Source organism: Setaria viridis, chromosome 8 (genome assembly GCF_005286985.2).
Source record: "Setaria viridis chromosome 8, Setaria_viridis_v4.0, whole genome shotgun sequence".
NCBI lineage: Eukaryota > Viridiplantae > Streptophyta > Magnoliopsida > Poales > Poaceae > Setaria > Setaria viridis.
The window spans coordinates 35533816-35675391 of NC_048270.2; the positions used below are offsets into that span (position 1 = coordinate 35533816).

Sequence of the window (141576 nt, forward strand, 5' to 3'; positions counted from 1 at the left end):
CTCTACTTGGTGCTAATTGACCCCATGCTGCAATTGAAACCATCGGGATGGGGTGTCCTGGTACTCTCATCCGGTTGGCTTGAGTTTCTCGAACAGGTACTTCAAAATAGATTTTTACTCTTTTAAAGTTCTGTGGACCAACTATCTCGGGTTGCGCTAAAGGAGAAGTACCACCTAGAGCTTCGACAACATCTTTCAGCCATTTAATATTGTTGATAAGCTACATTGTATGTAAGTAAATTTAGGAATTATTCATGTTTAGTAAAAAAACCAATTACAAGAAGGAAAGAATATTACTATGTTGGGAATTGTTCCTCTGCTTCAATCGCCTTTTGGCAAGTCAATGACGTGATTAGGGAAGTGAATACCTGGAGGACGAGCCAACAGTGGCTCCTCGAAAATGTAATGTCCACGGCCACCGCCACAATGGCGAGAAGAACTTCCACTTGCCATAGTTAGATCAAACTATCCAAATAAAATTGTGATAACATAATTTGCCACGATTGTTCTTAGCAAGTCAACTTTGCCACCAGTAATACATTGTCATCTACGCATATCATATACATTGAAATAAATCTAGTACATCATTTTATAGCCATCCACAATTCTATCACAGGTCCTCTAAGTGATATAGCTTTATGCCATAATTGTTTAAAAAACATAATTACTTAGCATCCAATACAAACTGGTATCCAATTCAAGCAAAATCCTAGCCATTTTAATCCAATATGGGTAACAAAATCATTTTAATGCATCAAAATCAAAAATATAGAAAAAAAGAAAACCTAACAAAGGAGGGCGCGCGGGGGAGGTGGCGAAGGGAAAGGTGCAGCAGCGGCCCATAGGGGAGACAGGGAAGGGAGAGGCGTGGCGACAGGGATGACAGCTGGGGATGGCTTGCGGTGGTCAGGGATGGGGCGATGGCGACGGAGCTAGGGATGGGACGATGGGCAATGGCGACGGTGATGGAGACATGGTTGGGGACAGGACGGGGTGGTGGCGACGGCGATGGAGATGGGAATGGGGATGGGACCATCGTAGTGGCGGTGGGCGACGGCGACAGCGACATGGACAGGGCAGCTACGGTGGGCAAGGGCAACAGGGACGGGGCCGGCGCAGCGCAGAGGGAGGAACTGCTAATTTTTGGAAACTGCTAAGTGTTTAGAGAAAACGAAGTATTTATATGTGGGACACTTTAGAACCGGTGCTAGCGTTTGCCCGGTACTAAATTGGAATTTAGTATCGAGCAGGGCTCCCAACTAGTACGAAAGTTGCTAAATGGTGGGATCTGAATTTAGGGGCATTTAGTATAGGTTCAGCCTTTACCCCGTACTAAATTCCTCCTTTTAGTATTGGGCATGCTTCCAACTGGCCAAAAAGTTGCCAAATTGGCGGGAGCTAAAATTGTCCACCTCCAACAGTTTTCCTTCCCGCGCACACTGTCTTAATTCTAATAAAATGTTTCAATCATTACGATAAGGTTGTGACATGTATATATGTATATATGTATATATATGAAATAGTAGAGATAAAAATTCATCACAAATATTGACTACTGTACATTACATATGAAATTCATTGTACATATTAAATCTTACATAAATGAGATACTTTGAACCTAGGATCATCCACATCGTGACCATTAATCATCGCAACATACAAACTACGATTTATATCGATAATGTCGATTTCTAAGAACCTATCAACATAATCTAGCGCACACATTAAGTCTTACATAAATGAGATGTTTAGAATATAGAATCGTACATATCACAACCATTAATTTGGAAGACAGAAAGATAGACCAATCCTAAAACAATGGTACAAGATGAGATCAACGAGCCCACCTACTCTGGCTAAATATCATAAAGGAATCTTGAAATAATTGTCCAAACATCTTTTGGAGCAAGTGCCACATTTTCATAATAGAAGTATGGTGGCCCAATAGCCTGTCCAGACAAAAGACTTGTTCACCGAGCATGACCCATTTTGGCAATCCAAAACCAACCATAAGCCAATGGGTCAAGGTTAGTGAATAATTCTCTATCTAAACTGGTTATTGGCCACTATACCTCCATTATGAAAATCTGGCTCCAAAAGGTGTATGGAACACTATTTCAAGATTCTTTTATGATGTTCAGCTAGTGTTTAAAGACTCAAAGTTTTTCTATTCTTTGGTATTGGTGCAACGGGGGTGTTACATCCATTGCTAGTCCATCTGCATCATATTGCGTGAAAAATGGACATAGAGCTTCATATTAGATATAGAACTTGATCAATATTAGGTAGGGGAAAGATAGAGTAAAGGTATTTAGTCCTCACTTTAAAGAACGCTCCATTCTCCTCATTCTAAAAGATCAACAACTATTCCATTTGTAACATAAAACTCATTCTAAAAAACTCTCCATTCTCCTCGTCCTAAAAGATCAACAAGCTAGTACTCCATTTGTAATATAAAACTCATTCTAAAAAACTCTCAATTCTCCTCACTCTAATAAAGCAAAAGCAACAAGTACTTCATTTGTAACATAAAACTAGCTTATTCTAAAAAAAACCTAGAATACTATGACCAGAGGACGGAGAATGAAGTTGCTAATCGGTCTAGTGAAGAAGCTGGATGAGTGAAGAAAAATAAAGCCCGAGCAAATGGAGAGCTTGCTCAGGGAGGAAGCTAAGGAAGCAGTTCATTTATATATAGAGCAAATGATTGATATTAGTGCCGGCTGGTAACTTCAACGGTACTAAATGGCATTCTCACCATTTAGTACCGGCTGAAGCCACCAGCCGGTACTAAATGGTTTCTTGGGGAATCTAGTTGTCGCTCACGCTGTCCACGTGCTGCCATTTAGTACCGGCTAAGGCTCCAAACTGGTACTATAAGGGCTCCAATGGCACTGTGCGTAACAACCGGTACTAACACGTTCGACGAATGCTCAGTTTTCTAGTGGTCAGGCGCATCTTCGGTGTCGTTTGAAATCCCTGTTCATCCAAGATTAATACCGAGAATCAGTTCATCCATTCACATTTCCATTCTTTTATTCTAAACAGTGAACATGGGTCCCACTCTCAGCACACTTGGCCACTTAATTAGTCCTTCTCAGATGAATGCCGACAAATAGGACTAGACTAGATGATCAGTCATTTGGCAGTCAATGGACGAGGAATTCTGCATATTTATCTGCCCTCTATAGTCCCACAGCACTTCTTCTAGGAGTCAGTCAATGTATGGGCTAAGCATGCAAGGCATGTGTTGTGTGGCCTTATTCTTCATGTATGGAGCCCATGCACATATACTTCTCGGAGTCTGGGAGTCATTGTCTCTCGGAGTCTGGGAAGAGCACGAGCGTTCTCATTCGGATGACTCGTGTCATAACTTCCACGATACTTCCACGTCACTCGTTGCTCGAGTAGCTGACTGTGCTTGACTTGACATACCACCTGCCGTTTGGAAAATTGGGAGAAATATCCGCGTGCTGCCAAATACAAATAATCCTCGACAAGATAGGTTACTATTTGTGGATGCTGGTCGTTTGTGGCATAGGTTACTATCTGTTTCCCTCCTAGACAAGATAATATAAGTTGCATTATGGTCCATAGGTGGTAGGATAAAAGATCATCATCCAACCACTTTGGGATGATAAAGAATTTGGAAGGAATAAGTTACCACTCGGTTTCATGGTGGTTCATCCATTGGTATTGGTGCAGCGGGGGTGTTACATCCATTGCTAGTCCATCTGCATCATATTGCGTGAAAAATGGACATAGAGCTTCATATTAGATATAGAACTTGATCAATATTAGGTAGGGGAAAGATAGAGTAAAGGTATTTAGTCCTCACTTTAAAGAACGCTCCATTCTCCTCATTCTAAAAGATCAACAACTATTCCATTCGTAACATAAAACTCATTCTAAAAAACTCTCCATTCTCCTCGTTCTAAAAGATCAACAAGCTAGTACTCCATTTGTAATATAAAACTCATTCTAAAAAACTCTCAATTCTCCTCACTCTAATAAAGCAAAAGCAACAAGTACTTCATTTGTAACATAAAACTAGCTTATTCTAAAAAAAACCTAGAATACTATGACCAGAGGACGGAGAATGAAGTTGCTAATCGGTCTAGTGAAGCTGGATGAGTGAAGAAAAATAAAGCCCGAGCAAATGGAGAGCTTGCTCAGGGAGGAAGCTAAGGAAGCAGTTCATTTATATATAGAGCAAATGATTGACATTAGTGCCGGCTGGTAACTTCAACGGTACTAAATGGCATTCTCACCATTTAGTACCGGCTGAAGCCACCAGCCGGTACTAAATGGTTTCTTGGGGAATCTAGTTGTCGGTCACGCTGTCCACGTGCTGCCATTTAGTACCGGCTAAGGCTCCAAACTGGTACTATAAGGGCTCCAATGGCACTGTGCGTAACAACCGGTACTAACACGTTCGACGAATGCTCAGTTTTCTAGTGGCCAGGCGCATCTTCGGTGTCGTTTGAAATCGCTGTTCATCCAAGATTAATACCGAGAATCAGTTCATCCATTCACATTTCCATTCTTTTATTCTAAACAGTGAACATGGGTCCCACTCTCAGCACACTTGGCCACTTAATTAGTCCTTCTCAGATGAATGCCGACAAATAGGACTAGACTAGATGATCAGTCATTTGGCAGTCAATGGACGAGGAATTCTGCATATTTATCTGCCCTCTATAGTCCCACAGCACTTCTTCTAGGAGTCAGTCAATGTATGGGCTAAGCATGCAAGGCATGTGTTGTGTGGCCTTATTCTTCATGTATGGAGCCCATGCACATATACTTCTCGGAGTCTGGGAGTCATTGTCTCTCGGAGTCTGGGAAGAGCACGAGCGTTCTCATTCGGATGACTCGTGTCATAACTTCCACGATACTTCCACGTCACTCGTTCCTCGAGTAGCTGACTGTGCTTGACTTGACATACCACCTGCCGTTTGGAAAATTGGGAGAAATATCCGCGTGCTGCCAAATACAAATAATCCTCGACAAGATAGGTTACTATTTGTGGATGCTGGTCGTTTGTGGCATAGGTTACTATTTGTTTCCCTCCTAGACAAGATAATATAAGGCCTTGTTTGGGAGGAGGGGCTAAAATTTAGCCCTGGGCTAAAGTTTAGCCCACTCAAATAAAGAGGCTAAAATTTAGCACCTAGGGTGTTTGGGAGGGAGGCTAAAATTTAGCACTTTGGTTATCAAAAGACTCTTTTACCCCTCTCCTCTACCCTCAACTTCTGGAAACTGCGGCAGGCCGGCACACTGTGCCACTCATCGTTACAGTACCTACACAGCCGATCGAGCCGTAGCAGCGGCAGGACACCGCCAGCGGGACGACGAACCCGGCCCCGACCCGCACCGCCACCGCCGCCCGGGCATCCCCCCTGTCCAACAGCGGCTCCTTGTCGGGCCCCCCGCCGTCGTTGAGGGCGCCGACATGCCGTCCCCGCTGCCGGCGGAGGCCGCGGGGGCGGGCGGGGCCGGCGGAGGCAGCACGGGGCGCAGGGGCAGGCGGGCGTGGCGCGGCGGGCAGCGGGCAGGCGGCGCGGGGCGCAGGGACAGGCGGGCGCGGCGCGGGGCGCAGCGGGCGGCGCGGCGGGCAGCGGGCGGGCGGCGCGGGGCGCAGGGGCAGGCGGGCGCGACGCGGAGGCCGGGCGGCGGCGGCGCGGCGGGCGGGCGGCGCGGGGCGCGGAGGCCGGGCGGCGGCGCGGCGCGGCGCGGGGCGCGGAGGCTGGACGGCGGCGCGGCGCGCGGAGGCCGAGCGCGGAGGAGAGAGAAGAGCGCGGGGGAGGAGAGAGGGGAGGGTACCGGGTAGAATTTTGGAGGAGGGGGACCACTTTTAGCACTTTTAGTCCATTTTAGCACCTCTTGAGAGGCTAATGGATTATGGGGGGCTAAAATTTAGCCCCTCCATTTTAGCCTAGGTGTTTGGGAGGAGGAGGGGCTAAAAGTGACTAAAATGGGGGTGCTAAAATTTAGCACCCCCTCCCAAACACCCCCTAAGTTGCATTATGGTCCATAGGTGGTAGGATAAAAGATCATCATCCAACCACTTTGGGATGATAAAGAATTTGGAAGGAATAAGTTACCACTCGGTTTCATGGTGGTTCCATGGTGGTTCTAAAGTATTCTTTTACAATAGTACCCATGGCCCATAATGCAAATTATACATGGTGGTCAGTCAATTTTGGAAATCAGTATTTGCTAACATTAATTAATTTTCTTTGTCCACTTGCTAGTTCCTTGGTCCACATTTCCATCTAACAACCAACTTCTAGTCAAAGATGGATCCATTGCTGGCTCTGAAGGCATCAAGGCTACCATCTATATATATGGGCTGGGACTGGGTATTGCATTTCAAGCATCGAGCACCCACCAATTTCATCTTGTGCAGAACTCGCGTGAGCAACCGTAAAAAGCCCATACTACAAGTCGGTAACAATGGCAAAGAACTCCTCGACCACCGTTCAGCTGCTCCTCGTCCTCCTCGTTTTACTGGTTCTTGTCAGCGCCATCCTCGCACAAGGCGGACCAAGCACTTGTGCTGGCGATTGTAAGCAAGCATTGTTATTTTTTTTCTGAATAGATGCAATAAGGTTTTGTTTCATCCTCTTCCGAATTACTTTCTAGCTAAATTTCATCCTCTTCCGAATTACTTTCAATAGTAAGCGAGCACTGTCACCTTAATTTCTGGTCATAATGGAATAAGTATTTGTCTTCGTCTTCCGCACTAATTTTGAGCTAAAGTTCATCATTATTTCTGGCATCCAGCGACTAAGCAGTGGGATTGCCCTCCAATCCCTGGTCAAGGTGACTAATCACAACAATTGTATCAAAGGACGACAGGGACGAATTTATACTACTACTCCTACATGCTTTCAGATGCTTGGTTGTGTGTCGTGCTGATGTTGGTGTATATGGCCTACTTTTCCAATATAATATGAGGGACAGTATAATTAATTAACTGCCCGTAATATAGAAAGGTTCAGAGTTGTTTTTGAAGACTCATGTGCGTGTGTAAGTATATATTTCGACTAAAGAGTCCCCGCCCGTCACAGTGATGGTAAACAAATTATGTAATATCTTATAATTAAGATTGATTGATCACACACAACCAAACCTATCACCTTGCTTTTACAAACATCCACTATTGTCATTCTTCATCTCGACAGCGATCTATGACGCCCTAACTGGTCTCCTGAACCTAGGGCACTTTATTGGCCGCCAAGCCCTATCAGATACAAGTCCTTCAATGGTGTGCCTTACGCATCGCACTCATCATTGAGGACACACGATGGATATGCAGTGTTAGGGCACGTCTTTATGTCAACAGAAAGTTGCAGATGTAGCATCCTATCGGATGTGGAGAACGAAGTAGATAAGACTAAAATCGGCACTTGAAGAGCCGATAAGGGCTTATCTGTTTTTGGACAACTGGTGCCACATCAGACGCAGCCTGTCCATGAAGGATGTCGGGTGTATATGTATGATGCTCTTATGTCTTATACGAAATCCTTACAATGATGTAACGTTCTTAAAATCAAATATAGCTTCCCATTCCAAAAAATATATATTAGACAACTATATATACTCTCTATGTTCTCAGTTGCTTGTTTGTGTGTCAGTGCTGATGTTGGTGTATATCACCTACTTATTAAATAAAATATAAAGGTCAGTATGGCAAGTTGCAAGCCTAGTATTACAACATGCACTGCCACAAATTCTTATCCACGACAGATTTATGGTAACGTTTATTGGAAACGTCACGAATAGGGAAACATTTGTTTTTCGCATAGATTTATAAATAAGGTATCCATCTAGGACTTGGCCCGGTCCTGTAGTGCTATATATAGAATTTGGAGGGTGCCTCATGCATCTATTTTCCAACCCATGTGAGAACCAAAACTCCGGTCAATTAGGGCACTGAAGGGATTATATTGGAAGCTCGCACTACTACAAAAACAACTCTCAGCGGTGGTTCAAACGATATTTGCAGGGACGGGCGCAATACCCGCTCTTGTTTTTCGCAGCTACAAATAGCTGCTTGAAGGAGTGGGTAAGATGTCCACCCCTGCTAACCATTTTCAGGCGCGGGTGAGGGGGCCATCCACCCTAAAAACCCCATTTGCAAGGGCGGGTGATGGGGTAACCCGCCCCTAGTAACTGATTGAAAAAATAAAAAAAAAGAAACTAGAAAAAACAAATCACAACCAGTTCGCGCCGGCCGTATCGTCGCCCGCGCTGCTGGGGCTAAGCTAGCCGCCCGCACCATCCCTGCAACTAGTACCACACCAGTCATCCCTGGCAGCATCGCCACCGGGGCCATGCTGGTCGCTCGCACCATCCCAGCCGTTGGGGTCGCGTCAGCTATCCCCGCCATTCAAGCCGACCGGGACGGCCGGCCTTGACGCTAGGGTCAAGCCGGCCGCACCCGCTGCTTGGACCGGATCCAGGAGCCTGGGTGCACCGGTCAGCCTTGCTGTTGGGGGGCCCGCTCCACTGGGGGCCGGCATCTCCCCTGCTGCTAGGGGGCACGCCACTGGGGTCACGCCGGCCACCCCGCCACTGGGGCTGGATCCGGACACCAGGGGCGTGTTGTCCACCTGTGCCGCTGCGGGGCACTCCATCGGGGCCGAGCCGACCACCTGTGTGCCCCCGAGCATCCCTGCTCCTCCTCGGTGTAGGTGTCGACATCGAACCCGCTGCACGCATTGGGGAACACGTGCTCGACTGACCTCCGCGGCGGGTGAGGGGGCGGGGACGTGACCTGCTGGGGCCCCTTTGCGGAGAACACGGCCCGCTGGAGATGATGGAAGATGAGGAACATGGTGGAGCGGCCCGAGGAGCGGCTGGTGCCAACGACGTCCTCGTCGTCAGAGTCAGAGGAAGTGGACGGCTCTAGGCGGAGGTCGAGCGCGGAGAATGATCTTTTCAGCTATTAAACGATTTCAAATGAAAAGATTAGTAACTATAAAGTTTACGATCTAATCCAAATCTACAACTTTGATATAAGGTTTGTATTCATTTGAGATTGTATGAAAAAATTTATTCAAAAAATACATCCCTTCAAAATTAATCCTTCCAATCCGTAACATCAAATGAAAAATTTGTATATTTGTCACCACTAAACGATCTCAAATGAAAACGTTGTAAACTACAATGCTTTAGATATTGTTAAGCAATACCACATTGAAATAGAGCCTGTTTATATCCAAGGATGATTGAAAATTTTAAAATTCAAGATTTCAAAATTACAGAGCTTAGAATAACCTTTTGAGCTACTAAACGATTTCAAATGAAAATGTTGTCAACTACAAAGTTTGAGATCTAATCAAAATCTACAACTTTGATATAAAGTTTGTATTCATCCAAGATCGTATGAAAAATTTTGTACTAAAAAAATAAATCCTTTAAACTTAGTCCTTCCGATCCTTAACATCAATTAAAAAACTTATATGTTTGTGACCACTAAATGATATCCAATGAAAAACTTGTGAACTATAAAATTTTAGATATTGGTAAGCACTACACCTTTGGTATAGAGCTTTTTTATATCCAAGGTCATTTGAAAAATTTAAAATTCAAGAATTCAACATTGGAGAGCTTAGAATGACCTTCTTGATCTTTTTAATTATTTCAAATGAAAAAATTGTCAACTACAAAGTTTTAGATCTAATCAAAATATACAACTTTGGTATAAGGTTAGTATTCATCTGAAATTGTATGAAAAATTTTGTATTCAAAGAACACAAAATTAAACTTAATCATTCCAATTCTTAGCATCAAATGAAAAGCTTGTATATTTGTCACTACTAGACGATCTCAAATCAAAAAGTTGTAAACTACAAATTTTTAGACTACCACTTTGACATGATTTTGCTTTAGAGAGGGAGAAAAATGATTTTGCTTGTTAGAATGAGGGAGAATAGAGAGGATTTGTATTTATACATGTTTTTGAGCTAGAATTTGATGGATAGTTTGCTTGTTATATACGATTCGTATTAGTTAAAACAACTTGATGTGTAGAATGGAGATGGATAGTTTGCTAGAATGTGAAGGAGTAAACGGAGAGGATTTTGAGCTAGAAAGTGAGGGAGAATGGAGAGTAAATGTGAGGTAGAATGGAGAGAATTTCAGTATTATGTATGAGAAAAAAATTAGAGTAAATGTGTTTTTAATATTTAGAAATTGTAATAAAATTAAGGTAAATAAATTATAGGTGTAAGAAAATAGAATTTGGTCATTGCTACATTTTTTCATGTCACTGTAATTTAACACTTAATAATTGTATTTGTTTGACCAACAATTTATTTATCTCATGTTTAATGCAAGAACTAAGTTATAAATAATAATCCTAACAAAACCTATGTTCATTTATCTCATGATTCAATATTCCTTTATGATATTCAGCCTGAGTGTGTCGATGCGAAGCTCTTTAGTTCTTTGAATCTACAAACTCGGGTTGCATATCATAAAAAATATTTGGAATACTATTTCAAGATTCTTTTATGATATTTAGCTCGAGTGTGTGGATTCCAAGATCTTCTCTTATACCATTATTTTCTTCTACCGGATATGTGAAGATGACTCTCGATAGACTTCAGAGAAGATCGAGTTAAGTGTAGAGATGACTTGGAGGGCGAACATTCTGCTATGTTCTGCCATCTTTATTGTGTTGTTATGAGTGTAGCCTCTATATGTATCTTTATTGGCAAACATTCGGCTATGTTGTACCATCTTTATTGTGTTATTATGAGATTCAGCAACAAGCACTTCTTCTCGCTTCAGAAGGACAGCTTCTTTCAGTCAAACGTGGAAACTATCACAGCCACAAGCTATGAAGCAGAGAAATGGGATAGTAACATGATGCAAATACAAAAGTCCTGCTGCCTCGCAACCCCTGTACTCTTCTTTCACCATGGAGTACCCTGAAAGAACAACACATCATTTTTGGCTGAGTTTGTGCTACTGAAGTGGTCTGTTTATATGCACCATCTTATTATACATGTCTCTGCAATTATTATCATCTTGGATGGTGGAACTAAACTAAATTTTGTAGTAATATATAGTACTGATGATTTATGCGCTGAACAAATAAATTTTGCATGCATTCAGTTCTCAATTGCTACAATGAAAATAATTCAGGTTCTTTTACTTTCTCCATATGATGAAAATAAGGGTGGTCATAGGCACACACAAAATTGACCTCTGAACTTAGAGCTCGTTCGTAGGTTAGTTTCATAGGCCCATCGCTGTCTCAGTGGTCAACGTCAGGATTTTCAATGCGTTGTACTTGGCTGTTAAGACTATCGCCATCTTTTTCGCTCACCATGAGTAGATGCAGACTTAGGGTCTTTGAGTCACTAGCCTTAAAATATATTGCCTCGCGAAATCCTGTTGCATCCTAAGCCTATATCCTTGCTCTTGCTCTTGATGCCACATGTATTAAAACTGTATAAAACACTCATATATATGCGCCGTGTCTCTGTGCATGCAAGTACAATGCATAATGCTAGAACAGGACGATCTCATGAGTCAAGGTAAATGGGTCTCCAAACTGGTATGCTACATGTGGTGCTAGGCAGTGGGTCTAAAATATGGCAAGGATTCGGAACGATCCGGTCATAATCGCCGTAGTGCGTGGTGTTAGTGCTTGAATGCGCATGTGCACTCAACAAGTTGGTCATTTTAGTGCGCCCTATATACTACTGTTGAGTGAAAATCCGAGGGACAAAAGGCATCTCTGGACTGCTAATTAGGTTGTTCTCCCATGATGCCAGAGGACTCGTGTGGGAGTCGGATCCCACACAATCATATGTAACCGGCCACAAGGCTTCAACTTCATTCATTCAGAGAGTGTACAATCCCACTAGTACAAAGATTCTGCTCATTCCGCGTTCACAAATTCTAATTATATGCAGTTCAGCCAATTTAGGCCCCGTTTGGTAGGGCTTCTCAAAGTGCTTCTCCACCGGCTTTTGATGAAGCCCTACCAAAGGGTCAATTTCAAAACGGCTTCACCACCAAAGCCGAGGAGAAGCCGCAAAACGGCTTACACTAGAGAGGAGAAGCCAAAAAAAGTGGCTTCACCGGCTTCTCCTCTCTCTCCAAGCATTAAGTGATCATAAAATTACATATATTGCCATTGAGAAGCCGTTTTACCAAACGTTTTGCAAAACGGCTTTAGCTTCACTAAAAAAGCCACTCCACCGAAGAAGCCGAAGCCGAAGCCGTTTTATGAGAAGCCGAAGCTCTACCAAACGGGGCCTTAGTTTCACGTTTCTCTGGTAGAGTGATGTGATTGTACCTCTGTGTGAATCTGAATAAATGTATCTCTTGAGGGCTTCACCAACTTTATGAACAATATTAGCTACTGCGTTTCCTTGCAGAAAGGTTTACTTCTTGCTATTCAGCAGCTTGAGCGTCTTGCCCCTTTTGTCTCCTTAACCTTAACCAACCACTGAGCAAGGCGTGGATGGCTTTTTTTCGTTCAGTGCCCAACAATGTCAAAGCTTCTATCGGTAACCTTGCGATTGTGAATGCTTCTATACTTCTGGTCAGCCAGCAGCAAAATTCCCGATCAGGCAATCTTCCCACAATGAATGTCATTATATTATGCATCATCAACAATGTTATCTGTTTGTTTGGCAACTAATAGAGTAGCGTCTTCGAAATCTTCCGTTCAACATGGCGAAATCTTAACAATAAAGCAACATATCTTGACGCATGCATCCGATAGACTGCTTTGCATTGAACATGGATCATTCTGATGGTAGATTGGAAATTTGGAATGGACCTTATCAGGCAGATAGATGATGCTTTCGACAGGTTCCACATCGTCTCATTCACCATCAAGGTACATGGGAGTGTTCTCAACAGCAATATGGAGGTCTGATAGGATCTCTAATCCACAGGAAGCAACCTTCACTAATTGGCCGTCTTCAATGGTGCAGCCAGCGGATCCTTCATTATTACATGGCCTCGGATTAGGAGGGTTTCGATCTTCGGTCGGCGTTGGCTGCATCTAAGGACATCGTTCCCTCCCTGGTGGCTTCGTTGTGAAGAATCCCTTCCCCTTCTGTTGTGCTTGTTGCGGTACTATGTGGGGTGACGTTCGATGGCTAGTGCTTTGATGGTTTCTCTTTTTTCTCTAGAAAGTGCAATGCTGGAGAGACACATTTTCCTTCTAAATCTAAAAATGTCGGGGATTGAACCCTGTGTTCTTTTATGGATCCATGCTCCACCTTCTACTGTATATTACTGCATTTTGATCAAACTGGTGTCACCCTATCTAGCGGAATAATCAAACATTATTGGATACAACGTTCTTGACGCACCACAAGCACAAATGCATCTTTTTATACGGGCAGGATTTCAATTCGGCTGCCAACATACAGATAGTTAGCACGATGCTTTTTTTCTGGCTTAATTCAAACAATTTGGACAACAAGATTTTTCTCATGAGGAAAACAATATGGATAATAATTCTACAAGCTTCTTGTGATCACAATGTCACGAATGAATCTCCGGATGCACGCAGGAAAAAAGTTGCAGTGCTGACAATTGATTGTAGAGCAGATCCGATAATTATTTATTTTAAAACCAGACAAAAATGCTTTATTTTAAGCGGCTAGTAAAAAGATGTTGCGGCAGGCTGGAAAATTCAGTTTACCACACTAGTCAGATTTGTCACAATGACAAGTTTCTCTCTATTAATCAACAAATAACATCCATAATGGAAACATCAAAGTCCAAACTAAATCAACCCTACGATTAAATAACAAATAAGTTAATTAGTTTGTTAATGCATAAAAGTTTTTCTTTACAATGAAGTGATGAACGGTGAAATAAGTCCCCCAGTGCCTTCTGTTCCACAGATCTAGGAGTAGTTTTATTTAGTAGTAAATCTTCATTGGTATTGTAATCGTGTCTGTACCTTGGTTATCCTCTTGTTGCCATTTTCTATAGAGATAAGTGCAGCAGCGTAGCCCCAACGTACTACCTCTTATAATGAGTGCCTTGGTTATCCTCTTGGTACCCTTTTATATAAGTACTCTACACTCCAATGTTTTCTTATTAGTCTTGGAAGTGTGAGAACAATTGCAACATGAAAGTAACTACTCGAATCTGGAAACTAATTTGGGGTATGGAAATAGGAGGCATGAGGAACTGCGCCTCCACAAGCTATCCCCATGGCATAGGATCAGAAGGGATGTAATTACGGGGGAATCGACAACGTAGAATCGATCAGCATACCTTAGGTTCAAACCAGAACTGATCTATGCATGCATCTTTAGAACATGTCCGCTGCTTTGCTCTCACAGTGTTGCAGACCGCGATGCTAGACAGGTGCCGTTAGAGACATCCTTAGTGAAACCTCCAGTTATTCATTTACAATGGCCTCCGGGAACTGATACCAGTAAACAGCAAAATAATGCTCAGTCAGTGCTAGATATCCCTAATGTTCCGCATTGCTCTCTTGGAATTTATCGTCTGTTTCATCTTTGAAACAACTTTTTTTCCTGTTTTAGCTTTGCGCAACCGTGTGTTACATGTCTTTCGACCCCGTGGATCGCGAGGAGGTTATTAAAAAAACATCTGTAGCAGTCAGTTTATCTGAAAGTGTGATATAAAGTTGAATTAATGCCCATGATAAAATTAGGTGTCAGTTTATTGCTTCCAATTTATTCAGGAGCATCACGGCATTCCAGCAGTCAGTTTATTAAAAAAAAATTGTAACAGTCAGTTTATTCAGGAGCTAAGCCTAATGATTGGGACACTAAATCAATCTGCAACGGCATTTTCATTTGAGAAGGATGCGCTGCGAGCTTGATCATGTCGGAGTTCGCCACAGACCTTGATGCTGGCGATCACCTGAAAGCGCACTCAAAACTTGCGATGAACTTTGGATTTGGTGCTGCATAAACTGAGCAGCGTTTTCTGTTATATTGGCTGAGTATTAAAAGGAAATCCACAGCAAAACGGGCAGCTAATCTCCCGGAACGTGCTGTGCGCACGCCTCTACTTGGCCACGCCATCCCTTCGCACCGCTGCACGTCGTCCCTAAGACTCGGACCCCCCCCCCCCCCCCACACACACACACACACACAAACTCTGAGTGCATCGGGCTCACAACTTGTGCACATGAACATGCACTTACACGCTAAGAACAACAAATGAAACAAACTAGATACAGGGTGACCGATTGAGGGTTAAGTTCAACATTCCTCCCCCCCTCCCTCCCCCCCCCCCCCCCCCCCCCCCCTAAGCCTTGATCGGATCACCTGGAAGCTTGTTGACGCCAATCTTGACGCACAACTCCTGGAAGCGAACGCGCTCGAGCGCCTTGGTGAGGATCTCTGTGAGCTGCTTCTCTATCGAGGTGTGCCCGATGACGATCCTTCCCCAGTCGATGCACTCCCGAATGTAGTGGTAACGCGTGTCGATGTGCTTCGATCGGTCATGGAAGACGGAGTTCCTGGTGAGGGCGATGGCATACATGTTGTCCACCTTGAGCTCCTGCGCTCCAGATAACACTCCGACCAAGTCGTTGAGAAGCCGAGCTAGCCAGACACCCTGATATGCAGCGGTGGCCGCCGCAATGTACTCTGCCTGACAAGAGGACAGAGCCACAACCTTCTGCTTGGCGGATTGCCAAGTGATGGGACTATCACCAAGGAAGAAGATGACCCCGCTCGTGCTCTTCCGGGTGTCGATGTCCCTGGCTATGTCGGTGTCGCTGTAGCCGATCAACTTCAATGTGTCATCCTCCTTCCTGGTGTAGTGAAGTTCGTAGCTGCTCATCCCGATGACGTACTGCAGTACACGTTTCACCACGACAAGGTGCTCCTTGTGTGGCTTCTCCATGAACCAGCTGAGGAACCCCACCGCAAAGGCAAGGTCCGGCCGGGTGTGCACCATGGGCGCCAGTGAGGGGTTGCAGTCCCTCAGCCCGCTGTGCTCCAGGAGCTTATTGGCGTAGGCAGCTTGGCGAAGGGTGACGCCGTGGGCTCCCTAGTGGACCTCGATTCCGAGGTAGGATGACAGCAATCCAAGATCGCTCATGCAGAAGACCTCCTTCATCTCTAACTTGAACGTGGCGATGTCATCATTACCGTGGCCGGTGATGATGAGGTCGTCGACGTAGAAGCTGACGATGAGCCGCGACACGCCCCAGGTGCGTGTGTACACCGTGCTCCGAGCTGCTCCTTTGGAAACCAAGTGACAGCCTGGTGGTGTCGAACTTGGTATTCCAGGCCCTGCGCGTCTGCTTCAAGCCATACAACACCTTCCGCAGGCACAAGACCTTGTGCTCAGCACCCTTGATGATGAATCCGGATGGCTGCATGACGTAGACCTCCTCCTTGAGCTCGCCATTGAGGAACACACTCTTCACGTCCATGTGATGGACTTCCCAGCCCTGGTGCACCTCTAGAGCAAGCATGAGGTGGACAGACTCCATGCATGCCACCAGTGCGAAATCTTCGTCGTAGTTGATGCCGACGTGCTGTATGTATCCCTTCACCACTAGTCGCGCCTTGTGCCGGATGATGTTGCCATGCTCGTCGTGTTTAACTTTATAGACCCATTTGAGGCTGATGGTGTGGTGTCCAGGTGGGAGCTCGACGAGGTCCCATGTGGTGTTGTTGGTGATGGTGTTCATCTCCTCGATCATGGCCGCCCTCCAGCACGCCTCGCGCTCTGCGGCAGCGAATGAGGCTGGCTCCTCGACCGAGGTGAAGTGAAGCTCGTCGTCAAGGACCTGTGGCACCAGTTTAGGTGGCGTAAATGCTCCGACATGGAGTCAATGGCGTGGAACCGGAGGGGAGACTCATCATGGTTGTTGTCCAGGTCCAGGTCGTCGTCCGACGGAGGGGACACGAACTGGATTGGTGTGTCTTCGGGCGGTGCAGCTTGAAGTGGCGATGCGGCAGCGGGCACTAGAGAGGGAGTGCGCATCGTCACGCTCCCTTGCTCTATTATGGGTACGCCTGACACGTACTCCTCGGTGTACTCGATGGTGAATGGCTCCGTGCTCGCGATGTCGATGCCGTCTTGTTCGCTCCACTTCCACTCGCCTGCTTCGTCGAACACGGCATCCCTAAAGATGACAACGCACCCAGTGCTGGGGTCAAAGAAGCGGTATGCCTTAGATCCACTCTCGTAGCCGATGAAGATCCTCAGTGCGCTGTGGTCATCAGGCTTCTTCAGTCCTCGGTGCGTGTCCTTGACATGGCCGATTCACCCGAAGGTCCTAAGGTAGTGGACGGGAGGCCGCTCGCCGTAACAAGCCTGGAACAGCGTATGGCCATCGAGTGTGCGCGTCGGCGACCAATTCAGGATGTGGATAGCGGTGGTGATGGCCTCACCCTAGAAGTAGCTTGACAGGTTTTTGGCCTTATGGCCACGATGCTCTGGTTGCAATGCTCCACCACCGAGTAGGGGGTGATGAGCTACCTGTGCACGCCGCGCTCTGCACAGTACCTGCCAAACTCAACAGAGGTGAACCCCCCCCTGATCAGTGCGGAGGGCCTTCAGCTTGCGTCCGAAGTTCTTGATCGTTGACGTCACGTGGTCCTTGCTTGGCAGCAGCACCAGCCACATGTAGCGGCTGAGGTCGTTGATGAGCAGCAAGAAGTACTTGTCACCGCTCTGTGTCGTCGGTGAGATGGGCCGCAGAGATCCCCGTGGACGAGGCCAAGGATGTTCACCACACGCCATCGTGCTTGCTCGAGGAAGAGGGAGCGACGCTGCTTGCTGATGAGGAACGTGTCACAAACCTAGTCCACCTGCTCCAGTGACAGCATGCCACGCACCATGTCATGGTGGCCGAGACGGCGCAGCGAATTGGAAGGTGATGTGCCCGAATCGGGCATGCCAGCGCCAGGCCACCTTGGTGCTCTAGGCAGACAGGCACACGGCGCACCAAATCTTCAGCTCCAGGAGGTAGAGGCGCGTTAGTGAGCCCTTCATGCGGGCGAGCAGCTTGCGCCCTGGCTCGTAGATCTCGAGGATGTCGTCGTCATTGATGATCCGGCAGCCCGCCTCGTCAAATTGGCCGTCGAGTTGGCCGAGGCTGATGATGTTTGCTGTCAAGCTCGGGATGTAGTACACCCCGGTCAGGGTGCAATGTTCCCCATTCTTGCAGGAGAAGACGATGGAGCTGCAGCCTTCTATCTCCACCACCGAGCCCTTGTCGAATCGGACCGTGCCGCAGATGTTGGTATCGAGCACAAATCCACATCGATGAGGCCACCGATGGGGAGAAAACTAACCCTACTGAAACTTAAGCTAATAGGAGAGGGAATGTACGCCGGTGGGCTGAGGAGGGGTGGCACACTGGCACAGGTATTTTTTAAAATTTTCTAGTCAGGCCAGCCCATGGACTTCAACAATTTAGGCTGTGCCAAACAGATAATTGCTCCGGGCCAAGAACTAGAGCCCGAGACCACTCAACCTGCAGGCCCAACCCAGCTGAGTTGGGCTTTTTTTCGGACGGTTCGAATTGCGTCTAATCACCCCACCATGATGGGTTACCGCGGTGGAGCCAGAAATAGAGAGTCCTTCAGCTGGCTATGAATTTATTTTAATTTTGTAATGTCTCAGCATACATCATTAGGCTTAGTTCTACTCCATTATAGTGTCTCCAGTACCAGTTCTATCAAAATGCATCTAAAGTGACATCAATTTGCAACTCTGTTACATAGCGAGCATCACAAATAAACCTTCATGCCCGCTCAAGAGACCCGGCAAATTAGCGGATGAATTTTAATCGACCTGAGCAAGGAGTGGCCGGTAAACCTCCTCTCACTCTAGCTCTTCTGTTATTCCCTTTTCTTGTTGTTGGAACTTGTGATAGCCGACTTCGATGTTGGATTACTAAGTAGATTTAAATTTCACTGGCCACTGCCACAGTTTGAAGATTGCATGACTCATGCTAAGCAATTGTACATCTTGCAAGCTTCATTACGCACACCGACAACTACATTTTCCTGCAGATGCATAGTTCCCTATGCCTCACATACCTACTTTGTTCTTTTGGCTGTGCGCTTTGAGGTTTTCAGAATAGGAATTTGGGAACACAACTCATACTATACTGAACTCTATATATTCTTCTGAATGTGCTTTAGCACATATTCAGTACTCCAAATTTGATAACGACAACAACCATCATTCATGCGCATTCAGCCTCCGGTGCAACAGATCTCTGAACATTTCATGTGAATGATTGCAGATGTCTAGTGTTCGAGCAGTAAACAGAGTGCATCAATGCGGCACGGAGAAGTACTTTGATCACGATGATTCAGTACGAAAAGTCCAGTTGTTACTTGATGCACAAATCGACAGTTTTACTGTTTTAAACTAATTGACAGCTAGCTGAGAACAATATTGCTACCTAATGACAAACCTGACCGAAAAAGTTGTAGACCCTCAAATTCTTGCATGCAGTGGAAAGTAGTTGAGCGGAAGATCCAACCATTCATTCACACACAATACAGGAGGTAAGTTCAGTTAAGCACATCATTTTGAGATTGTTCTGTTAGCACAATGATACAGGTAGGTAAATTCAAATCAAGTTATTAGCACATTGCACAAAAATAATTCCTCAAGTCCAAATAAGAACTGCATAGGCAAGAAACAGAGCACCACTCTTCCGTGAAGGGATGCTTCATAACGTGTTTTGTCCCGCACTGTTCCCAGCATAGAGTTCTATTTGACACTCCGGCCCCCAGTTCATTTTTGCACAGATTACGTTCGCTAACATGGATCTTTTGGCCAGCTCCGACAGCTCATGCAAGAGCTTATTTGGCAACTGCTATGAACCAACCCAATACAAAAAACCACTCGCATGATTGTTCTGCATATTGAGAGTGCTGTGTGGTAATTCTCAGTCCAGCTGTAGCTGCATGCGAAATAAGCAAATGTGAAAGAAGTAAGACACTATCTCATTTATATTCATGGTGAACTGAAGCACACATGATGAAATTGAACAGATGCCCAGCATTTGACTTACCTCAAGGAGCAATTCCTGAGAGGAAGTCCTTTTAATTGTTCGCAAGTTAAAGGCAAATCGTGCATCATGAATTCCCTATGCTTCCAAATCCTAATGTCTTCTCAAGGACCCTGCTGAGGATGGATGTGAAAAGCTTGGTTGCATTGTAGTCGATCATGTCGCACCTAAAATATGCTTATATATAGTCCAGCTTGCCTCTTATATTAATGACGACACACAAGAACAAGGGCCCACATGGGCCGAATCCAAAATAATAATGGGCCAATGTCTAGAGCCCAAATTGGTGACATTACTTTCACATGAAAAAATGTAAAAAAAAACTATTATTCTGTTTGGGAAAAGGATAAAGTTATATTGATATGACAATAGACTGAACTATCCAAGGAAAAAAAATGTTACACTTCTCTTTTCAGAACGATGGTACGTGAATGCAAGTTTTATGTGTACGTTTCCTCTACAAATGATTTGTTAATTATCGTTCCACAAGCAAGGGTAGGTAGTTCATATGCTTCGATCCATACTAAAATAGTTCTTTTTCATTGTCTTTGTGCATGGCCCACGTGGCAAAGAATAGGATTCCATGAGCACACTTTCCTCCGAAACTGTCACTAGCTAACACCAAACTTTTTCCTTTCAAAAGATATAGGGCGAAGCGTGCGTCTAGTTGCACATCTCATTGACTTTCCAGGCTTTTCCAGGCTCTAGCTCTACTTCTACCTGCTACCTTCGTTTCAAACTGTAGGTCGTTTTAACCTTTTTAGATTTATAGATATTATTATACATCTAGACATACACTATATCTTTATACATAATAATATATATGAACTAAAAAATGACCTATAATTTGGAACGGAGGGATAGAATGGAGGAAGTGCAATGCAATTTGTTTAAGGTTCTAAAAAGAGAAATTGCACACTGTCAAGTTTCCCTCCATTAACAAATAACTGCAGTAATTAACATATCAAAGTGGAAACCAAATTAGTAACACAATGAATAAATAACAAATCAATAGCGCCGTAACATAAATACGTTATTTTTACCCAGTCCTATTATTACTTGATGCACGAATGGACAGTTTTACTATCACTTGATGCTGCAATTGACAACTTTCCTAAAACGTAACTTGAAATCTCAGTTAATTGTTCTTGATGGTATCTTTGCATTTACCACTTTGGCCACCTCGAATTATCCAGCTGGATGCACTATTAATTTGCCTGTCATTTCGATTATTACCAGCAATTTTTTTCAGGCCCATATATTTCATGGATCTGCGAACCCCTGACGGCGTATAAATTATTGATCTTCCTTTCACACTGTAGACTAGTTTTATAGTTCAAATTCGTTTTAAAAAGATGTTTTGTAGTTCAAATGTATAGCATCACCCACATGCCCGTAGTTTATACGCGTACACGTGTCCGGAATAAGGTGAGTATTTAACATTTCTGCAGCCATCAAGCATGTCAAAGTGGTGCAGTCAGGGAAAGATGGTTCTCCCTGAACGTGGGCCATGTGTGTGGCCCCTATTTATAAGGCGCCTCACTCTCAGCCCTCTATTCCCTCCTCTTCACACTGCACACAACTCCCTCCCTCTCTCTCTCTCTCTCTCTCTCTCTCTCTCTACATGTGAAAAAACGGAGGATCAGCTCACAGGCTCGCACCAAGCATGGCAGAGAAGGTGATCTTGTTCTCTCTCTACCTCTCGATTTCGATCTCTTGACGTGAGCTCCGCGTTCCACAATTGTGTGTTTGTGTTTCCATGGATCTTCTGATTGTTCATCACTAATAACCTATATTCTGTTCTTCCGTAATTGAATGGAATGGTGGTGAGAGAATATATTCTACAAGTTTCCACACATATGCTTGTCATGCCCATGCCATGCCATATTTCAGAAATCAAACTGTTCAGGAGCATAATTAACTTACCTGAGTGTGGTTGGTGCATTTCAAAATTGCTTTTCTTTCCGATCAAAAAAATGTTTTTCTTTGCAAGAGAATAAACATGTTTTGATGAAAATTGCTCTTATTTGTGTTTCGAAGTGTACAACAAAATTCAATGCTGAATTCATGGGGGGAGAAAAACCTCTGCTATCACTAACTCTGCTGTCCCTGATAATTCGATTCCATTCATGTCTACTGTTACTAATTAACCACAAAAGTGAAAAAACACATTTGCTGAATTTAAGAAAGTTTTGCAAAGCTTCAAGAAGGGTCTAGATGCTTTTACCCCCCTTGCTGTGTGCTAACTGCAATGCCTTTATTGATGCCCTTTATTTTACATTAGTGCTGTAAAAAATAATAGTATTTACCTTAATTACTAATAATAACGCCACTGTCAACACAGATCTCCATGATAATCGTCCTGGTTGACCTTGATTGCCACAAGTGCTACAATAAGATCCGCAAGATTCTATGCCAGCTCCAAGGTAAAAGAAATACTGAAGCCTCGTCAGCGAGATCATTCTTCGTCACTATGGTTTGGAACAGTGTCGAAATTCATGCGAAATTTCAGGGATTCAAAGTTTCAAACATCTCCAGGATGCATGATCGCACAAATTCACTCTTATCCTCTGAGTTGTTATTGCAGACTGCGAGAGGATCCGGACGATCTCCTTCGACGACAAGAGCAAGACGATCACCATCGTCGGGCCGTTTGACCCGCAGAGGCTCGCCTGCAAGCTCCGGTGCAAGGGCGGCAAGGTGATCAGGGACATCCACATCGTGGACAACGGCAGCGGCAGGCCGCCGCAGAAGATGGCGGAGCCGCCGCCGCCGTCCCCACCGCCGATGAAAAACGGCAAGCAGAAACACAAGGGGAAGCCGCCGCCGCCGCCCGCTGCCGACGAGCCACCGCCACCGCAACCTGCACCGGCGCCGGAGCCGGTGCACGAGATGCCACCGCCCCCGTCCCCGGCGCACCATGGTCCACCTGACCGGGAGATGTCGGCGATGGTGCCGGCCTTTGTCGAGGAGAAGCACCCCAAAGCGAAGCCGGCGGAGCTCGAGCCGCCGCCCATGTCGCCGCCGCGGAAAGAGAAGCCGCCGATGGACATGCACATGCCGATGCCCGCATCACCACTTCCGCCACCGCCAGTGAAGGAAAGATCGCCGCCGCTGCTAATGCCGGCGAGGCCGTGTGATCAGCCGCCGGTGGAGTACGTGATCCCGACGGTGGAGATCCCGTCGTGGCCGGCGCCGCCGGTGGGCCCGTGTGGGTGCCCCTGCTGCGCACCGTGCTACCAGGGCTACTACGAGGGGTGCCGGTGCTGCAGCTGCGGCCGGGCGTACGCGCCGGCGCCGGCGGCGTGCGGCGGGTACAGGGGCTGCCGGACCTTCAGCGACGAGGACCCCACGGCGGCGTGCACCGTCATGTGATCTTCAGTGGAGTCTGTCTTAGTAGTAACACAAGTTCTGCACAGTGGCTATACGTCTATTATTGGAGTTCTCACCTTGTGGCTTTGCGTGGATTAAATTGGATTTTCAATGAATTTTGCACAGAATGGGATGAATTCGGAATGGCCATGTTTAACTGATTATGATAGATTCGTGGAAGAAATATAGTTGATTTTTGAGGGAAAGCATGTATAAATCTCAATGTCTCAAATCTGACTGAAGTACTACTGAACACTGAAGATTGATGTGCTACAATGCTCTGCTAGGCTAGCTATGTTGAGTCTGCAAGACAAACAGGATCAGATTCTCTTGCAAAAGTCTGCAATCATGAAAGGAGAAAGATGCTTGTGATTTGTATTCTCTGGACCATTAGCACGATCTAGTCGTAAAAGTCTGCAATCATCAACGTTGTTAACGATTTACATGCATCGAAAACAGAGTCTCAACGTAGAACTCGCCTCTAGTCTCTAGTAGAAGGAAAGCAAGTCTGTAAAACATAGAAAAAAATGAGAGAAAAGTTCATATTCCCTTGTTTTTTTTCTTCATGTTGGGGTCACAGTTCATAAGATTGAGAGCTCCGTTGTGTCCCATGAAAGTAAACTTTCACAAATGTGGCCGGAGGAATCGTGTGCTGTCCTGTGAGGCTGAGAAGAACAGAGCACAGCATAGACAAAGTGCCTCAATCATAGCTGTTCGATTCTCAGAGGATCTGGCGGTACCAAAACATAGAAAGAAGCCACACACAACACATCATTGATATGCTTGAGCTTTAACAAGATCTTTAACAGCTTGAGCTTCTCCTCGAATCAATGTTTCGGCCGGTCCGGTAGGTAGAAAGTCTTTGACAACAAGTGTCAGCTTTAAACATTGTGGAAAAGCAGTTACTGTGTTTGCGTAATCAACCATATAACAATTGCATCAATACTGTTCAGTACAAAAGGAAAAAAAAACTTAAAATAAAATGAGAAGATACAGAACTACCAGTCCGTACTGAACTTCCAGTCACTTTAGCTTATTGAAATTCTGCTCGCTCAAGAAAAAAGCTCCGGAGAATTACATCATTAAGTAAAATATCTTAGCAGTGATGAAAGAGCGAGCTTGTACAGTAACACTGGAATCGGCATTGTTCTTCCAGTTTTTCTTTCTCCGCTGATTGCCACAAAGTGTCCACTCACTGATTCTCTCTTGGGGGTTTAAAAACACAAGCAATGGTTCAAGTTCAGCAAGAAATTTCCAGATCCCTGAATCTGCTCGAGATTCTTGCAGGCAGCTGTCGATACAAAGCAGGAGAACGCAAAAAATATGCCCCTCGTAATAACTAGGTGAACAAGTAACCATACTTCTCTATGCTTCCCAAGCCTATGACCGTTATCATGCTCTCGGACCAAATCGGGAATGGAAATAACATTTGTGGCGAAAAACAAACAGCTCGCATAGGTTTAGCTCCTTGCATGGCGTTTTGGTTGTATTGTGCCCTCAGACATGGCTTTATAGCATGGTGTAAACAAGAGCAATGTTGCCTACCTATCTATAGTATATCTAGACCGTATACAGAAAGAGATACTTTGCATTGGACCCTCTTATAAAATGAAAAGAGCTCTAAAAAAATGCTCTAACAAAAAAGAAAAAGAAAAAGAAAGAAGAGTTGCACAGTTTTCATTTGATCCTGACGTGCCTTGTCAACCTCTTCTTGCTGTACTAACTGGTATTACGCAGTGGGGATGCTATAAGTTTACTCGAGTTTTCTGTGAGTTTTCATGGATTACATTGGATTCAGATTTTGTACAGACTGAGAGATGAATGGATTGGGCATGGGAAGGAGTTTAAGAATCGATTACGATTATTGTTGACATTTAAATAATTAAACTACAGCGAGTCGTTAACATCTTCTCCTCAACATGATGTTTAATTTCGACTGGTTGGTAATCAACCAACATGATGTCTTTGACAACAAGGATCTTATTTAAATATTGTGGAAAACCAGTTACTGTGCTTGCGTAATCAACCCTATAACAATTGCATCAATATAATAGTTCATTACAAATTATTAAAAGGACAAAGTGAACTAAGACGAGAATATATCCAACTGCCAGTGTCGTTACTCAACTTTGATATGTTGAAGACTTTGTTAACTGAACGGCGTAATTCTCCGGAGCTTTTTTTAGCGAACATATTTCATTCACCCAAGCTAAAGAGCCCGTTCGGCAGCCAGCTGCCTGGCTGCACTGCTGGCTTCAGCTGCAAGCGGCGGTAGAAGCAGCTGGCCACCGCTGCTTGCTGCTACTAGGATTCTTGCGGCTGTTTTTCCTACTGCTGCGCTGCTACATTTCAAATTCAAATTTGTTACGGTGAAAGGAGCAAATAAATTTAATTTTTTAGCGCAAACTTAACCTATTGCATCGAAGCTACTGTACACAATAAGTCACACACTAGAATAACATATTGCGCACCAATTGATTACATACAACATACAACACAAACATACACACATACGCATACATCTACATCAAAGAGATTCCTGCCGCGATCCAATCTCGTACACTGGTCACATCAGGAGTAGCATTTACTGCGACCCATGCGGACACCCCGTAGTCCGGAGTTTGCGCCGTGTTCGAACCTGCAGTACTTGCATCGGCACGGTCCAGCAAATAATTGTAGAGTGCGAAGCAAGCAATAATGATCTTCGTTTGCCTCTCTCGATCATAGAATGGAACTTGCCACAAAATATGCCACCTGGATTTGAGCACGCCAAAAGCTCATTCGACAACATTGCGAAGACTGGAATGGTGGAAGTTGAATTTCTCCTCCAAACTTTCAGCCGCTCTTTTGCTGAATTCCTCCAAATGGTACCTGGTACTTCGATATGGCCCCAGATAGCCTTCACGAACTGCGTAACCAAAGTCCACCAAATAATATCTTTCTACAGAACATCAAACATATTCACCATTAGTGCACCACTTTTACAATTGTTGCGTCATGTGCGTAATTAGGCAAGTACCATACCTAGAGGTGGATGCGGGTAGTTTGGTGTCCCTGTACACTCCCACAACACCGACATGTCATGACTGGACCCTGCCGTCCCCGCTCCTACATACGTGAACCGCATGTCCATATCCACTATCGCTAACACATTAAAGTTTGTCCACCCTTTTCTATTAATGAAATCCAAACGGGACTCACGCCCGACCTGTACGGGAACATGGGTTCCATCTAGAGCACCTATACACCCATCAAAGAACGATGCATATTGGTTCAGCCTATGATTAACCTTGGAGTACGCAGAATCCGTTGGAGCGATTACCGTCTGGGCAAATGAAAACATTACATCTGCCACATGCGCCATCTTCCTACTAACTGTGTCCAAACTCCGCTCAAATCTATCTCTAATTTGACGAGAAGCCTGTTGTGTCGCACAAGCCCAGACCAACATACCTAAAGCCTCAATAGATTCTACCCCTTGTGACGATTGCAACCCATGATTATTAACCAAGATGTCATGCAACTGAAGGAACGCGTCGGGATACATAAGAAAATTGTCGTAGCACCTCCAGCTTTTCCGCATATTGAGCTCGACCCATTGCCGTCCGGTCATGCGTGGCACCTCCACTGGCGGGTTCACCACAGGAGGTGGACTTCTGTTCACGGCAACATATGCTGCTACAGCTGCTGCTACACTCACCAGCTGGTACACGATGGAGCTGGAATCACTATCGGTGTCACTGTTTGATTTCTCAGCACTACTCATACTTGAATGAACCTGTGCATGCACAAACGGAGGGGGATCAATCAGCAAAGCCTACACATTACTTGTTGCACCACAATTTACATATGAATTTGTTTCAAACCTGTCAAGCGTCCTCGCTTTCCTTCAGGATTGGCAAGCATCCTCCCTTTCCTTCAGGTTCACCGGACAAGTAACCAATCCTCCTCCTGGGACTCCTGCTGAGGGCCTCCAATGGCCTGCCCACCTTCCTGTTCACGGCACAATGACAACAAACATCAAAATTCCTTATCACGGTTAAGACAAGCGTTGTGACACAAGTAAAAAAAAGTAGTCATGTAGTACAGATCATGGGCGACATTGAACTTGAAAAAAATTTAACTTACAGTACAACACAATGTTCATGGCACAGGACACGTTACATAAGCAAACATTATTGTTTCAACCCATTAGTACACATCACTAGAATAAAACAAACTCATGCCACAATCACTCTACTTGTTCTCCCTGTCCCAGTTGAATTGGATCCAATTCCAATTCAGTCGGCCCTCTTTCATTTTCATCTTCGTGAAGGCCCTCCGATACACTGCATTCTTACATAAATAAAGTGCCTGACAATACAGCTCAGACCCCTCCTCGATATCTTCTTCTATAAGCTGCATTGCACGGTCCAGTTCCTCCTGCTCATGGTCGCCACATTTTTGGCTCCTCGTTGCCACTGTTTCAGAAAGTTCTCTGATATAGTCCTCCAAGCTGCCACTTTTCTTTTTTGGAGGACTGTCAACAGACATTTCCCGGGTTGGCCTTTTGGACAAGTTACGAGCACTACTAGCAGCCATGGGGTCCAGGTAGAAGTCATGTGCATCGTCCTCAGTCCCCATGCTAGGTGTCGCCTCATGAATACCTCCTGCCGGCAGCAAGGTGCCCCTGTCTTGGGTGGTGTTGCCAAATAACGTGTACAATTCATCGAGGAATGGGAGTGGCTTAGCAAAACTTGTCTGAGCAGCACCGGCACTGGTTTCTTGCAATGATGAACAATACATGTCAGTAACAAAACTATGTTGGTATACATAACATGAGCAACATGAGTAAAAGGATGTACCCCTTCATCGGCATCCCAAAAGCTGGAATCAGCAGGAACGCCACCAGTTTCTTTGTCACGGCCTAAACCAGATTGGACTTGCAAGTCCTTCCAGCTTGTGAATGGTCTCCGCATGGCGTTCAGCTTGTTCTGCAGCTGCTTGCTGCCCAAATATAGACCAGTCTGTTGTTTGAAGTTGCGGTACACGTGCTGCCATCCCAACTTAGTGAGGCACCTGTTGCCCCAATTGAATTGGTTCTTCTCAGCAATGCAAAGATCTAGCAATGTTTTCGTTGTGGCCTCATCCTAGTTGGCACGGCTGCAAGCCATCTAAGTAGACAACAACTGCAATTATATTGCAACAAGGAAAGGAACAGTAAGAGGCATACAAGTAAACAATAAGAACAGTAATGGATATGTTGCTTGCCTTAGCAGCTGTCTTGGCATGTTTGTGATGGAAACTGTACGGACAGACCAGTGGGCGAGAGCACGAAGAAGTGGACGATGATGCCAGTGTGGGCACCGTTGGTAGTTCATCGCGGGTGGGCTGCTACTAGGCTTGTAGCAGACGTTTGGAGAGGTGAAAAAAAAATAGACAAATTACTTATGTTGAGTGTGTTGTATAAATGTTTGCATATTTCAGAGGAAGAACATGCTGCAAGCATAATGCACACAAGTGCTAACTTCATGAACATGGACAGTAGCATGCTAAGTTTGAACCAACTCGAATTATAGCAGCAATTTGAATGAATCACAGGACAACAGAAGAAATAAGACATGCACATGTGGGCTAATAATCAAAGGAGACGACATGCCGAGCCCGAGGGCGACAGGATCAGAGCAAGATGGGTGTAGCTGTGAAGGGAGGGTTTAGCCAGGGGAGGTGAAACACAACACAAAGTAAACAGTTAAACGAAGCTACTCCAATAGTATGATAAGCTTGCTGCCTACATGTAATGCATCAATCTGTAAGCTAATAAATTAATAAGCGTCTTGGCAGGTAAGTATGTTGTCATCTTGTGCGCAAAGTGCAAGGGAACGGTACCGTAATTTTGTTCAAGCAATCAGTGCCCTCTGTGAGCCTGCGGCTAGTTGACTACCAATCAGGAAATTTTGTTCAAGCAATCAGTGCCCTCTGTGAGCCTGCGGCTAGTTGACTACTAATCATGAATCCGAAAAGATTGGACAAAGAAATTAGCATAAACACGGAATTAGCATCAATTTTGTTGTGTGTGTGTGGGTGGGGGGGGGGGGGGGACAGAAGCACCCCTATAGCTACCAAAAATGGTGCAGAAGGCGTACTTGGATGTAGATGGTGCGCTTCGTCAGGGGATGGCGGCGGCACAGCTTGGATGCGGCGGATGGTGGAGCTGGGTGACCTCCTCCAGCTCTAGTTGGCAGGCAGCCGGGGGGTGGGGGGGGGGGAGAGGAGGGCACGGTGAAGGCCGCGGCGGCGGAGCGCCCGGATCCCAGCTACCGTGCTGGGCGGTGACCATGATCCCTGGCAGCTGCGTTCGCCCCCGGTGCCGCGGTGTTGCGGTGGGGCCGAATAGTCCGCTGCCGGCGCGGAAGAGGCCTCCCGTGGTGGATCTACCCGATTTGTGCCGCTTGACCGATGGAGGGAGGCGGCCGCCGGGGATGGAGAAAGGAGGGACCGACGGCGGCGGCGAGCGGGCGAGCGCGACAGAGCAGGCGAGACGAGGGAGCGATGGCGGTGGAGAGCGGGCGAGCGCGAGAGAGTGGGCAAGATTTGGGAGCGACGGCGGCGTAGAGCGGCCAAGCGTGAGGGAGCGGGTGAGGCGACGGACCAACGGCGGCGCAGAGCGGGTGAGAGCGAGGGAGCGGGCGAGCGGAGGGAGCGACGGCAGCGGATCGGGGGCGAGAGTGAGCGACCGGACGAGAGCGAGGCGAATGGATAAGGACGGGCGGCGAGAGGAAGCAAAAATGGCGCGTCTCGCGTCGGTTCCAGCAGCCGATCGAACGGCTTATACTGGACCAGCTGAACGGCTGGGCTGAATTTCAGCCCATCCGAACGGGCTGAAAGTCATAGACGCCTTTCCATTATCATACTGTAGAAGCAATGACAGAGTGAGCTGTGCTAGAGCACTGGAATAAGCAAATGTTCTTTGAGCTTTTTCTTTCTCAGTTGATTGCCAAGCGTCCATTTACTGATTCTTTGATTCTCTCTTTTGGGTCTAAAAATACACAGAGTCCTAAGTTGCTTACAGCTTAGATTAACAACGCAACAGCATAAAGTGGAGGCTGTGGCTCAGCCCGAAGCTTCCAACGAGCTAAGGATCCATCAGATTCCTGCTAGCAATTTTAGCCACGCAAGAGCACCTACATAAAAAGCCCCTCCAAACCACATCCACAAGCACTCATACTTCCCTATGCTTCCTAAGCCTATAACCATTGTGTTTCCTGTACCAAGTCGGCAATGGAAACAACATGTGTGGCGAGAAGCAAACAACTCGCACAGGTTTAGCCTTCGTTTTATGGTGTTGTGGTTTTATTGTGCTGCACACGTCTGACTGAAGAATCAGAGAACGTTCGAAGACAGAGCAAATCTCAAATGATGGATATTAATCAAAAAATGAACCATCAATGGAAAATGTCCAATTTTAGAACTCCAACTGTCGTATGTAAGCAGACTGCGGTATAACTGTTGTTAGCGATTTACATGCAGCAAAGGCAGTCTCAACATGGAACACGCCCTCTAGTCTCTTGGAAGGAATCCAAAACTGTAAAATAAGCCAAAAAAAAAAGTTGAAATCCCTTGTAATTTTTTAGGTTACACCTACAGCTCATAAGATTCAAATCTGTGTCCCATCAAAATAAACTAGCTACCACAAAGCAGAGGACCTGATGATGCCAAAATGAGGAATGAGGCGATAAGCTTATTAACAAGATCTCTAACAATTTCTCCTGAACTTGACGTTAGTGCCGGTAGGCAGAAAGTTTATGACAGCCAGAATTTGGCTATTTAGAATAGGTGTCGTGCTGTAAATAATGTGGACGGCCGAATACTTCGTTTGCATAATCAACCACATTATCATTTCATTAACAGTCCTCAGTGACACGAAGATGCTTGGTGGCTTGCTGCTCGTCACGAGGCAAAAGACCAACCAATCTTGCTCCTCCAAACTTCATGTATAAGAAGCTATAATTCCCTATGCTTCCCATGCTTATGATCATTGTGCTCTCTCAGACCAAGCTGACAATGCATGGGAATACCATTGCATGGTGTCAAACAAACAAACAATTCACATAGATTAAGCTTTCTTGCATGGGCGTTATCTGGTTTTATTGTGATGCAGACATGGTTTTCTTCCTTGTGTAGACAAGAGGAATGTTGCCAGCCTACACCTCTAGCACCTAGACCGTTTGCAGAAAGAGAGTACATATGGAACCCTGCTACCATTGTTGGGGCTCTTATGTAGCTTCCGTGTGCTGGATAAGCAACATAATTTTAAAGCCCATTAGGCCCAACTTATAGATAAATAAATTCAACATTTCAGAGGATTACATTCAACTTTGCGGAAGATTACATTCAACATTTTTCTGAGAAAATAGATCAACATTTTGTAAAGAAAATACTACATTCAACATTTTTACCTGCCTACTTCAACATTTTGGCAAACTGGATTCAACATTTTTTTCAAAGAAGATTCAACATTTTCGGTGTTTCTTTTTTCTTCTTCAACCTCTGACCTTTTGGATTGTGCACGGACTTGCATTGCAGAGGCTAATCAGTGACTTTGTTGGTGCTCTATTCCATTCAGATCCAGAAACAGGGTAGCAAACCACACATATCCTTGATATGCTTCTCAACCATATCTTCACATCTTTTCCTAATCTTGATGCCATGACTAAGACACCTAGGTACAGTGTCTTTTAGAACAAGCAGTTGTCAAGTGAGCACAGATGCAGCTTCGTAGATAGTGGGAACAGCCAGTTCTGTATACTAGCTACACTGCTGTAACTGCCATCTCCCTTTGAAAAAGCTTTGTTCCCTGGCTCCCTGCTGCTTTCAAACTATCCATACAACTGATTTTCTCTTTCAGGTCAAAATAACGCAGTGGTAAGTTGCTGATAGATTGTAATCATAACTTAATCTCGCTACAAAGCGAATGTTGGAATTACATCATTAAGTGAAATACCTTAGCAGTGATGAAAGAGCGAGCTTGTACTGTAACACTGGAATCGGCATTGTTCTTCGAGTTTTTCTTTCTCGGCTGAATGCCAAAAGCGTATACTCTTTGATTCTCTCTTTTGGGTTTAAAAACACAAGGAGTTGTGTGTGCTCTGCAAGAAATTTCCACATCCCTGAATCTGCTCGAGAGTCGATACCAACAAGCAGGAGAACGCACAAAACATGCCCCTCGTAACTAGGTGAACAAGTAACCATGCTTCTCTGTGCTTCCCAAGCCTATGAGGCTATGACCGTTATCATGCTCTCGGACCAAGTCGGGAATGGAAATAACATGTGTGGCGATAAACAATCTGCCCGCATAGGTTTAGCTCCTTTCATGGCACATTTTGGTTTTATTGTGCTCTCAGACATGGCTTTATAGCATGGTGTAAACAAGAGCAATGTTGCCTACCTACCTGTATCTAGACCGTATACAGGAAGAGATGCTTTGCATATATTGGACCCTCTTATAAAATGAAAAGAAAAAATGAATGCTCTCAAACAAAAAACAAAAAGAAAGAAGACTTGTACAGTTTTCATTTGACCCTGACGTGCCGGCCTTTCCAACATCTTCTAGTTGTAGTAACTGGTATTACACAGTGGGGATGCTATATATTTACTCGAGTTTTGTGTGAGTTTTCATGGATTACATTGTATTCAGATTTTGCACAGACTCAGAGATGAATGTGGATTCGCCATGGGTTTAGGGTTATCCATGAAAATTCACAGAAAACTCGAGTAAACATAAAGAGACATGAATGGATTGGGCATGGATTATTTTGCATCGATTAGGATTATTTATTATTGTTTACGTTTAAATAATTAAACTAAAGCAAGTCTTTAACAGATTCTCCTCAATTGATGTTTCAGCCGGTAGGTAGAAAGTCTTTGACAACAAGGATCTGACTGTGTTATGGAAAACCAGTAACTGTGTTTGGGTAATCAACCATATAACAATTGCATCAGTAGTTTACTACAAAAGGACGAAGTCAAAATAAAACGAGAATATATTGAACAACCAGTGCGTACTCAACTTTCAGATGCTAAAGATTTTGTTAACTGAAATAGTGTAATTCTCCGGACCTTTTTTTTCTTTAGCGAACATATTTCATTCACCCAAGCTAAAGTGTAAAGTCACAGACGCCTTTGCATTATCATACTGCATTAGCAAGGACAGAGTGAGCTGTGCTAGAACACTGGAACGGGCATTGTTCTTTGAGCTTTTTCTTTCTCAACTGATTGCCAAGCGTCCATTTACTTTCTCCGATTCTCTCTTTTTTGTTTGAAAACACACACAGTGGTAAGTTGCTTACAGCGTAGACGAACAACGCAACAGCATAAAGTGGAGGCTATGGGTCATCAGCAGCCAGAAACTTCATCCACGAGCACTACTCATACTTCCTTATGCTTCCTAAGCCTATAACTATTGTGCTCTTGTACCAAGTTGGCAATGGAAAAACAACATGTGTGGCGAGAAACAAACAACCCGCGCAGATTTAGCTTCCATGTATGGTGCTGTGGTTTTATTGTGCCGCAGATGTCAAAAAAAGGAAAAGAAAAGGCGCTGCACACGTCTGACTGAAAAAAAATCAGAGAACGTTGGAAGGCAGAGAAAATCTCAAACGATGGATATTAATCCCAAAATGAACCATCAATGACAAATATCCAATTTTAGAACTCCAACTGTCATATGTAAGCAGACTGCGGTGTAACTTTTGTTAGCGATTTACATGCAGCATCAAAGTCAGTGTCTAGACATAGAACACGCCCTCTAGTCTCTTGGATGGAATCCAAGACTGTAAGATAAGCAAAAAAGAAAAGTTGAAATCCCTTGTAATTTTTCAGGCTAAACCAACAGTTCATAAGATTCAGGGCTCTGTGTCCCATGAAAATAAACTAGCAACCACAGAGGATCAGGCGATGCCAAAATGGAGAAAGAGGCGATAAGCCTTTCAACAAGATCTTCAACAGTTTCTCCTGAACTTGCCGGTAGGTAGAAAGTTTCGTTCATTGAATTTTTGGCGGCTCGCGGCGCAAAAATGAACTGCGTGCTTGTGGTAGTGCTGCGGCGCGCCCCATGTTCGGCCACGGATCAAAAATTTGCGCAACTTCGGCGCATGAGTTGTGGAATGGTGTGGCGTAGTGTGGTAGCAAACCAAACACTCCCTTATTTTGAGGCAAGGGCACCAACCAAATATGATCCTCCAAAGTTCATGTATAAGAAACTATGCTTCCCTGTGCTTCCCATGCTTATGATGATTGTCCTCTCTCAGACCAAGTCGACAATGGGAATATCGTGTTTGATGTATGGCGCCAAACAAACAATTCTTGCATGGGCGTTCTCTGGTTTTATTGTGATGCAGAGTTGCAGACATGGATTTCTTGCATGTGTATAGACCAGAGGAATGAATGTTGCCTACCTACACCGTACCTCAGGCACCACCCCATGGACCTAATCTTCACTTTGCAAGAAATTTTGGGCCCAATAAGGCCCATGTGGGTGATCTAAATCAGGCTCAATCTCAAACCTTGCAGGTAGCTTTACATAATTCATAGTCCTCTCCAAAAAAAAAAAAAGCTTTACATATCCAGATGCTGTAGTTTTGAGCCGCCAAAATAGTTCACCCATTTATATATTTTGTGAACTGAATTACAAAATGCCTTTGCAATTTTTGCATTATGCATATTGTACGAGCTATGGAATCTGGAACTGTACTGTAATGCTGGAAGTGGCATCTCTTTTTGAGATTCTCTCTCAGATGGTTGCCAATCATCCATTCAACTGAGTTATTCTTTTTAATAAAAGTACGATTTTAGCATTGTGAGTTGATAAAAGCTGACAAGAATTGTTTAATCACATAAAGTGGTGGCAGGAATTCACCCTGTAGCTTCCAAAAAGGACAAGAGATCCTAATCAAATGACAACTTGCGGAAGCTTCCTACAGGAGAACAAGACGACCTGACTGTCAATTTGTTCCTTTTAAATATAGTACGACAACTGACAAGGTCCAACCAAAGTGCTTTTGGTTTGTATTCACTCGGCCATTAGTAAAAGCTAGACTGGCCTCATGCACACGCCTGAAAGAAAAAAACAGAGAGCGTTGGAAAGGCAGAGCAAATCTCAAACGTCGAATAATCCAAAAAATGATCCATCCATGACAAATGTCCAATTTAAAACACCAGCCGTCCAATAGTAAGCACTCTGCAGTGTGAACATACAAAGACGCCATAGTTTTATTCTCTATGATCAGGACTAACAAAGCCAAGTAATAAACTGGCAAAAGGCTCAAGGAATCATATGCTCTTCTGTGAGGTGCAGGCAGAGGCTAGTGCCTCAATCATAGCTTTTCGACTGTGCCCGGACTTGCAGATGCAAATCAGTGACTTTGATGGTACTCTTCACTTACATGTGACATAATTTTGGGCCCAATAAGGCCCATGTGGGTGATCTAAATCAGGCTCAAGCTCAAACATTGCAGGTAGCTTTACATAATTCCTAGTCCTCTAAAAAAACAAAGCTTTACATATCCAGATGCTTGGTGGCTTGCTGCTCGTCACTATTTTGAGACAAAGGGACCAACCAATCTTGCTCCTCCAAACTTCATGTATAAGAAGCTATAATTCCCTATGCTTCCCATGCTTATGATCATTGTGCTCTCTCAGACCAAGTTGACAATGCATGGGATGCCATTGTATGGTGTCAAACAAACAATGCAGGAGAAATGGTTGGAGCTCAGCAAGAAATTTCCAAATCCCTGAACTTGCTCGAGATTCTTGCAGAGAACCAGTGGTACCAAGCAGGAGAACGCACAAAACATGCCCCTCGTAACTAGGTGAACAAGTAACCATGCTTCTCTATGCTTCCCAAGCCTATGACCGTTATCACGCTCTCGGACCAAGTCGGGAATGGAAATAACATGTGTGGCGATAAACAATCTGCTCGCATAGGTTTTTTAGCTCCTTTCATGGCACATTTTGGTTTTATTGTGCACTCAGACATGGCTTTTATAGCATGGTGTAAACAAGAGCAATGTTGCCTACTTACCTCTAGTATATCTAGACCGTATACAGAAGGAGCGATACTTTGCATTGGACCCTCTTACAAAATGAAAAGAACAAAAAAAATGCTCTCAAACAAAAAGGAAAAAGAAAGAAGAGTTGCACGGTTTTCATTGGATCCTGACGTGCCTTGTCAACCTCTTCTTGTTGTACTAACTGGTATTACACAGTGGGGATGCTATAAGTTTACTCGAGTTTTCTGTGAATTTTCATGGATTACATTGGATTTAGATTTTGCACAGACTGAGAGATGAATTGGTTGGGCATGGGAAGGAGATTAAGAATCGATTACGATTATTGTTGACATTTAAATAATTAAACTACAACGAGTCGTTAACATCTTCTCCTCAACATGATGTTTCGACTGGTTGTTAATCAACCAACATGATGTCTTTTTTTTTGAGGAAACAGGAGGGGTTGGGAACCCTACTGATTATAAATATATTAAATAACAAAGAGAATCCTAAGAGAATAGTTCAAAGAAAACCAGGGGGTGGGGGCGAAAGAGGAAAGCAGAAGAAAAAACAAATAACAAGTGGTGCAGCCACATTTCCATTTGCTGCAGTAACCTAGTCCTACCCCTATGTAGAAGATCGGTGAACTCAGAGATGAACTTTCCTCTGCATAGATGGGGTGATGGGTCAACATTGTTGAACATCCAATTATTCCTAGTTGTCCAGATGCTCCATGCCATTAAGATAATTATTTCCATAAAAAAGGGCACTCCCAATTTTGCCTTTATTTGTGCAATGATGTTCCAGATTGTTCTGGTTGGGACGTATGTGACACCAATTGTGTTCCAACATGCTTTGGTGAAGTTGCATAGGAAGAAGAGGTGATTTACAGTTTCCGGACGTTGCAAGATGCATAGTTCGCAAGAAAATGAGTCAAAGTCCATGTGTTTCCTTCTTAGTATATCCCTTATGCATAGTCGGTCTTTGAGTAGTAACTAGAAAAAACCTTGTGCTTCATCTGACATCAGGAAATCCAAAGCCACCGGAAAGATGGGTGGATAGCCCGTTGGCCTATATATAATGGCTTTGTAGGCTCTGTTCGTTGAGTAGGATGCGACCCCCAAATGTAAGACCATTTATCCATTTGGGGCTCCGTGGTTACATCGGTAATATGCTGTTGCAGGGCAATAAGCTGATCATGTGCTTGTGTTGAAAGAGGCAAACTGAAGTTTTGGATAAAATGTGATTTCCCCAGGGTTGCTCTGTAGGTGCTATTGCAATTTACGGCGAAGGAATAAAGCTCAGGGAAGGCTTGACTCGGTATTATTCCATTCCATAGGTCCTTCCAGAATAAGATGTGGATCCATCTGCGACTGAGACTGTTGCAATACCTTTGTACTTATCTAGCAGCTTGACAATGTCCCTCCACCAAAATGATCATTTATTCTGTTGTCCCAGTAGCTTGTAGTTATTGTAGTAATTTTCCCAAACTAACTTGACCCACGGGGTATCTGCTTTACTGAAGAATTTATGTAAAAATTTGAGCAGAAGGGCTTCATTATACCCAGGCCTCCATTTTCCTTTGGAAGGCAGACCATCGGCCAGGCTGCCTTGGATGGTTTTTTGGAGCTCAAGTCTGATCCTCTCCATAGATAATATTTCCTGTATTTGTCCAACTGCCTTATGACCCCTTTGTGTAGTTTTAGAGTAGAGGAATAAAAGACAGCAGACGATGATAGCACTGAGTTGACCATTTTTAATTTCCCTCCCTGGCTAAGGAACAAGGACATCAAGTTTAGTCTTGCCTCAACTTTCTATATCAGTGGGAGGAAGTGTTCCATTTTTGGTTTGGTACCCAATGGCAAACCTAGATATGTAAAGGGAAGGGAACCTTGTTGGCAGTCAAAAGTTGCAGCTAGATTTTGCAACCTCTCGTCCCAAATATTTAGGGGCATCATGACTGATTTTGAGTAGTTGACTTTTAGCCTTGTTGATGCAGCAAAAGTATGAAGCATTTCTTTTAGAAGCATTAGCTGTCTGGGGCAGGCTTCCATGATCAGTAGGGTGTTGTCCGTGTATTGCACAATGGGGAAGTCTGTCCCTACCCTCTCATGGGTAGTGGTAGATTAAGGTTCCCCTGATCCTTTTCATAGTTTATGATTGTTTGCAAGAGGTCTGCTGCTAAGATAAATAGTAGTGAGGATGAGGGGTCTCCCTATCTTACACCTCTTTTGCAGTGAAACACCTTCCCTGGTACTCCATTCAGTAGAACTGAGGAGGTTTCTAAATCAAGGATGTTTTTGATCCATTGTTGCCATCTTTGCCCAAAACCCTTGTGCTTCAAGATTTCTAGTATTGCGTTGTGCTCAATTTTGTCGAAAGCCTTTTCAAAGTCTAGTTTCAGGATCACCAATTCTCTTTTCGAGGCTTTGCAAACGTGCAAGTATTCATATGTCCATGCTAGACAGTCATTAATGGTCCTTGTCTTGATAAAACCATACTGATTTTTATGAATAAGTCTCATTATGACTTGTTGCAATCTTTCTACTAGAAGTTTTGTGAGTAGTTTTATCGTTGAGTTTAGGAGAGAGATTGGTCTGAAGTCCCCTACAGTGAGAGGGCAATCTATCTTGGGCACCAGGGTGATGTAGGAGGAGTTAATGCTTTGTAGGCACAGATTGCCTTCAAAGAATTGTTAGACGAGTTTATAGAATTCTGGTGCTATCAGGTGCCAGGTTTTCTTTAGGAATTCACCATTGAATCCTTCAGGCCTAGGAGATCTGTCATTTGGTAGATCTGCAATTACTCTATCAATTTCTTCCTTCATGTATGGTTCTTCCAACCACCAAAGGTTGTCATCTAGTTGCAACAGTGTCTGGAGATCAAAATATATATGGCTGAAATCTGAAGTGCCCATTCTAGCCTTAAAGGAGTTCCACAAAAGATCAGCCTTAGCCTCATGGTCGAGAATCTGGTCTCCACCCTCAGACTTGAGTTGGGTTATGGTGTTTCTTCTATTTCTTATTGATGTATTGGCATGAAAGAATTTAGTGCATTCGTCTCCAAGTTTGATCTAGTTTACTTTCCCTCTCTGTCTCAAGTATATTCTTTGTTGATTCATGAGCTTTTCTAGGTGGTCCGAGATGATGTTTCTAAAATTCCACTCTTCAATGGTTAGGTCACTTGCTTCTTCTATAAGGTCCATGAAGAGTAACAATGCTCTATTGTTCTGGATTGCAGTTGCTAGGCTGGGTAGTTGTGATTCCAGGCCTTGAACACTCTCCTGAGGTTCTTGAATTTCCCCATGATCCTTTTGGCTTAGTCTGAGTGAGGTGTAGGCAGGTTCCACCCGTGAGCTAATATTGGTAGGAAGTGTTCATGCTCCAGTCAATAATTCTCGAATCTGAAGGTATGTGGTTTTGGTACATTAGTTGTTGCTGTGATGATGCATGGAGTGTGATCTGAGGTATCTCTAGATAACCCGGTGGCATAGGAATTGGGGAAGCTGGTTGTCCATGAGCCTGAAGTAAAGAACTAGTCTAATCTTTCCAGAAGAGGGTTCCTTTGCTTGTTTGTCCAGATGAATTTACATCCTCTTAAGGGAAGCTCTACCAATCTTAGGCTGCTAATGGCATTATTGAAAGCTATCATCTCCTGATAGTTTCCTCCTAGCTTATTTCTATCTTCCAGTCTTCTAATCAGATTGAAGTATCTAACTATAATCCATTTATTTTCATCTGGCATTTCTATCCGTTTGAACCATTGAAGGAACTCTGCTTTCCCTTTAGATGTGCATGGGGCATAGACATTTGCCAAATACCAAGATTCCCTAGTCACCGTGCATGTGAGAAAGACCGACTGTGCATATTCATTTTGGAAGTCCATATCACCATTAAATTTCTAACTATTCCATACAATGATTGAGCCTCCCGAGTTCCCGGATGATGGAAGGAAGACAAATTTGTCCATTGTGGCTGGGCAAAAGTGTTTAACATAGGAAGAGTCAAAGAATTCCCTTTTGGTTTCTTGGAGACATAAAATGTCGCATTTTGATTCATAGATCTTTCCTTTGACTGCATCCCATTTACCTTCCAAATTTATCCTCCTGATATTCTAGGATAGGATCACCCACTTTCTTTTGTGCAGATCTTGATTCATGATTGTTGTTGGATAAGAATTAACCCCTTGCGAAGAGTGTATGTTGGCCCAGGCTGTTACGCATTTTTAATAGAACCAATTGATACTTCCCTCTGGCGAAGTGCTAAGCTTGACCCAAACTTAAGGGTATGAGAAGTAGTGTAACTGATAAACTTAGTTCCTGGTGTCATTCCCATCATTAAGACAACCGGCATGTCCACATAAGAGACTAGACAAGGGGGACCAGATTCCCGTTACAAGTTCCAAAATAAAGATACTTTCCCATTAGCAACAAAAACAAAAGATAGCATATAAAGGCCAATTTAGTTCTTGGTCTTCTTGCCCACCCCTGGGGTTTTGCTGTCATCCATCTTCCCCTTATCCTTCCGCCTCTTTGAGGAGAGGACCTTCCTGGAGGATTGCTTGCTTCCTATTGGCTGCTGAGGCTAGGGCTTCACTTTTAGTATTTCTTCGGAGATTGTAGCTTTGTTCATCTTGCAGAAGTCCTCTCCGATGGTTACCATCGCCTTGCTGGTCAGGGTCGGTGGGGTTGCAGCGCAGGTCAGGCAGTTGCGGCTTTGACAACTAGAGTGTTTGAACCCATTATTACGGTTTCTGATTCTTGAGCTTCTTCTTGCTTGTGTTTCCACATGGGGCATTGAATTCCTGCTCTTTTTCTGAGAATGAGAGAGGCCATCAGAAGAATCATGGGCCGAGTCATAAGAATGTGCTTCACTTGATATGCAGAGAGGCTTTGCATTTTCTGGGCAACTTGCTGGGATTGCAAAGGACAAAGATGCATTGCTTTTGGCACATGAGAGTAATAGTTCCTAGGCTTGTGATGCAAGGAAAGATTTGGCCCATTGAAAGTGATTAGGTGAGAGCAGCATGACAGTAAAAAAAGGGGCCCAGTCTTTAGGCATAGTAATAACCTGTTCCGGGGAGCCCACAGGTGAGAAGAAGCGCTCCCATAGCCTGTGCAGGTCTAGGCTTGATTTGTGGCCTTCAAGCGCATTGCTAATCATATTAGCCCATCCTAAATCTGTGTTAGTGCTGGAGCCTGTGTCAGTTAAGACCATGTTGATATTGAGATTGAGATTGAAAGATGCTCCTGGTCCACTGCCATGCTGTTGCTGAATGGGGGGGGGGGGGGGGGGGGGATTCTGGCAGGTAATTCTTATCAACTTGCATGTTTCCTTCTGCCTGAATTGCCCCCAAGCCTTGGTCCAACTCTGCTGGAACTGGCACTGCATCCAGATTCTGGTGCCCCACTTCTAAGGCCCCATTTTGATCATTTGGTAGGTTGATGTTCAAATCTGACTCATGTGGGAGCCCATTTAGCTGAGGAATGGTGAGAAGAGCCAGAACCACCTCCTGCCCGTTCTGGTTATGGTGAAGATCTTCTCCTTCATGAGCTTGTGCTTCCTGCATTGAGACCTCTTGTGCTACACTTTGATCAGAACCTTGCCCATGATTGACACTACTGGCCCCTTGGGGTTGAGACTGAGGGTAAAGGCATGGAGAGACTAAGTTGAAGATCCATTTCCTCCTGTTGTTCTTCCTGCTGCTGTTCACCATGCTCTGCAGCCTGATTCTGTAGGTCCTCCAGAACTGCATCTGGTTGATCGACTTCCATCAGGTTGTCATTGAGGTCTGGCAGGGGCTCAACATGGCTCGAACATGATGTCTTTGACAACAAGGATCTTATTTAAATATTGTGGAAAACCAGTTACTGTGCTTGCGTAATCAACCCTATAACAATTGCATCAATATAATAGTTCATTACAAAATTAAAAGGGACAAAGTGAGCATAAGATGAGAATATATCGAACTGCCAGTGCGTTACTCAACTTTGATATGTTGAAGACTTTTTTTTGCCAACATATTTCATTCACCCAAGCTATAAACTCATAGGCGCCGGCCTTTCCATTAGCATACTGTAGTAGCAATGGCAGAGTGAGCTGTGCTAGAACACTTGAACGAGCAATGTTCTTTGAGCTTTTTCTTTCTCAGTTGATTGCCAAGCGTCCATTTACTGGAGGTTGTGGCTCAGCCCGATGCTTCCAACGAGCTGAGAATCCATGAGATTCCTGCTAGCATTTAGCCACGCAAGAGCACCTACATAAAAAGCCCCTCCAAACCACATCCACAAGCACTCATACTTCCCTATGCTTCCTAATCATATAACCATTGTGTTCCTGTACCAAGTCGGCAATGGAAACAACATGTGTGGTGAGAAACAAACAACTCGCACAGGTTTAGCCTTCGTTTTATGGTGTTGTGGTTTTATTGTGCTGTACACGTCTGACTGAAGAATCAGAGAACGTTTGAAGACAGAGCAAATCTCAAATGATGGATATTAATCCAAAAATGAACCATCAATGGCAAATGTCGAATTTTAGAACTCCAACTATCATATGTAAGCAGACTGCGGTATAACTGTTGTTAGCGATTTACATGCAGCAAAGGCAGTGTCTCAACATAGAACACGCCCTCTAGTCTCTTGGAAGGAATCCAAGACTGTAAAATAAGCCAAAAAAAAGTTGAAATCCCTTGTAATTTTTTAGGTTACACCTACAGCTCATAAGATTCAAATCTGTGTCCCATGAAAATAAACTAGCTACCACAGAGCAGAGGATCTGATGATGCCAAAATGAGGAATGAGGCGATAAGCTTATCAACAAGATCTCTAACAATTTCTCCTGAACTTGATGTTTGACCGAATACTTCGTTTGCATAATCAACCACATTACCATTTCATTAACAGTCCTCAGTGACACGAAGATGCTTGGTGGCTTGCTCCTCGTCACTATTTTGAGGCAAAGGGACCAACCAATCTTGCTCCTCCAAACTTCATGTATAAGAAGCTATAATTCCCTATGCTTCCCATGCTTATGATCATTGTGCTCTCTCAGACCAAGCTGACAATGCATGGGAATACCATTGTATGGTGTCAAACAAACAAACAATTCACATAGATTAAGCTGTTAGATTGATCTCTTTTCCCGATTGGCCCAAAGGCCAATCAGGACCTTGATCTGCGCCCTGATCGAGGGCGCTTACCCTATCAATGGGTAGTGGGCCCCTGTCGCGCTGCGCTATATAAACAGGGTGGGGGACCCGGCTCGGCTTACGAGGTTCGCCGCAGCCAGCCGCCCCACCGACACACCTACCGATCTAGGTTGCGCAGTAGCGGCGGGAAGCGCCACTGCCACTTCACCGGCGACCGGACTACACTGCGCGTCGCTGCCTTGCGCAGAACTACACCAACCGAACCCGCGATGGCCAGCAGCTCCGCTGCTCCCACCCCTAGGGGTGAAGGTACCCCAATACCCTCTCTCTCACACTAGGCACTCACCAGGAACTCCTTGCCCCTCATGTCTCTCTCGAACCCGACTAGATGAGCTCTAGTGATCCTAGGCTAGGCCCTATCAATGGTATCAAACACCTCCTAGAAGCTATTCCAGATCGGGAAAAGCAGTAGATCGAGAAAACAATGACGATCGAAAAAGAAACAGAAAAAGAAACCCTAACCCTAACCCTAGATCTAAAGAAAAGAGCGACGCCGGGAGGCTTACCTGTCGTCGCCTTCACCGCCGCACGTCCACCGACGGCGAGCGGCAAAGGCCGGCCGAGCCTCGGGCTCGCCGGAGTACACGTCCACCCGAACCACCGGCGCAACCGCTCGGGGCTCGGGGGAGGGCGCAAAAGCACCACCACAGGACCGCTCGACGGTGGCGCGCCCAACCCTCGGGGTGGACGCGCTCGCCGGCGAGGGGACCCGCGGTGGCGCCGGCCCTTCTTCTCCATCTGGATCTCGACCCTTCGGGTTTTTGGAGGGAGGAAAGGGGAGGCTAGCAAAAGAGGGGAGGAGGGGGGCTGCCGCGGCCGTGCGCCGGCGGGGCCATCCCTCCACCGCCGCCGCCGGCCATCGCCGGGCGCGGGAGAGAAAGCCCCGGCGCCGCCGCCGCGGCGAGAGCGCGCGGGGGAGAAAGACGAAATGGCCTAGGGTTTGAGGGAGCCGGCCGACGGCCGGGTTTTGTTGCGCCGCAAATGGCGCCTGGCCGTCGGATCTGGGCGGACGGTCGTGATCGACCGGGCCACATTCGGCCCAGGCGGGACGCGGCGGCAGGCCGTTTTCGCGGCCCAGGCCCAGGTTGTGGCCTGCGCGCGCGCGCCGCGCGCGAGGCCGGCGTCAAGCCGCCTTAGCGGGCCGTTTTTCGTGGGCCGCACTAGCAGGCCGAAGGCGTAGCGCGAGCAGGCCGCCTGCGTCGCGTTAGCGGGCCGCCTGCGCCGCGTTCGCGGGCCGCCGGCGTCGCGCGAGCGGGCCGCGCGCGGGAACGGGCTGTGGGCCGTTTTCGCACGTGGGCCGGTTTTCGTGTTTTGAACAGTAACCTCTGTTTTTTTGTTTTTTCTATTTCCAGAAGCATTTAATTAATGGTTTTTGCACAGTTTTAGTCTCTAATTCAATTTGAACCAACGGGATAATTTGTATTAGAGATTAATAAAGTTTTGTACAGTGTTTTGCTTCTGAAAATAGATTTATTTCACAGTTTCCGCTGCAAAAGTGATATTTATTGCTCTATTTAAATTTAATTTGAACCAACGAGATAATTAAATTTTGTGAGAGCATGATAAAGTTAATTAGATCATGGTGCTGTTATTTTCTGACCAACGTTGTTAATAACTGTATCATGATTTAAAAAGTTATTTTGATGCTTTTATTTCTATTTCTGCCCAACGGTGATATAGTTTTAAATTGCATCAACAGTTGTATGTTTTATTTTTTGACCAACGTTGGAAATGACTCATGCAATTGTCGTTATGATCTCACTTATGGATTGTGAATTTCAGGATCATTCAACTTAATGGCGTGTCTCAAAGAGATACCCATTCTCAAAGGCAACAACTACACAGAATGGAGGAAGAAGATTGAGTTCTCTTTCGTTTGTGGAGAAGTTGACTGGGTGCTGACCACACCGCAGCCACAAGCTCCACAGAAGCCAGTGAGGGCTGATGGTGATGATGATGCTGCATGGCAGCAAAAGGAAAGGGACTATGCTCCACTGGAGTTGGCATACACCCTTGAAAACAAACAGTGGACCACTGCCAACAAGAAATGTATGGCTTTGGTAAAGAATACGATTGAGCCTGCAATCTTGGGCTCGATCGCAGAGTGTGACTCCGTTTCAGAGTATCTCGACAAGATAAGGAATCAGTTCACTGGTTCCTCAAATATATATGCTACCCAGCTGTTCAAGCAGCTGGCCACAGAGAGGTACAATGGCGGAGGGACTGGCATAAGAGATCACATCATGAGGATGTATAACTTGGCAGCGCAGCTGAAGCCTATGGATCTTGAGCTCAAGCCTAGGCACATTATGCATTTGGTTTTTGCTTCTCTGCCTAAAGAGTTTCACACTTTTGTTGTCAATTACAACATGCAGCTAGAACGGTGGGACATGGAGAAAATGATCGCCATGTGCGTGCAGGAAGAGGACAGACTTAGATCCTCACATGGTGGCTCATTGCACTATGTGAAGGATAACAGAAAAAAGATTGCTAACCCCTTTTTCAAGGCACGTGGAAAAGCTCCTATGCAGCAGAATCACCAAAAGCTTCTCCCAGTAGAAAAAGACCAATGTCTACATTGCAAGAAAAAGGGGCATTTCAAGAAAGACTGCCCCGACTGGTTAAAGTCAATAATGGCAAAAAGAGGTGAGAATACTATTTCTTTTGTAAATGAATCCTTGTATACACAGTATTCGAAATCTACTTGGTGGATTGACTCAGGTGCAACTGTTCATGTTGCAAATTCTTTACAGGGATTCCATTCGACGAGGACTACGCAAAGAAGCGAAAGATGCGTTGAAGTCGCAAATGGAGTCCAAGCAGAAATTGAAGCTGTTGGCGATGTCTCTTTAGAGCTAGTTGATGGTTTCATGCTTGTACTTAAAGATGTGCTCTATGTTCCCTCATTACACAGAAACTTAATAAGTATTTCACGTTTGGACCATGATGGTTATGAATGTCATTTTGGTAATGGAAAGTGTGCCATTTGGTTCGATAATGCATGTGTTGGTGTTGCCATCCTTCACAATGAGTTGTATTTATTATCATTGCGTGAAAAAGTTAATTCTGTGTGTGATGTGAATATGAATGTATCCTCGTCAGAGAAAGAAACAAAGAAAAGAAAGAGAACTCATGAAATATCGTCGAAATTATGGCACTGTCGTTTAGGCCATATTTCGAGGGGGAGAATAGAAAGACTAGTTAAGAATGAAATTCTTCCTCAATTAGAGTTCTCAGACTTAGAACAATGCGTTGATTGCATTAAAGGAAAATTTGTAAAGCAAATTAAAAAAGGCGCTAAGCGTAGCACAGGAGTTTTAGAGATAATCCACACTGATATTTGTGGACCTTTTCCTGTGAAAAGTGTGGATGGCTATGACTTGTTCATAACATTCACAGATGATTACTCCCGTTACGGTTATATTTATCCTATCAAAGAAAGATCAGAAGCGTTGGATAAATTTAAGATATTTAAAGCTGAAGTTGAAAATCAGCATAACAAAAGAATCAAAATAGTAAGATCCGACCGTGGGGGGGAGTACTATGGTCGGCATACCCCATTCGGCCAAGTTCCTGGACCTTTTGCAAGGTTCTTGCAGGAAAATGGCATAGTAGCCCAGTATTCAATGCCAGGCGAACCTCAACAAAATGGAGTAGCTGAAAGGCGTAACCGTACACTGATGGATATGGTGCGCAGCATGATGAGCTATTCCACCTTACCATTGGGACTGTGGATGGAGGCGCTGAAGACCGCCATTCACATTCTTAATAGAGTACCAAGTAAGTCGGTGCCCAAAACACCGTACGAACTGTGGACAGGAAGAGTACCCTCACTAAACCACCTACGTGTGTGGGGGAGCCCAGCTGAGGCCAAAGTGTTTAACCCAAACATCGGGAAACTAGATCCCAAAACAGTAAGTTGCCACTTCATTGGCTACCCGGAAAAATCAAAGGGTTTTCGTTTCTACTGTCCAGACAGATTCACAAAGTTTGTAGAAACGAGACAGGCGATTTTCTTAGAGGATGAAATGGTGAGGGGGAGCATGGTAGCTCAAGAAATTGATCTTGAGGAGAAGCGGGTGTGTGCACCTAATCCGATGATTCAGGAACCATACTTCTCACTACCTATTATTCCCGCACCGATAATTCCTGATATTGTGGTGCAGGCACCTACTGTGATTCCACCCGTGGAAACGATGAGTGAAGTTTTGGAACCTGTCCTTCAGGAGCCAACTGAACCCATCGTTGCACACGAGGAAGAGTTGCAGCAGCCACCTCAGAATAGTGTGCCACAAGCAGAGGCACAGAATATGCCTGAAAGTGAGGGGCCTAGAAGGTCTCAAAGGGTCAGAAAATCAGCCATCCCTGATTGTTATAAAGTTTATAACACAGAAGAAGTTCATATAGAAGGTGATCCCACTTCATATGAAGAAGCCATGAAAAGTGTTCACTCATCGAAGTGGCTAGAGGCCATGGAAGATGAGATGAAATCGATGAGTTCCAACAATGTTTGGGAACTTGAGGAGATTCCTAAAGGAGCCAAAACAGTAGGCTGTAAATGGGTCTACAAGACTAAACGTGACTCCAAAGGGAACATAGAAAGATATAAGGCGAGACTTGTGGCAAAAGGCTTTACACAAAGAGAAGGAATAGATTATAATGAGACTTTCTCTCCTGTCTCATGTAAAGACTCCTTCAGAATCATAATGGCACTAGTTGCGCATTTTGATTTAGAGTTACATCAGATGGATGTAAAGACGGCATTTCTAAATGGGGATTTAGAAGAAAACGTCTACATGAAACAACCAAAGGGTTTTGTCATGGAAGACAAAGAGCATATGGGATGTCGTCTAAAGAAATCCATTTACGGATTAAAGCAAGCCTCTAGACAGTGGTATCTAAAGTTTAATGATATAATAAAGAAATTTGGGTTTCAAGAGAATATAGAGGACAATTGTGTCTATGCAAAGTTCAAAAATGGGAAATACATTTTCCTAATCCTGTATGTGGATGATATTTTGCTTGCAAGCAGTGATATCAGTCTACTGCAAGAGACAAAGAAGTTCTTGTCCTCAAACTTCGATATGAAGGATCTTGGTGAAGCAACATATGTTTTGGGCATAGAAATTCACCGAGATAGATTGAATGGGGTTCTAGGGTTATCGCAAAAGGCATATTTAGAAAAGGTTCTAAAGAAGTACAATATGCATGCGAGTAAAGCCACACCTGCTCCTATAGTCAAGGGCGACAGTTTTGGGAATTATCAATGTCCCAGGAACTAGTACGAGATCGATCAAATGAAAGCGGTTCCATATGCTTCAGCTGTTGGAAGCTTACAGTATGCCCAAGTGTGCACTCGCCCTGACTTGGCTTTTGTCACCGGGGTTCTCGGTAGATATCAAAGTAATCCAGGTATAGAACACTGGAAAATGGTAAAGAAGGCGTTGCGCTACGCGCAAGGCACAAAAGAACTCATGCTTACATATAAAAGATCTGATTCCCTAGAGATAAAAGGGTATTCAGATGCAGACTTTGCGGGAGACAAAGATGATAGAAAATCCACGTCTGGATACGTATTCACTCTCGCAGGAGGAGCTATCTCATGGAGAAGCTCAAAACAGAAAGTAACTGCGTCATCGACGATGCACGCAGAATTCATAGCATGTCATGAGGCCACGGGGCAGGCAATGTGGCTAAAGAAATTCATACCCGGATTGAGAGTGGTTGACTGTATTCACAGACCACTAAAGATGTACTGCGATAATGAACCAGCAGTATTCTACGCTCACAACAACAAATCAAGCAATGCTTCCAAAACTATTGAGATAAAGTTTTACGTTGTGAAAGACAGAATCCAGGATCACACTATAAGTCTCAAGCATATAAGAACAAAAGATATGCTTGCGGATCCGCTCACGAAAGGCTTACCTCCCAATGTGTTCAGGGAACACTTAGCCGGCATGGGTTTAAGGGAAAGCCTATAATTCCTGGATTGGATAAGGCCCAAAAGAAACAGAATTGTTTCAAAATAGAGAGGTGTGTTGTAGCTGTTGATTCTATCGGCAATCAAGTTGTGACGATGAAACATGCTCTACATATTAATCTACGATGAAACGAATAAAAATGAAAAGTACAAAGCTAAAAGTAAATGATGAGATCAAGGGGGAGAATGTTAGATTGATCTCTTTTCCCGATTGGCCCAAAGGCCAATCAGGACCTTGATCTGCGCCCTGATCGGGGGCGCTTACCCTATCAATGGGTAGTGGGCCCCTGTCGCGCTGCGCTATATAAACAGGGTGGGGGACCCGGCTCGGCTTACGAGGTTCGCCGCAGCCAGCCGCCCCACCGACACACCTACCGATCTAGGTTGCGCAGTAGCGGCGGGAAGCGCCACTGCCACTTCACCGGCGACCGGACTACACTGCGCGTCGCTGCCTTGCGCAGAACTACACCAACCGAACCCGCGATGGCCAGCAGCTCCGCTGCTCCCACCCCTAGGGGTGAAGGTACCCCAATACCCTCTCTCTCACACTAGGCACTCACCAGGAACTCCTTGCCCCTCATGTCTCTCTCGAACCCGACTAGATGAGCTCTAGTGATCCTAGGCTAGGCCCTATCATAAGCTTGCTTGCATGGGCGTTCCCTGGTTTTAATGTGACGCAGACATGGTTTTCTTGCTTGTGTAGACAAGAGGAATGTTGCCAGCCTACACCTCTAGGACGTAGACCGTTTGCAGAAAGAGAGTATATATTGAACCCTCCTACCATTGTTGAGGCTCCTATGTAGTTTTTCATGCTGGATAAGCAACATAGCTTTAAAGTTCATTAGGCCCAACTAATAGGTCCAACTTATAGATAAATAAATTCAACATTTCGGAGGATTACCTTCAACATTTCGGAAGATTACATTCAACATTTTCTGAGAAAATAGACCAACATTTTGTAAAGAAAATATTACATTCAACATTTTTAACAGCATACTTCAACATTTTGGCAAACTGGATTCAACATTTTTTCAGAGAAGAATCAATATTTTCGGTATTTCTTTTTTCTTCTTCAACCTCTGACCGCGGCAGCGAGGCTGGCAAGCCCACAAGAGGCGACGGCAGGGCCGGCAGTGCAGCCCGCGCTACAAAAATCGTTTGCGAATGTGGTATGAGAAGTTAGTTTCACAAACGAATACAAGTGGAGGTTGATGACACATTCTTTTGAAAAAAAAAAGAACACACTATTGTGAGTTGATGACAGCTGATAAGCATTGTTTAAACACAAAAAGTTGAGGTTGGAATTCACCCTGTAGCTTTCAAAAAGGACAAGAGATCCTAATGAAATGATAATTTGCCAAGAGGACAATAGGACCTGACTATCAATTTGTTCCTGTTAAATATAGTATCATAACTGACAATGTCAAACCAAAATGCTTTTCGTTAGTATTCACTCAGCCATTAGTAAAGCCTGACTAGCCTCATGCACACGCCTGACAGAAAAATCAGAGAACGTTGGAAAGGCAGAGCAAATATCAAACAAACGGAGTAATCTAAAATGATCCATCCCTGTCAGTTGTCCAATTTTAAAACACCAACCGTCGTATGGTAAGCAGACTGCGGTGTGAACATTGCCCAACTTTACATGCAGGGCAAGCAGAGTCTGAACATGGAAAGATGCCATAGTTTTATTCTCTACGATGAGTGTTGGGGATCGCCAAAAAAAATAGTCAACCTTTTCGAATCGGTGTTTTGGCGCAGCTCTGTACAATATTTAACCTTGGGTGGAACTCCTTAACCTCGGATGGAAAACATGATACGGAGAAGCAATCTTGACCTCGAGGTCCTGAGTTTTGGCCCGAAGCCAGGAGACATCTACCGATCTTTTAACTGAATGACTCTGACCTCGTGCACTCGAAGTTAACCATGAGTACCGAGTTGTCCGCTATCTTGTACAGGATCGCAGTTTCAGAACAGGGAGCGAAGCGCGAGGTTGCGCGTTTTCCGGACGCGAGGCTAAGGCGATCCAGACTCCCGAAGCTGTGCTGGCTTCGAACGCGAAGTCAAGGAGCGTGGAAGTGTTGGAAACGTGGAGACGTGATTTGTGAAGCTGTGTGAGACCACGAATCACAGAGCTGATTGGAGGCGTGAGAAGCGTGACCATGGAAGGAGATCGAGTCATACAAGTTACCACCTGGAATGACCTCTATGTAAAGCATATGCTGGAAATGTAGTAGGTAGATAAGGGTAATTGCGGAATGTAAAATGCTTCTCGGATCATTATAAAAGGGGAGCCCTACCCCGATGTAAAGGATTATCCATTTTCTTGACATAAAATCGCAAGAACCGTGTTAACTTCACTACACTCCAGCTTCGCTTGAATCCATTTCCCAACAATGAGGACTTAAACTGGCAAAAGGCTCAAGGAATCAAATGCTCTTCTGTGAGGTGTAGCAGGCGGAGGCAAGTGTCTCAATCATACCTTTTGGATTGTGCACGGACTTGAAGATGCTAATCAGTTACTTTGCCGAGTGCTCTATTCCATTCAGACAGAAACAGGGTAGGAAACCACACATATCCTTGATACGCTTCTCAACCATATCTTCACATCTTATCCTAACACCTAGGTACAGTGTCTTTTAGAACAAGCAGTTGTCAAGTGAGCACAGATGCAGCTTCGTAGATAGTGGGAAAAGCCAGTTCTGTATACTAGCTACACTGCTGTAACTGCCATCTCCCTTTGAAAAAGCTTTGTTCTCTGGCTCCCTGCTGCTTTCAAACTATCCATACAACTGATTTTCTCTTTCAGGTTAAAATAACGCAGTTGTAAGTTGCTGATAGATTGTAATCATAACTTAATCTCGCTACAAAGCGAATGTTGGAATTCACCATGCAGCTTCCAAAAAGCTGAAGTACTGCTAGATTAAAATATAGTACAAAAGGCTTCCTTGTGCAGCTTCAATGCCCAGACAGTCTTACGACGGTCATTAGCGCCAAAGTTGTGTTCATTTGTAGTTAAAACACTAGTTGAATGAACTGTGAACAGATTCTAGTGCTCATCAATGCTATTTTAGCTCTTTGCCTCGTATTTGTCATTTGCCGCTCGAAACTTAGAGACGTCTAAAAATCTTTAACTTTGTGGCCCTCACGTTCCTCGTTTTTTCCTCCGCCCCCAGCTCCGAAGCTGAGGGAAAGACGTAGCCATCATCTGCAAGCGCCAAGAAGTCGTCGCACCCTTGCCTCTCGAGAAGTTGAAGCGTGCTGTTGATGCATAAGGACGCAGCATAGTCGTTAAGACCAGCTAAAACCTCGGGCAGACTCTCGAACTCCTCCTTCATCCACTTAAAGATTTTCACGACATCATCATCGCCAGGAAAAGGAAGGGGCTCTGCACCGAAAAGCTCGAGCGAAGCCTTGTATTCCTCGTAAAGCTCAGCAAACTTCTTCTTCAAAAGACTCTCAGCTTTGTTGATAAACTCGGTCTTTTCTTCAAGTTCAGTACCCATGAGCCGGATACCCTACACCTGCTCCGCGATGGTCTTCTCGTCTCTTTCGACAACACTTCGGAGTTTGTCTATAACTTTAGCATTGTCCTCCAAAATCTCCTTTACCTTCGTGTTCTCCTGCACAAGCTCGTCATTCTCCTTCACTAGCTCCTCATTCTTTTCACCAAGCTCCGAACAAGTCTTCATCAACACGCCGCTATTTTCTTTCAACCCGGAGTTGATCTCCCTCAGCTCATTTTTTAGACGCTCCAGAACATCATTTTCCTTCTCGAGGTAAGAAACTCTAGCTTCGAGCTCAGATAACTTCTTCGACTGTGAAGACCTGGATTCTGCCCTCTCCTTGGCGACAGCACCGGCTATAGCAACCTGCAAGAATAAGAGAAATTCATGAAGATGTTCTACCAAAAACATACGATGCAACCTAAAGAAACAGTAAAAGGAAATAACCTTTTGGCCGAGGGCAGCACCTAGCTTCGCTAGATCCTCATCTCCTAGACTTCTGACCAATTTCAAAAACTCTGACAACAAAAACAAACACGTAAGTTTCAAGCTCTGAAAGGCAAAGAAAAATAAGTAGGGGAGAAAAATTTCTAAGAAACAAACCTCCAGAGTCGAAAACCTTTCCAACATCTTCGTCAGCAACCAACGCCTTGCCCTTCCCAGAAGCCTCGTCAGGGTCAACTCTACTCTTCCTCGCTAGAACCACACTGCCAACTTCTCCCGTGGCCTTGGGCAACTTCTGAGCAGCTCTGTCCCCAGGCTTGTCTGCGAGGCGCTTCCCCTCTACCGTGTTAGCCCCCTACACTAGTGGCAAGTTGAAAGGATTGTAGACTTCACCTGATCCGAACGCATGAGCCGCAACGACCTCCTTCCTTAGGTTTGTCCCGAAGGCCTGATTAAAGCTTTTCAGTGATGGTGGCAGCTCAACATCTGCAGGATAACGTTTAATCTTAAGCGTTACATGAGATTCACTGTATACTTCCCCAGGAGCACCAATAGTCTCCTCCAAATCCTTCAAGAATTCAAACGAAGCACCTTCCCACCTAAAAAACCTTAACTTTGGCAAACGCACGACCACATGATTACCTGACTTCGTTGCCGCGGATGAAGGGTCCTTCAGGTCCTTAGCAAGAGTTTCCACTTTCTTCCTACCCGGCGCGAGCTCCTCCATTATCTTCTCCTTCTCGGTTCGGCGCGCGGGAGCTAGCGGGGCAACCACCTTCTCAGGTAAGCCAACCTATGGAGGAAGCTGACCGGCAGCAGTATCACTCAGACTTCGCGGCGGGAGATGGCGCAGGATCCAAATCCACAACTTCATCATCTGGAACAGCACAAGTAAATCGGGACTTCCTCCCAGATGTCTCAACCCTCTCCAAAGAAGCAAGCTTCGGGAGCTCCGGCCACAGGCACTACGCCACAGCGAGGCGCCCTCATAGATATAGGGACAACAAGCTTTGCTTCAGCACTGGAGGAGCTCAGCGCGGCCGTCTCGGCAGCAGTCGGAGCGGGCAGCTTCGCAACATCACCTGAAGCACCCCGCGCAGACTTCTGCTTTTTCTTGTGCAGCTCCAGACTAGTCGTTTTCAGTTTCACTTTCGCCGTTTCCCGCGCGACGGCCGTCTGAGCAGGCGCTTCAGCGTAACCATTGTCAAGTTTCCTCTTCTTTCCCATACCGCTTCACCCACGCCACGCGACCTCTTTCCCAAAGACTGCTTCCGAGGCGGCACCCCAATCTTAAGAGCTTCGAAAATACGGTTCACCCGAAGCTCGTGCCTCACAACCTTCTTTAACGATATCATCTCCGCCTTTGAAACTGGGCCAATAATCTCATTGGCATGTCTCTCAATCTCCTCAACGTAAACTGCGCCAGCTTGACCCGGTGGGAGGTCTGAGTCGATTTGAGGGTAGGCCATAGGACTGCTTTTCCATGAGACCGGCCTCATCTCAAGTTCAAACGCCTCCCATTCACTAGAGACGGGCCAAACGTTGCAATCCAGAAACTCCTCCACCAAATCTCGCCCAGAGATCGAGCCCGAAGCAGCAAGGAAGGCAGCCTCGCACTCCCTGACCGCCTTGGACCTTGTAAATGGCGGAGTGGCCGGTAGCGACATCCATGGGGCCCAAAGGAGCATGGAAAGGAAACACTGGATTACAATCCCCAACAATGCCAGGCATTTCAATCCTCACATAAAACCAATGACGAAGCCAGTCGTCATCCCATCTGTTTTTCTGCGAAAACAAAGGCTCGATCCTCTGGATTTTCTTCTTCTCATTCTCTCTACGGATGTTGAAAGTGCAGCTCTTTTCTTCTGAACGTGAAGCTCAAACAACCTCACGAAGCCGTCCACGTCAACCTTGCCGGCAAAAGTCTTTTGCACCCAGTAAAACTTGGAGAGAGCAACCACGAAGGAATTAGGTGTCAAGTCGTGCAACTTCGCGCGGTACCGGTCCAAAATCTTAGGCAGCTGACCGTCACATGGAAACCGGAGACCAGCCGTAAAAAAGTCTCTAAATACAATGGCCTCGCCATATCTAGACTCCTGAACCTCTTCCTCGCGAGGTTCCCGGCCAGCACCTTCGGGAAAGTATTTCTTCTCCTCAAACACCTTAATGTTTTTATCCGTAACAAGCGATCGATCAAAACGCATGGTCGGGATACACTCCTCCTTGCCAGGTATCAACTCTGACACATCCGCCTCAATCCCCCCAATGTCCTCGCCGCTCTCTCCTTCGTCACCAGCAACCCCACCTTCGTCAGACCCAGAGCTGAAACCCGATAGATCGCTGCTCAAAGACCCTTGGTCACCAGTAGCCGAAGCAGGCGCTTTAGAACTACCCCGACTAACCTCCCCCTCCTCGAAAAACTCTTGAATGTCGATATCTTCAGACGGATCGGTCCGTTCGGCCTCTCCGCGAAGCCCAACCTGTACGGCAAGCTCTTCGGCAGACATGAGTCGGGCAGTGTGTCTGATGCGGGCCACCTAGCAGCACAAAAAGCGTGCCCATTAAGCAATAAAAACAGATAAAGCACATTCACCTACGGGAAAACGAAAAACAACTTGGTCACCTTCTAACGCTCGAAGCACACATTATCAGAACACAGCGCTCGACCTTCGCAGAGCAGAGCAAAAAAGCTAACTCGCACAAGTTTTAACCTCAAGGGTAAGGAGGAAAGCAACCTACACCCCCACCCTTTATATAGTCGCGGTAAAACGGGGCAAAAAGGCGCCTGTAACCGCGGATACAAAAGGTCGCCCAATAAAAACCTGCCACGACACCCCCGGAAAAAAAAGTAAGTAACTATTGGCTCGACTCGAACTGACTCGAACTGACGCTCGAGGGTGACGTTTTTGGGAAAGATTCTTTCTTCGCAGGCTCGGTCGTCGATATCTAGCCTCGCTCACGAGGGGCTACTGTTGGGGATCGCCCAAAAGCTAGTCAACCTCGAGCGCGGTTCCAGTCAAGACCACTAATTATTTAGCCTCGAGCGAAGCACCGAGTGTGGCACAGGCCACGAAGATCCTGTCCCAGGCCTAAGTTGTCGAGCATCAAGTATCTTATGGACTAACCAATTCTAACCGAAGAATATCAAATGATCTGGCTTTGTGCAGGTTTGTAGCTCCCAGGTTCCCGCCAGGTGCACGGAGCCAGTCTAGCTTCGGGCGTGATCCTGAAGCAGTCAGTGTCAGCGAAGCCAGAACCATTTCGGGGACTCAGGCGAGGACTCGAGGTGCGAGGTCAAGCAAGGGGCGTCGGAGCGGTCGAAGTGTTTAAGCAGTCAAGGTGCAACCGGCGGAACCTAGTGAGAGCGTGATTTGCGGAAGCTGCTGGGAGACAACCAAAAGCATGATCTCCAAATGACTGTCTAGTGAAGCATATTCTGCGAATATAGCAGTTGAACAGGGGTAAATGTGTAATGAAAAAGTGTAAGACGTGACAAATGAAATAGTCAAATGACCTTTGTATAAGATATATCCCCAGAATGTAGTGGTTGAGTAGGGGTGTTTAGGGAATGTAAAAGTGCCGCTCAGGACACGATAAAGGGGATAATCCACCCCGTTGTAGGGGGCATGTACACTGTTTACTGAAAAGACTGTTCGTGAGAAGTTATTTCCCATTCCCATGCGAGGTTAAGAAGGTTTGGTTCCTTTCTCCTGTTGCGCTCTCAACTATAGCGAGGTCAGGGTACAACACTATGACACTTAAATGATCTCATATTTTAGAGTTGTCCATAGCCACGTCCGTCACCCGTAGCATCTCATGGGCATATTTGCTAGTAGTATCCTTAAGTGCCTTGGGAATATACATCACTTGAGGTACTTGGGACTTCGTTGAACAGGTATTTGTCAGCTCCTGGAAGAAATAGAAAATCAGCTGCTTTTACAAACATTGGATGTAAGTGGCAACAAAATTTCCAGATTGCCTTCAAGTGTTGTCCAGCTAAGAAAGTTGATGTGCCTGTACATTGACGGACGGAATTCGAAACCTGACATGCCTTAAACAGCTGTCATGGTACGCATTGATGACTCTGCCATAAACATTTTATGTGGGGGAGACAAGAGGAATTGCCTGCAATGACGGTAGTCTCGACTTGGGCCTGGGGAACCTGCCATTGCTGCAGGATGCCTTCAGATTTTAGCACAAGGGAAAATTGGTGAGATCTCACCTGCCACACCTGCTGTTGTATTTTTGTGTAATTTGCAGCTTTTGACGTTTACCATCATGTGAGCCGGTGAGACGTCAGAGCATAGATGTCAATATCTATGCATAGTCGCTTGATCATCGCAACTAGGATGCAGATGCTCTGTTTCGGCGTGCAATGAAAGTAGTGATCCAATGCTCTATTTCGGTGTGATTTTTCTGTTGTGTGCGTAACTCTGCTCCACAGAACACGGTGCCCTGCTAGGTCCTGTTGTTATTTGTTACTTGTCTCCTTTCCCTTTTCTTCAAAACTGAGTTTCCCATGGAAGTGTCACATCTGTGTGTCAGATTTGGTTGGTGAAGTACTATTACGATGTCTGCCATGTGCATGTACGTTTGCATTGGAACCTGGAGGTCATCCTAGCCGGCTAAATTTTACTCTTTTTTGCAGTACTATAATGACCTCGTCGACATTATAGTACTGCAAAAAAATAAACATGTATGCTGGACGCTACCTTCCTCTAGGATTTCATGTACTCTAGGATTTCATGTACGCCGGAAGATTTCTCCAAGAACAAAGCATGCATGAACAACATGTCTACCCTTTATCGAAAAAATAAACATGTCTGTGGAGCTGAGACTAATGTCACGACTTGTCCCGGGTGCCCAGTAGCATGTATAGGCATGGTTGCATGAAACTGTAAGCAATTAAAAAAAGATCTCGACAACAAGTGGACGGGGGTAGATTGGATTTGCCAAGAAATTGTAAGGAAACTTTTCAAAGTTGACAGGGACTAAAGAAATTGCGTTGATTATCCGGGACCCTTCACAGTCAACAGGGACTAAAGAAATTCCACTGATATTTCAGGCTGTGATCAATTAGTTTCTACACTGATAGGAATCTATACCATTACATTGATATATCTTGTCCACCAACGGAAGAAAAATGGAGAAAGGAGATGCTGTGGCCACCGAAAGGGAGGTGATGTGCAGGCAGGAGCAATACTTCTGCCTTTTGCTGTAGCCGCATGGGCCAGTACAGAATCGATAAGCCAGTACAGAATCCTATCCACTTCTGCCTCCACCATCGATAAGCTTTCCCCTTGACTCCTGTCGATCCGGTGCTTCCAAGGCAGGAGCAAGCTTGGCGCAGGCAACTAACAGCTCCTCGGCAGCAAGTTGGAGCCAATCTAGCGGTGGGAATTTCCACTCCGGTGACAAGGAGAGGGCGGCAACCGGTGAGTCCCTGCTCACTTCTGTTCTTTGTGCCCGTCTGCAGACCTCCGAGACCACTAGGCACTCGACAGCACTATAATTCATCATCACGCGCCCCTGCTTGCTACACCTATACCCATATCGTACAACCTTACTCATTGCTCTTGCCCAGGGACAAATCCATGGAGATCGTGACAGGGGCAATTCCAAGCCTCCTGCACAAGCTCGGTGAGTTGCTAGTTGGCGAGTACAATCTGCAAAAGGAGGTGAAGGGAGGGATCATCTTCCTCCAAGCTGAGCTCGAGAGCATGCAAGGTGCCCTCGAGAAGATCTCGAGGACACCAGCAGACAAGATTGACGACCAGGACAAGATGTGGGCTAGGAAAGTGAGAGAGATGTCCTACGATATAGAGGACAATATTGACAAATATATCGTGCAGTGCAAGGGGAGGAAGACGGCCGAACAGCATAGCTTCAAGGAAGCCATTGATAGGACCCTCAAATGGTTCAGGCAGCCTAAGATTCGTCGTAAGATTGCTACAGAAATCAGAGAGATTAAGAACCGTGTGATCGAGGTGCACGAGCGGCGCCGCAGGTATGAGGTCAGCCTTGGTGTTGATAAGCCTGTAACTGTGGACCCTCGTTTATTTGCTCAGTACACGGACGTGAAAGAGCTTGTTGGCATTGATGAGGCGAGGGATGAATTAATCAATAAGATTTTCTTAGAAGAGAATGAAGTTCTCTTGAAGCAAGGTAGGATAGTTTCAATTGTTGGATTTGGAGGCCTGGGAAAGACAACTCTTGCCACTGCAGTGTACAAAAAGATTAGAGCACAATTTGATTGCCATGCTTTTGTTTCTGTTTCTCAAACTCCTGACCTCAAGAAACTGTACAACGGCTTGCTATATGATCTTGGCAAGAGCATCAATGAAGAAACATTGGGTGAGAGGCAGCTCATAGAAGTACTCAGAGAATTCCTTGAAGACAAAAGGTATGAAAGCATTCCTTTCGTCAATTTATACATATGAACTTTTTTTGGACTGATAATTTATGCCCTCTGTTCACAATACTATAAGTCTACATAGGTTAATTAAATGTTCATGCACGTGGCACAACATTGTTAAGTGCAAATAATTTACTCACTGGCATTTTGTTTTGACAAGATTCTGAGTGGCTTATTTTATCCACAGACTTGCCAATACAGCTGCTCCCGAGCTATTTTAGTTTAATCATTGAACCATTAGCAGTGGTCTAGTTTGCTTAATTTTCTTGTAGCGGGTATGAACAACATTAGAGCTTTCTTCAGTCGTTAAACCACTATTTTTGGCTAATAACTTGGCATATGTGTAGGTATTTTGTTGTTGTTGATGACGTATGGGATATATCAGTTTGGAAAATGATTAGATGTGCTTTGCCTGATAATAATGTTGGATACACTATTATTACAACCACCCGTATTTCTCATGTTGCTGAACAAGCTGGAGGTGCTTACAACATGAAACCTCTTTCTTTGAATAACTCCCGAAAACTACTGTATAGAAGAATATTTGGTAATGGGAACAAAGACAACAATGAAGCAGAAGAAAAATATCATGAGGAGATGGCCGAAGTATCTGACACAATACTGAAGAAATGCGCTGGTGTGCCATTAGCTATAATTACAATGGCTAGTTTGCTAGCTTGCAAAGCAAGAAATAAAATGGAGTGGTATGAGGTGTACAATTCTGTTGGTTATGGTCTGGAAAATAATCTAGATGTGGAGAATATGAGAAAGATTTTGTTATTTAGCTATAATGATCTACCATGCCATTTAAGGACTTGCTTGTTATATTTGAGCATGTTTCCTGAAGATTTTGAAATTGAGAAGGATCGTTTGATAAGGATGTGGATAGGTGAAGGTTTTATTCAATGTGAAAAAGTAGGGAAGAGCCTATTTGAACTCGGAGAGAGTTACTTCAATGAGCTTATAAACAGAAGCATGATCCAACCAATACATGATAGTTCAGATGTTATGATATATAGCTGTCGTGTACATGATATGGTGCTTGATCTTATCCGCTCCTTGTCAAGTGAAGAAAACATTGTTACTGTACTAAGTAACATGGGAGGGACATCTCCGTCAAATGCAATACGAAGGTTGTCCCTTCAAAATGGAAAGGGAAGTTATGTAATGGCTCAAGCTACTTTCAGCATGCAACATACAAGGTCAGCTGTTGTCTTTCCAGCTGCTGCTTCTTTAGTGCCGCCTCTTGCCCGCTGCCGAGTTTTACGTGTTCTAGATTTAGAGGACTGCGATCTTTCACAAGCTAATAGTAGCCTTAAGTACCTTGGGAATCTACATCACTTGAGGTACTTGAGGCTCTGTAAGACAGGTATTTCTCAGCTCCCGGAAGAAATAGGAAACCTGCAGTTTCTACAAACATTGGATGTAAGGTGTAATGAAATTTCCAGGTTGCCTTCAAGTGTTGTCCAGCTAAGAAAGTTGATGTGCCTATACATTGACCGGGATACAAGTGCACCGGACGGAATTGGAAACCTGACATGCCTTGAACAGCTGTCAGTGTTACTCATTGATGACTCCACCAGAAACAATGTAGAAGAGTTGGGCCAGCTAACTGAACTGAGGCAGCTGTCCATTCGATTGGACAAGTGGAACGACAAGCTGTTGGAGTGCCTATGCAAGCTACAAAAGATGCAGAAACTAGTTGTCAACGGTCCTAGTCAGCGCAACATCGGCGGATTGGATACCTGGGTTGCCCCTCGACATCTCTGTTTATTGAGTACACAAGACAGCTGTTGGTTTTCAATACTGCCGGCTTGGGTGAATCCATCGCTTCTTCTGGACCTCACAAATCTATACATTGCCGTGAGGGAGCTACATCAGGCCGATCTTGAAATCCTTGGGAGGTTGCCAGCTCTCCACCTTCTAGACCTGGAGGTGGACAATAAGAACCTTAGTATCCATGCGGGATTCGTTGTTGGTGCTGGTGCGTTCCCGTGCCTTGTAAGATGTTACTTCTGTCAATTTGTGTGGCCAGTGGTATTTCAGCATGGAGCAATGCCAAGGCTCAGAAAGCTTTGGTTCTCGCCATTTTATGTGGAGGAGGCAAGAGGAATTGCCTGCAATGATGGTAGTCTCAACTTGGACTTGGGGAACCTGCCATCGCTGCAGGATGTCAAGGCTAACCTGCGATGTGATGGTGCTGGCAAGGAGGAGGTGGAGCAAGCCAAGGCTGCGCTGACGCATGCAGCTGAAATGCATCCCAATAATCCCTTATATTCGATCTATATTACGGGTGCTTGATGATATGATATCAAGCTGTCGTGTACATGATATGGTGCCTGATCTTATCCGCTCCTTGTCAAGTGAAGAAAATTTTGTTACTGTACTAAGTAATATGGGAGGCACATCTCCGACGATTCGGAGGTTGTCCCTTCAGAATGGCCAGAAAAGTCATGTGATGGCTCAAGCTACTTTCAGCGTGCAACATATAAGGTTAGTTGTTGTCTTTCCAGCTGCTGCTTCTTTAGTGCCGCCTCTTGCCTACTGCCGAGTTTTACGTGTTCTAAATTTAGAGGACTGCAATCTTTCACATGCTAATAGTAGCCTTAAGTACCTTGGGAATCTGCATCACTTGATGTACTTGGGACTCATCTACATCACTTGATGTACTTGGGACTTCGGCAGACATGTATTTATCATCTCCCAGAACAAATAGGAAACCTGCAGTTTCTACAAACATTGGATGTAGGGCACAACAAAATTTCTAGGATGCCTTCAAGTGTTGTCCAGCTAAGAAAGTTGATGTGCATACATTTACTGGTCTACAAGAGTTCCAAACGGAATTGGCAGTGGTAGTTCAACATGGAGCTATGCTAAGGCTCAGAGAGGTTGTGTTCTTGTCCTTTTATCTGCAGGAGACAAGAGAAATTGCCTGCAATGACGATAGTCTCGACTTGGGCCTGGGAAACCTGCCATCGCTGCACCATGTCAAGGCTGACCTGCGATGTCATGGTGCTGGTAAGGAGGCAAAGCAAGCCAAGGCCACGCTGATGCATGAAGCTGAAATGCATCCCAATCATCCCTAACATTCGATTTTTATTGGGCCCATTTGTATCTACTTATTTGCCGCTTATCGGTAGAAATAATCCATAAGCCCACCCATACACCCTGCTTAAATTTCGCTTACCAGCCAAGCCGCTTAGCCCACAAGCGAGAATAGAACTAGCGCCCCGCTTTTGTTGTATGCGGTCTCGGAGGCGCTTCTCCCGCAAGCGGAGAAATTTTTCCCCAATACCCCTCCACTCCACCAACACCCTACCCTCCGCCCCCGCGCCATCGGTCCCGTACCCGCCGCTGGCTCTGTGCGCCGCCCTCCACCCGCCGCCATCCGCCGGCTCCCTGCCCAGATCCCGTCCGTCGCCTCCCTATGCATGCGCTCCCCGCGAACAGTGGTCGTGTTTTCTAAAAAAAATGTTCAAAATTTCTTTTCATTTCCTAGTTGAGACCTCAATCCGGATTCAATAATATGAATATGATTTTTTCACTGATTTTAACCCATTATTTCAATCACTTGCAGTTAAAATTTGACTTAAATAAACAAATTCCTATTAATGATCCATCATTAAAAATAGCAAACAGACCAAAAAATAGACTAACTTTTGAGATGGACTACCAAATGTCGTATGTGGGGAGTAGAAAAAGTGTGGAGGGCAGCGGTGGAAAAAAAATTTGTCTTTGCCGAGTGCCTCCACAAACACTCGGCAAACTTCTACGTTTGCCGAGTGTCAACGAAAAACACTCGGCGAACTTTATTGTTTGCCAAGTGTCTGGACGGGGCACTCGGCAAACCACTTCTTTGCCGAGTGTCCGCGTCGGGCACTCGGCAAAGTACTAACGGCCGGCCCACTTCCCCTAACGGACGGCGCACGTGCGAGCCACGTGCTGGTGTTTACCGAGTGTCAAATTGTTGCCGAGTGTCGTGTGTATGTTCGTCGAGTGTCTTATTTGGGACACTCGGCAAACCACAGCTTTGCCGAGTGTATAATCTTCGCTGAGTGTCTGCCAGTATACACTCGGCAAAGGTTGTGTATGCCGAGTGCCCGAAAGAAAGCACTCGGCAAAGAATTTACACTCGGCAAAATTCCTATTTCCGGTAGTGCACTTGGAGATGAGACCACTAGTCCCCTCCTCTTACTGCCCCTGGTATCAAAGATGGCATGGCCTTCCACAGAGACCAGCTTCAAGTGGGTACCGCCATAGAAGAAATCTTCAGCTAATTGCATTTGGAATGTGATCCTCTATTTCAGCTGTAGTTTTTATAGTTACTGTTCTAGATTAAAGTTGTTTATTCCCCATTTTAAAAACATCTTCACTTTGATGGAGTATGGTCCTTACCTGTTGTTTATTTAAATAAAGTTTAGAGTGCACTTGTGGTCTAGTTCATCTTGGATGTTTCTTTTGCAGTTCCCTTATTATACATCATTACACTGTTGCAGTCTCATGGATCATTACTTGCTTTGTTCACTAGTCAATGCTTCTATTATTTTACTACATTGTCCATTCCCAGTTACCGTTTTCATCTTTCTCAAAATTAGGATTTTTCAGTTGGAATTTGGGAATGACATCGCAATTACCACCACAGTTGGAGGTGCTTCCTTCACACCAGACATTCTGGATCAGCAAAATCTTGCTCTTGTTGATAATATGCCTAGGTAACTTTTTATGCATTTCATATCTTTATCTCTGAAGTGTTTCCTGAAAAGGATATTTTTTTACAGATTTGTCATGATTTTTTCAGGGAAGCAGTTAGTATGTTTGATGATGCAGTCAATCCATATGTTGGTTCTGAGATCATGGAAAAGACTCCCCAGGGACTTGACAATCCTATTGTGTTGTGGGATGACATTATCAAAGGAGCTGGTCAAGAATTTCATAATGTGAAGGACTTCCGTGCTCAGTTGTGTAAGTATGCCATCGTGAAAGGATTTGTATACCGACTCATAAAAAATGAAACCACTGCACTCGCGTCACTGTAAAATGTGCTGCGGAGGGGGGTTGCACCTGGCGGTTGCATGCGTCCGAATCATCTCGTAACAGAAATTTGTTATCAAGAAAATGACAGATGAACATACCTGTGGAGGAGGAAGTGGAGAGGGTCAGCGTCGAGCAACAAGACAGTGGCTGACTACTATCATTAAAGAGAAGCTGCATGAGAACCCAACGTTTAAGCCAAAGGACCTTGTAAAGGAACTATATGAACAAGACGGAGTTACACTAACATATTCGCAGGTTTGGCGAGGTGAAGTAGCACAGAAAGAGCTGTATCATGCTATCAGGGAGACTCAGTCATTTACCCTGGTATTGTCAGAGGCTTGCAGAGACCAACCCAGGTAGTATAAGTGTGCTGGTGGATACGAAATTCCGTCGCTTTTTTGTTGCATTCCATGCTTGTTTGCATGGCTTTGTAAATGGATGCAGACCTCTCATATTTCTGGACAAATCCCACTAAAAGCGACAAACGAGTACAAGTTGCTCGTGGCTGCTGCAGTTGATACCGATGATGGTGTATTTCCGGTGGCATTTAATGTGGTTGAAGATGAAAATTATGATATCTGGGGTTGGTTCTTAATGCAGCTGAAAATGGCTCTCCAAATTCACAACTACCCTTGCACCGACATGACATTCTTGTCCAGTGGACAAAAGGGTCTAGATGCTGCTGTCTCTCGAGTGTTTGAGGATAGCCAACATGCCTCCTGTTTGCATCATATCATGGAGGGGATGCTTGAGGATTTTCCTCGTGCGGCCCAAGCATGCAGCATCGAGGATTTTAATGTGTCCATCGAAAGCATAAGGCATATATCCGGTCAAGCTGCTGAATGGATCATTGCAAGGCAGCCAGAACATTGGTCGGATGCCTTTTCCACAGGCCGCCGGTATGATCATTTCTCCCTGAACATTGTTGATGCCTTCAATAACTGGATACCAACGAAGAAGGAGAGTTCCATAGTGCTGATGACAGACTCGTTGAGAATGAAAATCAAGGAAGTAATAGAATCAAGGCGTGAAGCTTGCAATGCGTGGGAGGGGCGGCCTTTAACACCCACTATGGAATACAAAGTGCAGGATGAGATGTTGAAGGCTGGAAAGATGACTATGCTGTGCTCCTCTGAGACTCTGTTTGAAGTGAGGGGCAATGCGATTTTTGTCGTCAATCTTGCGGCTCGTGAGTGCACGTGCCGAAGGTGGCAACAGTCTGGTCTCCCCTGCATGCACGCCGTTGCTGTGTGCAACAGGCTTGGGTGCTCTTTCTATGACTACTGCTTAGAGTTTTTGACAGTGAAAAGGTACCGGGAAACTTACTCAGGTATAATCTTTCCAATACCTGACATGGACAGCTTCGATTTTAGTGCTGGGGCAAATGAAATCCCGCCTCCCAAGCAACGTACATCGGATGAACCAAGAAGGAAGCGGTCTAACCCCAACAAGACAAGCACTCTTGTAAGGCTCTGCAGCAGGTGCAAGCAAACAGGCCACAACAAGGCAACCTGTGAAGTTGAGTTTGTAGACAGAAGCAACCTCTTCATCTCTACTCTCTAGGTGTACAGCGACAGCAGGTACTTGGTGTCTTTCTTCCTTGAATTCTGAATTTATTTGTTTTTACATTAATCAGTTTACTTTGAGTATTTGCTGTATTCCCCTGTTGATGTTGGTAAACAAGCCATGTCGAGCTGACATATGTTTTGCCATTACAGTGTCAAATTAAGGATCTGATGTTCCGATATAGTGCAGCAGCTAGCTGGAGAGAACATGGTGGTTTCTTTTCTCAGGGATGGGATGCAGCGAAGCAAAGCCTCTCCAGTGGTCCGATTCTTGCTGCGATTTGTAGTTTCTTGGGTGGAAAGGTGTGGAGATGCAGTCATACATAGGACGTTAACATATATAGCTTGTGATGATGATGATGATGTCGCTGAAACAGCAGCGTAGATGGTTAGCATAGTTTTTTTCCTTAATCTAAAAAAATCTAGTCGGCCCGGCTCTGCTAGGGCTCGTTTTAGTTGTAAACACATGGAGTAATCGTCTGAATTCAGAGATGAGTTACTGTGTTGCATTGACGGCAGTTTTTATACATTTAATTGGAATCGATTAAAAGTTTTTCTTCATTTCATCGTCTCGTCTCTACTAGCTAGTGAGTAGTGACTGGATCGATCAGTCATCGCTGGAGCTGGAGGAGTCGAGATGGCACTGAAAGAAATTAGGGAACTATGGCTGCCTATCTTGGCTGACCATAGGTTGCATGTTTATATATGGGAGTTCCAAACAACTCCAGATAAATTACAAGTCCTAGTTGGTTAGAGTCCGATTCCATTGTGTAGAGATACATCTTGTAGATAAACTAAACAATCTGTCCTATCTATAATGGAACCAGAATCTAGAACCAACCCTATGCTTTCGGTTACAGGAGATATTATATCTCTAACACCCCCTCTCAATCTAAAGAATCTGTCACTTGAAGATTTAGATTGCGCACAAAATTTTCCATCTGTCGAACTAGTAAGCTTTAGTAAAACCATCTGCCAACTGATCTCCAGAAGGTATGAAACGAACCTGAAGTTGTTCATTTATAACTCGTTCACGTACAAAATGAAAGTCGAATTCAATATGTTTTGCTCTAGCATGAAAGACTGGATTAGCTGACAGATACGTCACTCCCAAATTATCACACTATAAAATAGGTGCTTGATTAACTTTCAACCTGAGCTGGCCTAGCAAGGATTCCAGCCATATTATTTCAGCCGTTGCATTTGCTATGGATTTATATTCAGCTTCAGTACTTGATCTAGAGATCGTTGCTTGCTTTCTAGAACTCCAGGACACAAGATTATTTCCAAAGAATATTGCAAAACCACCGGTGGACTTTCTGTCATCCACACTACCAGCCCAATCAGCATCAGAGAAACCACTGATAAGAGTACTCATAGATTTCTGAATTTTAAGTCCCAAATTCATAGAGTATTTGATATACCTGAGTATACGCTTGACTGCTGTCCAATGTATGGTAGTAGGAGCATGTAGAAATTGACAAACTTTATTAACTGAGTACGACAAATATGGGTGAGTCAACGTCAAATATTGAAGCGCACCAACAATGCTCCTGTACTGAGTGCTATCATTAGGACCAAGCGCCTCACCTTCATGACTGGAAAGTTTCTCTGAAGCTGACAATGGAGTAGATGACAGTTTGCAGCTAGTCATACCAACTCGTGCAAGAATATCACGCGCATATTTTCCTTGTGAGAGGAGAATACCATCTTTTTCCTTCTTAACTTCAATACCCAGGAAATAATGCAGCTCACCAAGATCTTTCAAGGCAAATTCTTTCTTCAAATCCTCAAGTAAGGCCCGCACGGCATCTGTTGACGAACTTGTGACAATAATATCATCCACATAAATAAGCATATAGATTATCACATTCCCTTTATTGTAGATAAAAAGGCAGCTATTGGACTTGGAGGATGTAAATCCAAGGGAGATCAATTTCGAGCTTAACCTTGAATACCACGCTCTCGGCGCTTGCTTTAAACCATAAATTGCCTTGTCTAATTTGCACACAAAATTTGGTCAACCTGGATCTTCAAAACTAGGCGGCTGCTTCATATAGACTTCCTCTTCCAGAACACCATGTAAAAACGCGTTCTGTACATCGAGCTGTCGAAGACACCAACCTCTGGAAACAGCAATAGACAAAACAAGCCTGACAGTAGCTATCTTGACAACAGGACTAAAAGTATCCTCATAATCAATACCATACCGTTGTTTGAAACTTTTGGCCACCAATCTAGCTTTGTATCTGTGTATGGTTCCATCGGCTTTATTCTTGATCTTGAAAACCCATTTGCAATCAATCAAATTGCTTCCTGATTTTTCTGGAACAAGGTGCCATGTCCCATTACGTATTAATGCATCATACTCCTCTTGCATAGCATGTCGCCACTTAGCATCTCCAAGTGCATCTTGGACAGATTCAGGTTCACCAGTAGAACAAAGGAAACCATATCTTATCATGCCATCATACATCTTTTTGGGTTTAACAATCCCGCTATGCAACCTGGTTTGTCTCCTGGATGAATTTTCTGGCGCAACAGACAGCGAACCAGGTGCTGAATCGGGAGTAGCAGGTGCATTAGAACTGGTGGGGACATGTGGCGCTGGCGGACTAGGCACTAGCGGCGATTGCGCAGGAAGACCCGGAGGTGCGTACGAGTTGGGCCCAGCCCCCCCCATGCGGCAGACCCGGACTGGCCGAAATAGGTGCGGGAGCGTCGCTTGGTGCAGCTGAAGTCCCACGTGGATCGCTGCGGTCCCCTGGCGCAGGTGCAGCGCAGGGATCTTCCTGAGTGCTGGCGTCCGGATACGTTGTGGCAGATGGGATCCAGAGCGGCACAGGAGAAAACACAACGCCAGGAGAAGAATTTGTAGCCGCTTCTTCTGCAAAAAATTCCTGCGATGCATCATTAAAACCAGGATTAGTAGCATCAGTAATATTGGAAGCAAAACAATTATCATCCCCGGGATCTCGAAGAGACTCAGGAAGAAGGATAATTTCTTTGCGAAGTTGAGCACCCGCATTGAGATGAAGTTTAGCAAAAGGAAAAACAGCTTCATCGAAGATGACATCACGGGAGATGTAGATGCGACCAGTAGAGATGTCAAGACATTTAAACCCTTTGTGCATGGAACTATAACCAAGGAAAGCACATTGGGTAGATCGGAAAGAAAGTTTTCTAGAATTGTAAGGTCTTAGATTCGACCAGCATGCACAGCCAAAAATACGTAACTTATCATAGCAGGGTTGCTCATGGAGGAGGCGCACATGAGGAACTTCGTAGTTGATAACTTTGCTAGGGAGAAGATTAATAAGATAAGTTGCGGTAAGAAACGCTTGATCCCAAAATTTTAAGGGCATAGAGGCATGTGCAAGAAGAGCTAGGCCGACTTCAACAATATGTCGATGTTTTCTTTCTGCGGCGCCATTCTGTTGATGAGCATGAGGACACGACACACGATGATCAATGCCAATACGCTGAAAAAAAGAATGCAACTTTTCATATTCGCCTCCCCAATCAGACTGAAGACAGAGAATTTTTTTGTTGAATTTTCTTTCGATGAGATTCTGAAAGTCTTGGAAGACTTGAAAAACATCAGATTTATGCCGCAAAAGATAGATCCAAGTGTATTTACTGTAATCATCAATGAAGCTAACATAGTAAGTATGTCGCCCAACACAAACTGGTGCAGGCCCCCAAACATCCGAGTAGATCAAATCAAGAGGAGCACTAGAAATTTTATTTGAAACTGAATAGGGAAGCTGATGGCTCTTGGCCCTTTGACATGAACCACAAACTGTCTCCAAACTTTTATTATTATCACACGGCAAATTATTAGAACTAAGAATTCTCTCGACAATGGGAATAGCTGGGTGGCCTAGCCTACTATGCCATTGAGAAGGTGACGGCAGAATTTTCTTCGTGTCCTTGTCCTTAATAAGAAAGAAATTTGAATGAAATTCAAGAAAAGTGTTGTTGTCATGAGTTAATTTATGAACAGAGATGAGATTTTTGTGGGAGCTAGGAACATGGAGAATATTATTGAGATGAAGATTTTTATGCGGGGTATGAAAAATTGTATGCCCAATATTACTGATGTGCATACCTGAGCCGCTTGCAGTATGAACCTGATCTCGTCCGGTGTACTTGTCGCGTACTGTAAGCTTCTCCAGTTCACTGGTTACATGATCTGTAGCACCACTATCAACATACCAATTAGTGTCATAGACATAACAAGTCTCGACCGCGCCTGCGATCTTGCCATGCTGCTGGTCGTCGTTGTCGTAGCGGTACCAGCACCTTGGAGCTTCATGCCCGACCTTCTTACAAATTTGGCACTGGACTTTCTTCTTGGATGAGCCGACGCTACTGTTGCTGTTGCTGCCTTGATTCTGACCTCCACGTCCTTGACCGAACCAACCATTACCACGGCCACCACCACGATTTCCACGGCCACGATTGGAGCCACGACCGCGCAAGGCTGAGTTGACCGAAGATTAAAATTGGCCAGCTTCTTGGAACATCTCTAGACGCAGATCATACTCGATCAAATGAGAGTAGAGATCCGAGAGCGAAATCAGATCACCACGGCCAAGCATCGACGACACAAAAGGATGATAATCAAAATCGAGGCCATTGAGAATATGAGCAACAACTTCTTCATCACTGACGGGCTTCCCAGCAGCTGCGATTTCATCTTTAATGCTTTGCATCTTGTTGAAGTATGCTGAGGTAGACAGGCTTCCCTTCTTGAGGGTTGCCAGTTGCATGCACAAATTTGTCACCCACGCTGTTGATTGCGCCGCAAACATATTCCAGCGCTTTCCATGCTTCAGCAGAGGTAGTCGTGGTCGCTACTCCTGCCAGCACTTCCGTGGTAATTGAGTTTAGCAGGTAGCTGAGAAGTTGTTGATCCGTACTTACCCACGAAATATACTCGGGGTTAGAAATCTCTTGCTTCTTGCCTTCAACCTTCACTTCTAGGACTTTCCATGGCGCCGAAACAGATCCTTCCAGCATGCCGACGAGCTGGGCGCCTCGCACGGCAGGGAGGAATTGCGCCTTCCATAGGACATAGTTGTCCCGCATGAGCTTCTCGGACACAACCGGCCCGAGCTGAACCGAAGAGGAAGAAGATGACGCCATGGGTGGCTTCGACGTGTATTTGTAGATGTATTAGGAAGAGGTAGCTCTGATTACCATGAAAGAAATTAGGGAACTATGGCTGCCTATCTTGGCTGACCATAGGTTGCATGTTTATATATGGGAGTTCCAAACAACTCCAGATAGATTACATGCAAGTCCTAGTTGGTTAGAGTCCGATTCCATTGTGTAGAGATACATCTTGTAGATAAACTAAACCATATGTCCTATCTATAATGGAACCAGAATCTAGAACCAACCCTATGCTTTCGGTTACAGGAGATATTATGGGTGCCTTTGGTTGGGCTTTCCAACATACTTTTGCTTTTGCAAAAGCCAAAAGCCAACCAAAGGGCCTAAAAGCTCTACGTGCTTTTGCCCAAAAGCTACTTTTGCTCTAGTACAAAATCAAAAGCACCTTACCCCCTGCTTTCAAGTGCTTTTGGGGTAAAAAATTACCCACCTGCCAGTGATTATGAAGGTAACAATTCATTTTTTGCCCTGATCTATTTCTCCTGACGCGTCCATCCGCTCCTCCCCATCGCCGGCCCGTCGCCGCACCCCACCACCCGTCACCGCAGGATGCCGTCCGCCGGCCCGCTATCCGCCGCCCCCGGTCGCCGGTCCGCTTCCCGCCGACCCGGCGCCCCCGGCCACCCGCCACACCCTCGCCCCTGGACGACCGCTGCCCGATGACCCTGACCGCCGTTGCCCGACGCCCGTCGCCCCAGGTCGCCGGCTGCTGGCCAGCCGTCCGCCATCCGCCAACCCGCTGTCCGCCGGCCCGCCTCCCGACGCCCCCGGCCGCCCGCCACACCCCGCCCCCCGGACGGCCGCTGGCCCGATGCCCCCGACCGCCGCACCCCGCCGCTCGTCGCCCCCGATTGCCGGCCGCCGGCCCACCGTCCACCGCTACCTGCTCATCCATGTTGAAGGATGGCATTCTTGTATAGAACTTTTGATGGATATAATTCTATTTATGTGGACCAATCACTTTAATGGATAAAAAATATATAAAATTTATTTTGTTACGAGCAATTTGCATATAAACACACTCACAGACCTTTAGGGGCATTACAGGTATTTCTTACACAGCCTACAATTTCACAGCTCCTCTAACCAAACGGTCTTTTGCTTTTCCCACAGCTGCTTTTTCACAGCCCACAGCTCACAGCAGCTTTACCAAAAGCCACAGCCGAACCAAACACACCCTATATCTCTAACAGGCACTGCTCCGGTGCCAAGTAGACGGCGCCTTCCTTGAGGTCGAAGGTGAAGCGCGTGTCCACCTGCTGCATGGCGCCGATGATCGTCCTTGCCCACTTGGATGTCCCTGGCGCCACGGCCAGGCAGACGTGTTCCACCACCGCCATGAACATCTGTTGTGGCCGGAGCACCAGCTCGACGCCGGGCTCCTCGAAGTGCAACGTCACCGTCGGTAGTTGCTCCCAAACGTTATCGGCGGCTCCGCGGAGGCGGAGGCAGAAGCCGTAGACGGCGAAGCTCACGCGGGGGCAGCCCGAGATGCTGCTTCACGTGCTCCACCATCACCATGGTTGTCATCCCGATGTCGATGACGGTGCCACCTCCGTACCGCATACCCCGGAAGGTTCTCCCGTCGACGCCGGCCGGGCAGCCTGCGCCCGGCCACGCTGACGCCAGCCAGGTGGACGGAGTAGACCCTGTTGTGCACGCCGTCGTCGCCCTCGCCCATGCAACGCTCGATCCTGGTGCGCTGCATGCGGCCCGTGGCCGGAGCGTCGTCGCCGAACCGGAGGAAGCCGCGGCGGCCCGGCCACCGCGGGCCCAGGAGGCAGTAGGAGAAGCGGTGCACGCCGCGCTTGGTGAGCTCCGTGACCAGCGAGCCGTCCCGCCTCCGCCTGCCCAGGCTGAGGACGCCGGCGAGCACACCGTGGCTCTGAAACTCCTCGGTGCGGTGCGCACACCCGAACAGGAACCCGGGCACCTCCGCGCCGTTGCCGGAGCCGATAGCGAAGGTGTCGCGGACGAGGAAGCCCGTGGCGGAGCTGTTGTCCTCGTGGTGAGCGTCGAACTGGCACTTGGGCGCCGCCGCCAGGCTGGTAGGGTTCGTTCGAGCACAGACGGCTCGTGGGGTTTTCAGGGACGAGCGACGGCGAGGTGGACGGATCGAACGGCGGCGGTGTCAATCAGCTCAATCGCATCAGCATGCATCAATTTGCAAGCATCCGTTTCTGATCTGCATGCATATCCCTTTCCTCTGTATTTGATTTGATCCTACTACCACAAGAAGGTATGCACGAATTGATGATTCCTATCACCAACTGATGCATCTCTGCTCGTTGCATATCCAACAACTGATCGAGCACATTAAGCATGCGCGGCAGACCAGAGCAGGATATTCCGTTGGCCCTTCTTTGCTCTTGCCTATAGATAGCCAAAAGGGCGGCCCAGCCCGGCCTGGCACGAGCACGAATAGGCCCAACCTGTTTAGACCCGCCTAACTGTCGTGCTAGGCCGAGCCGGCCCGCGTGCCGAAGAAGCGGCCCAGGCCCGGCCTGCTACCTTCTTACGCAGGCCGTGCCGGCCCGCTGGCCCGGCGGGCCTTAACAGCCTCACCGTGCCCGTGCCAGCCCGTGACACGTTTTAAGAAAAACCCCTCACCAGAATCAAATTTATCACAGTTTCAAAGCCAAATTCAAAACTTAGTTTCAACATATTCACAGAAACTTAGTTTCAACATATTCATAGATTCAACTGATTCACAAAGATTCACACAGATTCACAATCACAATAACACAAACAAATTTGAATATTATTTTGAGCTGTTTGTATTGTTGCCTCATTAAAAACCTTTGTAGGTAAAAACTCACACCTAATGAGAAAACCCTACAAAGGAAAAAAGAGTACAGCCAGCTCATAAGTTCATTGTTCAGATACACAATCACACAAGTTCACAACTCAACTGACAACTCACAACTCACAAGTCACAAGACCTACACAAGCACAACAGCATGAGGCTTCTCACTTCTGAGTTCTAACTTGCTCCTGAACACTGACAGAGCACCAACAGGGCAGCAGGCATCTAGCTTCTGCAAAAAATGATAGGAGGATTAGAGATCTAGCTCCTGAACACTAACAAGTATGTTGAATAGAAGTAAATGAGAGTAGAAAACTTACTCATCAAGATACAAATCCTCAAATGACTCTTCAAGTTCGGTATCGTCGATGGTATGCTGCAGTCTTGCATCTCCTTGCTCCCAATCCTTGATCAAAGCCAAGATCTCCACCATCTCAGGGGTCAGACGACATCGTCGCTCCTCAATGATCCTGCCAGTGGTACTAAATGCAGATTCTGAAGATATAGTAGAGACAGGCACAGTCATAACATCCCTAGCTAAGATAGATAGAACAGGATATGATAACTTATGCTCATGCCACCAGGTCAATATGTTGAAGTCATCATCATATTAATTGATAGTGTCACTGTCTAGGTAAGCAGACAGTTCAGAAGCAGCAGCAAGAGAGGCACCTGTTTGAGCAGCTTGCAACAAAGCACTAGCAGATTGTCTCCTAGACAGGGAGGAGGAAACAAAAGTAGAACCCAGGCCAGCACCAAGGCTAGCAGCAGAATAAGTAGATGAAGCAGCCTGGGAACCAAAGATCTTACCCCAAGCAGTCTTCTTCTTACCTGCAAGGCCTGGCTGAGTGGCCCTCTACATCCTCACAGAACCATACTTAGCTTCATATTTGCCAAAGATTGTAGACAATTCAGCTCTTACATCAGTTAAGTAACTAGAATAATCCTTACCAGTTAGCTGAGACATCAGCTGAAGCACATTGCTAAAACTAGTAATCTTAGCTCTAGGATCCAATATAAAAGTAAAGGCATAAAGCATAGGTATATCAGCCCAATAATCTAAGAACTTAGACTTCATGGGTGCAACAACATGTTTCAGATCAGCATCATTAGCATAGAAATTAAGGTGCCCAGCTATCTCAAGAATATGATGCAAGATTAATGGAGTAGTAGGATAGTAAACACCAGACAGAATAACAGTAGAATCATAGAATTGTTCAAGAAATATCAGAATTTTTTCAGCAATATACCAGTGTAATTCTATCAGAATTGTTTGACCTTCAACCAAACCATATTGAGTGGTTATGAACTGATGGAATGTGGTTTTATGGGGCAATAGATGCTTCAACATGAGATAAGTTGAATTCCATCTAACATCCATGTCCAAAGAAAACTTACGAGGACGGACACCAACAACAATGCAATATGACTTGTATGCTGCAATACGTTGGTTAGAACAATTCAGGAATGAAATTGCAGTTCTAAATGAACTAAGCATAGGCTTGAAAACATCAAGGCCAGCCTTAACAATAAGATTAATGATGTGACAAGCACAACGCTGATGAAAAAAAAGTCTACCTATGTAACCAGTCAGTGAAGGATGAAGCTTACCAATGGCGGCAGTGTTTGCCGATGCATTATCCAGTGTGATAGAAAATATCTTATCATTTAAACCATAATCAGTAGCAACAGTTGTAATGCGCTCAGCAACATTATCAGCATTATGAGAAACATAAATTAAATGAAGGCCTAAGATCCTCTTCTCTAGTTGCCAATCAGCATTCACATAATGAGCAACCACACTAAGGTAATCTTCCTTAGCATTACCAAACCATATGTCAGATGTAAGAGCAACAGAGGAAACAAATTGCAAAGAAGCCAGGAGTTTAGTACGACGCTCATCAAAATACTTAACAAAATCTCTGGTGGTGGTTTGTCTAGACACACAACTGAATCTAGGATTATGAGCAATATTAATATACTCCTCAAATGCATCAGACTCACCAAAGCATAAAGGAAGGTCTAGTCTAGCAATCAATCTGCACAACTGGATACGAGCAACATCAGGATTGTACTCCCACATATGGAGAGAGCCATCAGGATTGTACTTTAGTTGGGACTAAGCCATACGTGAAGCACCTAGCAAGACTGGGCACTTTGGAAGGTGCCTATGCAAGTGTCCAGTACCGCTAGAAGACTTACCAGAATAAACTTTCTTGCAATGTAGGCACTTAGCACCAGTTCTTACCCTCTTGTTATTCTTTACCTCGTACAGAGGCTCAAAGTCATCCCACACCTTAGAGGTGCAAGAACGAGTCCTCTTGCTGCCCGTACTCTCCGTGCCCGGACCAGCACCAGAGCCAGCAGCAGCAGGTGGTGGAGAATCTCCACGACCTGGCTGAGCATCGGGGACGGCACCACCAAGCAGCGCCCGCCGATCCACCTCCAAATCAGAATCATCATCTCCGGTCTCCCCCATCAACCGCAACTCATCATTGAGGCAGGTTGGATAGTCGTCGTCCATCCTCGAGCACACCCGGAACACACCCTCGAGCCCTCCACCGTTGACGTCGTCGCCTCGGCGGCTCCGTTCCTCAACGACGCGCGGCCCATGTAGGAGACCTACAAGAGTCAAGAGAAGAAAGTGAGGGAGGCGGATCTGCGAGGGGTCGAAGAAGAAGAGGAACGAGAGGAGTGAGGAGGTTGTTTACCTGCGCAGCCGGAGCCCGGAGCCGGAGAAGACGAACCGCAATGGTGGGGAACCAGGGAGTGAGGTGGATCTGCGAGGGTCGGGGGGAGGAGGCGAGGAACCGAGGGAGGCGGAGGGCCGGAGTGGCTAAGGGAGAAGCGGGGTTACGGGGAGGGAGGCGGATAGGTGACCGGCGAGCCGGCGGCGGGCGAGGACGCCGGATCTGAGAGGGGACTAGGGGAGGAGTAGTTACACGGGTAGGGAGGTGGAGCCGGCGGAGGGGCCACGGCCACCAGCAAGCCGGCGGCGGGCGAGGACGCCGGATCTGAGAGTGGAGGAGCAGTTACGGGGGGAGGGAGGCGGAGGGGCCACCGGCGAGCCGGCGGCGGGCAAGGACGGCGGAGGATCTAGGGGAGGAGGCGAGGAGCCGGGAGGGAGCGGGGAGGAGGCGAGGAGCCGGGAGAGGGCAAGAGACAGAGGCGGCTCGATGCGGGAGCGGGGGGTGGGGGGGTAGGGTTTCGGCCGTGGGCGAGGGCGCCGCTGGCCTTATATACTTGCCGTTGGCCGGGCCGAGGCAGGCCTGGTAGGCCTTAACAGGCCGTGCCGGCCGTTGCTGGCCCACGGGCTAAATGGGCCAGGTCATGCCGGGCCAGCCCACCTGCTGATGCAGCGGCCCAGGCCCGGCCCGTGATGTAGGCCGGGCTGGCCCGGCCTGCAAGGCTGCCATGTCGGGCCGTGCCTGTACCGGGCCAAAATGTCGTGCTGTGGGCCGGCTCACGGGCCGCGGGCCAAATGGAAATCTATACTCTTGCCCCCACTGCGATGGCCTCTTGGCCAGGGGCCTTGCCGGCGATGTGTGGGATGCGGGTAGCTGCAGGGTTGTGCTGGCGCCGGCTGGACCAAAGGCCACGTCCTCCCCTCTCCCCCTGGCCCTGTGTCGCCCCTAGCCTGCCGCTTTGTCCAAGGCCCTTTGGCTGGGTTGTTGGGAGGCACCTCTGGCGGACATTGCTCCTTGTCCTGCGCTGGTTCGGTCTCTCCGACGAGGCCTTTGCGCGAAGCTCGGTTGCCCGGCGATTGGCTGGTTGCTCCGGTCGGTGCCTCATGAAGGTCCCATTCTGCTGCTCTGCTGACATCGGCGACTTCCTCTTAATATGTCGCCGCGGCCATCTTTGGCTGTGCAACGAGAGTGTCGCACAGAGTGCGGGGAGGTTCTCCACCTCCGCATAGCCTAGGTCGTGTTGATGGTACGTTGTCTTCTGTGCCATATATCCTGCAGCGAAAGCGTCGCGCCTGTGCGCGGGGAGGCTCCTCTACCTCCGCATAGTTCGGTGATGGCTTCCATCAACCCCTTATTCAGCAAAGCAGCAAGCAAAGCTCTATTATCTGGGATGTACGCTATCAATCTCCCTTGGTGGTGACCGCTGTGGTTCTGAGACAATATCTTCTGCTCGTTACTGGCTCGAATTCGTCCTCTCTGCTTGATTGTTTTTGGTCACTAATTTTTGGTGGCCTCTGCTCCTCTGGGGCTTCCTTCCCCTGGAAGGCATCAAAGGTGGCTGAATTCTTTGGCAACTTGTGAAGCCAGTCTGTTGGCTTGATGCGTGTGACTCTAATCATGGATGTTGTGTTCACCTCGGCGACTAGGTTGTGTGTCAATGATTCGATTCAGGTGGGGCTTTGTCCTCCCTGTTGCCAACCTTCATTGATACGAACTGGTTTGCCTTCGATGGTTAGCTTCTATTTGTGGATTGGTTGCTTAGTGGTGGTACCTCCCAGCGATTTGTGGCCTGCCTCACCTTGGGCTTGGTGTGCCCCTAGTCACCTTGGTTCTTTTGTTTCGTTTTCTTCTCGTGTGTCAAGTGAGTGTGCTGCGATTGTAATCCCTTGTGGCTTCCTTTCTTATTCCTCCTGTGTATCATGATCACCAATCCGTAGGATTGGTTGTTTGATCTTGTAATCTCTCTTTGAAGAAATGAAATGTTCAGGTGGGCTTTCTTAGCCCCCCGTTGACTCTTTAAGAAAACAATTTGCAAGCATCCTTCTTTCCGATCTGCATATCCTCCCCCTCAGTAATTTGATGCTGCAGTCTAGAGATCCATATGCACGAACTGATGCATTTCAGGAACAAGTCTGAATTTTTTAAGAAGAAAAGGTCTCCCCCTGTTTTATTCCCCCTTTTCAGGCGCAAAACAAAGAGCAACATGTGTGAATGTGTACAGAAACAGATTGCATTGCTCTCTTGCTTTTGCTAATTGGTTTCTTATTCTCCGGTTGAGGCGATTACTACTTGTTCTGTACTCTAATACACAAAAAAACAACAAACAAAAGGAAAAAACAAGCAAAATCAAAATCTTCAATCTGCAGCATGAGTAATTCCCCAGAATTTTTGGACCAAAATGGTTAGGCAACAACTTTTTTTGTTTTGCTTCCCAAGCCGTTACGGTCCGTTGGACATGTATGTGGATTATGTTGTTTCTGGACAGTTTTGGTCCAATGTGTGACCTATAGCTCATGTTTTCTAGTTGTCCTATTCGCTCCGGATATTTTTGAGGAGTCAGAGTGTTTTGATGGGATTTTCTCATGGTTTATGGTTGCAAATGTTATTCCAAGCTGTTGTTGAAGGTGTCCATAAATATCTTAGTTCTACAAAAAAAATTTGGCTCGTGCTCAATCTTTTTTTGTCTCGCATGTCATTATAGCTCACTCGAACGTGCCTGTGGTTTCTTGTGTTTTGGCCTTTTGGGGCTGTTTTGGTCCAATGCGTTAGCAGTGAGCTATAGCTCATATTTTTTTGGTTTTCATCTATCTTTGCTTTGGATTTATTGGAGTCAATTTTTTTAATTTGGACTTTTATCAAAAAAAAAGAGTGCTATAGCTCATGGTTTACGGCCACAAATAACTTTTCATGGCTATTGAAGATGTCCATGGATATCTTCATTCTGTAGAATTTTTGGCTCAAAGGACGACCTATAGCTCGTATTTTTTTCTTTTTGAAATGAACTGGCATAAGAGCTGCCTGTTCGTTGCAAGGTCTATCAAACATGTTTGTGGATTTTTTTTTTTTTTGTTCTTGGTAATATTTTTTTTTGCTCAATGCGTGAGCTATAACTCTTGTTTTTGGTCTTTCTATTCTTTCTGGTTTTGTTGGGGGAGTAGCATTTGTGAATCTGAGTAAACTGTGGACCTGGTGCTGCTGATGCAAGGGCTTGTTTTCACTTTGTGATAAAATAAAATACAACGCAAACTACACAAAAGCAAACCAGTTTTATGTATTCATCACTCTGGACTGACCATTACAAAGACACATGCGCACATACAGAGATGCGTACATGGTTTAATTTGTAACGATCAACACACACACACATACATGAGCGCAAGGTAGCAAACCACACACATGCATGCTGGAGATGGAGCCAAACCGATACACATGAATTTCGCTCATCCTTATTGTTGTCAATCAATCATCACACACAAGCAGAGTAGCAGCATGCATCCAACTCCAACGAAGGCAATCAGCAGTTACAGGGGTTGCACTTGCAGTTGTCACCGCAGCTGCAGCCGTGGGCGGTCTCGCCGGACTCCGCCGCCTCCTCGAACTGGGCCTTCTTCTCCGGGGCCACGCCGAGGACGACGGTGGCCTGGGCGGCGCTGCTCTTCTCCTCCAGGTCAGGGTACATCTTGCTGCAACAAGTAGTGAACGCCAAATTTTAGTAGTCTGTTGACAGCAGCAACAAGGAACTACGAACAGATCGATTATTCTTCAGTCGACGACGCTTGAGTATCTTGTTAATCGATATCACAACGAACGAGAAGAATAGAATGATGGAATGATTTAATTTCCGTCAAAGAAAGGAGATCATGGAATCTTAGAAGTATTTGCAAGAAGCATCAGCAAAGAATAGAATGATGGAGATGCATATATTACGTACCCGCACTTGCAGCTCGAGCCGCAGTTGCAGCTTGATCCGCAGCTGCAAGACATCTTCAAGAAGCTGAAAACTCGGTGTGGATGGAAAACAAGTGCTTTGAGATTGCTTGAGCACACTGAACTGAAGAGACCCAACCCCAACACCGCCTTTTATAGCAGTGGATGGATGGATGGATGGATGGATGGAATTATTGCCTTGTGTGTACGTCCTTGTCTTCCAATTTGAAAGTAACCGTATCGGAAGAAAATGCGCCCGGTTGCTTTCTGCAGACAGAGTCACACAATAAGGTAATAAGGCGTGCTTGACTTGTCTTCCCATCTCATGGACATCATTGACACACACCAGCACGTTTATCAATTCACAAGGATGCAAAGACCCAATAATTCCTTGCCGGCAAGAAATGTGCCTCCTTTGTTCCTTCTCGAATTTTTCCTTTCCAATTCAAAGCAGGTTGCTTTCAGATACTCAATATTTGTTCCAGGACACACTTGTTAGAACAAGCTAGGTACTTGATGGCTTTAGAAATATCTGTATGTAAGTTATTATTGCAAGAACAAGTACTTTCTTCTTTTGTTATTTCCTTAATATTAGAATTAATGTAAGCTGTCTGTATCATCTGCTTTGACTGAGACAACAATAAAACACCATCATATATGTCCAGCACGTCAGTAATCTAGATGGGGATTCCCGCTTCGATGAGGGGCTTAAGAAATGTTACCACTTCACGTTAACAAAGGCTCTGTCACATCATCCTTGTTACTTCATTGTTCAAGGAACCTAAAACAATGTTCATCAACTTGAATCGGATAACACCAAATTGGATCATAAGTATTAATTTTGTCATGTACGGTCACACACGGAGCGTGTTTTGTCATGACGGCAGGCTACATGGACTGCAGTTTGGATCATAAGTATTAATTTTGAGGAGGTGGAGAGGAAAATGCAAAATTGTTGCTCGAACCTCTGCTTGTCCCCCTGCTGTCTTAGGGCCAAAGGGGGCGTTATGATGCGTATGGAGACAGGACAGGTCCCTGCCGTGTGAATGTATAACACATGTATCTTAGATCTACCTGAGCAAAATACGGGTAGGGCCAGACGGCAAATAGCCCAGAATGTTTCGGGCCAAAAAACATGACAAGCCCGCCCATGAATAGCTTTCAAGCCAGCCTTTTCGAGCTTTTTCGGGCTGGGCTCGGGCCGAGCTGGGCCACTCGGTCTTTTATTAGTTGGAAAATAAATCAAAAAATAATCGGGCCGGGCTTGGCTCGCTTGGATTTTTTTTGGGCTGGCAAAATGCGCGCCACGGCCGGCCCTATAAAAGCCACAGGTCGGGCTTAGTTGAGGGCATGATTAAACATTTTGGCTGGATCACCGTTTGATTTCGGCTAATATGTTCCTGCTACACACATCAGCCCAAATTAAGGAAAATGGATCCACAAAATAGTGGGATGGTTCTAAACAATTCGATTGTTATCTCTAAAACTGTTCGCATGGTTCAAATTTCAGAATATGCAAGGACCAGGAAAAGCACGCTATTGCACCCTCCAAGGGCTGCAAAGTGGTATTTAGATATCGGAATTATCCGAATTCGTATATGCTAAAATGTGATATATGGATATCCGTATCTGCATTCGTTTTTAATATTTTGTAATGTGGCAAGCTTAAGTGGATACATTCGAATTCATTTTCTATTATCCGAATTCGTATTCATATTCGAAATAAATGTGGAAGTGGATGAATACCCGATATTATCCGCATTCGTATAGCATAACCACTTCTCTAAATCATAATATATATATATATTGTTATGATTTATTTTCAAACTAATATATTTTTTGGTTTAAATTACTTCAAATAATTTATTTTATAATTTTTATAAGCTTTTATTTAATTATTAATATATATTAATTTATTATAATAGTTTTATAAAACTATTTTCAATAAATAATCTTTTTTCTAAATGTTATGTTTGATCTATACACATAATTGTATGTTCTTCCAGAACTATTAATAAAGCGAGTGAATATTTGGTAATTGCGATCACCCAAATTAAGTGGAACAGAAATCCGAATTCGAGCTATCTGTTTTGCCTTCGCATTCGACAACATCCGAATCCAAGTTCGTATTAAAAATGTGATGAAAAGTGCTATCCGAATCCGAATCCGATACGATTTCCATTCCTACACCCTCCCATACTAGATACATCAGCATTCGAACTGATGGACCTGTGGTTCCATAGTCAACAACATTTTGATGGGCAATAGATACCTTTGGGCTTGCTTTGGCTGTCGTCGTGTGGGGGAAGCAGAGCGCATGAGGCCGCCGTGGCCACCTGGCCCGGAGCCAATACACACACAATGTGGACTGAATTGATCAAATCTTTGGGCAGGATGGAGAATTCCGCTGCAGCCCATGGGCTTCTTATTGCGTCCTGCCGGCCCGCCCAACAACTTCCGTCACAACCTTTGCCTTGTACTCAAACTCAAGCAAAGGCGTTTCTCTTCAGGTAGGCCCAATCCAAAAGAGAAGCAAAGCAAAGCATGCGAGTGTAGTGTAGTACGAGGAGGGAACAATCCAATCCCATCCACATAAGCAAAGAGACTTTATTTAGGCAAGGCATAACGTACGTGAGGTATAGAGCAGCTAGCTGAGATGGTTCCATTCGGAATCTGATCAATCGAGCTCGATCTGTTGCTTTTTCTACCGCTAATTGCATACTCGAGACTCAAGAGCACACAGCCCAGGACCCCAGCTGCCACCTGCGAATTGAGGTGATGACTCCTTAAGATTAATAAACTTTAGCTAGATTTTAGGTCCAGTTTGAATATAGATTGATTAATTGGCAATTCAAATTATGAGGACTGCGGATTAATTTGTTCTGATGGCAGTGCAGTTAATTTGTGATGATTAATTATTTGTTTGTGTCGTAGGACCTACGCTAGCTCCAGCCATGGTGGCCGTCCTGGATGCTTACGTGAAGAAGCTCATCACGGACATGGCAGAAGAAGAGGTGTCCATGCTGCTGGGAATCTCCGGCGAGATCAATCAGCCATGCTGGGGGTCACCATGGTGGGGAGCAAGACAAGTCCATGCTCGTGCAGACCCTAACCAACACCCTATCTGCGACCAAGTACAGCTTACTCAATTTTAGGTAATACAAAAAATAAAAATATGTTATTAGGTCCAAATATGTTAAAAAAAATTAAATAGCAATGGATAGATAGTTTGAAACTACTGCATATCAGATTTTTTTAGTGCGCTTTTGGTGAAATGATGAATACAAGAAGATGAAACCTTCCGCTAGTTTTCTGCCTATATCAACCCAAATCCATGTAACCCAATACAATAATGAAGTGATGAAGTGACCGTACGTGCAGCAAACATATATCTGTAGTGTATTTACGGAAACAAGCAAATCAAAGAGTTCAGATAATTGCAGTTTGATGTCCTCACAAACTCCTGCTTGTCTAGGGGCATAAGCACGTCCTGAATTTCCTATGCTTCCCACGCCTCTATGGCATGTGTTTCCTCTAACCAATAATGCAAGTACAGTGGACAGTTCCAAACAGATAAGTCGCATGGATTTATCTTCTGTTGTTGCCATTGTTATGGGTACGGTTGATGTACGTGGACAGTACCTACCTCTCAACAACTATTTTGTTTTCGAGAAACACCTATCAATATATTCTGTAAACTACTTTGTTCCATCTATACATAATACCCAACAGTAAACACAACATCTATGTGAGGTGCCACAGCCTTGAGGCCAGGCCATGGACGCCTGCCACCTCTTTGAATACATTATGGCCAATACTTTCCAAGCCCAGCGAGCCCTAGAGCGTAGAGTCTTTCATCATTCTAGTGCTTCCAACTGGTACCTTGACAAATAAGTGTTAGCCGTTCATAGCAAACTATCATGTAGTTATTACGAAGAAATATAATGTCAATTATAGCAATCAACAAATGCTATGAAGTATGATTATATTAGGTGTACAAAATCATATGCCGAACTAGCAAAAATCAAGCTTGAGGAACCGTGTGCTCTTCTGTGAGGTGCATGGCAGAGGCAATGCCTCAATAATAGCTTTAGGATTATTACAGTGACTTCCCTGATGCTCTGCGCCATTCTGAGAAGATTCGACAATGCCGACACAGGGGAAGTGGCTGCAGAACTCCTAGAATGAGATGTGTAGCACTACATTGTTCGAAAAAAGTAGAGAACAAAAGGCAGGTGAATAGAAAAGGCCAAAGTAAAAAAAATGGAATAAGAATTATTAGTATTGAAGGGTGAATTGTTCAGTTACATAAGATTTTGTTAAGTGAACAGTACTGTCCATCACTCACTTGATTTCTTCAAAGCAACTAGCCAAGCAACTGAGTTGAAAGCAAAGAGGCATTACAGCAAGATTCACCATCACTAACAGCCATATAGCTGAATCATCTCCATATATCTAGAATTCTGGATATTGTAGTTTGAGAAGCCAGCATGCTGCACCAACATTTGTGTTTTCTGTTTCATCAAAAAAAACATTTGTGTTTTCTGAAGCAAAACCATAATGTCTATTTACATTACGCGTATTGTACTAGCTATGAGAAGTGAATCTTTACCAGAATTCCGGAATTGGCATCTCTCGTTGAACTTGGTTCCCTGCTGATTTAGAAGCATCTTCAAGTCTTTGGGGCAAAATTGCATGTTCAGAAAACCTCAAATACAATTAAACATATCAGACGAGCAACCAGTGTTCATTAAGGCTCACTACCGTACTCCCCTGCAACTTGAGTGAGGCGGCATGGAAATATTTAGCTGATTCTGCTTACCCATCTCCAAATCAAAATAACTGAACGTGATTGGGAACAGGTGTTGCTATAATTCATTAATTTGATTGCCTATAGTGAGAGGCTGGAGTTCAGGCATAGTTTCCTAAAGGTTGCTGGCACTTGTGATGGAATGATAATCTAGCCACTTTTTTCAGGTATAGTTTTGTTAGGGAAAAAATGTGTTGAAAATTTAAAATGCCCTTTTAATGCAATAAATTTGTAGATATTTATGTATATATAGTTATCTCATTTATTCTCCTTGGCATGCTCGGTCTATACCAAAACAACTGAACATGGTAGGAAAAAGGTATCGCCAATTTGTTCATTCGATACTAGAGCACTCAAGGACACAAAAACTCTTTGGACTAGGGAAGGGCTGAGTAGGAGAACTCTAATTTGGCAATATGTGTGTCCACGCCAAAAAGTTAGCATCGAGATGGACTGTCGCTAAGGGAGGACGTCACTTAGATGCTCCTAAGTGGACACACAAGCAGCCGTAATTCCCTATGCCTCACAAGCCCATTGCCAGTAGTTACTTCCATTTGGATAAAGACAACAATAATGCAAAGAAATGAGCCACACAAATTTTGAATTCGGGTGTTGTTCGTTGTGGTTTTATAGTGCGTAGGGCATGGCTTATGCTACTTACTATGTCAAGAGCAATGTTTTTACCTACCACTATATAAGTATTCTGTCTACATGTTCATTTTAGAGATGGAGAGGAGTCCTGGCACCATTAGTTTTTTTATCAGGATGCCATTGTCCACGTATATGTATGTGCCTATATGACCGTACCGCACTTGCGCAGTTATCTCTGCTCATGAAAATTGGCCTTAATTCTCATGAATAACCATCCAAGCGGACCTTCAAAAACTCCGACAATGAGGGCAGCCAAGCAAGGTTTAGAAAATGCATTATAAGATGGTCTATTTCTAAACTTTTCTTTGCCTTATATACTGAAAGTTGATCTATATATACAAGGTTCATCAACTGATCACTCACACAATTAATTGAGATTAAATTGTGATAAACCAAGCTGCACACTTGAATGATAAACACAGAATGGGACCTTATAGATTTCGTCCAAGAAAGATTAGAAAAGGAAACTTATTTTGTTACAGATAACGTCAAGCTTATAGATGAAGCATCGACATATATGGTTAAAAGCTATAGTTTGAACAACCCGTGTGGTGCCAACATGTGCCATCTATCCACCAAAATTACAACATTGTACTAACTAATAAGCAAATTTAAGTGAAACTTTACTCTAATCTAGGAATTTTCATATCTTTGAGCTTTTCTTCATTCTAAGCTGATTTCAATGGATCTATCATCTTATAACCAAAACTTAATTAAGTAGAGTGGAGATTCGAATTCAACTTGCATATTGTAGCTTCATAATAATAAACATTGACAGCTCTTAAAATAAACAATTTCTGGTTACGGCAAAAAAATGTGTCCAAACCTCAATATACCATTTGACTGGAATCGAATAGTATATGGATACTTACGAATAGTATATGCATACTTACGTACATTTAATTACACTCATTATTAGCTCTTTATGAAGAACAAATTATTGACTAGCCATCCTCCTCACCTAGCTCGATCCATGTCAAAGCAACTGAAACAGAATGGGGATACGGGGCACTAGACTGCTTTCTATACACAACAGCTGAACTCGCTAAGCCTGCAGCGAAACTCATAGGAAAACTCTAATATGTCCATATGCATGGCCACACCAAAAAGATACTGCTGGTGGACACCAAAAAGGAAAAGTCGCTCTTGTTTGTCAAACTCCAGTGTGGACCCACCAACAGCCACGATTCCCAACGCTTCCCAATCCTGTGGCTTGATCTTGTTCATACATTGCATGCATTGAAAATGCAGAGAGGTGATTATAAAGAAACAAGACACACATGTTTTGACTTGTGCTATTTTTCTTTTTGTTTGTGAGGACTTGTGCTGGTTTTTCTACTGCTGGTGGTTTTATAACTGTGGACCGCACGGCTTTGCTGCTTGGTGCGAGCAAGGGCAATGTTGTTTACCTACCCGGGGACAAGTTGGTCATTTCTAATTACAAGGAACAGGACAAGTAACTGAATGGAACTTTTTCCATACTTGATCAAGATGTTGTGGGCCACATTATCCGGGCATATCTCTATCTCATCATCAAATTGTTTTGTGTGAAGGCAATAACGGTTTCCACTCAGCCCGCAGTTGGAGGCCCATCCGAGGTCTAGTAAAATGGATGGATGCACCATGGCCCATGGACGAGCCAACGGTGAAAATTCTCATATCAAAGGTTAAAAGGACAGCATTGGTTAGGATGGATCACCGCTGGTTGACAGCATCAGGATGCGCGCGCACACACAGTAAGTAGAAGGTATCAGCAGTGGCAGCCCACCACTAATCCCCGTGCCTGAGCCTTACCGTACGCTCTCTCACGTGTCCTATGTGCGACTCTCTTCTCAATTCTATGTTTAACTCATAAGAAAAAAAAAGTCCATTTTACTCCCTCCCTCACCTATTTACTTCCCTCACCTATTTACTTTGTTCGTCCCACCCCTAATCAAAATTTAGCTTAATTTTCTCCCTCATCGTAATGATACGGGCTTAAATCAACCCCGAAGCAGTAGTTAGGGCACGTACAACAGCGAGCCGGCTGCCGTCTGCGTGCATCCACATCAGCATTTTGTCCTCCGTGGTATGCATTAACTGAAGAAAGAGAGGGTCGCCGTCATCTCGTTCATCTACGGAAGGAGCTCGTGCTCCCACGCCTAGCGATGACACCCGAGACGCGTTGTGCGACGCGTTGCCACTCGTCGACGGCGGAGAGGATCTGCTGCGTGCAGCCAACCCCCCCCCCCCCCCTCCCGCACACGCGCCTTCTCTACCCCCTCCGGCGGCGCAACCCTAGTAGCGGCGGCGGTGGCAATGCAGCAGGAAGAGAAGCAGGCTGCGGCTGCGGCTGCGGCGCGAGAGCTCGTCAAGGCGGAGTCGTCTCGGCAGCGGATTCGCGCGTTCCCCAACCTTGCTCGCCCCGCCGTCCGCCATCCGTAGTCCGCCACCCCGCCGTACTACGTCCCGCTCGAGGACTCGAAGAAGCACAAGGTCGAGTACGAGGTGAGGGACGGGTGGATCAGAGCTGCTTTCGGCCCGAATCTTGATTCTGTGTTTGGGTTTCTTGATTCGGTTTCTTGCTGACCCGCAGGTGCACCGGCTGGTCGTCAATCGGGACCCCAAGTTCACCAATTTCGTCGAGGTAATCCGGGATTCCTGGATCTTTCCAATTTCTTCTTAGAATACTTTGCAACTTCTGAAATGGTCCGCCGTCTCCGCTCCTCGATCTGTCGCAGGTGCTGCCTCAACCACGCCCTATGTGTTCCGATTCCCCCTACCTCTATTGTACCACCTCTGTGAGACGCGGTGGCTGGTGGAAGCCCGTCGTGGAAGGCGCGAGTGCGGAAGGCGTGGCACCGGCGAGCGGAGAAGCCGCCATGGGCGGAGAGCGAGGTGGCTGACGCGGGTGGGAGGCGAAGCGGCCAATGCTGAAGAGTGGAGGAGTATATGGAGAACGCTCCGGAGGCCGACCTCGCCGCTGAGGCCACGTGCAGGGGCAGCGGCGTGGCGCCCCGCTCCGGCCACCGCCCGCGCCCAATCCCCCTCCTTCGCCTCTCTGTTCCGAAGAAAGGAGAAGCTTTTCCCTTTAACCTCCTCCCTTCCCTCCTTTTTCCACCCGAGCCCCCCACCCCCCTCCTCTTCATAATTTGGACGGTGGGTTGATTATATGAAAGTTGAGGGACTTTTTTGCAAAATTACCATGACATTCGGAAAAACTGAGCAGAAACCTTGCTTTCATATTAGGTAGAGATAAAAGAAAAAACACAGCATGACACAAATATCAAAATCAGACGTGAAGAATCCTATTATAACAGTGGCATTGTCATGGCTGTATCCCAAGTAGATTTAAATAAAAGGGGTAACAGAGGAACGTCAGATGGCATATAGAACTCCCTGTCCTGCAAAGTTAAATCAAAATGCCTCTGGCTGGTTTCAACTCTTAGGGATAGCCGGACAGGAGCTTATGAAGACTGTGCAGTTTCTAGAAGGCGATACATCGTGATCTCTTTGTTGCTTGAAGTACCTCCGGTCTTCCTCATCAACAAGGACCAGGTTCAGCTAGTACTTTGACACTGAACTTGTTGTTTATATTACGGTAAGTCGGGTCACACCTCATACGGAGTCAAGAATAATCTCACTGGAATGGATTCTCCTGCACAATAATCATTCTTGATAACCTCAGAACCAAGTGGAGAATTTCACAGTTACGAAGTCAACCAAGTGACAGCAAGTTTGACTATGTTATGCACGCCTTTAAAAATTCAAGAGGGCAAAAATATGAGTAATACCTCTAACTAGGGCACCATCCATCATCTCAAATTTCGCTAGTGTCTCAGTCTCAACATATGTGTTTGGACCAGATCCAGTAGATTCACGGCGACGAATCTCAAGCTCCATGTTCTTTATTCTGACTAGAAGAAAATAGTAAGGCTAGAATTAGAATAAGCCGTATAATTGAGGACACACCTTGATGCTGTTGTTGATTGTAGGAACAGGAGAGTAGTTTATTACCTGAAAAAAACAAACACTAACTTCAAATCTGAATAAATCCCTAGGAACCATTTCAAGAACAACTCAAAAAGGGTAAAGTACATGGGAAAAACAGATATGTTGTGTGGCATTTAATCTGCCAGAGACGACTCAAATTAAGACCCAAATGGTTCAAAGGTAAAGTTATTGCACTCACCCACACAAATAAAAGATCGATGATATTTAGTCCACACTTACACAGAAGTCCCGCGATTCCACAATATTGCCAACATAATTTCTTCCAATTGTTACTTTCAGGATGTATCTGCAATATAAACTTCACCCTTTAGAGACAATGTTATGAGAGTTGCTGATGCTGCACATCATGCCAGCTAGTTTTAGGATCACCTGTGCAAATCATACAAGAAGCAACATAAGATGTCTGCCTCACCTCAGTCTGACATTCGTTCCGCTATATGACTCATATGGCATTTCAACAGTAGAAAACTCAAATGGAAAAGTCTTTCTTTCATAGATTTCACCAGGAACATCTAATTCACGCACTGCATAGATAAAACAGGCACTGCATGGGATGAGATAGACGTACAGAGAAACAGTGAGCTAGCTCCAAAACAATAAGGGCATATATGTAATCATTTTAGTAAAGGAGAAACGGGGACATGATTTGAACAAAGCTAAGTTATAATGAGTGCTAGTAGCCCCTTCAAAAATAATGAGTGCTAGTACAACAAAATAAAGACGGAACAGGCAACAAGAGTTTGAGGCAACAGCTACATGAACATCTTGAAGAAATGGTGTTATTGGACAACTGTGTATTAAAAATCAGTTAAAGTAAGAATCTACCTAAAGTGAAGTCATAGAAGTTGCCTCTGTCGAAATATAGCTCTGTAGTAGAAACAATCACAGACAAAAAAAAGTTAGGACCTACCAAGATCTAAAGTATCAAACAGCAGTGGTCTATTTTATTATCGGACAAAAATAAACAATACACGGAGAAGTTTTCACTTCTCAGCAGCACTTATTGGTTTTTCTCGTCCTTCCTATTCTTTCACTTTCTCCAGCAATGCAGTCCAATAGTTTACCATGAATGAAAATTAAAGAAAACTCTGGTTGAGAATGCAGTGCAACAGATTTTCTTATTGACAAATAGTTTTTTTTCCTGGAATGGACCAGCAAGAGATGTGCCAATTTCATTAAGTAGAGCAGAAGTTTACAGACCCATAAGAGCTTCTCAATAAATTGCTAATTCAACAAACTGAAGTGGTAGCCATACTAATAAAGCCCCCTATATCACACCAGGAGTAGCACAACTTGTACCTATCTGACCCAGCAGCTCAATCTTCACTCCCGTGTGCTCTAGCCTTTTACCAGGGACTCGGGCAATCGACATCTGCGTACAATTTCAGCAAAATTTAACCCCACTCAAATAGTGTCACACCCTAAAATTTTTGAATTTCAGGATGTGATTAAAAGGAATAAATAAATAATAATTTTCTCATAAATTTCAAAAATTTACCAACATTTATTTTTCTTTACAGGAAATTTAGTATAGGAAAAATAATTATTTGTTTTTCATAATATAATAATGATGTTCTGTGCCTGCGCATTCATGCCGATGCATCTTGATGTTTCATGAGTGCAAAAGTTTTAAAAATATGTTTAGACGTCCAGACCCTTCTAAGAATTTTTCAGATTTTTCTGAAATTTATTCTCGTTTTCCTAGAGCTTAATCCAATTTTTGGATGGTTCTATAAATCCTTCCAGAACCTCCCAGTCTTTTATTTGGGTTCCTTGTGTTCCAAATCATCTCCAAGAATTTTCCTGAAATTTTTTGAAGCTTTCAGAGTATTTTTCGTGATTTAATTACGATTTCGCAATTTTCTGGAATTGTTTTCAAATCCAAAATTAATTCCCGACATTAGAAAAAAAGGAAATAAATCCTGACTCCAACCAAGCCTAAAAATACTTTCCGGTGATCTCCTTGATATCCTTTTTCCAACACCGCAAACCTCATCTTGTTTCGACAACCCTAATTCCTGTAGTTCGACGCCGAACATTTGCATCTGTTAAACTCCAGCGAACTTTCCGGCGAGAACTCCAGCGAGCAAACCGTCTGTCCTCGGCCAAAGGTGAGCACACCATTGCGTTCGTATTGTCGTTCTTGTTCCGTTTCGCCGTTCCGGCGCGAGTTTGGGCCTCGTCCACGGCTATCCCTCTATCTCTTTCTTTCTTCCTCTCCGTCGCTATTTTGCGTGCTTGCTGGCCATGGTCATGCCGTGCCCCTGCACACCCAGCCGCCATTGCTTGGCTGCGCCACCAGCCCACCCACCGCTAGCGCCGCCGCCCCGCGCCCCTCCGCACCTTGCGCGTCGCGCCCCGCCACCAGCCCCGCGCTGCGCTGCCGCCGCCTCGCATGCGCCGGCCACGCCGCACCACCGCCGCCCACGGCCACCGGCCGCGCCCTTGCCTGCTGGCTCGACTGCCGCTGCCGGCGTCGCCCCTGGCCGGCCGCCGCCAAAGGTCACACAGCAGCGGCACCCCTGGCCGGCCGCCGCCAAAGGTCACACAGTAGATCAAACTGGAGGAAGAAGATGGCAGTTTTGTAGTTTAGCCCTTGAAATCTATTCAAAATTATGTTCATACCCTTGGTTTTTCGCAGTTATACCTCTGAAAGTTTCTAATCCTCATCAGCAGGTCCCTAGAGCTTCGTTAGGCCATATCTTTTACGTTTTAACTCCGTTTTGAGTGATTCTTTCGCTCACGCGTTCGTCTTAACGGGTAGATTAGTTTTGTACCGCTTTTCAGTACTGTTTATGATGATTGGTGTACTGTTTTTAATTTAGTTCTTTTGTTTGCTGTTATGTGCGTGCTCTGGATGTTTGTGCTGGATCATTGATGCGAGTAGAACGAACGTAGTTCTAGGACATTCAAGAGCAAGAAGTTGAAGACATTCTGAGCAGCAATACTACTTAAAGGAAGGCAAGTGTGTTCTTGTGCTTTTGTCCCAATAACTTTATTAATCACTATTGTATATGCTTGCATTTAATTTGATGGATTAGCTGCTATACTTGGGTTATGGTGGTTCTAATGAGCAACATGGTGAACTTATTCTATTTATACTATATCTTTTATTAATACAAGATTACAATGTTTAATCGGAACATGGAGCGACCACCCAGGAAAACAGTGCAACCACAAGAATTATCATGGTTTTGATCTTGGCTAATTAATTAGAAACTCTAATCTGGGGTAATCTTACTCGTGAAAAGGCAAGAGGGGTGGCGGTAGATGGGGTGTGATGCCTTGCTACTGATCCGGAAACCTTAGCGGGTTACCACTTACTAGTGAATCTTTGTAAAAGCCTCGGAGCGTCTCTATGCAATCACACCTCAGAAGTGTGGTATGGTGCCTTATCAGCACCGCATGGTTGGGTCTAAAGTTCTTCTAAACTTTTACGCGATTTGTGGGTAAAGATGTGCAACCTCTACAGAGTGTAAAAGTATGGTGCCTAATCAGCACCGCATGGTTGGGTCTAAAGTTCTTTTGAACTTTTACACGACTTGTGGGTAAAGATGTGCAACCTCTACAGAGTGTAAAACTGATCAATCAGCCGTGCTCACGGTCAAAAGCGGCCTGGACCCTCACATGATTAATATACTTGAAGATGGATTTAAATCGTGGTTTATGCTATGGTTATGGTTATGCCATATGCTTATGGCTTATGTTTATATTAATTGTTGTTTGGTATATACTTGTACTTTAGTAATCAGGTGCTATTAAAAGTTGACCAACTAAAAATGCTTAATGCAGTCAACCAGTCAGCCTTTCCTTGTTTAAGCCTTGCATCATATTCTCCTCACACTTGCTGAGTACGACATATGCTCACTCTTGCTAAAACCAACATTGCTCAAAAAAAGAAGCTGTTATGAAGTTGTTGTGAAGATGGTGCTGAGTTCTAGACGTACGCAGCCACCAGTCGATTGCCTGTGAAGTTTGGAGCCTCCGTTTTCAGGATTAATAAAGTTTGGAGCCTCTGTTTCCAGGATTAAGCTGTGTATCTGTGATGGTTTCGTAAGTATTTATTGTGTTCCTTTACGTGATATTGTTATTGTTATTCACTCATGATGTCACTATATGTATGAAACTTGATCTTGGTATACATATAGGTAGCACTTGGTTTATCGGGTGTGACAAATAGCTCAAACCAGAGTAAACACAAAGCAAAAGGCGCCGCCAATGGCACTAATACTACCTCTCCAGCTATGGTCTCAAGGCTCTGGAAAGCCGGCACCATGGCTGTCTTCCCATTGTCCTACTTGATCGACACCTGCAAGAATCCAACGAGCCAATCAATCAACCCAGCGTCCAGTTCCATAGTTAATTTGTTAGTTGTGACCCTGACATCGAATGCAGAGGCAACGCACCTGCTTCCGGGTCCTCTCGTCGGAGAAGGTGACAAAGATGTCGCAGGGCGGCTTGAAGGCGCCGATGATGTAATTCTGGATAAGGAAGAGCGGAAATCAGAGTGGGATCTACCCGTGGCTCTGCCGTCCTAAGGCGTAAAGATGCCATCTTGGAGGGGAACGAGTCAAGTACTAGCAAGCAGCCAAGATCAGATGCGATGTGCGTTGGTTACCATGGCTGCTTCTGAGTCTGGGGAATCGAATCCTGGGGCAATCCCGCAGTAGGCAGCCAAGGAGGGCCGCCGGCGCCGGGGAAGGAGAGGATCACCGGCGAATCAGCAGCACTGCAGCAGTCAAATGGGGAGATAGGGGGGGATCGATCCATGGGCTTGCTGATGCTTTCCGAGAGTTGTGCATGGGCCTGCTATGTGGGCCGTTTATCCGGCTTCCGTGATGGGCTTTAAACCACAGGAAGTCGAAGTCTCAGTTTTTTGGATGAGACAGTGCAGCCCATGTATATAGGTGAGGAAACTGAGGATGCCCACGGCACGTTCACCTAGTTTGGGGAAAAAACTAATTTTAAAAAAATTGCAAGAAAACAAAATAAAAGTATCACCACCACGGCACTAAAATAATAAATGAAAGAATTTCGATTCATTGTAAAATGGAAAGCACTTTGATGTCAAGTTACTTGGGAGGAGAAATTATGTTTCTTTTCGAGTAGACATGCTCAGCGGAGTTAATATTGTAGAATTCACCGAAGATTTGTTAAATAAATTCATGAAAATACAAGCATCGTGGTGAGCCTGGGATACGACGCATATACCTACCACAACAGGGTCAAACCAAATGAGCCACTCTTGTCATCTTAGATTTTTTTTATTAATCTAAATAGCCCTTTCGATAACACTAAATATAATTGTGAAAATTCCTTCTAAAAAATGTCATGATTCCTTATGTGCCATCTAAAACTTCAAACTCCCCCCTATGCTATTAGTTTAATTTTGCCCTTCCCTGTTTGCTATCGACGTGGCTTCAGTCAGTTGCAAGGGCCGTCACAGCACTGGTTCTTGTCAGGTTTTCATGGTAATAGCGATGCCACCTCTTGTGCTTAGTGTTGACCAATTCCATGAGTTGATGGGTCAAGATGTGGTCGCCGGCCGGCTGTCATTAGATGGTCAGTGAAACAAGTGACGGAGTGCAGCTAGTAAATTTTTATTGATTTTTACACAAAAGTTCAAGCTGTTCAGTACACCGCGTGAAAGATTAAAGTTTCTATTTTTGGGTCCTTGAATCTGATATGGATAGGAAAATTTCTAGAGTTTGGAAAGGTTACATTAAATTTATATGCACAAATTTACCTAAGCTAGTTAAACATTTTGATGATTGTAATTTAGTCCGATTAGAAGGTTATTAGGGGGTGTTAGTTTCTATTGCATCAAATCTTCGAAGGCTAATTACGAGGATTAAATATAAGTTAATTATAATGGAGGCTAACTCGCGAGATAAATTTATTAACCCTAATTAATTCATGATCAGCACATGTTTATTATAGCATCATATTGTCAAATCACAGACTAATTAGGCTTAATAGATTCGTATTGTAAATTAGCCTCCATCTGTGCAATTGATTTTGTAATTAATCTATATTTAATACATCTAATTAATCCAAACATGCAATGTGATAGGTGTTCTAATTAGTATCCAAACATTCGATGCGACAGGGGGACACCCCTGCTAAACTTTAGCGCCTGCACATTGGATGTTTGATACTAATTAGAAGTATTAAACATAGTTTAATTACAAAACTAATTGCACAGATGGAGTCTGATTCGCGAGACGAATCTATTAAGCCTAGTCCATGATTTGACAATATGGTGCTACAGTAACCATTTGCTAATGATGAATTAATTAGCCTTAATAGATTCATCTCGCGACTTAAACTCCATCTATACAATTAGTTTTGTAATTAGCTCATGTTTAGTCATTCTAATTAGCATCCGAATATCCGATGTGACACTGCTAAAGTTTAGCATCTCATATTCAAATGCCCATAAAAAACCAAACAGGGCCTTGCCAGATCTCTAGAGAACCTTTTATGATTAGCACATCGTCAAATCACGAACTAATTAGATTTAATAGTCATCTCGTAAAAATATAGGTCTCGATGCAATAGAAATGTGAGTCCGAACTAAAACAACCATAACCTTTTACTCTTCGTGGCCCTAGATCTCCAGAGAACCTTTTAACCTTGGGCTCAACCATCCAACTGTGGGCCCCTCGATCCCCCACGTCATCTCATGACGCCACGTCGCCACAGCGCGCTGCCACTCCACTGTCCACTCTACCCCCACCGCCCACGGCACGCCGCAATGCCGCATGATGAAGCTCCCTCCACCTCACATGGTGATCGCTCGACACGCGTCGGTGCCCACCCCACCAAATCCTTCCCTCCGATGTCCTCCCTCTCCTCCCCTGTTCCTAGAGCCGCCGCGCCGACGCGAGGAAGGAGCGAAGCAAGAGAATCTCACCTCACCTCACCACCACCCTCCCCCCGCGGACGCAGTCAACGCGGGAGCCGCAGCCTCGTCTCCTCCCCACCTTCCCGTCGCCGTCGGCGCCGCTGCCACCGCACCGGCGCGGTGCGTACCGGGTCCGCGGGCCTCTCGCGAAGGCACCCGATAAGCCGCCTCCACCTATAATAAACGAGCAAACAAGGCAGGCGACAGCAGGAACCGCGCCGGCCGGCCGAATCCACCGAAGCGCGCCCCCAATCTCATCTGGCCGCCTGCCCGACACGCTGGGATCTTCCTTTCCTTAGCCTATCGGTCAACGCCGCGGATTTTATTCCTCTTCCCCTCTTCCCCTTCCTTCCTTTCCTTCCTTCTCCCGGGGCTCCGGAGGTTTCCGTAAACCCGTCGTCCGTCGCCGCGCGCCCCCCTCTTCTTTCTCGCAGGTGAATCCTGAATCCGCCGTTTCCCCTTCTCGTTCGTTCCTCTTTCTTTCCCCGGATCTCGCCTTCGCTCGTCGGTTCTTGATTTCGCTGGGGACGTGCGTATTGGGGTTGCGTGGGGGAGGCGGGGTAGTCGGGAAAGGTAGGATTTTGATTTGTTTGGGGGGGAATCTCCGGTGAGCTTCGTTGCGTCATGGTGGGATTTTTCAGGGAGGCGAGATTCTAGTGATGTACGATTGAATGATTTCATTGATAAACACTGGAATCGATTGGGGTGCAGCCGGCCTGATGATTTTCAATTTTTTTTGCGTCAAATGGGATGAATTGTGGTGCAGCTGTCTGTTCTCTCACGGATACCGTGGGATGGGGATTATGGGGGTGGGATTTTGGGGCTCGTTTAGCACAAGCTTTGCGTCCAAGTCTTATCTTGCAGAACGATGAAACTTTGTTGTCAGTTTCAGATATTTTTGTGTGCATGTCCTGCCAACACTTGCTGTGAAATGACCTTATTTTCTGCCTGCCATTGATAGGTATCGACGACCAACTCCTTCATTCCTACGTCCCTCAGCACAGCAGCGACCAAATTGGGATTTTTGGGGGCATTCGGATTGTGCATCAGTTTGCTGCCTTTGAAAATTTGGTACCTGGTCGGCTGGACTCGAGGAGTTCTGCTTAAGGAACTCCTCTGTGAGGTTTCCTTGGATTATGGGAGCTTTCTGTTCTTGCCTGCAACCCGATTATTCCGACGACCATGGGAACCACACGTCCTCGGCGTTTAGGAACTGTGTGTGCCTCAGATGTTTTACCCAGCAGCTCATCAATGCGGTATGCTGTTCTCACCTTGTTTGCTTGATTTCTTACACACTGAATTTTGTTCTAGTGAGTACTGACTAGTGAGCAAATGCTGTAGTTAGGATGAGAAACATTAGCTGATATTTCTGAATTCAGTTGATCGGTGCAACAAAGGTAGCCATCATTGTACATTGCGAATAGAGAACTTTATTAAGGGTTTCAATTAAACCCAAATATGCGATGGTATCCTGTGTGAATATTTCAAAAGAAAATGATGCAATGTGATATTTGTCCGGAGGAATGAATTCGTGACAACTTATGTAGCATAATGTTCTCATTGGTAATATTATGTTTCTTGTTTTGGTAGCTGTCCGAAATTGATGATCATACTCTATACTAATGTGCACTGTTCCTCAGTTATTACTGTAGTAACAGATGTGTTTTATCCTAAATATAGGTGTGTTTGTCTGATAGCAAGCATGGGGAAATCATACAAAAAACAAATGTTACACTTTATCATACTGGTTTACTCTCTGATAGAATAAATAACTTATGTAAATTGAGTTTATACAGGTAGGAAATATTTGCATTTTAATCTTCTCTCTTGTTTTCAGTACACTGTTTTATTCCGAGCTGGAGCAGTGCATTCTGTATCTCAAGCTATAGAAGCCACTCCTGTTGATTCAGCTGAAAGTTCCTTTGATACATATCGTTCACCCCCAAGACCGCTGCCCTATGATGATCCACGATTTTCACCTCCTGCTCGTAACTGGTTAAGGCATGAAACCCCAAGCCATTCCCCAGAGGAGTCAGAACCACTTCGAGCAAATGATGATGAGGAGGAAATGGAGACACCAAGTAGAATAGACAAGGCAAGTAAAACAAACTATGACACAAAAATGAAGATATGCAGCTCTGCTTATGGAGATAAGGTGCCACCCAAGGAACATGGAAGTTACTTTAGCTACTTTTCCCCAACTGCTGAAGATGAAGATGTCTGCCCAACCTGTCTTGACGGTATTATTACATTACTTAAATTTTATCTTCAGTATGTTGGAAAGGTGTTTAGTAGTTTGCAAAATGATAACTAAATTTCCTGAAGTATGTGGTAAACAGATTTTTCATTACATCCCTGCAACAATACTAGATTCTTGCCAGTTAATGGAAATGTGATGTTGAGAGTAACTTTGTATGAGCATCACATTTTTCTCTCAACATTTTATACTCATATTCTCACTATTCTTATATGATACATAACTACAATGCAGATTATACTTCTGAGAATCCTAGGATAGTAATGCAGTGCTCACACCATTTCCACCTTGGCTGTATTTATGAATGGATGGAAAGAAGTGAGGCATGCCCTGTCTGTGGAAAGGTAATTTGGTTGCTTTATCCTTGTAATTTATTATTACCACATCTTAAGTATTTTGCATTTTCTGCTATGAAGTCACTAGCCTGAATTTACTCCTTTAGTCTGCATGTTATGTTGTTGGAATTGTATAAAATTAAACTGAAATACGTCGCCAGAAACCTGTAGAAAAGTGGCCTTGGGATGATAATGTGTGCATTACGAATTTGATGCAGATCTTTTTTTAAGTCAGAATTATGCCCACTCACTGCATTTTGACTATTTAATAATTAAAAAGCTAAAGAAGTATGACAGTTGTTGTGTCTGATTTTCGTTGATTAGTAAGCTGGCCTGTAAGCAGTAACCTCCAATAAATGAAATGCGTATAGCTGATGGCTCTAATTATTTTTTCACACTATTTTTCTTGGATGGACTATTAATTGACCTCCCACTTTGTAATCCAATGCAGAAAATGGAATTTGACGAGACAACTTAATCATCTGGCTGGAGTCTACATCTTGGATTAACAACCTCATATGGCGGTCTGAAAACACAGGTGGTCTAGCCGCAGCAAGCTCTCTGTAAATACACCCTGTAAATATTGAATCGGTAGTGCGCTCTTTGCCATACCAGTGTTCTTGAAATTCTGGATCGGTGCACATAGACATTCTTTTACGATTTCTTCCAAATAGTCAGAAGGTGAAGGTTTCCCCTTCACCTGTCTGCGCCCCTGCCTCGACAAGGCTTAGAGGCGCTGTGTTTCTCGGTGATAGCATCATCGGAAAGCTGTAAATTCACGACCTATGTTGATATAATCATATGAAGGCCCACGGTTCGGTTCTGGTGGTGGTTGCAATAATTATTTGGCTTCGGATAATGACATTCTGGCATTGTAGATCGAATTTGTGATGCTTTTGCTTCTGCGGTGTTGCAAATTGTGATCCATTGGTGATAGATCAGAAGTGATTGTACTTTGATGGGGTACTATTGAGATGCTCCCCTTTTTCTCGTCTCCTTTTCGCGGTTTCTGCGATGCACGTTTGTTAAAATCCATGGGTTGATTCTGAAGATGGCGTGCCTTGTTTGTAAGCTAAAATGGTCCTTTAGTTGCTCCATCCTTTTGAAGCCAAGAAGGTCCTTATGTTCACCTGAGACGTTCTATGTATTGGGGAAACAAGTTGTGCTGAAATTTCGGGTCTGTTCGCTTCAGCTTATTCAGCCGGCTTATCAGCCACCCAACAGTGTTTTCCTCTCATAATAAATCAGCCGTTTCAGCTTTTCAGCCGGCTTATAAGCTAAAGCGAACAGACTCCACTTATAAACTGAAGCGAACAGACTCCACTCTGCAGTACCTGCTAGGTGGTGAGGGGCCATAAAGAATTCTGCCTATAGGTGACATATGACATCTTATTTCAGAAGACCTGGCAGGTTAAAAAGTTGGAAGCTGAAGTAATTACTCCATTTATGTAGAGTGTGCACCTGCAGTACTATTTATCCATTGGCTAGTGCATGGACAATGTCAAGCTTTCACAGAAGCTGGATCATATGAGTAATTTAACACTTGAATAAAAATTCTGATGAACCAAACCCAAGAACAGGCAAGGCTTGTTGCTGACGGAAGGATGGGTCAGTTTTTGACACTCATACAAGCAGAGCTACAGGTCACAGAAAGGGTACTGATGAGACAGACAGCAATGAAGAAGGTTACAGAGATACACGCGGGTCAATTCTCTTGGAAATTAACCGTGGAACAAGCAGGTTACGATGAGCTACTGAAATCAAGCGTGCGAAGTAGACGGCGTTCTCGAGCGAGCTCAGCTCTGAAGTAGCCTGAACCGGGGAAGCTGCCATCAGCCCATCACTTGCCGGCGCCGCCGCCGAAGAGGTAGTCGAGCGACGAGCCGCCGCCGGGCGCGGCGTGCACCTTGGTCGACGGGCGGTCCTGTCATGCGCACCATGGCGATCGTCGACGATGTGTCGATGTCAGCAAAAAGATATTGGGTGCATAACAAGTTCAGAAACTTGAGAAGAAGCGAGAGCCGGCGGCGGCTGACCGTGAGGAAGTTGCCGCAGTTCTGCCCCTGCGCCCGGAAGTAGTTGTTGGTCTGGCTGCCACGGACGCCGGCCGGGATCCCCTTCAGCTTCTCATCGTCGTGGCCCGCCGCCGCCGCCGCCGTCACCCTCTGCTCATCCGCCGCGGTCGCCGTCACCCTCTGCTCATCCGCCGCGGCCGCCGGCTTGGCGCGCGCCGCGGGGGCCTCGTCGCCGCCGCCGAACAGGTAGTTCAGCGAGCTCTGCCCGCCGCCGTAGCTCACGCCCCGCCCACGCCCCATCCTCCAAGCTACCTTCTTGCAGTTCTAGGGGAGGAAGATGAAGTGGCTGTGCAATGCCACCGTTGCTCGCCGGAGGGTCTTGCTATTAATAGAAGAAGGGAGCGCGCGAGCGCCGCCGACGCGCCGCCGCATCGTGGCCGTCGGTTTGGGCATCTCAGGGGATCGGACGGCGAGGAGCCCGCGGGGCGTGGCGTCGGTGGCGGTGGGGCCCGCGCGGGCGGCGATGTGGAAGTTTCCACTTCGGTTGGCGGCGCGTCGCCATGATTAGGAGATGATGGGAGGGAGGGGGTGTTTCGATGGCTCCACTGATCGACCGAACCCGGCCGGCTTTGGTTGGTGCATGGCGCGTGAAAGAGAGATGAATGAACGTTCCGGCGCAAATTAGTCCCAAATCGTACGAAACCCGGAGTGATTTGGATTTCGAAAACTCTTCATCCGAAGCAAGGCATCGACGTGAACTGTGAGCACGAGTTTTTGCAAAAAAGAAAAGAAACATTGGTCATACTCTCTTGCACTTCAAGCCCTTTGTTATATATAGACCTTTAGTAACTACAGCAAGGATGATATTCAGCCGGCTTATCAGCCACCAAACAGTGTTTTCCTCTCACAACAAATCAGCCGTTTCAGCTTTTCAGCCGGCTTATAAACTGAAACGAACAGATCAATGGCCACATAGTTAACTAGGCTGTCGAGAGCCTTTCCTTTTCCTGTTTCAAGAGGATTTTCGTTTCAAAACTCTTCTCCTTCAAGCAAGCCCTTGATCTAAACAAAAGTTTTTAAAAAAAATTAAAAAGAGCCACTAGTAGTTGCACACTTTTGTCAGTTTGTGCCCCGTGTGCTCCTCAAAACGCGTCTATATACTTCTCAAAAAAAGAAGACGAATATATAGCCATGCCGTTCTAAAATTTTGCTTTGAATATTGATGGCCAAAACTAAATGTGGCGACCGCACGTATCTCAAAACGACTAACCCCTTGTAGCTAGACTGGAGGGTGTTCATTCATGGCTGCCATTTTCGCCATGCTATCTAGCAGCTCCAGTAACAAAGATAACTGAAGCATATACATGGTGTTGCCTCTTCAATTGTTTGTTCTCGATCGACACTCTTAATTTTTTCTACTACTATTAGTGAAACTCAAGTGGGGTACCAATGTATGAATGATGGTGCTAGTGCTACACACATATTGCAAAAGACAAAGAGGTGGCATCTCTTTGATGGTCATGAGCCACTGCACTGTAGTGGACTGCAGAATAGTTTGATACGGCAGGTACAAAGCTGATGAGTCTCGAACTAAAGCACAATCAGTGGCTGATAGCTTGTGGTTGGAGTAAAGCATCCGAGACCAAAGAGGCTGGCCACAAGTTGGAGAAAGGGATGTGGCATCTGCTGCTAACTACAGCTACTACCATACATCTCTATCCATCTGTTGCAACCACAAGGTTCTTCCCAGAGTTAGGTATACCGTGGCAAAAAAAAAAAAGAATATAAAAAAGCAGATAATGGAAAAGGAAAAAAAAGTAGAGAAAGAGCAAAAGATAAAGAAAAAGAAATAAAGGCACGCTGCATTAGGTCAGATGGAGGAATCCATGGCTTAATGATCCTGACTAACGCAAAGGCCATTGTAACGCACAATACATCATTATGTTTTAAGATACGCACTGTTTGACAAAGAGGTCCACAACCTTTGCATAAACCAAAGCTGTGATTCAGCACTTCAAATGTGATGCAATTCATTAATTTCATACTCAACAGTTGCTTAAAAGATACTTCAATCACAATATCAGAACAGTTCAGGACCATCCAAAAAAAGTGGGATGAAATAACAAATACTTACAAGCAACCAGATAGTTCAGCTAAATCCAATAATTGCTACTGAAATCTACAGCTTGAAATGTGGCTGCAATTATTTCACCGCTCAGCATAAAAAATGGAAGGTTCAGAATTGCGGTAAGTAGTCAACTTATGGCAACTTGGTAATTAGCTCTTCAAAGTCGGAAACAACCCAGTCGGCTTCTGCTGCAACTGGCTCCCTCAACTGAACACCGGCGTAACAGATAAACAAGTCTGCTCCACCAGGTTGCCGGGCCTGCAAAGACACGGGCAAATTAATGTAGCTGTATACATTGTTTTATGCTACAGTATTGTAACTAAATTGCTATACGCAGATAGATCAGTAGCTTCTCATATCACTAAGTTGCATACGCCATTCTCTAATTATTTCCTTTGCTGAAATATTCACTAAAGAAGAGCTGCCAGGTGTAAATAGCCTAAAAACAAGTTTTTTTGGAGTTTGGACAGGCCAAGAGCAAAACTAACTCTTTGACTCACTCATTGCTACATCAAGATAAATTATATTTTGGTCCCACCATGTGAACAGCAGAATCAACATTATGAGATCTGACTGAAAAACACAAAAGTGAAATGTTTTGGCGAGTTGCATGCCTCATCAATCAATCAACAAGGAAGCAACTTTTCGACCATATAAATGTAGATAACTTCCCTTTACCCAATAAAACATTGTCATTCTACACATCTATTGTCAAGATAGATATTTCAAAGGCATCATCCAGTCATATACCTCAAGATCAGTTGCACCATCTCCAATCATAATGACCGTCTTGTAGCCGTAGTTCTGAACACAAAGAAAGAAGGTCAGCAAGGTGGATAAGAAGTAGAAAATGCAACCAAAAGCTATACAGTTTAACTAGACCTGTTTTATTTGCTGCACTGCTTGTGCTTTTCCGCCACTGCGTGAAGTGGGCTCTGTGGGATCAAATCCAGCATACTCCCCAGAAGTTCCAAAGAGAACTTGGTTTGCAATTATGTTTTCAGCAGGAATACCAAGCTCAGATGCCACAGGCTGTAGAAAAGGCAAACAAAAAACCGATGAGTTCTTAATGGAATCATTTAAAAATAACACATAGATATAAAAAAAATCACATGCCCACAATATTAAAAAAGTTCCGCACTACAAATATAGTCTAGTTGTGTTAAAGAAATTGTACGTATTTAGATTTTCTAGCAGAAGATGCATCCTTGTTTGTTATTACAATGAACAAACAATATATTTCTAACAAACAATAAAACCCCAAAGTGAAGTTTGCTCCAACTTCATAATAATACAAGCACAAAATTTCAATATCTTATAAAAGGCAGCAAAAATGAACCATGGTATGATATTACAGGACTACCGAAGTGGTGCTGTAGAGTGGAATAATGTACTTACCTTGATCATTTGTCGGAAGCCTCCTGACACAAGGAACACATCAGTATTGTTAGCTTTTAGCTTCTTAACCAAATCAGCCATTCCTGGAGAAATCCTGCAAATAAAAGATCACTGCTTTTGCTAATTCTGTCATTGGATAAAGAAAATGAATAATTCTTTTATGTAAGTTGCAGTTACTTCTGTTTCAGTGTGGGGAAAAAATGTTGAATGAGTTCTATCTTGGTTTTGCACTGTAGTCAGAAAAATTTTAGGGCATCATTACATAAGGCATAAGTCAAATTAGCCAAAAAGTGATATACTTTTGTTGGTTCAATATAGCTACAGTTTTCTTCTGGGCCTAAAAATTGAAAATGGGTAAAAACAATTGGCATCCCAAAGCAATTTATTTTTTTTAACGAACCCCAAAGCACATTCTTTTTTGTTTTTAAATGAACCCAAAAGCACTTTCTGTTCTAGAAGCTCAGAGTCAGATATAAGGGGTTAAACAGACAAAGGACAAACACCTATAGCACATATCCACTATTTCCGAAAGATAAATAGCAGAAGTACACAATCTAATATGATCCAAAATAGGAAGGGAAAACACTGCACTGAAATACTATCTACTATCTAGATCAACAGAAGTTAGGACTAGGCGAGCATACCTTGGCGGCCTCTTCACCAAGCACTCCTCAATTTGGGAGAGAGATGGCTTGATTAAAGACAGCCTGGCTGCCAGAGCCTCCTCAAATGGAACAGTCCCTGTCATTGCTCTGGCAACAATAAGGCAATGTCAGATCTTCTGATAAAAATTAACAAACCAGATGAATAAACCTACATAATGGAGAATTTACTTCGCTGTCCATTCGGCAACAGCTTTCCCTGCCCCACAGAAATCGGCAAGCTCGTCGATACCCTCATCCTGGATGACCGTGCTATCGACATCGAAACACACTGCATCGGCATTCTGCAATGTCTCGATAACCCCTGAAAACACGTAGACAAGCAATACAAGCAAGTTACTCCCAACTCACGGTGTAGCTACTAACTCTGAGACTGACACTGATCAGCTGTTCTATCTTAAACACCTCTGGAAGGCTTTGAATAAGAAAAAAGGAACAACCTTTGGAGGGCTGGCGATTGGCCAGAACAGCCGTGCCACCGTCCTTGGAGACCTCCAGTGCTGCTGCCACTAAACCACAGCTCTTGCAAACCTTAGCAGAGCGAAACAGCGGGCTTGCAAACCGAACAGCCACTTGCGAAGCCGGTGGCGGCCGAGCGGTGGCGGACGACCGACGAACAGGCAGCAAACTTCCCGGGCCTGCGCGCGCTCCGATCAGGCCGGCCATACCATACGCACCTGGCAAAGCAGACGAGGCAACAAATGAGCTGAATGACCCAAAGTGCGCGCTCGTGCTCAGTGGCACAAAGCGTCGAACACCTCGCGCGCGTGCCCGGCAAGCCCGACCCGCGGGGCGGATTCTGGCGGGAAGGCAGGCGGAAGGATACGGAGGGGAGGAAGCAGGGCGAAGAACAGATCACTAGCTCACCTGGGCCAGAAGATTCCAAGGGGAGGGATGAACGCGCGGCGCCGCCACTCCGGCCCGTAGGAATCGCCGAGACCAACCGGTGGGTGTTGGTGCCTTGGTGGTGGCAAACGTTGCTGTCCACCCACCTACCCCCCTCTCGACGCCGCCACTATCGCCCAGTGACATGTGGGCCCGACCATCCCGTGGGCCTACATGCAACCACCTACCACTCCACTCGTCCTGACGCGAGGCGACGAGAGAGCGGCGCCGCCGCGCGGCGGGGCTCCGCGACGGCGTGGCCCGGGTCGCTTTTTGGTATCCTCCCAGTCCCAACCAATCTCCATCTCCCCCCGGCTCCCCCAACCGGACGCGGGTTTGATTTTTCTTGCCTACCCCCGCATTCGCGCCTCCACGTAGCGACCTCGTTGACTGAGGCGGGGATTCGGTCGGGTGATTCCGTATCCCCCTTCTCCTCGCCTCCGATTGGCGCCGCCAGCTCCTTTCTCCGAGCCTCCGTGCATCGCATTTCCTCGCTGCCGGCCCACCGCAGGAGGAGGAGGCGGCGGTCTCCGTTCCCTTTGCGAGGCCGCGAGCGCGGGGCGCTCGAGCGACGCCAGGAGGTGCCGTGCGTACTTCCCTTGGCTTCTCATCGATTTTGATTTCTGTATAGAGTTTGGTTTGGGAATTTGGGGATGGGGTGTTGATTTCTGTACATTTCTGAAATTGCAGGAACCATCTAGCAGATCGTCGGGGGGAAACACAGTCAGCTGTTCTCTGCTCCTGATGGGCCTACTCTGATATCTCTGACACTTTGAAAGCTTGCAATTTTCGATTTTTCGTGGATACCTGAAATTACTGTCTGGATCAAGCAAGTATGGGTAGCAGCAACTCAGCAAGCAGTTAACTATAGCAGCTCTATTGGTTCTTGACTGATCTAGCAACATACAGTTGCTCGGTAGGTTGTCAGATTATCGATTCCTCTGAAGCAAAGGAAGCAGAAATGGATGGGATCATGGTGAGTGCCGCGACGGGGGTGATGAGCTCCCTCCTCGCCAAGCTCGCTGACCTGCTGAGGGAGGACTACCAGATGCAGAAGGGCATGAGGCGTGAGATCAGCTTCCTCCAGGACGAGCTGAGCAGCATGAACGTGCTCCTCGAGAGGCTGGCCGACATGGAGGTGCTTGATCTGCAGACGAGGGAGTGGATGAACCAGGTGAGGGAGATGTCATACGACATCGAGGACTGTGTCGACGACTACATGCGCCAGCTGCGCAGCGGACCGCAGAGGCCTAGTGGAGTCATGGGGTTCTTCTTGGGGTATCTTCAGAGAGTGAAGGAACTTGTTACCGGCCATGAGACTGCCGAGCAGATTCAGGAGCTCAGGGATCGCATTGTCGAGGCGGGACACAGAAGGAAGAGGTACAAGATTGATGATGCAGTTAATTCCTCTAGCGTTAATGTTGTGCCTGTTGACCGTCGGTTGCCAGCTCTCTATGCGGAATTGGGAGGCCTTGTTGGTACCAGTGTTCCCATAGATGAGGTCATCAAGCTACTTGGTGATGGGGAGCAGGGGATGAAGGTAGTGTCTATTGTTGGGTGTGGAGGATTAGGAAAGACTACCATAGCGAATCAGGTTTACCGAAAGGTTGCTGAGCAATTTGATTGCCAAGCTTTTGTGTCATTGTCCCAAAATCCTGACATGGTGATGATATTTCGGTCCATACTATCACAAGTAAAGAAGGATGACTGCGACGGTACCAGCCTTAGTGACAAGGAATTGCTTATTAGTGAGTTGAGGGATTTCCTAAAGGACAAGAGGTATCTTAAATTTACTTTATCTTGCTTGGATACTCTTTGGCTTTTTGTGTCCAAGCAAATTCTCTAAACATTCTTTCAGTTAGTTAGTATTTTTATGATTTATATCTGCACTGAAGCATTATTTCAAGTTACCACCAGTTATAATGACCTTTTATTATCATGTCACAAGTCAGATATGAACCGATACATCAAATTGTCAAGATTCTCCTGAAATTAGCATTCCTGTTCTTATATAGGAATTCAATTACAACAAACACTAGGAATTAAATTCTCCATAATATATTAAGTTAGGACTATGAATGGTGATACAAGGCTTTATCACACTTTCCTCACTATACCATGCATATATCAGTCTAGGGTTTTCAACTGAGTCATAGCTTTATCTTGTTTTATAGGTATTTTATTGTAATTGATGATATATGGAGCACCCAAGTGTGGAACACGATCAGATTTGCTTTGTTTGAGAATACTTATGACAGTAGAATAATAGTGACAACAAGAATTCGTACTGTTGCCAGGTCATGTTCCTCCCCTCACTATGACCTTGTATACGAATTACAGATGCTAAATGAATATGACTCTAAAAGGCTATTCTTTAGAAGAATTTTTGGCTCTGAGGATAAATGCCCTCACCAACTAAATGAGGTGTCAATTGAAATAATTAGGAAATGTGGTGGTTTACCATTGGCAATCATTACTATGGCTAGTTTGTTGACCACTAAATCATATAGCAGAGCTGACTGGTTAAAGGTTTGTAATTCTATTGGTTCAGGACTTGAGAAAAATTGGGATGTAGAAGAAATGAACACAATACTTTCTCTCAGTTATAACCATCTTCCTCACCATTTAAGGACATGTTTACTATATCTAAGTATGCTTCCAGAAGATTATGTGATCAAGAGGGATTATTTGGTAAGAAGGTGGGTAGCAGAAGGATTCATCAGTGCACATGGTGGAAGGAAGTTAGAGGATGAAGGTGAATGCTATTTTAATGAACTTATAAACAGAAGCTTGATTCAACCAGTAGATTACCAGTATGATGGTAGAGTACATTCATGCCGGGTGCATGATATGATTCTTGATTTCATTACATGCAAGGCAGTTCAAGAAAATTTCATCTCTATCATTACTGAAAGAAAACAAATGTTGGCCTCACAAGTCAAAGTTCACCGACTCTCACTAGACTACCATAGTCAAGAACTTGTGACATCATATTCCATGGTTACTACTCATGTGAGATCTCTGAACATTTTCAGATACTCTGAAAAAATGCATCCTCTTTCAGACTTTCAGGCCCTGAGAGTGCTTGATCTAGATGGTAACGAAAATTTTGATAGCTCTTATCTTGAAGATGTGGGGAAGTTGTTTCAGCTAAGATACCTCCGAATTAAAGCAAGCAATATCATTGCACTTCCAGAACAAATAGGAGAGCTGCAGTTTATGGTTGTATTGGATCTTCTAAACTGTCCTAATATAAGTGAATTGCCTGCAAGTATTGTTAAACTTCGGTGTTTGAAATGGTTAATTGCTCATCGTGTCAGACTGCCAGAGGGAATTGGGAACATGCAAGCCCTAGAGTTTCTGTCACTTATAGTTGTGGACTACACTACCTCAATAACCATGTTACAAGAGCTGGGCAGCTTGACCAAATTGAGAACTCTTGGATTGGATTGGCGCGTTGGTACCCAGCATAGGGATAAAAATATATATACCGATAATCTGGTTTTATTGCTAGGAAAATTAGGCAGGTCCAATCTTCAATATTTAACGCTCATAAGTCCCTGGTCGCTAGACTTCTTACTGGACTCTTGGTCCCCAGTTCCTCATCTCCTTCAGGAATTAGGGATCAAAGGATGGTACCTCAGCAAGGTTCCTGCATGGATGGCCTCCCTCACCAATCTCACTTACCTAGACATTGAGGTTAAAGATTCACAGGAAACACTCAAAATCCTTGGGGATTTTCCTTCCTTACTATTCCTAAAGTTACACTCTAATATAGGTGGCCCTTGGGCAAGTTGCATCGTTTCCAGCAGCAGCTTCCAATGTCTGAAGAAGTTCAACTTTGGCGGTTGGACAAGTCTGATGTTCGAAGGAGGAGCCATGCCAATGCTCGATACTCTTGAATTCCAAATCATAGCGCACGAGGCACAAAATTCAAGTAGATTTGGTCATCCTGATCGTGGCATCCGCTACCTCTCTGCCCTTAGGAAGCTCATTGTCAATATCCACTGTCAAGGTGCAAGAATTGAAGAGGTGGAAGCATTAGAGGCTGCTATTCGAATTGGAGCCAGCATGCTTCCTAACCACCCTAAACCTGCTTTACACAGGTTTCAGGTTGCAGAGATGATAAAAGATGATGCAGGTATAGAAATGCAGGGGCATGAGGAGGATAAGAAGCTTTCAACCCCAGCCTGGTTCTTCTTCAACACTTCAGGGCTAGGAGTTGGACAAGAAATGACTTCGAGTCCTGGTTTGGATCTTCTTCAAGACGGCTAACTAAGGTATTGACCAATGGGCACTACATTCATTTTTCATGTTCTTGTGCTAGCCATGGATGTCCATTCTAATATAGCTTTGCACTTTATTTACTAATCTGACATTGTGCGAGATCTTTTAGTCTACCTTTGTGTATACCTTTTTTCTTCAATATCTGGTTATCAATTCCGACAGCATATAATTCCCTCCAGCAGGTCTTTCTGGTTGTTTTATTTAACCTTTTTTTCCATTTCAATAAGAAAACTATTGACTTAAATATGTGATGGTGTACGTACTACTATTTATTTGAATGGAAGCAAATTTTATTTTAAAGCATTAAAAAATATCAGTGACTCTAGTTTCTTCTCCTGTCCAGGTAATGGTTGTTGCAATGGCATATTTAAATATCAGTTCATATAAGCTTTGGCCAATTGGCCTCTATTTATAGATCCATAACCTTTTAGAAATGGGATTTCACTCTTAAAGTTCTAAATTTACTGTTATTTTCAGTGTTTTTTATTTATATGACCTTATAAAGTTATATATTTTGAAAGTGATCCTTGCTAAACATCATCTCACCAGTCAATAAAATATTCTAAGCTGAATGGAAATTACTCACAAAAGACATTGTCAATAACCTCATCAATGTATAAGCTCCATGCAAAGATTTTGTTTTTTTCTCTCCAACAGACAATGCTCCTTTGTTAACTTTCTAGAGTTTGAGATGGTAAAAAACTAGTTCTCATGGCCGCACATCAATCTGTGCTTGCAGAATGAGGTCAGGAGTCTGGGAAATAGGCAGAGCTCACTTGAACTCAGCAGCCCTTTGGTACAGCTTCTTCAATGGCTTCTGCAGCAGCTTCTGTTGTAGCTGTACCAAACGCTAAAACTCTTAACAGCTTCACTAGTGAAGCCAGACTGAAGTCGCCTGAGAAAATAAACAGGGTGGTCGGAGCTGAAAAAAATGGCTCCTACTGGCTTCCTCTGTCCCTGCATTAACACGTGAGACTGGTTCACCCAATTATTTCAGAATTGGAGTGCATGACAGGTTTCTGAAACCTATCTCTTTATTGCTGGAAGAAACCTTACTTAATGGCAGCTGCCAGAAGTTCTTGTTATGTCTCATAAATATAGGTGCGCAATGCGCATAAACTTTTTTTTCTTAATAGCACTTATATGATCATAACTTTTGTATATTTGCGAATCCACATGTTTAACATTCTGTACAAATGCATCATATTTGTGAATGTTTGAACTGACAGCCATTGAGCTGGACTTGCATCAAGCTTCGGCTGTTTTGAAACCTTGGTTAATAGATTTACTTCACATGAAGCTTTTGCTCCTGGACATGGACAAGTGTATTATTGATATAGTACTTCAAGAGATACTGAACTTGCCACCCTTCTATTCACAGAAATATAACCAAGGCAAGCAACACTGTTCTGATGCTTCCTTTGGTTAACCTTGTAGTATTTATTGCATTTGTGGTATTTGTTCATCTGCCTGCGTTGAATAGTCAAGTCCCTGACAAAGGGGGCTTGATTATTCTTCTTCTTGTTGCATGATTAAACAAGCTCGAACCGGCATTTCTTCGACCATGCCATGCTTAGCACTGTTCTGAAATGATAAATATACTATGCGCCATGCTTTCTCAAATGAAGGTCGATACTCTGCAGTCTGCAGACTCTGCACCATACTCTCTCAAATGAAGGTCGAGTATGCCAGCACTGAAATAAAAAATGAGGAGTGGCTTGTCAATGCAATGAGGGATTTCTTGAACGACAAGAGGTACAGATTATTCCATTGCAAATTAATTTTGCACTTCTTATATATATAAGGTACCTGCCTAAGCTACTCTAAGCATTTTAATTAATATCACTGGGGTAATCGAGAGCCCTAGCCTTATTATTGGCATCATCAATGTATTTGCCTGAGCTAATCATTCCAATTGTTAATGCTTTTTAAGATCGGTGAAACATGTTGGTTTTAATAAATTATACCTTCCCTTCTTCTAAAAAGTATATACTAACTCTAGTAGGTACCTTCCCTTCTTAAAAAACAAAACTAATTGTTGAGAAACTCAATTTATGCAGCATTTAACTTTTAAGCCGATCTGAGCTAACATGGTTTTGTTCAATAATGCACTTCTCTTTGTAATGTTAACTGCTCAATTCATGACGAGGAGAATGTACAGTACATGAAAGACGGCCTGATGGACCGTACCCGATATGCATCACGACTGGTTTCTACGCCGTTTCTGAGGATGGAACTGGATGCACTACCTGGTTGCATTGTTCGTTCATCGTGAGCTACACTCTATCGCCAGTTCGCCTTACCATTAGTTATAAACATTAATATGGAGTGCGTATATGTCATCAGTGTGAACTATCTCAGAGTTTGAGGCAAGGGAGCTTTATTTCATACAGATCGTATATCAATGAAGATCGACAAGGACTCCATACTCAGAAACACAACACTCACATGATGTAGTGGCTAAAATACGCTAACTCAGCTCGTGCATGGTTTGGTTCTGCTTTCTCCTAAATGCACTAACTCAGCTCTTCAGCTGCCATCCTTCCCAGTAGTTGAGCTTCACGAATAACATGCGCCACAAAGGAGCGGCAAGGAAGATGAGCTCAAAACATTTCCAGCATCATCAGGCATTCGGACTCGAGGATCGCCTGGTCCGACCAAGGGGAGGCATGCTGGATTCACTCTTAACTCTGAAGCACACTGGAAACTCTATTCGAGAATCTTATTTCATGTTGAAACAATGTTCATAATTCATAATAATACTTTCTTTATTTAAGAACTCATGCATGGTAGAATTTATCTTTCAGACTTCGTTGACGCGGGCAAACTCTGTTTCTGTAGTTTTGTGGTAGAGTTCATTTGGCACAACATGATGGCCATGGTTACATGCCAAAAGCTCTAAAGGCGGTGGTGGGAGAGATGTTCCCACTGTCGGCCCATCCTCTACAATGAATATCGCCGCCATGCCTATCGATAAATGGAACTCATAGTGGTAATGCATGAACCATACCCTGTACAAATACAAGGCAAAGGATTATCATGCTGTGAGTGAGACCTAACCTTCACATGCATAAGACCATGTCACATCAAAGGATTATCATGCTGTGAGTGAGACCTAACCTTCACATGCATAAGACCATGTCACATCAAAGGATTATCATGCTGTGAGTGAGACCTAACCTTCACATGCATAAGACCATGTCACATGTACTACTAGACATGGAAATCCTATACGCACCTGGATTCTCTGCCACAAACCGGATGGCAGCCCAGCCGATCCTCGGGACGAGCACGGAATTCCTCACTGGCGGATCAACCAGGTTGTACTTGGCCACATCCCTCGCCGCGTCATAGTTACCGATACCCTGCGCAAGCACAAACATGTCGTGACCATGCAGGTGCATCGGGTTGGAGTCGCTCTGCATCACCGCCGTGCCCTGGAACACGATATCCACCACAGCACCATGCCGAAAGCGCCGCGCCAAGCTACCCCTAGACGTAGGTTCTAGCTGCCCCTCCTTCGGCCCCCATGGAATCAAGCCCCGGTCAGTGAAGTTGAACACCATCGGCAGCCTATCGGGAAGCTCTTGTAGCACGTCCATGTCGCCGGTGTGGTAGTAGTGCGCTTCTAGCAGTGGCATGGTCGTGTCAGGGAGCTGAAATGAGATGTTGTTCATGGTCGCGACAATGATGGACTCCTTACTCCCACTTCTCTTGCAGGACTGGCCTCGCCGGCAGATAGAGCCCAGGCCAACGGTAATGAACAGGGACTCATCGGCACGCTCCGGCACCAGCGGCCGTTGTGTGTCGTTCAAGCTGGTCAAGTTACCATGGAAGTAGAAGGAGGGCATCGTGTCATGCTGGTCGGGCATCTCAGTTGCCACTGGAGGTGCGGTGCCATTGCTGGAGACGTGCCCGGTGCTGTACCACACAGTGCCTCTTGTGACGAACTTTGGTATCTGGTGTTAGATTGATCTCTTTCCCGATTGACCCAAAGGCCAATCAGGACCTTGATCTGCGCCCTGATCGGGGGCGCTCACCCTAGCAATGGGTGGTGGGCCCCTGTCGCGCTGCGCTATATAAACAGGGTGGGGGGACCCGGCTCGGCTCACGAGGTTCGCCGCAGCCAGCCGCCCCCACCGACACACCTACCGATCTAGGTTGCGCAGTAGCGGCGGGAAGCACCACCGCCACCTCACCGGCGACCGGACTCGGCACTGCGCGTCGCTGCCTTGCGCAGACTACACCGACAGAACCCGCGATGGCCAGCAGCTCTGCTGCTCCCACCTCTAGGGGTGAAGGTACCCCATTTCTCTCCCTCTCACACTCGGCACTCACCAGGAACACCTTGTGCCTCATGACTCTCTCGATCCCGACTAGATGTGCTCTAGAGATCCTAGGCTAGGCCCTAACATCTGGAGGTCGGACTTTGGCGATTCGAGGGCTGTGATGTAGTACCCACCGGGTGGCGCGTCGGCAACCACGAGGGCATCAATAGTCTCACCGGGGGCGATCGCGATGATGTCCGTGGTATAAGGGTTGACGTAGTTTGCGTCGGTGGCAACCACCGTGAACTTGTGCCCGGCGATCTTGAGGTAGTACTCGGAGACGAGAACAGCGTTGATTATTCGAAGCAGGTAGGTCTTTCCGGGCTCCACGTTCAGCACATAGCCGTCTTTCTTTGCCCCTTCATTTCAGAGTTAAAAATGAAGGAATTAGTCGTATAGAACAAAGTTTCATTTTATTTGTACACCAACAAGTATCCTATGAATGGTTACCGGAGCAGTTGTATAGATCTCCAAACTTGCCGTTCATTGTGGCTCCACTAGGGTTATCATCAAAGAAACTGTCCAACTCATCAAGATCCATCTCCCACCACTCCCCTGCCACAACAGGACATCAACTCAGAAATAAGCCCAACATAAAGCTACTCCCTCCAACCTAAATTATCGATCATTTTGTCTTTTCTATATATATAGCTTTTGCTGTACACATATGTACAAAATGATTGACCTATAATTTGCCATACACATATGTCCGGTGATGGTGGTTCTTTTTGTTGACCGGCTAGTAGACCTTATGGAGTGGCGGTTTGTGTGTTGTTTCCAATGTAAGTTGTTATGGAAGATGCTAAGAGGTTGTTGCAGTTCTCTCTTTTTTTTCATTTTTATATTGCCCAATCTAGATTTTATTGTTCTTTTTAATATAATCAACAGCTCTTCCTTTTGGCTTGTTAAAAAAAGGAACGGAGAGAGTATGTCTTAAATGATCCAAAAGTTGAATAATTCACAAACCTATAATGATGGGAACATCCTTATCAGGATTGGGGAATGGATACGAGCTGGCCCCGTCTCTTGGCCGGATGATGAAGGCGCCATGCAAGGTTGCCCGGAGGCAGGTAACGTGAGCATGCCACCAGAGGGTTCCTTCTTGCCCGGTGACGTTGAACCGGTAGGTGAAGTTTTGGTTTCGGAGGATGGGGCTTTGGGTGATCATCGGCACCCCATCCGCCCAACAATTCAGCTGCTGTTTCACCCCATGCCTACATTACAGACAACAGCTTCAATATATAGGAGTTTTCCTGTTTTGGAAGTTGGGACACAGGAATTTGTTGAATGATACAGGGGCCAGGTACTTAGCGATTCTATTACCAATGGATCGTTATGTTGCGGGGTGACTTGTTGACGACATGAACAACCACCGAGTCTCCTTCGGTAACCTCTATCATTGGCCCTGGAAATTGCCCGTTCACCACAGTGACCAGCATCTCCTTGTACAGATGTGTCATATTCATCTCGCTCACCTAAACATATATAGAAGTTCGAACAAGTTGAATCAAGCATCCACGATACATGCTTGTTGTGATGTGCATTTCGTAAGACGATTCTAACACTAGAATAGAACTGTTTGCTTAGGGAGCGGAGGTTGGGCACGGGCGGCACCTAGCTGCCGCCACCACCAAGCTCCCCCCACCCTCTCCCAGCCACACCGCCGCCGGAAGCCCGTGCGGCAGCGAGGCCCTCCTCCTTCCCCTTCTCTCCCCACTCAGCCGCCGGAGATCAGAGACAAGGAAGGGAATCACATGCTTACAACGAATGTGTGCTCAACGACGGCAGCGGCCGCTCTTAGGGCCATGGCAGAGAGCACAACAATGACAGCGGAGGCAACCACTGTGGCTGCAATTGGGAGGCTGAGGCACTGGATCTTCATTGTTTGCAACTGTCTTCTTCTACGATGTCTTTGTAATACCGTATATGTGTAACAGGGAAGGTAGCCTCAATGAGTCACAAATAGTGGTCTGAATGCTACGTGTCTGATCTTTTGGAGAGGCAGGAAGGGGTGGTCAATAATGGACGGGTCGGCGGAGTGGTGGTGTTATTGTTCACGGTGACATGTACATATATATGGGTAGGCCAAGGGCTGGAAAGCTGTTTTAGAAGACTGTAGCAAATGGTAGGAGAGGGACTAAGCCCTTTTTCCTACTTGATTGAATCCTCCCTATTTCTAGGGAGGAGCCGTGGCTTGCCTTACAAGCAAATCTTACTCGACTTGATTTATAAGAAATTGTTGATCACATATTCATATTATGAATTTATACCTCGATCATCTATCATTGTGCAAATAATATTTTTTCCTTTTGAACCCAGTTCTGAATCTATTGTTTGCAACTTAAAACTCTTGCATTGGTCCCCTTTTCTCTCGTGCTGCTTTGCAAGTTAAGCACTTTGAGTGCTATAGTTCTTTTTAACATATATAAATTGATGGATTAGCTAGAGTGCCATGATTCTTTTGTGTTTACTTTGAAAAGAAGAATATGGCTTTGATTCTGCATTCAGACTTTGAACCTACAAGTGTGCCAGGGGGCCATACATTCCTAATTTCCTGTGTAAATTGTTGGCTGTTGTTTGCCACTAATACAGACACCGTCGTACTTTCTATTGGATGTGCATGTCCTATTTTTCTTATTGTAATGCTTGTGCATTTATCTAGAAAACAAAATTGACAGGGCGGCTTTCAATTCAAATAGTATAAGTAATTAGGAGTAGTGTGATCAATTCTCACAACTAATAATAATAATGTGTCTCTTTTTTTATAAAAAAACACTTATTTGGGAACAGTGGGATCAAGTACTCTTTTTAGGTGCATTTAAACTCATTTTTAGCTAGAAATTGCCGACAAATCTGCCGTGACGTCATTATTGTACAAAAATGTTGAGAATAGCTAGAAAATTATAGAAAATTACCTAGAAATTGTAGGAAATTATAGAAAAATTGTAGGAAATTTGTATAAGTGCTCGAAATCATACCATTTATTTTTTTGTTTCATTCTATTTAAATGTTGTGTAAATGGTAGAAATTTGTATAAGTATTGGAAATTATCTATAAATGTTGTATAAGTGATGTCATTATTGTTTCATTCTATTTTTGTTGTCATTTTCTAGCAGTGTTTCATTCTACTTTACATATTAATTGTAAATTGTATGGCATGCCATGTTACATATTAGTCATTCTTATTATAAGTGTTTAGTTCTTTTATATTATACTAGTTACAATGGCACGATCAGACGACGAGGTCCTATATGAGATGATTGCTCAAGGCGCCCCTCAAGCAAATGAAGAGATCGATCACAGCCAGGCTGACATGTACCTCAACCTGGCTAGTGATGGCATCGAGGAGCAACCAGTTGCTAAGGGAGGCAATGTGGAGGAACAAGTTGCCGAGGGAGGCAATGTGGAGCAACCAGTTGGCGACATATTGCAAGTATTATACGTAAACATTATTTCAATTACCATCTTATCAAAAGAAACATCATCAAGTAACAGTCCAATCATGCGACATTTCAATTGTCATTTTTTAGCCATCTGGATCGAGCAAAAAGCCTAAAAAGAAATGAGGCAAGAACAAGAAGGCCGAGGGCCGTATCATCATCACAGAAATTGATGAAGATGGTGAACCGATTGCTCCTCCCAAAGCTAAGACAAAGCTGGTTAATCAAATTGGGTTCCTTGTCAGAGATAACATTCCAATCAGCTATCAAAATTGGAGAAAACCTGACCGCGTCCTCGAGGACACAGACCCGCTCGTTTATGTCCCTAACCAAGAGAAAGCTATGTTATGGGAACAAGTAAAAGAAAACTTCATGTTCCAAAATGTAGATGAAGCCAAAGTGAAAGAATGGGGCATGAAGAAGGGTGCAATTGCGTTTCAGACATACAAGAAAATATTGACCAAAGAGTACATAAAGACGGGGCTTGAACCAGATTACAGTTTGCACCTGAAGATAAGGGATTACTGGGATTCCTTTGTACAGTTCAAGGGGTCAAGCAAGAGCCAGGGCTCAACTCAACCAACACTAGAAATGCCTTGTAGAAGAAATACTTCCATCATCTTGGGACAGGAGGTTACAAGTCTGTGGTCGTGAAATGGCAAAGGATGGAAGATGACCTAATTGCCAGGGAACAGTACCATATACTCTCAAATGGCCTGAGCGATCAAAGAATTGGTTTTATGGTCATGGCGGCAGACTCAAGCCTGAAGATGGATCAATTGTAACCAGTGATCAAATAAGAAAAGTGGCTAGTACACTAGATGAATTAGTGAAAAAAACAACCGATGGATCCTTCGGGCCGTATCGAGAGAGGGATGAGCTGACAATGGCACTTGGAACTCGCGAACACCCTGGACGATGCTGAGGAATAGGTGTCATTCCGTGGAAGTTTGGATTTCGTCAGTTCATTGAATCATATAGAAGTCGCAAGAGAAGCAAGGCCGACCAAGCACGACAACTGCGAGAGCTGCAACAAGTAGAAGCATCAGAGGAAAGAATAGCGGAATTAGTAGACGAGCATGTGGCCATAGCTCTAAGCAAACAAGCCAGTCAACAAGCACCTGCTACAGCATTAGGGTCACATGTCTACGTAAGCCCGACTCAGCGTCGAAGCAGTGTTGCTTCCACAGAAGCCACAGCTGGAGGAAGTACTGAGGTCATTAAGGAACGGCACCTCATGGACGACATCACAGGGAGAGCCCAGTGTGAGCTTCTTACTCCCATAAGAAACAAGCTTATAGTGGTGTCTTATGGTGTGGTTGAGCAATCGATGCAAGGCCAAACACTACATGGCATGCAGATTCAAGGTCACTATGCCAAAGTCGGGATGGATTGAGTGGCCAACGGTTGGGAGGACCTAAAATTGGAGATCCCTGAAGGTGATAGGAAAAAGAATCTAGGACAAGCTATCCATGGTTGGATTCAATGGCCGAAGCGCTTCATAAGGATTACAAAGTCGAATCCCTCGATCTTGTGATCTTCTCCTCAAGGCTCAATGGCAAGATCACCTACGCCATCTGCCAGGGCACACACTCCAGTACTAGACAGGTCTCATAGCATGAGTGTAGTACCAGAAAGGGATCCAAGCATGAGTGCACCTCCCCCTCCTATGAAGAAGTCTTCAGTTCCTACTCCACCTTCACCTCCTAAGAAGAAGCAGAAGGACAAGGCACCAACTGAGAAACCACTGGAAAATCATAAGCTTCGGTCTTTCATCAAAAGAATGGAGGAGGAACAAAGGAAAAAGCAAGAGAAACCTCTGCTATCTGATTACGATAGGCAGATCACAAAGCAGGTAGCTCATAAGAGGAAGAAAAGTGGGAAATCTATTTCTCAACTTGGAGAGCAATCCAACCAATCGGTTGCCCCGCTTGTGGTACAATCTGAATGGGAGAAGAACCTGTTGGAGTTCAGTAAAGATACTAATCTGACAATAGCACAACTTTGAGGGGAGGATGAGATCCCAATGCTCCCCGTGCCTAACAAATGGGAATATGAGTATGGTAAAGACCTCGTGAGTCCGAAGTTGGTGAAATATCTCCCAACAAAGATATACAAATTGCACCAGTGGTACATGCAGGCTGCATCATATGGTTGACACGATGGAAGTTCAGATTAGTCATGAGCATTACTTCCGTGGCGATGACATCATACAGGTGCCCTTGGAGGAACTGTTCTAGCTATACAATCAAGAAGCACTAGACAAGCCACTAATTAGTTGCTGAGTCTTGTAAGTCTTTAGTATATTCCTCTAACTTCAAAATCCTCGCTCTAGTTAATTTTCGATATATTAACCCCTATTCGATTTTGTATCGTGCAGGATGGAGATGCAATATTGTCGTAGGATAGGATACCATCACATAGGCTTCATGGATCCCTATATTATTTTCTAGGATAATCTAAAAACAAACAAGATGAGACTATGAAGAATATAAATAAGTTCCTCGATAAGCACTGGGAGAAGAGTTGCATATTACTACCTTGGCACTTCGAGTGAGTGTTTTTCCCATCTCTTTCTTTTCCAAACTAGCACTTAAACATAATACTAACTACCTTCAAGTTGGATGTAACACTACCATTGGGTACTCGTTATTATTATCCCCGATCAAATCTTAGTGCATGTCTGGGACTCCTTGAGGAAACCCAAAAAAAGTTTTGATGACCTCATGGGCACTCTGAACAAATGCTAGACTCAATTGCGTAAAGCTCACAAGGGTGCTTTCAACAATAAACTTGTTTTACATACATATTTTTCGGTATGTGTTGAATTTTCACATCTCGTGACACTTCCTTTAACACAATAGATATTTCATAACTTTTTTCCCATATATATAGTGTTTGAGATAGTAGGAGGGTACTCATTATTGCTGATACTATGTTTGTGACTTCATCCACAAATTTGTGGGTCCGATGCATACCACCAAACACCAAATAACCGTACGTGTACAAAATTAATATGCTTATACATATGGTTATACTTCAAAAAAGTTTCAGTTGTTCAACAAATTTATATTAAGTATTTCTAATTCATTTGCAAATGATGTACAGGAAGGACGGAATAGGAAGGAAGAACTAAACCACACTGAAATTTTCAGGAAAATACAAGATCAACTATGTGGATTTCTTTTGGACGAGGTCACAAATCCTGCGGGGGAGTTCCATAGTTCAGGATCTAGTCTAGTGCCAGATTTTGATTAAGTTTCAATTCTAATATTATTCATATATGTGTATGCACAATATGTCTATATATATATATAATATTATCTTAAATGTTATATTAAATCTCAATAGAACTTTCCATAAATTAGTGTATTAGAACTAGTATACGATAAAGTAAACAAATATGAAATATGAATATAGACTAAAGGAACAGAAATAAGAAAAGAAAGGGAGAAAAAACTTAGTATCTGTTGGGGATACCAACCGGTACTAATGAGGGCACCTCCCCGCGTGGTGTGGGAAGCCCTTTAGTACCGGTTGGTATCCCCAACCGGTACTAATGAGTACAATTTAGTACCGGTTATTTGAACCGGTACTAAAGTCCCCCTCTAGTACCGGTTTGCCAGTACCGGTTGTGCATCCAGTACTAGAGAGGGGTTACTGACCGTAGACGTCATTTTTCCAGTAGTGTTCAACATATCAACAAACAACACAATATCTAAGAGCTCCTAATGATCAGAGTTTTATATATTTCACTTTATTTCAAAAGTTAAACATAAATCGAATATGATTTGTTGAGTATCTACGAGTTTAGATAACATGTCTAATCGAACTTTTACTGTAAGATTTCCATACACTACACAATACCTTCATGAATTATGTTTGCTTTTTGGAATGCCTGATTGTTATATATTATACTTTAGAATATTTTGCAATTATAGTTTAGAACTTTTAGGTATGGTTTGCTAATTAAGCTAACGGATCATGACAAGTGTATTGAACTTGGACAGGATAACACGAATGAGAGGACATTAACTTAACAGACAAGCTTGCGGTAGCAAGGCCTCTTACGCGCACCTATCGGCTCAATGACATCATCACGCTTCTATGAGATATGGATGATACTCAGTCGATGCATCGGCTCTCAACAGTAGCATTCTAATGTTAGGGATCCGACTGCTAGCAATAAGAGGGGCATGGGTAAAGATCTATCGGACCTAGTATAAATAAAGCAACAAAAGCATGCAAGGTCGAACTAGCCGATACTATCAGATAACTGGTGAACGCTTAAACAAGACTAGGAAGCCAATGAGAATAACCTAAGCAGTTCAATAACTGTGAGCGACATCGAAGATAAATGGAATATTGGACAAAACCTAGAAAGTTCTATTTGCATCTAAGATAACTCGATAACTAGCCACACGAAAAGATTAGAATATTGGATGATGCCTAGAAAATTTTAATATAGATAACATAATGACCGGGTGACGGTACTTACAAGTTCGTCGGATATCGAAGCTGGTGCAGCCCTGCGCGCAAGTAGAAACTCGTCGAAAAGCTACATTACTCCTACTCCTAAGGGTTTGACGGCGTGGTGCCAAAAGATTGTATTGATTAATCGAGAGATAAAATTTTGCAAGCCTCAGGGTGCAGATATTTACACCCTTCAGGTTTCCTAGACTCCTTATCAGCTACGACAGTGAGCCGTACAAAACTTACGTAACACTGAAAAAAATAAATATTAAGATACATGGATTCTAATTTTCCATATGTAGAATCCTTGCTAATGAAGCTCCCTCCGATCCTTCCGAACCGCATGTGTGATTAGCGTGACTAGCCTGTACTTCCTTCCCATGCAGTAACTTCCTCTTTTTTTTTTAATTCTAATCACCTTTGCATGCACGTGCTGGCCTGCCCTCTCTGCATGCGCTACCTCTATTCTAATTATCTTTCTTTTATGGGATTTCACCGACTAAATTTTGAGGTTGATAAGAGGCGCGCGACACCAGGTAGACAGCATCCTCAGGTGGCGCGGTGATGGCCCTTGGGGGCATGGCGGCCGGTGGCTCACAGGCTCGCGAGGTGATCCTACGAGGACTCTATGGCTGGCGGAAACGCCCCCCGCGGGCAAGCGGTGATGGTGCTCCCCGCTGGCACATGCAACCGGTGGTGTGTCTTCTACCGCGGTGGTGCAGTGCAGCGGCACCGCCTAATGCGGGTAACGATCGAAGACTTGGACGCTCACACAGGGGGCGGTTGTGGCGTGTCAAGGGAGCGGGTAGAAGTAAGTGTGCCAATTCGTCCAATAATAGTTCGTCCCTTTTTCATGCAAATCTGGGAATTCCACGATATTATTGAAAAAAGTGAGCTAGAGTGTTACACCTTGAAATTTTTCAATTTCAGGATGTGTTTAAAGGGAATAAATAAACAATAATTTTCTCCTAATTTTAAAATTTTTGCCAACATTTATTCTGAAATCTAGTGTAGGAAAAATAATTTTTTGTTTTTCCAAAATTAAATAAGGTTATTCCGTGTGTTGTCTAGACCCTCCTGAGAAATTTTCAGCTATTTTTGGAATTTATTCTCCTTTTTCTAGAGCTAAATCTAATTTTTGGAAGGCTCTAGAATCCTTTTTATGAGCTTTAAGTATTTTATTTGGACTCCTCTTGTCCCAATCTATGCTAGAAAATTTCCTGGAATTTTTGATATTTTCATAATATTTTTCGTGGCTTAAATGAAATATCTAGGTTTTTTGGATTTTTATTTACACGGAAATGAATTCTGAAAAAAAGAAAACCTTCTCTATCCTATTGGGCTGAGCCCGCGGGCCTGAGCTTCTCCGGCCAACCCGTTCCGGCCCAGCCGCAGGCCCGGCTAGGCCCATCGGCTGCCAGAGCCCGGCCGCGCCGCCGCCGCCTCTCGGCATGCATGCGCAGCACGCCAGGCCGTGCCTCGCGCTCCTATAAAAGGGCGGCCCCTGAGCCCTCATTCGCGCCTTCCTATTGTGCCACCACCCTGCCTCGCCCAACTCTTGCGTCGTGCGCTGCCGCGAGGAGCTACGCCGAGCCAAGCTCTGCCGCGAGTTTTCGCCGGCCGATTCGCCGCGTTCGTCGGCCGCCGTAGGGAGCTGGAACCACAGGGAGCACTACGGTGCCGAGATGCACCTAGACAGCCCAACCCCATCTTCAATTGACCGCTGGAGTGTCTCCGAGATGTGAGGCCCAAGCTGCCGCCGTCCATCGTCCGCCACCAGATTCCGACCATCTCTGTCCATCCCCGCCGTCGGTAAGAAGCTCCGCAAGATCCCCTCCACTTCATCCTGGTTCTCCCGACCTCGCCTGAGCTATTTGCCGCTAGGGCCACCGCTAATTTTGGTCGGCTAGAGCTCCACCCACCATGTGTGAAAGCTCCTTGAGCTTTTGTGTTTTAACACCTCAGGTTTTATAGTAAGACCCCTGAAGACCTCTGTAATTCCTCACAGGACCTTTTGTGTCTTTGTGAATTTGCAGATAACCCCCAGGAGGTTTTAGATTCCCTAGATCTAGACCAGCTCCTGCGGTTTTGCAGATCTAACCCCAACCTTAGATCTAATCACGAGCACTATTCCATGTGTCTTGTGAATCCTCCTTGCTAGCCCTTGGAGTCTATAGTTAATCATGAATAGAACCTTACAACCTTGTTTAATCCATAGTTTTCACGTCTTAGCTCTGTTTCAATCCGTTCAAGTTGCGATAAGTTAACATGAAGTAGACGTTAGTGGTGATGTTTTCCTTCAAGCATATTTTTGAAAATAAATTTGTTTAATGCCTGATAAACGTGTTTCTCTGAATAAAATCTACTTAGAGTTATACACCATTTTTCATAATAAACATCAATTTGAATAATGCCTACTTAATATTCTTTTCTAAATAAAAGTCAATTAAGTTATAAATTAGTTTTTTTTATAAACTAAAGTTAATTTTATTAACTCTTATCTAAATAGTTCTTCCAATTAAAAGCTAATTAGAGATATACCTCGACTTTTCATAAATTAAATTAAATTTGATTAGTGTTTATTCAATTTGCTTTCTAAATAAAATTTACATAGGATATATCTCGAGTTTTCATAATTAAATGTTAATTTGGATAATATAAACATGAAGGTGGTTTTGAATTATAATTGGATTGTCCAACCTAAATCATAAAGCTATACGCTTAGATGTTTACATATACTTTATTTTCAAATTAAATGTTTAATTTGCATAAATTGTACTTAAATGTCTATATATAAAATTTGACTAAGCATTACATCATCTTTTCATATGTAAATATAAATATGACTTGATTAATTCTAACTAAGGATATTTCTCTAAAATATCTATACATTGTTTTTCTCAACTAAAATAAATGAAGCATGCAGCTCTTGTCTTTTCTTTTATAATTCAAATCACTCGATAGCTTTATCTTCTCAACCGTCGTTCTGTTTTAAGCGTTTCTTGGATTCTCACGATCTTATAATCGAGCCCTATCCTTTAGTATGCTCTTTTAAAGCTTTTTTTGGTGTATTGTTCTTAGTTGTACTTGTTTGTTGCTTGTATGTTTGTACCGGTGATTGCTTCGAGTAAAAGGATCGCAGCTGGAAAGATTTGGAAATTAAGAGTTCCAAGAGAGCAAAAGTTGAAGAGCAGTAAGAGTAACTTTTCGTTGGAGAAAGGCAGGTGTATCCTTGTGCTTTTGTCCCAATAACTTTATTTAATCACTATTGCATATGCTTGTATTTAATTTGAGGGGTCCTATTAAGGTTTTCCTAGTTTACATGATCATTCATTGTCAACATGGGTTTATCTTTTTGTTGGGTATCTATGCTTAGTTGCTTTACTTGGGTTATGGTGGTTTTAATGAACTCAATGATTAAACTTATTTTATTTATGCTATACCTTTCACTAATACAAGATCACAATGCTTAATTGGAACATGGAGCGACCACCCAGGAAAATAGTACAACCACAAGGACTATATGGCTCTGGTCTTGGCTAATTTATTAGAGACTTTAGTCTGGGGTAATCTTACTAAAAGGGCAAGAGGGGAGGGATTGATGGGGTATAACCCTGTCCTCTTTGGAAGGGAGCTCAGCTAAGATCCTATGCCCACTAGGGAGGTTTATGCTCTGCTTCGACCTGAATCCTTCGCGGGTTACCACTTGCTAACGAATCTTTCTAAAGGCCTCGTAGCGTCCCTATGCAATCACACCTCGGAAGTGTGGTATGGTGCCTAGTTAGCACCGCATGGTTGGGTCCAAAGTTCTTTGAACTATTACGTGAGTTGTGGGTAAAGTTGTGCGACCTCTGCAGAGATGTAAAACTGATCGATCAGCTGTGCTCATGGTCAAGAGCGGCCTGAACCCTTACATGATTAATATACTTGAAGATGGACTTCAATGGTGGTTATGGTTGTGCCATATGCTTATGGCTTATGTTTATGTTAAATGTGGATTGATAAATACTTATACCTTAGTAATCAGGTACTAATAAAATTGACCAACTAAAATTGCTTATCGTAGTAAACCAGTAAGCCTTTCCTTTTTTAAGTCTTGCATTCATATTTTCCCCACACTTGCTGAGTACGACATGTGCTCACCTTTGCTATAACCAACATTGCTCAGAAGAAGAAGGTCCTATGAATTTGTTGTGAAGATGGTGCTGAGTTCTAGGCGTACACAACCCCTGATCAATTGCCTATGAAGTTTGGAGCCTTCATTTCCAGGATTAAGCTGTAAATCTCTAATAGACTCTATATCTTTTTACGTGATACTGTTGCTGTCATTCACTAATGATATCACTATGTGTATGAAACTAGATCCTAGCATAGTTACAGGTAGCACTTGGTTTTGTTTTAAAGCCGGGTGTGACACAGAGCTTTGAATATCTTCATTTATTTCTAAATTCTAGTTTTCTCTATCCATACCGGTTTGTACAAATGTCGGCTCTGGTGCTTATCATACGGGTCGGCTTCATTATGTTGGTATGATAACCGATACAGATGACATTTTAATGAGTCATCATCAAGGTTTGTTTGACCTATTAGAGATTTGAAACTCATGACTCAGGGAGTGTGAGAGGAAAGGGGTGCCTCGCTTTTGGTGGAGATATGTACACTGGTTGAGAACTGAATATTAGTCCGGATGGTAGGGAGCAAATCTTCCGGAAAACCATCCGGGATAAATGAATCGAGACAAAAGGGGGGTTTTTGTCCCAGGTCAACCAACTGGGACTAAAGACCTCCTTTTATCCCGGTTGGTATTTAATAAAAAGGATTTATATCTCAAAAAAATATTAGAAATCCCCAAGAGGCCCCCCCCAAACGCGCAAGTCGCAAGTCACACGATTTTCACACAAAATATGCGCGTGCGTGGTCCGTGTGATTCGAACCCATGACCTCAAGCCTTGCGCGTAGCTTCCTTGCCATCCCACCTACACAGCATATCTAACTATATAGGGGATGCAATCCATTTGTATTAACTCGTGGGGGTCCTTTTATCCCGGTTGGAAACACCAACCGGGATAAAACCCCCATTTTATCCCAGTTGGTATTACAAATCAGGATAAAAGGGTTCGAGGGATTTAGTCCTTTTTCAGCTACATGTGGGGGACCCATTTATCCCAGTTGGAAACACCGACCAAGATAAAAGACCCCCTTTTATTCTGATTGGTATTACAAACAGGGATAAAAGGCCCTCGACCCTTTTATCCCGGTTGGTAATACCAACGGGGATAAAAGGGGAGTCTTTTATCCCGATTGGTATTTCCAACCGGATAAAAGGCCTGTCAGGGTCTTTTTTTCCCACTAGCCTTTGCAACTGGGATAAAAGGTCCCGGTTGATGAGCTCTTGCCAGTGGCCGAGCTTTCGTCCCGGTTTGTGAACCTTTTATCTCGGGGCTACTTTAAACCGGAACTAAAGGGGGCGGATCGACAATCAGTGCTCTACTAGTGGTATCAAGTAGTACAAAGTAGTACCTACGGTGGTTTGTCTTGTTTACTATATATGGTACCATTCAAATTAAGTGTACTTTTGTGGTCAGCCATCTGAGCCACTGCTGCACATCTTAGCTCGTGAGCTGTGTCCTGGTGCGCGTGATCCACGAGGGAAGGCGCGGTGGATGCTCAGGCATCGTGCATTAAGTCTGACTACGCACCGGTGCGTTGCTACGGAAAAAAGATCAAGTGAATATATTATTTTTACTTTTAATACTATAAATATTAGACATTTCATGTTTTTTATGCTATCAAAAAGTCTTTATGGACATTTTTGATCGCTACTATGTGCTGGCAAGAACCTAATAATATGTACAAGTTTTCGAGCACGGCCACAAGCTCGCGCGACCTAATTACCATTCCGAGGCAGTCTCAACTGTTGGCTCAAGATCTGACGATTCATTGGTAGAAAGTATTAGTCCCGGTTGGTAGGGAGCAAATCTTTCAAAAAAACCATCTGGGATAAAGCAATTGAGATAAAAGGGGAGGGTCTTCAGTCCCGGGTCCCTCAACCGGGACTAAGGACACCCTTTAGTCCGAGTTGGTTTTTCCAACTGGGACTAAAGTGCATACATGATGCATGAAATTTACAGGCGCCATGGTGCCTGTAATTTCATGCATCACGTACCCCTTTAGTTAACCTTTAGTAGTTGAGAATTTTTTTATAATGAAATCAAACTAGTATTTAAACGAATCAAACTAGTATCTATACGATGACTATATGTACAATTCTTAGTATATGTACAATTAATTACTATATGTATAATTCTTAGTATATATACAATTAATTCCTAGGATCTTTCCGTCGAGGTGTTGCTCGGTGCGTCTTAATTTTATCCATCGTAATGAAATTCTCCTTGTGGATTTATCAGCTCGTCCACTAGGAATCCTATGAGAGGTTCACATATTACCTCTATTTTTTTCCTTCTCCAAGATGCTATGTTGAATATTATGCATCTGCAATTTGGAAATATGTGAATAATATTACATGAATAATTAAATATAAGGAGCTAAAAAATAATTAACTATTACTAGTTTTATTTTACGTACTTTTTTTCATGCTCCGTCAACCTGGCATTGTGTGACACAAAACTGTCCAACTGGGAGTAAAGGTCCGTCGCATTCCAGCCTACCGTAGCACACCATATTTTCTCCCGGGCCTACTTTAAACCGGGACTAAAAGAGGAGGATCGAAAGTCAGTTCTCTAATTGCTGACATTCCAATTTTGTAGTGATGACAGCTCGTCTGGAACCCTAACTTCACCCCTTAGGCCCTAATTTCACTTTCCCCACGTCTCTCGCTTCCTATCTCTTTATGTTTATTTTTATAATCGGAAACGTGATATTGGACTAACTTTATCTCTAGACGTGTGAATTTAAGATTTCGGAATATTTCAAAAATATATATATATGCAAATTAGGTCGTAAATAATGTATAAAAATATCAACAATATAGTTTCAACAACCATTCAAAAATTAAACATTAATAATATGAAATCGGCATGCATGGTGTCGGGTCCCTGGTGTGCTATCCGTGTGTGAGGCGGAGTGAAACTGAGAGTGGATGTATGGTGCCTGACAATCACAAGACATCTCCATGTTCAAACACAACCACAATGGAAATGCCTGCCGACATCTCCATGTTCAAACACAACCACAATGCAAATGCCTGCCCTTGGATCCGACTGATAGCTAGATTTGTGTACTGACCACTGCTGGCCTGATACGCGTGAACCACGAGGGCGCGTGAACCACGAGGGCAAGACCAGTGGCCTATCACGGTGAGGTGTCTCACTCAGACATGGTGCATAGTCTGATGTGAGTCTGCTTATTCCTATCTCTTTCAACAGTGTTAGACATCCATCGATCATAATTTGTGAAGTACCTGGATTTATTACTTAATACAGCATTTCCCATCTAACTATTATCATAAGGTTTCCATACACTGCACAACCATGATGAATTCTTGATTGATTTTTGGAACGCCCAAAGCACGATCAGTATTATCCTTTATAATTTCATTACAACCACGATACATTCTATGAGATATGGATGATACTCAATGGATGCATCGGCTCTCAACAGTAGCGTTCTAACGTTAGGGATCTGACTGCTAGCAATACAAGGGGAAGGGGTAGAGATCTATGGGACCCTAGTATAGATAAAGCGATAAAAGCATGCAAGGTCGAACTAGCCGATACGATCAGATAACTGGTGAGCGCTTAAACAAGACTAGGAAGCCGATGAGAACAACCTAAGCAGATCTAAGCAGTTCAATAACTGTGAGCAACGTCGAAGACAAATGGAATATTGGACAAAGCCTAGAATAACTAGCCACATGATAAAAGATTAGAATATTGGACGATCGCTAGAAACTTTTAATATAGATAACTTAATGACCGGGTGACGGTACTTACAAGTTCGTTGGATATCGAAGCTGATGCAGCCCTACGCGCAAGAATAAACTCGCCGAAAAGCTACATTACTCCTACTCCTAAGGGTTTGGCGGCGTGGCGTCAAAAGATTGTATTGATTAACTGAGAGATAAAATCTTGCAAGCCTTGGGGTGCATATATTTATACCCTTGTGGTTACCTAGACTCCTGATCAAGCCGTACAAAACTTACCTAATGCTGAAAAAGGAAATATTACGATACATGGATTCTAATTTCCCTTATGTTGAATTCTTGCTAATGAAGCTCCCTCGGATCCTCCCTATCTGCATGCGTGATTGGCGTGACTAGCCTGGACTTGCTTCCCACGCGGTAACTTCCTCTTTTTTTTTTTATTCTAATCACCTTTGCATGCACATGCTGGCCTACCCTCTTTGCATGCGCTACCTCTATTCTATATCTGTCCTTTATGGGATTTCACCGGCTAAAATCCAGTGTCAACACAGCTTGTTATCGTTTCTCATTTTACTTTGACATTGTGCAGTATGTGGAAAGATAATAAGAAGCCTCTATAGACATACCAATCTTCCAGCTGATGTACTGCTTGTTACACCAACGTGACTCACTGCCGCTTTAAGCTTGTACACCACAGTTCTTGCCGTCCAAGCACCACAACTCCAACCGTGTTTCATGCAAGCAGCTGCTGGCACCGTCGTCCGCGCTTGCACAGGAATTAAATGTCCCACGCTACTATCTCTGAATTCTAATTTTGCCTATTGTTTGGCAGGAAGTGCTATGGACGCTGCATCGCACGGACCGCGTGGGTTTAGTTTAATTATTAGTGAATGGCTGGATCTGGATCTGAATTTAATCGCGTGTCAGCAGTTGCCATTGGGCTTTGTCTGGTGCCAATGTCAAGCAGAATACACCCTTTCCTTTTTAAGTATTAAACGGTGTTGAGCCGTGCACATCGGCAGTTCCTGCTCCCATAAGCTGCGCGGTGCAGTGCTGGTGTCGCCGGATGGGACTGAACGTACACCGACCACTCACTTCACAACGCAACTAAACTGCACTGCAACTACTGCTGCAAATAGAATCGACAACTCACGTTATGTAACACCCTAATTTTTAACTTTTGCAAATTAATAAAATTTATTAGAATTTGCTAGAATTTAATTGCTTGTGTTTAAGGACCTAACGATTTTCTAAGGTTACATTTAATTTCTTAGGCATTTAAATCTTTTCTAAAATAAGTTAATGAATCATAGGCTTTCATTGTTGCATTCCTACTGGTGCATTGATTTTTGTTTGTTTGAATTCAAATTTGTATTTGAATTTATTTGTTTGAATCCCTTTTAACTAGCACCCTCGCCTCGCACCCAGCGCCCTCGCCTCGCACCCCCCCAACCTCACCAAACTCTAGCGCCCTCGCTTCACACCCAGCACCGCCGCTGCCCGAGCTCGAACCTGCTGCCATCGATCTCCTCCGTCGTTGCCTTCCCGTTGACAAGATTGTCACCCAAAGCACTGTGAGGAGGTGAGGAAGCCGCCCATGACGATCCAGTGCACTCCCGTGCCTTCTTTCGCACACACGAGCTCGCCGGACTTGCTGCCGTTGGACCAAGCCGCTCTGCCGCATCACCTCGCGCCGTCATCACCTCGGTCGCCGTGGAAGCCACCTAGATCCCGAGCCACTACTCGTTGAAAACCATGAGCTGCCACTCGAGCTACGCTCGATTCCGGCGAGGCAGCCCCGCTTCGCTGCCAAGCGCCATCGTCTCCGTCGCCTGCGTGCCGCCTGTCTCCTCCCGACCGACCACAGCTATCTGATTGAGTGCCAACGGACCAGATCGGATCTTACCAAAGTCTGTACCGGTGCCACTTGCGCTGCTTTTGCAAAAAGGCCCTCCTACTTTTCTCTTTTTGCACCTGAGATCAATCTAGTTCAAAAGTAATTAGATTTAGATCCTTTTTCTTCGGTTTAGACCCCCGTGCTTTTATAAAATCCCGCCCGCCATCGTAGATCTTCTCTTTTATGCGTTAGACCTTCTGTTCATATATTTAATTAGGTTTTAGCCCTCGGTTTCTCACATTAAGCCCCTGAACCTTGTTTAGCTCATATATTTAGCGTTTTAAATCCGTTTTAAGTGATTCTTGCGCCTATGAGTTTGTGTTGACACATAGATTAGTTTTATGGTCTTGTTTTGCTCTATTGCTACTGTTTGATGTAATGTTTTCTTAATTTAGTCCTTTCTTTGCTTGTATGTACTTGTTTGATGCACATAGAAGGATTGCGGATCTTGGGATTTGAAGAGCAAGGCTTTGAAGACTTTGAGCAGCAAGACCAAGTTCGGGAATGAAAGTAGTGTCGTTATCACAACTTGATCATATGCAACCTTTACTTTCAAGTTCAGTATACATATGCTATACACTTTAAGTATATAAACATGATGGGTCCTATTTAATGTGTGTCTAGGTTTTATGCCTACACCTTGATCAACCTGGGTTTACTTTACAATTGGGTAGTTCTTGCTTAGTTGCTCTAACTGGGTATGGTGGTATTAATGAACCAATGCTTAAACTTATTTTATTTATGCTATACCTTCCATTAATACAAGATCACCATGCTTAATTGGAACATAGAGAACCACCCAGGAAAATAATACAACCATAAGAACTATATAGCTCTGGTCTTGGCTAATTAAGAACATAGAGAACCACCCAGGAAAATAGTACAACCATAAGAACTATATAGCTCTGATCTTGGCTAATTAATTAGAGACTCTAGTTTGATGCGGTCTTCCCGGAAGGGCAAGAGGGGTGGCGGCAGATGGTGTATAACCATTCTCTTAGACTGATATGCTCTATGGTAGCTTCGCAGTCTTGTGTGAGGTTTATGCTCTGTTACTAATCCGGAAACCTTAGCAGGCTACTTCTTGTTAGGGAATCTTAGTAAAGGTCTCGTAGCGTTCCTATGCAATCTCACCTTAGAAGTGTGGTATTGTGCCTAGTCCGCACAACATGGTTGGGTCTAAATCTCTTTTGAACTTTTACGCTACTTGTGGAAAAAGATATACAACCTCTGCAGAGTGTAAAACTGTTATAACAGCCGTGCTCATGGTCAAGAGTGGCCTGAACCCTCACATGATTAATCTATCAGAAGTTGAATTTAATTTTTGTTATTTATTGCTGTTATCTTTATTTATGTTCATGCTTAATGCGGGTGGTATAAACTTATACTTAGTAATTGCTAATAAAATATGACCAACCAATTAAAATGCTGAAATGCTATTAAACCGTAGCATATCCTTGCATAGCCTTACACTACACATTCCCCACGCTTGCTGAGTACCAACCATAAGTGTACTCATCCTTGCTAAAACCGCTAGTAAAGGAATATAATCCCTAACAAAAATCCAATTTGATTCACCGAGTGCTACCTATATGTATCCCAGGATCAATTTCATACATATAGTGACATCATTAGTGAATAACAGTAATAGTATCACGTAAAGGAATATAAAGAAAGACTTACAAGTATATCTGAGATATAGAGCTTAATCCTAGAAACGAAGGCTCCAAACTTCATAGAAAATTAATTGGGGGCTGCGTACACCTAGAACTCAGTATCATCTTCAGAAAACTTCACATACCTTCCTTTTCTGAGCAGTAGTAAGCAAGGGTAAGTACACTTATGGTTGGTACTCATCAAGGCCATAAGAAATAACCAGAATAACGATTTAAGTCCATCTTCAAGTTTATTAATCATGTGACGGTCTAGGCCGCTCTTGACCATACGCACGATTGAGATATCAGTTTTACACTCTGCAGAGGTTGTACACTTTCACAACAAGTCGTGTAAAAGTTTAGAAGAATTTTGGACCCAACCATGTTGTGGAAAAGTAGGCACTTATCACACTACCGAGGTGTGACTACATTGGGATGCTACGATTCCTTTACAAAAATTCCCTAATAAGTGGTAACCTGCTAAGGTTTCGATGTCTGGCGTGCATAAACCTCCCTAATGAGCATAGTATCTTAGCAAAGTCCACTTCCCAAGAGGATCGGGCTATACAACGACTCAATCCCTCCTTTTTCCCTTTTGGTAAAATTACTCCAAACTAGAGTCTCTCATTAATTAGCCAAGACTAGAGCCATGTACTTCTCGTGGTTGCATGTTTTTTCACGGGTGGTTCTCCATGTTTCAATTAATGCATAGTATTCTTGTAAATAAGCATAGATATAAGGATGGTTAGGGACACTTGCCTTTCTTGAAAGAAAAGTTACTCTTACTGCTCTTCAGCTCTTGCTCTCTAGAAACTCTTAATCTTCAAAGCTTTCAAACAACAATCCTTCTACTTGAAGCAATCAACGGCACAAGCATACAAGCAAAGAAATAAGTACAACTAAGAACAATACACCAAAACAAAAGAAAAGCTTTAAAAGAGCGTACTAAAGGATAGGGCTCAATTCTAGGATCACGGGAACGCAAGGAGCTAAGGTTGAAAAGGTACACCTATCGAGAGATTTAGATTATAAAAGAAAAGACAAGGGCTACATGCTTCATTTATTTTAGTTGAGAAAACTAATGTAAAGATATTTTAGAGAAATACCTTTAGCTGGAATTAATCAAGTCATAATAACATATGAAAAGACGATGTAAAGCTCAGTCCATTTTTATTTATAAATATTGAAGTACAATTTTAAGCAAATTAAATATCTTATTTTTAAAAGCAGCTTGTAAAAGCATCTAAGCGTATAACTTTATGATTCTGGTTGAACTAATCAAATATAATTAAAAACACATTTATATTCATATTAGTCAAATTAACATTTAATTATGAAAACCTGAGACATAACTTATGTAGCTTTTATTCATAAAACAAATTAAATGAACATTAATCAAATTAAGTTTAATTTATAAAAAGTCGAGGTATACCTCTAATTAGGTTTTAATTGGAAGTGTTATTTAAATAAACATTAACCAAATTTATATTATTTATGAAAACGCGGGGTTGAACTCTAGTTAGATTTTAATTAGAAAAGCAAGTATATAAGTTCTTAATCATATTAATATTTTGAACAAAGTACAAAATAGAGAATATGATCAAAATTTCCTCTAATGCATAATTTAAGAAAATATGAATCTAACGCAACAAGAATGAGGTTAAACGAAGGTAAAACATGGAATCTATGAGCTAAACAAGCTGCATGGGTCTAATTGTGATTAATCATATACTTTAGGGGCTAGCAGAGAAGAAACTTTAGACTCAATGATTAGTTAGTGCGAATAGATGAAACCTTAGGGTTAGATCGGCAAAAGGATAGTACTAGGATTCGATTGCAAGGATCTATGGTTATTCAGGTATTTTCTGCCAATTCGCCAAGAAATAGAAGATCTTGGGAGGATCTATAGAGGTCTTCAGGGGAGTGGATGTAAAAGCTCAGGGAGCTTCCATGGCCCACCGACAGAGCTTCTGGCTATTCCAATTGTCGGCGGCATAGGGGCCTGGGGGTTCTGGCGGGTAGCGCAAAGGAAAGAGGAAGTGGAGGAGAGCTCGACTGTGTGCTCACTAGCGGCGGAGTCGAGTGGTAGTGGCCGAAATAGATGGAGAGCGGAGGAGGAGGCGGCCGGCTCGAGCTTCACTAGTCGGTGGTGCTTTAGTGACTTGACGATGACGAGGATCGGCGTCAAGGCTTGGGCTTCGCGCGGGGATTCTCCTAGCGGCGAACAGGGGCAGCGAATCGACGACGGAAGCTGGCAACGGTGCTCGGCTCGGTGCAGCTCCTCACAGTGGCGTGCGATGTGAAGACGGATGGGGTAGGGTGGCGGTGCGAGCGGTGCAGCAAGGGCTGCAGGGTGAGGGGCTTCGCCATGTATAGGGCTGCGCCCTAGCGTGCTTGGCATGCACGTCGAGAGGTGGCGGTGTTGCCATGGCCAGCCGAGGCCGAGTGGTGCCCGATGGGCTTTGGCGAGCTGAAGCGGGTTGGGCCCAAGGCTCAGCCCGGTAGTATAGGATAGGTTAGATTATTTTCAGAAATAATTTCTCGTGAAAGGAAAAATCTAGATAATTCCATAAAGCCGCGAAAAATACTCTAAAAGTTCCAAAAATTCAAGAAAAAAAATCCTAAAGATAGTTTAGGACATGAGGAGTCCAGATAAACTACTTGGAGCTCATGAAAAATATTGTAGAGAATTCTAATAAATAGATCTAGCTCTAGGAAAATGAGAATGAATTCCAGAAAAAATTGGAAAATTCTCAAAAGAACCTAATCGCAATTTTTAACGCATTTTAAAACCTTTTGCACTCAAGAAACACCAAGATGCATCAGCATGAATGCAACACACACAGAAGCATTTTATTTAATTTGAAAAACAACTAATTGTTTTGCCTATACTACATTTCCTGAAAAGTTGGAAATTTTTTTAAATTATGATAAAATTATTATTTAATTATTTTTTTGATTACATCCTGAAATAAAAAAATTTCACGGTGTGACACATTGTCTGGAGCAGTTGGTTCACCATTTACGTGATGATGATACGTCCTTCTAGCGTTTTCTTTCGGGCCTCTTTTCCGTTTAGGCCTGCTCGATCCAGATGGCTGAAAATGAAAGAACTATTAATTCCCAATAATCTTGATAAGTATAGAATTCAAATCATATTTACGAATACTATTGTCTATACCTCGCCTTGTTGCCCATCATCGCCTCTCTCGGCAATTGGTTCCTCCTCATTGCCATCACCATACATGTTGAGGTAGATGTCAGTCTGGCTGTGATGGACCTCTTTGTTTAGTTGATCTCGACCTCTTCGTTTGGTTGATCATTCATGTGACCTTGAGCAATCAAGTCCATCAATCAAGTCCATTAGGTATTCCTCATCCAATCAGTCATGCTCGTCCTCTGATCGTGCCATTGTAACTAATATCATATAAAAATTATTATTCTAAGAAATAGTAGGAATCAACAATAAAAGAATGACTAAAAAAAGAATCAAACACTTGGTACAATTTGTTACAACAAATGACTACAAATTTATTTACAGTGAATTGCATATCATTTACAACTGTCATCAAATATTTTCTAAAATTTTATGCATAATTATTACAAAAAATGACTACAAAAATGAATTACCAATAGTTATACATTTTCTAACAATAAATGACTACAAAAAAGAATGAAACACTTAGACAATTTGTTACATTTCTAATATTTTATGCACATTTCTATAATTTATTGAACTATTTGATGAATTTATAATATAAATGACAATAAAAACATTTACAATGAAAATTTCTAGAAGTATCAAATTAATTTTCACTTTTTGTAGTCATTTCGAAAAATTAACAGGATACAAGAAACATGGCATAATCAATGTTGTAGAATTTAAAGTTAATAGGCTTTTCCAAGAATTTACTATATTTTCTAGCTAATTCAAGAAATTTTCTATATTTTCTTGCTAATTCAAGAATTTTTCTACAATTTCTAGCTATTTTCATATATTTCATAAATAAAAAAGGAAAAAACAAAAATTGATGTCAGTAGAAAAGACATGAAGCTCGTGGCCGGCTGTGTGGTACGGGCTCGGGGGAGGGGGTGGCATCGTCGTCGGGGTAGAGGAGGCGGTCGTCGGGGAGGCGGAGGTGGTGTGCGAGGAGGGCTGTCGGTGGAGTGGCCCTAGGTGGCGGTAGGCGGTGGTGTCGGGGGAGTGGACGACGATGAGGGCCGGCAGGGCAACTGATGGGATCGAGGGCCGAGGGCGGTGCGGCGTGTCATTAGGGAAGGAGTCCGGTGTGGAATACTGATGACAGTGTGGTTGTGGAGGTGGCCGGGCGTTGTTGTCGGGGAGTAGTGGAGGGTTGGCGTGGTGTCTGGAGCGTGTGGGGTGCGCAACACCGGTCGGGGGCGGCGCGATGGCGACGGGCACGCGCGGAGTGGGCCGGGGAGGATGCCGGCAGGAAAGAGGAGGAGGGCCGCCAGCGGAGAGTAATAGGGCGGTAGTGTTATTTAGAAGAATAGTGCCTATAGTGTTATTAACATGTTTACCATGACTTAATCATGTACTTGTTTAATTGTACATAAATTTATTATTTAATATTTAATGGTGCTAAAAGAATCAAAATATTTAATATTTTAACCATGCAAAAATCAGTTCTTGTTTCATAGGGTGAAATTTTTGCAAATAGTATTGTTAATAAACCCATAGGATACATGTGTTATTACATTAATTTGTTTCTTTGTTGATAACCACAAAACATAACATAATGGTTCCAATACATTACACGTCATCATCTAGCAGAATCTTAATAACCTTCCTTTTGACGGATGTCCGTTGGTTGTGATCATGGCATAAGTATGGAGCGACCTCTTTGGCATACGACATGGTTGGGTCAACATCGACTGAAAATGGAGGAAGATCTGATCATAATCTTCTGAAATGTCAATCTTGTCCTCATCTCCAATGATTTTTCTTTTCACTGGAAGAATTATGTGACTCTTTGGCTGGTCATCTGACTTATTAGCACCCTTCTTTATTGGTTTGCTTGACATGTACTTCACATAGAATGAATGGTTCATCTCTGTATCCAATGTTGTTGAGGTCCACTATTATCATCCCATAGTTGTCTATCGTTACGTGTCCTCCAATAAGCGTTACCCATTGGCACCAAAACAGAGGGATTTTCAAAGGTCCATCGTCATGTTCCCATATCTCCTCAATCACACCATAGTATCTGTCATTTTTTTTCATTGTTGTCTACTGCATCTATACAGACACCACTATTTTGGTTTGTGCTCCTTTGGTCTTGGGCTCTCATGTAAAATGTGTACACATTTATCTCGTATCCTTGGAATATCGATACTGAGATAGATGGACCCCTAGCCAACCATGCTAGTTGTTCTTCAATCGTGTCATCACCGATCAGTTGTCGCCGCAACCAAGAGACGAAAGTGTCAATGTGATGACGTGTAATCCAAGCCTCAGTCTTCCCTTGGTTTGAGGACCGTACAATAGTCTTGTGCTGCTCCATATATGGAGCAATCAGGGATGATTGTTATAGGACCATGAAGTGTGCTTTACTCCATGTACTCTCATCGATGTCGATCCGAGCTTTCCTCCCTTGTGTGCCCTTTGCCTTGAGTCTCCCCTCATGGCATGATACAGGGACTCCAATCAAACTTAGGTCATCAATGAAGTCAACACAACACTCAATGACCTTCTCTATTCCATATCCCTTTGCGATGCATCCTTTTGTATGGGCACGATTACGAAAATACTTCTTCAGAACTATCATAGACCTCTCTAAAGGGAACATATCGTGTAGAAATATAGGACCGAGAACAAAAATCTCTTCAACAAGGTGGAGTAGAAGGTGGGTCATGATATTAAAGAAGGAAGGTGGAAAGACCATCTCAAAGCTCACAAGGCATTGCACCACATCATTCTGTAGTTTTAGTAGATTGTTTGGATGGTTTGCCTTTAGAGAAATCATGTTGAGGAATGTACATAGCTTCACAATTTCCATTCTCACATTCTCTGGTAGAATACCCCTCAATGCAACAGGCAGCAATTTTGTCATCAGGACGTCGCAGTCAAGGGCCTTTAGATTTATCAATTTCTTCTCTTTAATATTTATTATTCCCTGTATATTCAATGAGTAGCCTGATGGGACCTTGATACTATTCAAGCACTCAAACATGCTTTCCTTCTCTTCCTTGCTGAAAGTGTAACTGGCAGGATGCAAGTAATGTCTGTCATCTCTCTTTTCTAGATGTAGACCATCTTATTATTTCATACGTTTCAGGTCTCGACGTCCTTCAGTTGTATCTTTTCCTTTTCATATGTACCTAGGAAGCCAAGCACGTTCACGCAAAGATCTTTCGTCGGGA

The 141576-nt window shown here is 44.4% G+C and overlaps 10 protein-coding genes, 2 long non-coding RNA genes, 1 other non-coding gene and 1 pseudogene across 16 annotated transcripts; 5 read left to right on the plus strand and 9 right to left on the minus strand.

Annotated features, from left to right (window-relative positions):
• The first annotated feature begins 6105 nt into the window (after window positions 1–6105).
• LOC117866500 (uncharacterized) lies at window positions 6106–7020 on the plus strand. The gene is made up of 2 exons (XR_004642914.2): window positions 6106–6571; window positions 6790–7020. It is a non-coding gene; the product is annotated as an uncharacterized lncRNA (long non-coding RNA).
• A 14532-nt stretch (window positions 7021–21552) lies between these two features.
• LOC117866439 (uncharacterized) lies at window positions 21553–23782 on the plus strand. The gene is made up of 3 exons (XM_034750647.2): window positions 21553–21707; window positions 22374–22455; window positions 22617–23782. The coding sequence occupies exons 1-3, from the start codon at window positions 21696–21698 to the stop codon at window positions 23402–23404; spliced, it is 882 nt and encodes a 293-aa protein (XP_034606538.1). The 5' UTR covers window positions 21553–21695; the 3' UTR covers window positions 23405–23782.
• A 3721-nt stretch (window positions 23783–27503) lies between these two features.
• LOC117833990 (uncharacterized) lies at window positions 27504–29341 on the minus strand. Its single transcript, XR_004635640.2, has 2 exons — window positions 28246–29341; window positions 27504–28164 (listed from the first exon to the last, which is right to left on the minus strand). It is a non-coding gene; the product is annotated as an uncharacterized lncRNA (long non-coding RNA).
• A 22531-nt stretch (window positions 29342–51872) lies between these two features.
• Window positions 51873–54804, minus strand: LOC117866689 (uncharacterized). Its single transcript, XM_034750957.2, has 5 exons — window positions 54214–54804; window positions 53965–54057; window positions 53731–53892; window positions 53575–53645; window positions 51873–53493 (listed from the first exon to the last, which is right to left on the minus strand). The coding sequence occupies exons 1-5, from the start codon at window positions 54296–54298 to the stop codon at window positions 53140–53142; spliced, it is 765 nt and encodes a 254-aa protein (XP_034606848.1). The 5' UTR covers window positions 54299–54804; the 3' UTR covers window positions 51873–53139.
• Window positions 54805–58631: 3827 nt separating this feature from the next.
• Window positions 58632–67112, plus strand: LOC117866488 (uncharacterized). Its single transcript, XM_072295755.1, is given in 9 exon segments — window positions 58632–59006; window positions 59156–59974; window positions 64582–64698; window positions 64785–65001; window positions 65004–65076; window positions 65079–65328; window positions 65330–65484; window positions 65487–66600; window positions 66739–67112. Coding segments are annotated over 7 exon segments (2718 nt in total). The 5' UTR covers window positions 58632–59006; window positions 59156–59165; the 3' UTR covers window positions 66584–66600; window positions 66739–67112.
• A 4013-nt stretch (window positions 67113–71125) lies between these two features.
• LOC117834903 (small nucleolar RNA Z247) lies at window positions 71126–71264 on the minus strand. Its single transcript, XR_004635857.1, has one exon. It is a non-coding gene; the product is annotated as a small nucleolar RNA Z247 (small nucleolar RNA).
• A 1680-nt stretch (window positions 71265–72944) lies between these two features.
• LOC140220300 (aspartic proteinase nepenthesin-2-like) lies at window positions 72945–75005 on the minus strand. The gene is made up of 3 exons (XM_072290320.1): window positions 74893–75005; window positions 73335–73811; window positions 72945–73260 (listed from the first exon to the last, which is right to left on the minus strand). Exons 1-3 carry the CDS (start codon window positions 75003–75005, stop codon window positions 72945–72947), a joined length of 906 nt encoding a protein of 301 aa, XP_072146421.1.
• A 5501-nt stretch (window positions 75006–80506) lies between these two features.
• LOC140223664 (metallothionein-like protein 1B) lies at window positions 80507–81351 on the minus strand. The gene is made up of 2 exons (XM_072295732.1): window positions 81191–81351; window positions 80507–80942 (listed from the first exon to the last, which is right to left on the minus strand). Exons 1-2 carry the CDS (start codon window positions 81241–81243, stop codon window positions 80774–80776), a joined length of 222 nt encoding a protein of 73 aa, XP_072151833.1. The 5' UTR covers window positions 81244–81351; the 3' UTR covers window positions 80507–80773.
• Window positions 81352–90093: 8742 nt separating this feature from the next.
• On the minus strand, window positions 90094–95261 carry LOC117834713 (vacuolar protein sorting-associated protein 26A-like; annotated as a pseudogene).
• A 2308-nt stretch (window positions 95262–97569) lies between these two features.
• On the plus strand, window positions 97570–100962 carry LOC117833323 (E3 ubiquitin-protein ligase At3g02290). The gene is made up of 5 exons (XM_034712780.2): window positions 97570–97981; window positions 98509–98803; window positions 99385–99787; window positions 100039–100148; window positions 100591–100962. The coding sequence occupies exons 2-5, from the start codon at window positions 98684–98686 to the stop codon at window positions 100615–100617; spliced, it is 660 nt and encodes a 219-aa protein (XP_034568671.1). The 5' UTR covers window positions 97570–97981; window positions 98509–98683; the 3' UTR covers window positions 100618–100962.
• Window positions 100963–101667: 705 nt separating this feature from the next.
• On the minus strand, window positions 101668–102525 carry LOC117833324 (protein SPIRAL1-like 2). The gene is made up of 2 exons (XM_034712781.2): window positions 102176–102525; window positions 101668–102063 (listed from the first exon to the last, which is right to left on the minus strand). Exons 1-2 carry the CDS (start codon window positions 102452–102454, stop codon window positions 101980–101982), a joined length of 363 nt encoding a protein of 120 aa, XP_034568672.1. The 5' UTR covers window positions 102455–102525; the 3' UTR covers window positions 101668–101979.
• Window positions 102526–104159: 1634 nt separating this feature from the next.
• LOC117833322 (phosphoserine phosphatase, chloroplastic) lies at window positions 104160–107359 on the minus strand. Of its 2 annotated transcripts, none has more exons than XM_034712777.2 (8): window positions 107210–107359; window positions 106783–107019; window positions 106514–106646; window positions 106325–106432; window positions 105681–105774; window positions 105165–105314; window positions 105033–105086; window positions 104160–104540 (listed from the first exon to the last, which is right to left on the minus strand). In XM_034712777.2, the coding sequence occupies exons 2-8, from the start codon at window positions 107006–107008 to the stop codon at window positions 104415–104417; spliced, it is 891 nt and encodes a 296-aa protein (XP_034568668.1). In that variant the 5' UTR covers window positions 107009–107019; window positions 107210–107359; the 3' UTR covers window positions 104160–104414. The 2 variants fall into 2 exon arrangements, with proteins under 2 accessions (XP_034568668.1, XP_034568670.1); XM_034712779.2 differs by lacking the exon at window positions 107210–107359 and adding an exon at window positions 107101–107188.
• An 81-nt stretch (window positions 107360–107440) lies between these two features.
• LOC117833321 (disease resistance protein Pik-2) lies at window positions 107441–112813 on the plus strand. 3 transcript variants are annotated; one of them, XM_034712776.2, is made up of 4 exons: window positions 107441–107808; window positions 107918–109006; window positions 109402–109524; window positions 109779–109916. In XM_034712776.2, the coding sequence occupies exons 2-4, from the start codon at window positions 108189–108191 to the stop codon at window positions 109783–109785; spliced, it is 948 nt and encodes a 315-aa protein (XP_034568667.1). In that variant the 5' UTR covers window positions 107441–107808; window positions 107918–108188; the 3' UTR covers window positions 109786–109916. The 3 variants fall into 3 exon arrangements, with proteins under 3 accessions (XP_034568667.1, XP_034568666.1, XP_034568665.1); XM_034712775.2 differs by adding an exon at window positions 112254–112813 and having other exon boundaries at window positions 107453–107813; window positions 109402–111507; XM_034712774.2 differs by adding an exon at window positions 112254–112813 and having other exon boundaries at window positions 107453–107808; window positions 109402–111507.
• Window positions 112814–113925: 1112 nt separating this feature from the next.
• Window positions 113926–118059, minus strand: LOC117833325 (laccase-15-like). The gene is made up of 7 exons (XM_072295552.1): window positions 117605–118059; window positions 117166–117317; window positions 116809–117056; window positions 116293–116397; window positions 115943–116201; window positions 115555–115576; window positions 113926–115473 (listed from the first exon to the last, which is right to left on the minus strand). Exons 1-7 carry the CDS (start codon window positions 117722–117724, stop codon window positions 114697–114699), a joined length of 1683 nt encoding a protein of 560 aa, XP_072151653.1. The 5' UTR covers window positions 117725–118059; the 3' UTR covers window positions 113926–114696.
• Between the last annotated feature and the right edge of the window lie 23517 nt (window positions 118060–141576).

What these genes read in the sequence shown, in the direction of transcription:
- LOC117866689 (XM_034750957.2), bottom strand. Translation starts at nt 54,298, where the DNA reads ATGGAGGAGCTCGCGCCGGGTAGGAAGAAAGTGGAAACTCTTGCTAAG. An exon ending in ATCCGCGGCAACGAAGTCAG is followed by an intron (nt 54,058 to 54,213) that starts GTAATCATGTGG and finishes GTTATCCTGCAG; the next exon opens with ATGTTGAGCTGCCACCATCA. An exon ending in GTGCTGCCCTCGGCCAAAAG is followed by an intron (nt 53,494 to 53,574) that starts GTTATTTCCTTT and finishes TTATTCTTGCAG; the next exon opens with GTTGCTATAGCCGGTGCTGT.
- LOC117833323 (XM_034712780.2), top strand. Translation starts at nt 98,684, where the DNA reads ATGGGAGCTTTCTGTTCTTGCCTGCAACCCGATTATTCCGACGACCAT. An exon ending in CCCAGCAGCTCATCAATGCG is followed by an intron (nt 98,804 to 99,384) that starts GTATGCTGTTCT and finishes TCTTGTTTTCAG; the next exon opens with TACACTGTTTTATTCCGAGC. An exon ending in CTGCCCAACCTGTCTTGACG is followed by an intron (nt 99,788 to 100,038) that starts GTATTATTACAT and finishes ACTACAATGCAG; the next exon opens with ATTATACTTCTGAGAATCCT.
- LOC117833325 (XM_072295552.1), bottom strand. Translation starts at nt 117,724, where the DNA reads ATGAAGATCCAGTGCCTCAGCCTCCCAATTGCAGCCACAGTGGTTGCC. An exon ending in TCGTTGAGCACACATTCGTT is followed by an intron (nt 117,318 to 117,604) that starts GTAAGCATGTGA and finishes ATATATGTTTAG; the next exon opens with GTGAGCGAGATGAATATGAC. An exon ending in GGATGTTCCCATCATTATAG is followed by an intron (nt 116,398 to 116,808) that starts GTTTGTGAATTA and finishes CTGTTGTGGCAG; the next exon opens with GGGAGTGGTGGGAGATGGAT.
- LOC117833322 (XM_034712777.2), bottom strand. Translation starts at nt 107,008, where the DNA reads ATGGCCGGCCTGATCGGAGCGCGCGCAGGCCCGGGAAGTTTGCTGCCT. An exon ending in CAATCGCCAGCCCTCCAAAG is followed by an intron (nt 106,647 to 106,782) that starts GTTGTTCCTTTT and finishes ACGTGTTTTCAG; the next exon opens with GGGTTATCGAGACATTGCAG. An exon ending in ATGGTGCAACTGATCTTGAG is followed by an intron (nt 104,541 to 105,032) that starts GTATATGACTGG and finishes GTGTCTTTGCAG; the next exon opens with GCCCGGCAACCTGGTGGAGC.
- LOC117833321 (XM_034712775.2), top strand. Translation starts at nt 108,189, where the DNA reads ATGGATGGGATCATGGTGAGTGCCGCGACGGGGGTGATGAGCTCCCTC. An exon ending in GATTTCCTAAAGGACAAGAG is followed by an intron (nt 109,007 to 109,401) that starts GTATCTTAAATT and finishes CTTGTTTTATAG; the next exon opens with GTATTTTATTGTAATTGATG.
- LOC117866439 (XM_034750647.2), top strand. An exon ending in GATTCTATGCCAGCTCCAAG is followed by an intron (nt 22,456 to 22,616) that starts GTAAAAGAAATA and finishes TTGTTATTGCAG; the next exon opens with ACTGCGAGAGGATCCGGACG.
- LOC140220300 (XM_072290320.1), bottom strand. Translation starts at nt 75,005, where the DNA reads ATGGTGGAGATCTTGGCTTTGATCAAGGATTGGGAGCAAGGAGATGCA. An exon ending in GAGGATTTGTATCTTGATGA is followed by an intron (nt 73,812 to 74,892) that starts GTAAGTTTTCTA and finishes GAACCCTACCAG; the next exon opens with CCTGGCGGCGGCGCCCAAGT. An exon ending in CGACGGGAGAACCTTCCGGG is followed by an intron (nt 73,261 to 73,334) that starts GTATGCGGTACG and finishes CACGTGAAGCAG; the next exon opens with CATCTCGGGCTGCCCCCGCG.
- LOC140223664 (XM_072295732.1), bottom strand. Translation starts at nt 81,243, where the DNA reads ATGTCTTGCAGCTGCGGATCAAGCTGCAACTGCGGCTCGAGCTGCAAG. An exon ending in GGCTCGAGCTGCAAGTGCGG is followed by an intron (nt 80,943 to 81,190) that starts GTACGTAATATA and finishes TACTTGTTGCAG; the next exon opens with CAAGATGTACCCTGACCTGG.
- LOC117833324 (XM_034712781.2), bottom strand. Translation starts at nt 102,454, where the DNA reads ATGGGGCGTGGGCGGGGCGTGAGCTACGGCGGCGGGCAGAGCTCGCTG. An exon ending in ACTGCGGCAACTTCCTCACG is followed by an intron (nt 102,064 to 102,175) that starts GTCAGCCGCCGC and finishes TGCGCATGACAG; the next exon opens with GACCGCCCGTCGACCAAGGT.